Source organism: Zalophus californianus, chromosome 11, assembly GCF_009762305.2.
Source record: "Zalophus californianus isolate mZalCal1 chromosome 11, mZalCal1.pri.v2, whole genome shotgun sequence".
NCBI lineage: Eukaryota > Metazoa > Chordata > Mammalia > Carnivora > Otariidae > Zalophus > Zalophus californianus.
Genome location: NC_045605.1, coordinates 106,035,775 through 106,167,662, shown reverse-complemented (window position 1 = coordinate 106,167,662; position 131,888 = coordinate 106,035,775). Strand labels below are relative to the sequence as shown.

General features: G+C 53.3%; 6 protein-coding genes, 4 long non-coding RNA genes and 1 pseudogene across 19 annotated transcripts; 5 read left to right on the top strand and 6 right to left on the bottom strand.

The window, feature by feature from the left end:
- The first annotated feature begins 10,801 nt into the window (after positions 1-10,801).
- On the top strand, positions 10,802-18,248 carry BATF2 (basic leucine zipper ATF-like transcription factor 2). Of its 2 annotated transcripts, none has more exons than XM_027579943.1 (3): positions 10,802-10,972; positions 12,296-12,397; positions 15,627-18,248. In XM_027579943.1, exons 1-3 carry the CDS (start codon positions 10,934-10,936, stop codon positions 16,308-16,310), a joined length of 825 nt encoding a protein of 274 aa, XP_027435744.1. In that variant the 5' UTR covers positions 10,802-10,933; the 3' UTR covers positions 16,311-18,248. The 2 variants fall into 2 exon arrangements, with proteins under 2 accessions (XP_027435744.1, XP_027435743.1); XM_027579942.1 differs by having other exon boundaries at positions 15,624-18,247.
- Positions 18,249-24,864: 6,616 nt separating this feature from the next.
- On the bottom strand, positions 24,865-26,125 carry LOC113914446 (annotated as a pseudogene).
- A 5,633-nt stretch (positions 26,126-31,758) lies between these two features.
- On the top strand, positions 31,759-61,469 carry MAJIN (membrane anchored junction protein). 7 transcript variants are annotated; one of them, XM_027579244.1, is made up of 14 exons: positions 31,759-31,946; positions 40,170-40,287; positions 46,755-46,800; positions 49,311-49,386; positions 49,558-49,683; positions 50,988-51,019; positions 51,313-51,422; positions 52,637-52,700; positions 56,460-56,532; positions 57,311-57,428; positions 58,023-60,330; positions 60,683-60,785; positions 61,107-61,213; positions 61,349-61,469. In XM_027579244.1, exons 2-11 carry the CDS (start codon positions 40,187-40,189, stop codon positions 58,066-58,068), a joined length of 792 nt encoding a protein of 263 aa, XP_027435045.1. In that variant the 5' UTR covers positions 31,759-31,946; positions 40,170-40,186; the 3' UTR covers positions 58,069-60,330; positions 60,683-60,785; positions 61,107-61,213; positions 61,349-61,469. The 7 variants fall into 7 exon arrangements, with proteins under 7 accessions (XP_027435045.1, XP_035578696.1, XP_027435047.1 ...); XM_035722803.1 differs by having other exon boundaries at positions 61,107-61,133; positions 61,246-61,385; XM_027579246.2 differs by having other exon boundaries at positions 51,334-51,422; positions 61,107-61,354.
- Positions 51,239-56,449, bottom strand: LOC113914220. Its single transcript, XR_003517415.1, has 3 exons — positions 55,910-56,449; positions 52,902-52,963; positions 51,239-51,336 (listed from the first exon to the last, which is right to left on the bottom strand). It is a non-coding gene; the product is annotated as an uncharacterized LOC113914220 (long non-coding RNA).
- Positions 58,150-61,354, top strand: GPHA2 (glycoprotein hormone subunit alpha 2). The gene is given in 6 exon segments (XM_027579673.2): positions 58,150-58,186; positions 60,200-60,330; positions 60,683-60,785; positions 60,949-61,133; positions 61,246-61,266; positions 61,268-61,354. Coding segments are annotated over 6 exon segments (558 nt in total). The 3' UTR covers positions 61,349-61,354.
- Positions 61,470-61,580: 111 nt separating the features above from the next.
- On the bottom strand, positions 61,581-70,025 carry PPP2R5B (protein phosphatase 2 regulatory subunit B'beta). The gene is made up of 14 exons (XM_027579242.2): positions 69,713-70,025; positions 68,778-69,236; positions 67,817-68,013; positions 67,101-67,202; positions 66,867-66,959; positions 66,609-66,739; positions 65,244-65,303; positions 65,037-65,145; positions 64,440-64,493; positions 64,313-64,363; positions 64,069-64,188; positions 63,059-63,186; positions 62,732-62,833; positions 61,581-62,363 (listed from the first exon to the last, which is right to left on the bottom strand). The coding sequence occupies exons 2-14, from the start codon at positions 68,974-68,976 to the stop codon at positions 62,216-62,218; spliced, it is 1,494 nt and encodes a 497-aa protein (XP_027435043.1). The 5' UTR covers positions 68,977-69,236; positions 69,713-70,025; the 3' UTR covers positions 61,581-62,215.
- Positions 70,026-71,795: 1,770 nt separating this feature from the next.
- LOC113914219 lies at positions 71,796-73,924 on the bottom strand. Its single transcript, XR_003517414.2, has 3 exons — positions 73,860-73,924; positions 73,189-73,267; positions 71,796-72,296 (listed from the first exon to the last, which is right to left on the bottom strand). It is a non-coding gene; the product is annotated as an uncharacterized LOC113914219 (long non-coding RNA).
- Positions 73,925-74,364: 440 nt separating this feature from the next.
- ATG2A (autophagy related 2A) lies at positions 74,365-94,146 on the top strand. 2 transcript variants are annotated; one of them, XM_027580513.2, is made up of 41 exons: positions 74,365-74,535; positions 76,678-76,840; positions 76,957-77,109; positions 77,267-77,369; positions 77,787-77,922; positions 78,059-78,157; positions 78,467-78,563; positions 78,651-78,815; positions 78,922-79,062; positions 79,612-79,849; positions 79,933-80,077; positions 80,174-80,266; positions 80,686-80,844; positions 80,957-81,200; positions 81,416-81,512; positions 81,634-81,793; positions 82,480-82,622; positions 82,707-82,846; positions 82,952-83,112; positions 83,804-83,954; positions 84,048-84,247; positions 84,360-84,440; positions 84,665-84,771; positions 84,868-84,960; positions 85,984-86,054; positions 86,285-86,361; positions 86,921-87,091; positions 87,230-87,356; positions 87,443-87,654; positions 88,215-88,423; positions 88,698-88,833; positions 90,078-90,284; positions 90,490-90,591; positions 90,673-90,757; positions 90,861-90,993; positions 91,082-91,154; positions 91,337-91,419; positions 91,679-91,800; positions 91,949-92,103; positions 93,187-93,339; positions 93,449-94,146. In XM_027580513.2, the coding sequence occupies exons 1-41, from the start codon at positions 74,365-74,367 to the stop codon at positions 93,683-93,685; spliced, it is 5,793 nt and encodes a 1,930-aa protein (XP_027436314.1). In that variant the 3' UTR covers positions 93,686-94,146. The 2 variants fall into 2 exon arrangements, with proteins under 2 accessions (XP_027436314.1, XP_027436315.1); XM_027580514.2 differs by having other exon boundaries at positions 86,921-87,085; positions 93,449-93,685.
- Positions 94,147-100,150: 6,004 nt separating this feature from the next.
- LOC113913918 lies at positions 100,151-107,913 on the bottom strand. Its single transcript, XR_003517300.2, has 3 exons — positions 107,632-107,913; positions 107,156-107,282; positions 100,151-100,280 (listed from the first exon to the last, which is right to left on the bottom strand). It is a non-coding gene; the product is annotated as an uncharacterized LOC113913918 (long non-coding RNA).
- On the top strand, positions 107,150-129,511 carry EHD1 (EH domain containing 1). Of its 2 annotated transcripts, XM_027578400.2 has the most exons (8): positions 107,198-107,231; positions 107,620-107,701; positions 107,931-108,031; positions 108,419-108,845; positions 112,675-112,772; positions 124,100-124,512; positions 126,942-127,106; positions 127,466-129,511. In XM_027578400.2, the coding sequence occupies exons 1-8, from the start codon at positions 107,204-107,206 to the stop codon at positions 127,988-127,990; spliced, it is 1,839 nt and encodes a 612-aa protein (XP_027434201.1). In that variant the 5' UTR covers positions 107,198-107,203; the 3' UTR covers positions 127,991-129,511. The 2 variants fall into 2 exon arrangements, with proteins under 2 accessions (XP_027434202.1, XP_027434201.1); XM_027578401.2 differs by lacking the exons at positions 107,620-107,701; positions 107,931-108,031 and having other exon boundaries at positions 107,150-107,231.
- LOC118356068 lies at positions 115,609-122,354 on the bottom strand. The gene is made up of 3 exons (XR_004819395.1): positions 120,458-122,354; positions 116,187-118,115; positions 115,609-116,060 (listed from the first exon to the last, which is right to left on the bottom strand). It is a non-coding gene; the product is annotated as an uncharacterized LOC118356068 (long non-coding RNA).
- Positions 129,512-131,888: the final 2,377 nt, after the last annotated feature.

The following is a 131,888-nucleotide window of genomic DNA, read 5'->3' as shown; positions in this document are numbered from 1 at the left end:
GGGTGGGATTATAATGGATATCAATAAAAAAACAACAAAAAACACTGGAAGCTCTGTGAAATAGCAGTCCAGGCTGTAACTGTATTTAACCTTCCATTTTTTTTTTTTTTTAAGATTTTACTCATTTATTTGTCAGAGAGAGAGAGAGAGAGAGAGAGTGAGCACAAGCAGGGGGAGTGGCAGGCAGAGGGAGAAGCAGACTCCCCGCTGAGCAAGGAGCCCGATGCGGGACTCGATCCCAGGACCCTGGGATCATGACCTGCGCCCAAGGCAGACACTTAACCGACTGAGCCACCCAGGCAGCCCTGTATTTAACTTTTGAATAATAATTGCTTGGGGGCGCCTCAGTGGTTCAGTTGGTTAAGCATGGACAATTGGCTTGGGTTCCTGTCATGATCTCAGCATATAGTCTGCTTGAGATTCTTTCCCTCTCCCTCCTCCTCTGCCCCCCACCTCGCATGTTCTCTCTCTTGCTCTCTGTCTAAAATAAATAATAAATAAAAATCTTAAAAAAATAATAATTGCCTATAGCTAGAAATCTAGACGGGGGGGGAGGGGCAGAGGGCTTTTAAAGACAAGTGCAGGGGCCTAGTGAGTGGCAGGCAGTATTTTCATTTGCCTCATTGAAAGGAAGAAAGCGTGCTCTTAAGGAAGTAAAATCTTTAGGGAATACCTTTGGGAGAAAACTGGAAAGATTATAGAGCTGTAGCTATATATAACTGTGAATATGTATATATTCACGAGAGAGAATCGGGAAATTGAAATACCAAATCCTGTCAGCTGTGAAACCTGCTGTTGAGGGAGAGTTTCTGGAGGCTAAGTAAGTGGATTGTAACTTGAGGACAGAGTTCTAGATGCCTTTTTTTTTTAAGATTTTATTTATTTATTCATGAGTGACAGAGGCAGAGGGAGAAGCAGGCCCCCCACAGAGCAGGGAGGCTCATGTGGGACTCGATCCCAGGGCCCTGGGATCACGACCTGAGCCAAAGGCAGATGCTCAACCAACTGAGCCACCCAGGCGCCCCTAGATGCCTTTTAAAAAGGCATGCGTGTTTACCCAATGTCTGGGGAGGAAATTTTTGCATTATAATTTTAATTGTAAGTGGTGTAGCCTTTTTGAGTCAGCAATACATTTCATGTATCACCTTTATAATCATAAAAGAAAAGTGACAACTCTTTTTATCCTGGAACAACAGCAAGCCGGGGAAAAGTCCCTGCCTTAATCAAATTGCTGGTCATTAAGCACTGGCAAGAACCATACCTAAGTATCCTATTTATTTATTTGCCCTAGATGAATTTTCTATTTGATTCTTCTAAAGTATAATGTTCATGGACATTGTTTAAAGTTACAGTTTTGATAAAAGGAAGTCTGTTTTTCTCTGGTGAGACACATCTGTGGAGCACCAGCATATGACAGAAGCACCAACCAGCACTTGGTGGCAGCATACCCAAGTGTAGGTTTTGCCCTACTAATCAGTAAACAAAGAACTGGAAGTTTGAGTGTGCAACCTAATCCCTGGAACGGCCACAACCTCCAGACCACAGTCCTGCCCGGGTCTGTTCTAGTACTCCCACCCCTGATCTTCCTGTAAGCCGTAAGGATCCAGGAAAAGCCCCTGTCCTCAGTGGGTGTGTACGAGGTGCCGGCCACAGCCGAATGCCTCACAGGGCCAGCCAGAGTGTTCATGCATACTCATTCCAGTCCTTAGCCCAGCTGCCTCATGTGGGAGGGAGAGGAGGTATCTTCTCCAACTTACGGATGACAAAACGAGCTGTTTACACACACCTTTGTCACCCATCCAAGGGCACATGACATCCTCAGGCTTTTCCAGAACCTTAGGAGTGGGGAAGGGACTTGAGAACCTGAGCTCTTCCAACAAACACATTCACCTCACCCGTGCCTGTGGGCTTCTCGTTGCCACGGCGCCTGGCGGGGTGCACAGTGGCTACGCCTTACCTCAGCAACCTGAGAGGCAGGTTCCGCTCTTCTCCTTACTTGACGAAGGAGCTCCACCCGCCCCATCACTACCACAGCCTCTCCCTCCCACCATATTCCTGTTCCTTCTCCCCAAGGCAGAGGGACGTTTTTATCCTGTGCTCAGATTTTGTCCCTCCTCTGCTCAAAGCCCTCCCCTGTCTGCTGGGTGCTCCCTGTATCTCCCAGAGTTAGAGCCCAAGGTCTCCAGCAGCTCATAAGGCCTGTATGAATGGCCCACGAGGCTCTCTCCCCCCATCACCTACTCCTCCCCCTGCCCCTACCAATCCCCCAACACATGGGCACATTCCCACTGCCCCTAACCCACACTCCCGGGTCACCTGCCTCTCTTCAATTCTTTGCTCAAACACCCAATGTCTCAAAAAAAAATTGTTTTTGGTGTTATTCAAATGTCTCACTGAGGCCCACCCTGACTGTGCTGTTTATATTTGAAACCCCTTAATCCCCCACTCACATTCCCTAAATCCTTTACATGACACTTTAAGGCCTTCTGCAGCCTCTATAATTCCCTTACGTTGTTACATTTATCTTCCCCCACCCCTCCATCCACCCTTGGACGGAAGCTCCAAAGGGCAGGGATCTGGATTTCTTTCCCCCAGTTTTATTGTAAAATAATTGACCTACGTCACTGTATAAGTTTAAGGTGTACAGCGTGATGGTTTGATTTACGAATGTGGTGAAATGATTGCTGCAATAGGTTTAGCTAATATCCATCTTCTCATGTAAATACAGTAAAGAAAAGGAGAAAAAAAAGGAAAAAATTCTCCTTGTGATGAGAACTCTTAGGATTCATTCTCTTAACTTTCCTATACCTCGTGCGGCTCTGTTAGCCACGGGCCTGGGGTCACACATTACGTCCCCAGGACTTAGTTATCTTGCAACTGGAAGTTGGTATCTTTGGACAACCTTCCTCCATCTCCCCCTCCCAGATTATCCACCTCTGGTGTTGAATCTGGATTTTTTTTTTTAAAAAACTTAAAAAAAATATTTATTTGAGAGAGAGAGAGAGCATGAGTGGGGGGTGGAGGGGGGAGGGCAGAGGAAGAGGGATGAGCAGACTCCCTGCTGAGCAGAGAGCCCAGCTCGGACCCTGGGATCACGACCTGAGCCAAGGCAGATACTTAACCAACTGAGCCACTCGGGCGCCCATATATTTTTTTTTTCTTTAATCAGATGTCTCCCAGCACCTAGAGCAGGGCCTGCCACGTGGTGGATGCTCAGTAAATATCTGTTGAGTAAAGGGGACAGAGGCAGAGGGTCTGTTAACTGCTTCCTAGCAACTCACTCAGCCAGAAAGCAGCTGAGCCCTGTCGGCCTTATTCTTAACCACTTAGGCTTCTCGGCCTCCAGACCTTGGCGGCTGAGATCCCACAGGGGCCAATTCCCAGAGTGGCCCACACTGAAAAGGGCATCACCTGGGCACCCGGGGAGCTGAGGCCTAGAGTGGGAGTCAGACAGGTGACAGTACCAGGAGAGGGCCCAGGCCTCCCGAGCCCATGTACCCACCCTCAGTTCAGTGTCCCCTTGTCTGATAGAAAGCCCCCTCTGTTCTCTCAAATGGCACAGACTCCTGAGGCTGCAAGGTGTCCATCTCCCAGAAGGCCTCAGGCCAGCCCCAGCCTCCAGCCACAGCAAAAGGGGCCCTGAAAGGTGAGTTGTCACATTCTTTCACGTTACATATGAGAAAACTGAGCCCCAGAGAGGGCACAAGGCTGCCCGAGGCCCTGTGCCTGGTAGCACGTGAGCTGCCTGTAGATCCAGTTTTCCTGGGACCCTTTCCTAGGCTTTCTTCTGTGTGGGGACCCCCTTCAGCTTCAGGACCCCCGGCCCGGGACCTGTGGGAGGCCCCATCCTCATGGGTACTTCACCGTGGGTCAGCAGTCTTTCCCCTGCAGACCCACAGCGGGTTTCCGCCACAGGAAGGAGGAACGCTCCCCATCCTCCTGAGGGTGCTCTGTGTCCTCATTATTTCTGCTCCAGAGCCAGAAGCCATGAGCTGGATCAAGAGGAGCACGATGGTAAAAGCCTGCTGGGGGGTGGGGGGGGGCGGTGCCTGGGTGGGTCAGTCGTTAAGCATCTGCCTTCGGCTCAGGTCTTGATCCCAGGGTCCTGGGATCGAGCCCCGCATCGGGCTCCCTGCTCCGCGGGAAGCCTGCTTCTCCCTCTCCCTCTGCAGCCTGCAGCTCCCCCTGCTTGTGCTCTGTTTCTCGCTCTCTCTCTCTCTCTCTGTCAATGAATAAACAAAATCTTTAAAAAAAAAAAAAGCCTGCTGGGGCTGTGGCAAAACCTGTCAGCCGGATTCTGCCATGTCCTTGCACCTGGCCAAGTCCCCTTCTCTCGCCGAACCTTACTTTCCCCACCCATAAAGCAAGGAGACTGGATGGACAATCTCCAGAATCTTCTGACCACGACTTATGACCAAGCTGCCTTGCCAAAGCTCTTGGCGCCCTTGGTACAGTACTTGGGATGGGAAGGCAAGTGCTCTCTTGTCTCTTGCTTGGGGGACACTGGCCACGCTGAGTTGGGCTTGTATATCCCACCCCACTTCAGCCCTCCAGGCTCTGGCTTATGACCCTCCTCCACTAGCCTCAGAGCAAGGCCTTCCTGGTGTCCAGCACCAAAGACAAAATGAGGGACAGCCATCTGGGGAGTGGAGAGGCTCCCTCAAAGGCCAGGGTGACAGCCCTTCCTCTCTAGTGTCTAGGATCTTAGCAGGGTCCCCAGCATGGGCCTCTCTGCTATGTGCAGCAGACAGAGGAGATGTGACAAGGGAGAGCCAGCCAGGGACGCTGGGACAAGAAGGAACTTGCTGGTGACTGCTTGCTTTCTCTCTCTCTCTCTCTCTCTTTTTTTTTCTTTAACATTTTCTTTTCATTCATTTTGAGAGAGAGAAGGTAGGCAGGGGGAGGGGCAGAGGGAAAGAGAGGGAGAGAGAGAATCTCAAGCAGACTCCACACCGAGCACAGAGCCCAACGAGGTGCTCAATCCCAGGACCCTGAGATCATGATCTGAGCCGAAATCAAGAGTCAGACACTTAACCCGCTGAGCCACCCAGGCGCCCCTGGTGACTGCTTTCCATCCGTGGTTTCCGTCATCATGACAGTGCTGGCAAAGCAAGGCTATTATCCCCATTTTACAGACAAGGAAACTGAGGCCCAGAGAAACCATGGGGCCATGTCTAAGGTCACACAGCTGGAAGTGGCAGAGCAGGGATTTGAACCCTAGCCTGTCTGGGACTTGGACCACCTGGAAAATCCAGGAGCTGCGGTCACCAGGGCCACACCCTGCGAAGCCCTGGGAGGTTTGCTGACTCTAGCGCTCAGCTGTTGATTATTTACACTACCTGCCCACTCCCAAAAGTTTGAGTCCGTTTCTGGGAAAGAGGTATATGTTCAGGGAACAGAAAATCAGAAGCACAAAGCTTTGGGGGCAGCAGAGGGCCCAGCAGGACGAGGGCTGGACACCCTGCCCCAGCTCCCACTGACAGGTGAGCAGTGAGCGTCACTGAGCCCTGGTGAAGTCACCCAGTTCCTGGGAAGCCGGGCTATTTGCAGATTGCAGCTGGGATGAGTGTTCACAGGGTGCTGTGCTGAAGTGAAAGTGAGTCTTTTCCTCCCTCGGCCCTGGGGAGTCCCCACGATGTCGTTGCCCTAGTCCCTGCCCAGCATTCGGTTCACTTGGAATCTTTCCCTCAGCAGCCCTCCGCTTTTCCACCCACGGGTCCCTGTGAAGCAAAGGAAAGAGAGGGTGCAGGGTTGGTGTCAGACGTGGGGGCATGGAGTCCATCCCATCTGGGGAATGTGACTCTACCAAGGGATGCATCTCTAGCAGCAGCTTCCTCATGTCTGAGTCTGAGCCAAGGTGGTGGCGTCAGCCCAGTATCTGTTACCCTCTCCTGCCAACAGCCCTATGGGGGTTGCCCTTCCCTCACCCATAGTCCCTAGGGTTAAAACAGGGCTGACCCCTTCTCTTGAGCTCCAGCATGGGCCTAAGACCCCTGCCTGGCCTATCTTACTTTATCTCCTGGCCGCAGTGACTGATGTCAGGAATAGCCACATGACTTAAGCCAAACCAAGTCCTGGCCCTTTGTGGGAACCTCTGGGAAAGTGGCAGGGGTGGGATGCGCCCTCCTCGTGGTCATCTTTCTAGAAGAGTGAGGGTGAGACACTCGCTCCTGATGACATGGTTTGGGCATCATGATCCAGCTGTGCCTAAAGCTGTTACCCTCTAGACTTGCCAGTAACTTACGCTTGAGTTAGATCATTCAGAAAACTAAGAATCCAGAGAATCCTAATTTCCCATCTGTTATTAATACTCCTTTATAAGCATGAGAAATTTTGAGCAACTGACATCAAATATTAAGTGCTGCTTACACGTGGACAGCAACACTTTTTTTTCCACTAAAAAGGTATTTCATTAGGAAAAAAAAAATCTCATCCCTCATGTACTCCATTTTTTTCTTTTTTTAATTTTTTTTTAATTTTTAATTTTTAATTTTTTTTAAAGATTTTATTTATTTATTTGAGAGAGAGAATGAGAGCCAGAGAGCACAAGAGGGAAGAGGGTCAGAGGGAGAAGCAGACTCCCTGCTGAGCAGGGAGCCCGATGTGGGACTCGATCCCGGGACTCCAGGATCATGACCTGAGCCGAAGGCAGTTGCTTAACCAACTTGAGCCACCCAGGCGCCCCTTTTTCTTTTTTTTAAAGATTTTTTATTTGAGAGAGAGAAGGAGCAGGGGGAGGGGCAGAAGCAGACTTCCCGCTGTGCAGGGAGCCCAACATGGGGCTCCATCCCAAGACTCCCATTCTGGGATCGTGTTCTGAGCCGAAGGCAGATGCTTAACCAACTGAGCCACCCAGGTGCCCCTCCACCATTTTTTTCTTAAAATACATAATAATAACTAAAATACAAGCCTTTGGTTATGTGAACAAAAATTTCTCAGGTATTTATTTATTGAGTGCCTTATTAAAATTTGAACCGATGTTTATGTGCCAGACACTGTGCTAAGCCCTTTACATATATGACTTCATCAAATCCTTATATTATTATGCCCACTTTACAAAAGAGGCAGAAAGAGTTAAGTGACTTGCCCGAGATCAAGTTCCAGGCCCCAGGATGGAGCCTGCCCATCCTTCAATGTCCTTGCTAAAGAGTTTCTTCTTTGGAGGGCCTTCTCTGATCTCCCCAGTAGGAAGTGCCCTCTGCTGCCACGGACGCCCCACCCCGCCTTGCCAGCTGATGTGCTGGGTGTGTGTCTCACACCCTGGGTGGGGTGTGAACTGGTGTGGGCCGAGGCTTCGCTCCCACGCAGGTCCATCCACAGTTGCAAGTGGGAAGTCGATAGCCAGCCTCAGCCCCATCTGCAGCCACTTGGCCTCTTTCTCTGCTATCCTGAGAAGACCAGGCCTCAGCTGAGGGGTGCACACGGTGGGCGGTTGGGGAGACCTAGACAGAGGGTCCTCATTCCTGGACAACTGGAGACCCCCAGCATCTCTCCAAGCCCGGAAGGTGTGGGAAGGAACTGGGACAGGGCTCCTCCCAAACCAACTGTGTGACTGTATCCTCCCTGTGCTTCAGTTTCCTCGCTGGTAAAATGAGGAGGTTGGTTGAGGAGAGACCCCCCCCCCGCCAGGAATCCAAGGCAGGTCCTGTGGGAATGAGTAAGGCAGAAGTTTCTTTACTCGTCCAGGAAGCTTTTGGGGTTTCAGGCAAGCTGTCTGCGGGACTTGCATTCTTTCATTCATCAATTGATCACCCCTTATGTGGAGGCAGTGTTTGATACTTTGGAGAGTAAGACAGGAAACGACCCCGTTGCCCAAGAGCTCACTCTGTAGCTCTGGTGTGGGGAGGCCTTCCAGCCTCCCCTCGCAGGGCCTGCAGGCTTTGAACTAGAGGATCAAGACCTCCCGCCCTGGCCGTGGACGAGGACTCAGGGCTCAGAGGAGAGAGATGTGTCCTCCCTCCAGCTCTGCCCCCTCCCTCCAGTCCACCTGGGCTCTCTGGGCATTAGTCCCTTCCCCTTCTAAGTGGGAGGTTGCCCTGGAGGACCCTGAAGCCTGCCCTGCTGGCCTGGGAGGGCGTCCACCTCTTGGGGAAGCCACGCACAGCCATTCGTGGTTAAACATTACCCATTCTGTGTCCCTCATCCCTGACACGCCTTAGGGAGAGCCAGCCATAAACACTGCCTTCTTCAAACTTCCTCCAGGGCTGTGGCCTCCTGGGAGAGGCCACAGGCACACTTGCTGACTGTCTCCTTTCCACCGAAAGCTAGGGTCTGCAGAGGGAAAGACTGGGGTCCAGGTCTGGGGCTGGGGGCCGAGGTGGGGAACGATTGGGCCCTAGCCACTGCCCCCCTGCCCCGCAGATTTTTTTTTCCTTGGTTACATCACGTGTGTGGCTTCTCCAGATCCTTCCCTGTGGAGCTCACGGACTGGCTTAATGAGTCCCTTAGGTGCCCGCCTCAGGCAAGACGACCTGGCCCTCTTGGTTTCTGAGGAACAAAAATCATCCAGAGTCATCGAGGCAGCCTCCCTGCATGGGGTGCCCCACTTCAGCCTCTGCTCCCCGACCCCTTTCAAGCAAGGAGGGCCAGGCCCAGCTGTCATACCCATCCCACCGGCCTGAGCATTTAAAATTAAGATTCATTAATCCTGGGTTCCCACAAATCTCACCGGGGGAATGGATTCTAGGGGGATAGCACTTTCCCATATGCAGAGAGCTTTCTTCTCAGCTCATTCCTTTCCATCTTCAAAGCAACTTTGTAAAATAGGTATGATCTCATTGTCATCCACAGCGTACGTATGACAACGTTGAGGCTGCAGGTCATCAACCTTTGAGTGCCAAGTATCAGAGTCGCATCTGACTCCAAAGCCCAGACTGGTTTCATGCCCAATTCTAGGCAGAGCAGGGGGTGGCCATTCCCCCAGCCCCGCTTAAGGCAGACATCACTAATCAATCACAGCACGGCAGGTGCTGTGACTCATCTGCCCTGCTCTTTTCTAAGAAGCTGGGAGGCAGCTGTGAACCCCTCAACACCGCATTGCAGGACACCATTACCTATCAGAAGATCACATCTACGCTATTTGCCATTCCTGTGATCCCACACCATCAGCCTTGAGCCCTCAGGACTCAGAAACAATCCCGAGGTGCTCTAGTAACCAGACCACGGGACCCTGGGCACCGCACATCAGTTGCTATGCTGTTCTCCGACCGGGGTTCCTGGCTCCTCTGTCCCCCAAACAGATGTCCCTTCCGTGCACAGTCTCCCTTAGAGATACAACAACCATGCTGGTTTGCCTGAGGCTTCTGGGTTTGCTAAGTCTTTAATAGAAGTATTTATTAGGAAACACTTCAGGAACGCCTGGGTGGCTCAGTCGGTTAAGTGTGTACCTTCAGCTCGGGTCATGATGCCAAGGTTCTGGGGTCGAGTCCTGCATCGGGATCCTTGCTCAGTGGGACACCTGCTACTCCCTCTGTCTGCCTCTCTCTCTCTCTCTCTCTCTCTGACAAAAAAAAAAAAAAAGGAAACAGGTATACCCCAACATGTAGATAATATTATCAGAGTTTTTAAGCCACAGAACACCACAGACACAACTAAATCCCTGTGTGTCAGTGCACCCATGCCACCACATTCTGAATTTCATGTTTCTCATTCCCATGCACATTTTTATACTTTTATTACATATATGCGTATCCATATGATTAAACCTTACAAAAATGGTGTTGTTCGGATCTTGTTGCAGCTTGTGATTTTCAAACAACTGGACGTGATGGACTCTCAGGCACGATGCTCAGTGCAGCTCTGAATCGCCCAGCAGATCATAGTTGCAAGTATTTGTCGAACTCTTCCTCTGTACCAGGCACGGTTGCAGGTGCCTTGCCCGCCTCACCTCATTTCACATTCCTGACAGAATTATTTTTATCCCCCCTTTATAGATTTGAAAACAAAGGCACAGAAAGGTGAAATTATTTTTTTTAAGATTGTATTTATTTATTTGAGAGAGAGAGCAAGAGCAAGACAGCACAAGCAGGGGGAGCGGCAGGCAGAGGGAGAGGGAGAAGCAGGCTCCCCTGAGCAAGGAGGCTTGATCCCAGGACCTCGAGATCATGACCTGAGCCGAAGGCAGACGCTTAATCAGCTGAGCCCCCCAGGCGCCCCAGAAAGGTGAAATTATGTCCCCAAGTCACATAGCTTGGAGGCTGTTCTCCTAACCGCTAGACACCGCTCCCTCTACTTCTGCGTGGTCTGTTGAATGAAAACACAGTAATTTATCCATCTGTTCTCCTATTTAAGGGCCATTGCTTATTTTTGCACACTTGCCTCAACATCGGTCTCAGAGGGTTTGGGGGTGGTTGTATTATCTTGCTTGGTTCCTCCGTGAAGCTGTGAGTAGCTACTTGTCCCATCCCCCTACACCCGCTAGAGATGAGGAAACTAAGATCAGCAAGGATGAATCACGTTCTCAAAGCTGCGCAGCTCCCACGGGCCAGAGGTGGGCAGCGAACCTGGACGCCGGCAGTTCCGGCCCCCAGAGACTCTCCCGTGTCGCACATGAGCCCTCGGCTCCCCATTGCCTTCGCCTCTTGGCTCTGTGCCTGGCCGCCTGCCCTCCCTCCCCCACAACCCCCTCCCCAATAACAGACTTCTGGTGTCCCCTCCTCTGGCCACCCTCTGTTGCCGTCGCTCTCCTTCCAGAAAAGGGACCCAACCGGAAGGCCAGTTCATGTTAGGAAATTCCAGCCACGTGAGCCAACCCGAGCCAGGGATTCTGAGCAGCCAGTGGCTTTAGAAGAAACTGAAACTTGGTTTGCTGGGGGCGGAGTGGTCACCGGGGATTTAAAGAGCTGCCACTTCCTTGGGCCCCCAGAGGGCACTGGGAGGTCACAGTGGCAGAGGGACACCCGAACTGAGCCTCTGCCCGCCCCCTGCCTAAGCCATGCACCTCTGTGGGGGCAGTGGGCTGCTGACCAGGACGGTGAGTACAGGGAACCAGGGACAGGGGATGAGACGGGGAATATGGCCAAGCGTCCCCAGTTCCTAGGCAGGGAGGGACATGGCCAGAGCTTCTAGTCCCAGCTCTGTGCTTACGGGCGGTGTGACCGTGGGACCCACATATCCCCTCTCTGGGCTTCAGTTTCCCCAGGGGATTGAAGTGAGGGCTTTCCTGCTCTCATAGTGCAGAGCCAGGCTCCCGTTTTAGAACACTTGCTTCTGAAGAGTGCTGTCTCCACACCCACCCTCCCCTCATTGCCCTTATGGGAGCATTCTCTTCCCTCCCCAAATTCTCCGGCGGCATGGCTCCCCTTGGAGGCCCTGCTCCTCTCCCAGGACCCAAGTACCAGAAGCCTATCTCCTTCTGTCAAGTGCAGGTCTTTCCCCCAGGCTCCAGTCTCTTGGCCCTCCCAGAACCTGCGATGGGCCTCTTGTGACCATGAACTGAGCAACATGGAGTTCTCAGCCAGGGAGGGCAGGGTCTTGGGTCCTGTCTGAGCTCCCTACAGTCAGAACGCACTCCCAGAGTGACCTAGGGGAAGGGGGATTTGGGCTATGGGGTCTCCAACATTCTCTCTTGCCCGACCTTCCAAAACATGGGGCATTGGGGTTAAATACTTTGTGTAAGTTTCACGGAGCCCCTAAGGGGGGGGGGGGTCCAGGGGAGGGGGAGGGGCACTGCTGGGAAGCTTTGGGTCCACTCATGCATTCCTTCCAGGTTGCTGCCACACTAGAATGTCAGCAACTTGAGGGCAGGGATTTTTGCCTGCTTGATTTGCTGTTTTGTCCCCCTCACTCGGTGCCTGGCACACAGTAGGTGCTCAATAAATATCTGTTGAGGCACTGAATATCAGCTTTGGGCCTGGGCTGGGCCTGGGCTCACAGAGCCGAATCAGACCCTGGTCCTGCCATTCCTGGTGAAGCTCACAAAGCCTGCTTTGTGGCCCTTGTACAGATGAGGCAGCGGGGCTCCAGAAGGGAGCGATTTGCCCAAAGCAGGATGGCTGCTAAGTAGAGTGTAGGTGTGAAGTCCATTCTGTCTGCATTCTAACTGAGGCTTTGGGCTTCTCCATTCATCCTCCCCCATTGTGAGCTGTAAGCAGGCCGTGTGGGTGAGGCAGGTGTTCCAACAAGGTGTACCTGCGAGCGATGCCGTGTGTGGGTGCCCAGAAAGCCAGAGGGGGCCTCTAGGAGACAGGAGACTCTTGGGGAATTGGATCGTGGAGAGTGTGGCTTTACAGATGGCCTGGACAGAGGGTGCAAGCCCCTGCCGGGACCCCTGAGCCCTCTGCCTCACACCCTGCAGGACCCCGAGGAGTGTCAGAGGCTGAAGAAGAAGCAGAAGAACCGCGCAGCCGCCCAGCGCAGCCGGCAGAAGCACACGGACAAGGCGGACGCCCTGCACCAGGTGGGGGATACCTTCCTTTCCCTACCCTGACTCCACTCTCCTGGCCTGGCCACCTCTCCTCCATCCCTACCTCCATGCCTGTGAGTGGCTCTCCCTCCACTGCTGTATGTTTCCAGGTTGCCTGAGCTTGAGAGAGGTGCTAAGTACAAACTGTGCCAGACATGCACTGGGCTCTGGGGACACAAAGTTGTGTCCGCAGCCCAGCCCTGCCCCTGAGGTGCCCCAGATCTAGGGAGAGGAGACAAACACTCACCCTATGAGAAACTCGTTCAGGGTTAAGATGGGCTGCTTTAGAGTGCCAGCCGTGGCACTCATAGCTACAAGTCACTTCCTTCGCTGAGCTTCACTGACCTCATCCAAAAACGGGGACCATAATCCCCCTCTGGCAGGACCCTTGTGGAGACTAAAGGAGGCAAAGGAGCCCAGTGGGGTCTGGGAGGGCTCCACTGTACTTGCCTCTTAACCTTGCATGGTAATTTGACCCTGGATGGTAAGCTGACCCTTGGAGCTTTTCTTCTTCTTTTTTTTTTTTTTTTTAAAGATTTTATTTATTTATTTGAGATCGAGAGAATGAGAGATAGAGAGCACGAGAGGGAAGAGAGTCAGAGGGAGAAGCCGACTCCCTGCTGAGCAGGGAGCCCGATGTGGGACTCGATCCCGGGACTCCAGGATCATGACCTGAGCCGAAGGCAGTCGCTTAACCAACTGAGCCACCCAGGCGCCCGGAGCTTTTCTTCTTCCTCTGTGGCAGAGAGAAAGGACATCACTGGTTCCATCCCAGGGAAAGGATTCAGAGCTGGGCTGAGGACCTGGCCCTTGGGAAAAATGCTTACACCTTAGTTCTTATAGTGCTGAGTGAAATTCTACAGCCCTGCCTACCAAAGGCCCTGTGCTGTTTCCTCCCCTAACACCCCACACCCTGTTCTCCCTGTTCCTTCGATGACCACCCACATCCAGCCCAGGGGCTCTGCAGAGACTGTTCTCTCTAGCCTCAGACCACAGTCCAGCTAGATCCTCACTTCTTTCCGGTTGTTTGGTTTAAATGTCACCTCCTCCGAAGGGCCTTTCTAAACCACATGATCTAAAGAGCCGGCTACCTGTTACTCTTCTCTATTCTTCTTGTTAGCCCTGAACTTACATATTTGAGGTCTATTGCTCGTCTCCTTCACCAGACTAGGAGCACCATGAAGGCAGGGAACTATTTTGTCCCCTGCTGTTTCCCCATCACCTGGAGCAGTGCCCGACAAACAGAAGGAACTCGGTCGTGCCCTGTGGAGCAGATGATAGAGTCAGAATAAAATGCTCTAGGAGCACAAAGGTGGGGCAACACATAGCCAGTGGCATCAGGGTGATAATGGAGATGGAGTCTGAGCTGGTCTTGAAAGATGCATAGGAGTTTTCCAAACGGATGAAGGTAGGAAAAGGCATGCCAGCAAATGAAATAGTGCTGGCGTGGGCATGTGTGAGTGAGGACCAGGATGGTGCCCGCCTGGCAGGGTAGAGACTTCATGCATTCATGTGTTCACTCCTTCTAAGAAGGCCTATTGAGTGTCTTCCATGTGACAGGTACATTTCTCAGCATCAGCGATACAGCTGTGAACCCAGCAGACAAAAACCTACCCCACCCTCTCCAGGGCTCATGTTTTCATGGGGAGGCCAGACAGACAAATAAATTATCCATGGGGGATTGGGGATGTCAGCTGGTGATAAGCGCTGTGGGGCCAAATACAGCAGGGCAGAGGCAAGGGAGCAGGGAGGGTGGGGTGACGGAAACCTAACTGGGGAAGCCTTCCCTGAGGAGGTAACACGTGAGCGGCCTAGAGATGGTGCGGGAACGAAGGAGTGAACCAGTAAATGACTCAGTTTCTGGAGGTGAATTGAAGCCTTTGGAGAATTTAGGTGAGAGGTGACCTAATGCCATGTTTTAAAAATATCATTCCACATGCAGAGACCAGCCTGGAAGTAGGGCTGCTAGTGGTTTTGAGGCCTGTTAGCATTTTGAGTTCATGCTCTCAGCAACATTTTTTATGTAAAACACCCTTGTGGCTTCTCCTTTTAAAAACTGTCCACAAAAGGGACGCCTGGGTGGCTCGGTGGGTTAAGTGTCCGGTTCTTGGTTTCAGCTCAGGTCATGATCTCACGGGTCATGAGATCGAGCCCCAAGTGGAGCCCGCGTGGGGCCAGTAGGGCCCTGTGCTCAGCAAGGAGTCAGCTTGAGCTTCTGTCTCTGCCCCTCCCCCTGCTCACGCAGTCTCTCTCTCTTTCAAATCAATGAAAAAAAGAAAATAAATAAAAGATAAATAAAAATTGTCCACAAAAGGGATGAGGTAGGGGAGGGAACCAGAGGAAGTCACTCAGCCTTAGGAGCTGTGGAAAGAAAGCTCTTTCATTGCTGTCACTATAAAGGGTCGTTTAGAACTGCACGCTATCAGTAGGTTCTCAGAACTCAGAGTCCAGCAGAACAGAACCTACCAGATGCTGATTCGGGGGTGCCGAATACAACATTCCGATGCTGCCACCCTCTGAAACACTACCCGAGGCTCCTCCCACAGTGCCTCCGTGAGTCAGTTCTGGGCACTAGGGAGATCTGACAGGGGCATGGAGCAGCCTAGAAGTGTGCAAAACAGAATGACCTCCAAGCTGTCGTGAGAAGGCCATGTCGGGATTAGCCCAGGGGAGGAGGTACTGGAAGAGTGTGCAGGCAGAGGAGACAGGAAATGTGGTGAGGAAGCAGAGTCCACTGGAGGGAGAGGAAGTTAAGGGGAGCAGGAGAAGTCAGAGAGATAAAGCTGGAGGTGTGAGCTGGGGTTACGGTGCACAGGGAGGCGTGGGAGCCTTTAAAGGACTTGAACTTGAATGTACAGTTGATCCCGTAATTGCCAAACTGTTCCTCTGGGCCAGGAGAACAGGGAGGTTTCAGGGGCGCCCCAGTCAGGATACTGGTGGAGTTCTCAAGTGAGTGGAGGTGGCCGGCTGGTGGAGACCAGCTGGCCCACGGGACCGGTGGTGAGGATGAAGAGCAGGCCAATCGGAGCCCCAGTAGGAGTGGAATGGGCAAGAGGGGCTGGGTGGTTGTGGAGAGCCGGCCAGAGAGGAGCCAAGGGGCCCTCGCGGAGACATTTCGTTGGCAATATACCTTTCCTTCTAAGTTAAGGACGCTAGGGACGGCGTACACGACTCATGCTGGCTGACGTCCCCTCCCCCATCCATCTGCTTCTGCCCCCAGCAGCACGAGACCCTGGAGAAACACAACCATCTGCTGCGGAGGGAGATCCAGGCCCTGCAGGCGGAGCTGGTGTGGTGGAGCCGGACCCTGCAAGCGCATGAACGCCTGTGCCTCATGGACTCTGCCACCTGGTTGGCTCCAGTGACCCCTGGCTGCTGGGGCCAGACCGAGCGGCCCCCGGACTCCATGCTCCATGGACAACATGGCTGCCAGGAGCAGCTGGGCCTGTTTCAGACCTCAGTCTCTTCTCCCTCGGCTCACCGGCTCTCTCCAGATCCACAGCCTCATAGTTCACCTGGCCTCCCCCTGTCCCCTCTGCCTTCTCTGTCCCTTGACTCCACTCAGGTCACCGCATCTCCTGCCCAACTGTGCCCCAGCCCTGTCCAGTCAGCCTCGCTCACTGGATCCAGCCTGCCAAGGCCTTCCTCCAAGCTCGACACCCTCCTGCCCAGTCCCCCAGCCCAGCCCACCCCTCTACAGCCCCTTGTGATGGAGCACCCCACCAGAGGGAAGCTGGGGTCCTCACCTGACAGCCTCTCAACTGCCCTGGGGCTGGCCTGCCTGCAGGGTGGGGAGTACAAGCCCGCGGCCTTATCGGCAGCAGATCAGCAAGGGCTGGGTGTGGATCCCAGCCCCCACCCAGTCTTGGCTTTCCCCCTGCTCTCCTCTGCTCAAGTCCACTTCTAACCCATCCCTGAGAGCCGAGCTAGCCCCTTCCTTGGACTGAAGTAGCAACCTCAGCACACTGGCATCTCCTCCCTTACCATTGGCGGTTCCCTTTCTTGGCTGACCAGCTGGCCCAGCATTTCACCAGGAGGAGAACGTCATCACTGCTGCCCAGCACTGCCAGGCCCTGTCACCGCCATTATTGTATTTCATCTTCATGGTCATTCTGCAAAATCCAGATGATCACACCACTTTTTTAGATAAGGAGACAGAGGCCAGAGAAGCCATGTGATGTGCCCAAGGTCGCACAGACATTTTGGGGACCTGAAACACCACCATCTGCTCCTCTTTCTCCTGGTGGGATCCTGGCCCGGGCACCCTAGGAGCTGAAGTCCTAGAAACTGGGGGCTGGTGTGAGGTTTATGTGCTGGGAACGGGAAGGAGCTCTTTCTTCTGGTTTGTGGGGGAGCCCTGCAGTTCCTGAAACCTCAACCTAGCTGGGGCTAGTCCAGAGTCCAAGAGGGATAGGGAGAGGCCAAGCAGGAGCCCAGAAGTGGACTTCTTCTTCCCTAGCAGTGTTTTCAGTGCCAAGGAACTGAACCTGTGGGTTGGAGTTGGGGAGAAGCCTGGAACAGTTCCCCCAGGGATTTCTGCAGGAGGGGAACCTGTAGCCATACCAAGACCTCTGGGAGATTCTCCAGGGTCAGCTCCCCAGGCTATTCCCAGATAGCTCCCTGCCTCTCCCAAGCAGGAGCTCAGCTGCAGTATCTGCTGGGGTAGGGGTTGGGGGGGTGGGTGTGGGTTCTCACTCAGACTCAGGACAAGCTCTGTGAGGGGCCTGAGATGAGAAACCCCAATTCTTCACCCAGATTTTCTTTTTCTTTTTTTTTTTAAGATTTTATTTATTTATTTGACAGAGAGATAGACAGAGAGCACAACTAGGCAGAGAGAGACAGGCAGAGGGAGAGGGAGAAGCAGGCTCCCCAACGAGCAGGGAGCCCGATGTGGGGCTCGATCCCAGGGCCCTGGGATCATGACCTGAGCCAAAGGCAGCCACTTAACTGACTGAGCCACCCAGGCGCCCCATCTTCACCCAGATTTTCACGCACATATAAACAGACACTATGCTAGTATTTAACACACTCCAGGATGCTGAGCACAAATCTCGGCACACATGTTATGGTAAATAAATTAAAATGTTTTCCAATTCTTTTTGCGTTGGCCTATTCTTTAAAGCTCTGATTGTACTCGGCATGGTTGAAGCTGAAGGGCCTTTGAAAGAAGAGGTAATAGTCTAGAGTTTAGGGGTGGGCAATCCCTCAGGGACCTCCCAATCTAACCCCCTCCTCATATCGAAAATGAGGAAGCTGAGACCCAGAGACAGGCTGAACTTGCCCAGGACCACACAGCTAAGCCTGGTGTGATGGTTGCAGGACTGTTGGTGGTGCCAGAGCCAGGGTCACCACAGGTTCATGGAGAGCAGACCGGTGGGAGGAAAGCCAAGGTGCTTTTGATTGGAGGCCAGCTGGAGTCTGGAACAAGAGCTGATATAATGCACCATAGACCAGGACTCAACGAGGAGCGGAGTGTGTGTTTGTGAGGATATTGTGGTCTGGCTTGTGTCCATATACCCTAAATATAGTCAGATACTGTGCTGTGTTTTACTTGGGTTAACTCCAGGTTATGCCTCTAATATGCCTCCAGTAACTCTGTGAGGTAGGTATGGATATTATTCCCACTGTTCAGAAGGGGAAACTGAGGCCTGGGAGTGTTAAGTAACCAGCCCAAGGACACATAACTAGGAAGTGGCACAGACTTGATGCAACATTAGGAGCACTTAAACACAGACGATCCTGCCTTCCACCTACCCCATATTCCTCCCATAAGCCCTGCTTGAAGGGGCTGGCATGTACTCATAGATGTGACCCAAGGAGTTAAAACCCTACCTTGAGCTCAAAACTCAAAAATAAGAGAGGGGAGGGCGCCTGGGTGGCTCAGATGGTTGAGCGTCTGCCTTCGGCTCAGGTCATGATCCCCAGGTCCTGGGATCGAGTCCCGCATCGGGCTCCCTGCTCCTTGGGAGCCTGCTTCTCCCTCTGCTTCTCTCTCTCTCTCTCTCTCCCCCCGCCCCCGTCGCTCATGAATAAATAAATAAAATCTTTAAAAAAAAATAAGAGAGGGGAGTGACTAAATTAACATTGGCGCACTCCTATAATGGGCTGCTAAAGAGGTGCGAGGAATAAAGAATGCTTTGAAGAATAGTTAATGAGATGGGGAAATGCTCACAACACATGAGGCAGAAAAAAATAGAATGTGTAACTGTCACTATAGTTTGATATGTTTATTTAAAAATAGAAAAAGAAAAGGAGTAGGAGGAGATGTTGTAGGATTCTTGAGAAGGGATATGAGCTAATATCTGTGAATCCTCAAATTTGTAAACACAGCTACTGTTATAGCATGAGGCTTCCACATAGTCGAATATATCCTAGGAATTTAGATCTGAGTGTGTCTATCACTGCACAACGAATTACTCTAAAACGTAGTGGCTTAATTGATAAATGTTTTATCATCTCACAGATTTTGTGGGGCAAGAATCTGGGCACAGCTTAGTGGGGGGCATCTGGCTCAGGGTCTTCCACAGGCTCCAATCAAAGTGTTGGCCAGGGCTGCATCATAGGAGGGGTCATCTGGGGCAGGGAGATCAGCTTCCAAGCTCACGCATAGGCTGTCTGTGGGCCTCAGAAGGTCCACTTCTGAGCTTACTCACAAGCCTATTGGCAGGCTTCAGTTCCTTGAGGGCCCCTGGACCAAGGACCTCAGGTTCTTGTAGGCTGTTGGCTGGAGAGATTAGTTCCTTGCCACAGGGACCTCCCCACAGAGCTGCTCGACATGGGAACTGGCTTCCCTCAGAGCAAGAAAGCTAGAGGGTGAGAAAAGGTGAGCAATAGAGAAGCCACGGAAATTTTAGAAATAACATCCTTACAATTTTACTATATTGTATCTCCAGCCCATGCTTGAGGGGAGGGGAATTACATAAGGGCATAAAAACTAGGTGGGGAGATCACTGGGGATCATCCATCATAGAGGCTGCCTACCATCCTTGGTCAGAACCAGCACTTTCTTGGATCCCTTCTTTTTCCTTTTGTCACCAGCATAGCAGGTAACTAGCTCTCTTTGGGGAGGTCATTTTTTGGAAGGAAACTATTTTGGCCCCTTAGTAGCAATGACAATACCCCCAGCAATGATCTGGTGGGTTTGGGGTTGCGGCAAGGCCCCTGGCTAGACTCATAGCCCTAAGTTAGCCTTGCAGCAAACACAATGCAGACACTCCCTCCTCAGAATGACCTTTGAAGTGATGCATGGACAGTCAGTGCTGAGATAGCAAGTATGTGCAGGCCAAGAGTCTTTTATGCTTTGAAAAATAATTACTCACTGGAGGACTAAAGTTTAAACTCAATTTAAACTCTTTTAGCTTCTGAGATTCACCTCTGTACTCAGTTGAATGATGGCTCCTTAAACGATATGTCCACCCAGAACCTATGAATGTGACCTTATTTGGAAAAAGGATCTTTGCAGATGTAATTAAGTTAAGGATCTTAAGATGAGATCATTGTGGATTATCCAAGTGGACCCGAAATTTAATGACCAATAGGAGGAGGTCACCAATAATAGGAAGACAAGGTGCAGAGGAGAAGGCCATGTGGAGACAGAGGTACAGATTGAAGTTAGGAAGCCCCAAGCCAAGGAACATCTGGAACCACCAGAAGCGGGGAGAGGCAAAGAAGGCTTCTCCTTGTGGCCTTCCAAAGGAGCATGGAAGCAGGGAAAGCAGGGAGGAGGCTGTTGTAGTCATCCAGGTGAGTGATGATGGTAATCATGACCAGGGTGGTAGCGGGGAGGTGGTAAGGAGAGATCACATTCAGAGTAGGCTTTGTAGATATAGCTGATGGGACATGCTCATGGATTGGATGTAGGGAAAGGGAGGAAGGAAGGATGATGCTGTGGTTGAGCGCCTGAGTAGTTGGTTGCTGGTAGTTCCAAAGAACAAGAAAGATTGGAAGAGGAGCAGTTTGGAGTGTGTGGGGACAAGATCGGGAGCCCTCTCTTGGCAATGTTAATCTGAGATGCCTATTTGTCATCCAACTAAATAGAAAAGAGTTTAGAAATCAGGGTAATATTCAAGACTGGGTATATAAATTTGGAAGCCAGCAATGTAAAAATGGGTGAGTAGACAATGGGGACTGGACAAGGTGACCTCTGAGGGCCTTGTAGCTGTGACTCTAGGAGGACTTCCTCTTCTTCTGTCCCCAGACTCTCTCAGCCTGGCACTCCTTCCCTCATCACCCTGACATGCCCAGAATCTGCCCCCATCTTTCCTCTTTAGATGTTTTTTTTTTCCTCTAGGAAGCCTCCTATGATCTTCCAAGATAAAAATGACCCCCTTTTGGGGCACCTGGGTGGCTCAGTCGTTGAGCATCTGCCTTGGGCTCAAGTCATGATCCCAGGGTCCTGGGATCAAGCCCCACATCGGGTTCCCTGCTCCGCGGGAAGCCTGCTTCTCTTTCTCCTGCTCCCCCTGCTTGTGTTCCCTCTCTCGCTGTGTCTCTCTCTGTCAAATAAATAAAATCTTTTAAAAAAATGACCCCCTTTTCCTCAGACTCCTTATCACACCCTTCTATCAATTTCTTTCTTGCATGACTGTGCCTTCCTATCTTTTTGTCTCCCTCAATGGCAGCAACCAGTCCAGTACGTCATGAGTACTTTTTGCTTTTTTAAAGATTTTATTTTTAAGTAATCTCTACACCCTACATGGGGCTCAAACCCACAGCCCCAAGATCAAGAGTCGCATGTTCTACAGTCAGGCGCCCCGACATCATGAATACTGTTAAATGGCCCATGCATTGGGAGGCAGTAAAGCATGATGGTTAGAGAACTTGAGCTCCAATCCCAGACAGGATAGGATTCATGTCCCAGCTCCACTACTTCCTGGCTCAACGTCCTCAAGCCTCTGTTTCTCATCTGAAAAATGGGAATTGAAAAATGTACCACATTTCCCACCCAATATATATGTGTGTATGTGTATACATATTCATATATACATGTATATACAATATCTTATATATTATGGAAAAGCGTATGTTCACCTAAAGACATGAGCAAGAATGTTTCCATCAGTGATATTCCAGAAAACTGGAAACAACTCAAATGCCCCATCAGCAGTAGAATGAATAAATTGAGGAACGTTTTACACAAGGTGATGCTACATGGCAACAAGGGTGAATAAACTACAACTGTCTAGAACAATGCGAATAAACTTCACAAACATAATGTTGGGCTATAGAAGCCAGACCCCAAAGAGAAGACAATCCGTATGATCCATTTATAGAAAGTTCAAAAGTAGGAAAAAAAGTAATCTATGCTGTTAAGAGTCAAGGCAGTGGTTACATTTGGAGGATAGCACCTGGAAGGGGAGATGAAAGGCCTTCTTGGGTGCTGATAACGTTCTATGTCTTGATCTTCGTTTTGGTGCACTGTATGAAATGAATTCACCGTATGAAACTTCACTAAGCTGTATGTGTATGATCTGTGCTCTTCTTCATTATGTCTGGTAGACTTAAATAAAAAGAGGCTAAATGTGAGGAGCATATCACAGACTCTGGCACATAGTAAGTACTCAATAAATGCTAGTTATCATGAAGGAATGAATGAAAGAACCCTCGCCTTGCCTTCCAGGGAAATACATTAGCAGTCAGAACCATGGACAGATCAGAGTCTGCTCTCGAGGAAAGCTGAAGGAAAAAGTGATCTTAGGTCAGCTACAAAGGATTGGAAGCAGGTGAGAATCTGAGACCTTTCCTCTTGGACTAGTGGTTCAGTGCCTTTTGGGGGGCATCCTACAATGCAGAAAGGAGACTATTCCTAGGGGACTGTGGGTTTGTGTGTGGGCTCATGCAGAATTTCATTCTATTTTAAAAGGTCTGCCGCCTCTTGTTTTTCTAAGCGAATGAGTACTGAAATCCCCCTGGGGAGTCCATTCCTGGATCTAGCATATCCAATGGCTTGCTCAGGCTCTGCAGGCTTTGCTCACTGTCTTGGGCTTATGTTTACCTGGTTAGGGGAGACAGGGAAGAAACCCTCGGTAGGGCAAAGATAACCTGTGACAAAGATCTTCTCTCAGTCATGCCCAGGCTCTAGGAAGAAAGGCATATTTTGTTATTGATTTAATGCTTTATTTGATAATGAGTTCCCTGTTACTAGGAATATCCACACAGAGGCTGTACAACTACCTGCCAGGACTGCAAGGAGGACTCCTGCAAAATAAAAAACTTACCTAGGTGACTGCCAAGGGCATCCCAAGCCTAAAATTCTCTTATTTAATTCAACACATTTCCTTGAAGGCGTGAACTGCTTCTCTATGCATTGCCCCCTCCCATCAGTACTTTTCTTTTTTCCTAAAAATTAAAACATCTCATGCTCAGTAGGAATTTGAAAAGTGGGGGGGGGGGAGGGGTGTTATCCATACCATTGAATATTACTCAGCAATAAAAAGGAATGAACTACAGATAACACTTAACAACTTTGATGGGTCTCAAGGGCATTATGCTGAGTGAAAAAAACCAGTCTCAAAAGGCCACATACTGCATGATTCCACTTATGGAACATTCTTAAAATGATGAAATTATAGAGATGGAGCACAGATTAGTGGTTGCAAAGGATTAGGGACGGTCGGGGAGGAGATGGGTGTGGCTAGAAAGGGTTGCATCTTAGAGGTGATGGAACAATTCTGTACCTTGCATGTGGTGATTACATAAATTTACACACCTGATAAAATGATTCTGAACTATACACACACTTTATAGCAATGACATTTTTCTGGTTTTAATATTGTACTAGGTCATGTAAGATGTAATCACTGAGGACAATGGATGAAGTGTATAGTGTATATGAAGTGTATATTTGTGAAGTGTATATTTGTACTGCCTTTGCAACTTCTTGTGAATCTATAATTATTTATAAAAATAAATAAAATAAAATAAATTAATAAAATAGTTTTTAGAGCATAGCAAAGCTCACTGTTAACATTTTAGCATATTTCCTATGAATTATTTTCTTCACACAGTTAGGATCATATTGTATATAAATTTTGTATCCTGAAATTTTTTCCTTAATAGAACAGCATAGGGCGCCTGGGTGGCTCAGTTGGTTGGGTGACTGCCTTCGGCTCAGGTCATGATCCCGGAGTCCTGGGATCGAGTCCCACATCGGGCTCCCTGCTCAGCGGGGAGCCTGCTTCTCCCTCTGACCCTCCCCCCTCTCATGTACTCTCTCTCTCTCATTCTCGCTCTCTCAAATAAATAAATAAATCTTTAAAAAAAATAGAACAGCATAGGCATTTAAAAAAATAGCATAGGCATTTCCTATGTCATTAACATAACAATCGCTGTAATAGTTACGCTCATCAATTGGAAAAATGGATAAATAAACTGTAGTACATTCACACAATAGAATATTATTCAGTAATCACAAGGAACAAACTGCACCAATATGGATAAATCTCAAAAACATTACACTGAGTTGAAGAAGCTTTACACAAAATAGTATACACTATATGCTTTCATTTATATAAAGTTTTAAAACAAGCAAACAGTCTATGATGGATAAGAATTAGGATAGTGGTAACCTCTGGGGGTGGTGGTGGTGGTGGTGGGAGCGGGGGCAGGGATTGACTGGGAAGGGGTTTGAGGGAACTTTCTGGTGTGTTGGCAATGTTCCATATCTTGATAGGGATTTGGGTTACACAGGCATACGTATTTGTTAAAACGTAGCAAATGTACACTTGAGATTTAGTCATTTCATTTCATGTAAATTTTATCTCAAAAGAAAAAGTTCATAAATCAATATGATTCCTATTTAATGAAGTACACGCTGTAGTATTTACAGGAAGTATACTGATGTCTGCAACTTCTTTGAAATTCTCAAAAAATAATGGATTGATGGATGACAAGAAGGATGGGTAGATGAATGGGTATGTGATGAAGCAAGTAGAGTTAAATCAGAATGATAGTCTAGAGAGGTAGGTGTATAACTTTTCTATAGGTTTGAAGATTTTCATGATATATATTTTTAAATTTAGACAAAAACCACTTGGAATCCTTGGTACAAATGCAGAGTGCCTCCTGGCCTCCTGGCAATGTGACTCCCTGGGCTGGGACTGGGACCTACTGTCTAGATCATGTTCTTTGGAGGATCCTTGGCACACCTGAGCCCCTAAAGGCTCTCAGTTATGTCCAAACACAAAGCCTTTCCAAGGATCAGTCTTCTAAAGGGGTCTCTCCAGAGTTTCTCTCACCTCCTTGCTGGGGTTCTCTGCTTCTGTCCTATGGCAGACACCACCAGCAGAAATCAACTCTCTTTACTAAATTCACAAAGGCCTCCAAGGTCTAAGCTGAGCTCAGAAGGATTCTCTTTTTTTGGGGGGGTGGGGGTGGGAGGAATGAAACATTTTAATCTGATGGTAGCACATAATACTGAACAGAGAGCGCTCCCAGTTCCCCTCCAGATTATAAGTAAGTTCTCAAAAATAACTGGATTTGCTAGACCCTGGCCCCCTGCCCATGAGAGGGAGAGGGAATGGAGTGGGCAAAGCACTGAGGTCTGCTCTCTTGTCGCCCACAGATCCAGCTCTTCTAATCCACCAGCTCTTCAGGCCAAAATCACAAGCCAATCTCCTCTGCACTCTATATGGAATCGCTGCCATGGGTAATGTTCCTGACAACTTGGATGCAAAAGCCCCATGGATAGTCCCAGGCTTGGAGTACGAAGGGTTGGTCTCCCCGAGCATCACTTGACCTGTCTTCACCACATTCAGCCCCTCCCAGGCCATGGCAACCACAGACCCTGATTGCAAGTACTTTACCAGGCCACCAGAGAAAGGTCGGTCCTTCAGGTCAATGTAGTGTTCTTTGAGAAGGTCTTCTGAAGCCTGAATTAATTTCATAGCAATGAGGAGGAATCCCTTTTGCTCAAAACGCTTGATGATCTCTCCCAAGAGGCTGCACTGGACCCCATCAGGCTTGAGGCAATGAAGGTGTGTTCACTGTTGGCCATGGACCTGGGGATAGACAGCCCACCAGCTGCTCGGGTTGCAACTCCATCTGGGGCTGCCGGCAGTGCTGCACAGCACTGGAGGAGCCTAGAAGGATTCTAAGGCCTCTTTGAGCAGACCTAGCCCAACACATTGCATCCCTGAGCTCTACAAGGCTCCCGCTTGGGCAGTCACAGGGTTTCACAGTCTTGCAGAGAACCCAGACACCCAACACTCAAAGAAGGAGAGAAAACCGGCCAATCAAATGATAGTTTCCCTTAGGAAATCCCCCTGCTCCTACCCCCAGGGCTGCCCCTCTGCACCAGTCAGTTTTCCCTGTGGCCCCACCAGGCCAGTCTCTGGCCTTCAGCCTCCCCCAGCAGAGGGCTGAGGACCATCACCTGGCCCTGGTAGGGAATTGACCTGGGAAGCCCAAAGGTAAGTGGTAGGGGCTCAGGGGAGGGGGAGCCCCAGGTGCTGCAGGAAGTGGAGCTGTTAATTAAGCAGTTCCTTCCCAGCCTGGGAGAGGGAGATGGGGAGCTGCAGAGGTCCAGGAAGCAGTGGCTCTTAAAGGGGACAAGACCCCTTTCTGAACCTATTAGGAAGAGCTGTGCTGTATCCCAGGCTTCTTTACACGTCACACCCAGGATTTGTCCTGTCCTCTGGGGCTCACTGGTGAAACTATTTAGTGGGAGAGAAGCCTGTTAAGGAACCCATGTGAGGGGCGCCTGGGTGGCTCAGTCGTTAAGCATCTGCCTTCTGCTCAGGTCATGATCCCGGGGTCCTGGGATCGAGCCCTGCGTCCCCCTGCTCGGCGGGAAGCCTGCTTCTCCCTCTCCCACTCCCCCTGCTTGTGTTCCCTCTCTTGCTGTGTCTCTGTCAATTAAAAAATAAAATCTTTAAAAAAAAAAAAAAGGAACCCATGTGACCAGCATTCCTCTGAGAAGCCTTGGGGAGTCCCTGGGAGCACAGAACCAGGAGAGGGCACTCTAAGGCCCAGCTCCAGCTCCAAGGGGCGGGACAAAGGCAAGACTAAGGAAATCCCAGGAAGAGATGCTCTGAAGGGTCAGGTGGTCAGATGGTTGTGATAAGCAGCAGCAACGAGGGCCCCTTGATAATGCTTGGCCCACAGCTTGGCTGTGAGGAGCACCTGAATTGTAACCACAGCCACATCAAAGGTTCCCTGAGTGTGGTCCTCACCAGCAGCATCATGATCGCGTGGGAACTCACTCTGCATGTTCAACATGCACATTTTCAGGCCCCCTCTCCTTCCCAGACCTATGAATCAGAAACTTGGAGGCTAAGACCAGAATCCACAAACCCTCTAGGTCATTCTGACACATGTTTAAATTTGAGAACTAGTCTAATCAGATTGGAGAGCTGGGCTGCCCAGAAAACTTTCTCCATTCGCAAATTCATTCACATTCATCAAACATTAGCACCTTCTTTGTGTTGACCCGGCGTCAGGTGTCATGAGGAGCCCAAAGTGGGACAAATTATAGTTCCCACCCTCCAGGCAGACTGATTAGTAAGTACAAAGCAGGACAAAGAGCCCCAGGAAGGAGCCAATCTTTCTGGTTAGGGGGATCGGAGAGGACTTCCAAGAAGAGGTGGACTTTGAGATGGGCCTTGAAGGATGAATTAGAATCAACAGAGCAGAAAAGGAAGGCATTTCTAAAACCAACATCTAACTTTTATTTTAATTAATTAATTATTTTTTTAAGAGAGAGAGAGAGCACATAAGCGGGTGGGGTGGGGGGAGAGAGAGAGGGAGAAAGAAAATCTTAAGCAGGCTCCACGCATAGAACCCCATACTGGCTTCATCTCAAGACACTGAGATCATGACCTGAACAGAAATCAAGAGTTGGACGCGTAACCACGTCCACCCAGGTGCCCCACCAAAACCTAGCTTTCATTTATTTATTTAATTTAATTTAATTTTATTATTTTTTTAAGATTTTATTTATTTGACAGAGAGAGACAGCGAGAGCGGGAACACAAGCAGGGGGAGTGGAGAGGGAGAAGCAGACTTCCCGCCGAGCAGGGAGCCCGATGCGGAACTCGATCCCAGGACCCTGGGATCATGACCCGAGCCGAAGGCAGACGCTTAATGACTGAGCCACCCAGGCGCCCCATTTATTTATTTTAAAGATTTTATTTATTCATTTGAGAGAGAGAGCAGGAGCGGAGGGGACAGGTGGGGAGGAGAGGGGCAGAAGGAGAGGGAGAAGCAGGCTCCCCACTGAGCAGGACCCTGAGATCATGACCTGAGCCTAAGGCAGATGTTTAACCATCTGAGTCACCCAGGTGCCCCCAAAACCTAGCTTTTAAAAGCACTTTAATAGCTTTGGGGATAAATTCAAATGCCTCAGCGCAAGCTTCTCCATGATCCAGCCCCATCTCCTTCATTAACTCCATCGCCTGCCACTCCACTCCTCCATCCCTAGATCTGAGTAAAACTGAGCTTCTCACAGAAGTGCACACACAGCATGCTATTTCTTATTGCCCGGCCTTTGTTCAGGCTGTCCCTTCTGCCTGGAATGCCCTCTTTGTGTCTCTTAGCCCAATAGCCACCCATCCTTCAGGACTCCTTTTAGGTGTTTCCTTTTCCAGGAAGCCCTCCTGACTCCTGGCTGGTTAAGAATCATCCTTTAGGGGGATGCCTGGGTGGCTCAGTCAGTTAAGTGTCTGTCTGCCTTTGGCTCAGGTCATGATCCCAGGGTCCTCAGATCGAGGCCCACGTAGGGCTCCTTGCTCAGCAGGGAGCCTGCTTCTCCCCCTGCTTGTGTGCGCTCGCTCTCTCTCACAGATAAATAAATAAAATCTTAAAAAAAAAAAAAAAGCTGGGCGCCTGGGTGGCTCAGTTGGTTAAGCAGCTGCCTTCGGCTCAGGTCATGATCCTGGAGTCCCGGGATCGAGTCCCACATCGGGCTCCCTGCTCAGCGAGGGGCCTGCTTCTCCCTCTAACCCTCCCCACTCTCATGTACTCTTTCTCTCTCTCTCATTCTCACTCTCTCAAAAATAAATAATAAATAAATCTTTAAAAAAAATAAATAAAAGCTGCTTTATGCTAATCCCCCCATTAGAATGAGAACCTATTGTGAGTAAGCATCTTCTTCAACTTTATGACCCTAGAGCCTAGCGCAGTGCCTGGCACGCAGTGTGCTTTCAATAAACAGTTATTTAGCAAAGGAAAGAAGAAAGGGAGAATGTTAAATAGGAGGTCCAGGGGAAAAACCATGGCAGGAACGATGTAGAGTCTGACAAGGAGGACATCTGAAGGCAAAGGCAGGAAATGTTTTTCTCTCCCTAAAGCCTGGAACAGAGGAGACGGTGCTTAGTAGCCAGGAGCCTCTTGCCGCCTGCTTGCTGGCTTGACAGACCTGGCATATGTGCTTTGAATCCAATTGTCATCTGCTGAGCATTGCTGCTAAAATGTTCCAGTCTGTCGGGCCAAACGTGAATCCACAGAAATCTCTTTAGCACTGTGGGTTGGTTTCTGAGTTGGGGTATGGGTTTATTAATTCTCAAGAATCTCAAGAGCACATGAAAGGACGCTCAACATCATTAGTCATGAGGGAAAGGCTAATTAGATCTACAACTAGATACCATTAACATCTATCGGAATGCCCCCCCAAATTAAAACTGAAAATACCAAGTGCCGACAAGGATGTACAGCAACCGAAACTCTCATACTCTGTGGGTAAGAATGCAAACCGATACAGCCACTCTGGAAAACAGTTGGTAGTTTCTAATAAAGTCAAACGTACACTTGCCGTACAACCCAGCGGTCCCCATTCTAGGTATCTACTTGACAAATAGGAAGACTTAAGTTCAGACAACAACTGGGATGTTGATCCTTATAGAAGCTCTATTCAAAATTGCCAAAAATGGGGGCACCTGGGTGGCTCAGTTGGTTTGGCATCTGCCTTCAGCTCAGGTCATGATCCCAGGGTCCTGGGATGGAGTCCTGCATCTGGCTCTCTGCTCAGCGGGGAGCCTGCTTCTCCCTCTGCTTGCTGCTCCCGCTGCTTGTGTGCTCTCTCGCTCTCTCTCTCTCTCTGACAAATAAATAAATAAAATCTTAAAAAAAAATTGCCAAAGGGCGCCTGGGTGGCTCAGATGGTTAAGGGTCTGCCTTCGGCTCAGGTCATGATCCCAGGGTACTGGGATCGAGTCCCGCATCGGGCTCCCTGCTCCTTGGGAGCCTGCTTCTCCCTCTGCCTCTCTCTCTCTCTCCGTCTCTCATGAATAAATAAATAAAATCTTTTAAAAAATTGCCAAAAATGGAAAATAATGCAAATGTCCATCCATAGGCAAATAATAAAAAAGTGGTGGAATATCCATACAATAGGATAGTTTTCGGCAATAAAACGGAATGAGCTATGGATATACACAATATGGATAAATCTAAATTTATCACTCAGAGAAAGAATCCAATTCCAAAAGGCTACATACTGTGTGAATCCATTGACATGACACACTGGAAAAGGCCAAACCAGGAGTGGAGAACAGGTTGCCAGTGGTTGAGGGTGGGAGGAGGGTTTGACCACAAAGGGGTAACCTGAAGTAATTTTTTGGAGTGACAAAACTGTTCTCTATTCTGATCTATCCTTGAATCTATGCATATGTTAAAAAAAAATCATAGACGTATACACCAAAAACAGTGAATTGTACTACATGTAATTAAAAAAAAATGTAATACCAGTTTTGGGGTGCCTGGGTGGCTCAGATGGTTGTATCTGCCTTCAGCTCAGGTCATGATCTCGGGGTCTTGGGATTGAGCCCCAGGGCTCCCTAGCTCAGCAGGGAGTCTGCTTCTCCCTCTACCTCTGCCTCTCCCCCTGCTCATGCTCACTTTGTCTTTCTGTCTCAAATGAATAAATAATAAATAAAATCTTTTTTAAAAAATTAAAAATTAATAAAAAAATGTAATACCAGTTTCAAGTAAAAAAGAATCCCAAAGGACAAGCCAGTCCTCAGGCCCACAAGTGGTGCCCCTCCCACTGTCTTGTGTGCAGTGGCCAGTGTCTGTGTCACCTCTATCTCTTTAGGTAAGGTCAGTGGGTCACACAGACCTCTTGGTTGGCTCATGATAGCAAGCTACCGTCCTCTCATCTAGTTTGATCAGGGTCATCTCCGTAATGACAGTTAATTTTGTCTTCTTCACCTCAGCATCACCAAAGGGCTAGAATAGTGCTTATAGTTATTCAAATAAATATCTGTTGATTGAGTAAATATTTGTTATCCCTTTTTCGGACTGGCTCCAAATTCCTGAATCCACCCTCTTAATTGAAATGCTCACCACAGCTCAATTCTCCAATAATGTCACTTGCTCTAAGTTCCTTCCTGGAATTTTGGCACCTAACATTCCTGCTCAGGTGTTGGCTCTGCCCCTTTTCTGGCCCAAGGGTCTCCTGTTATCTCAGGTAAGAATTCCTCCCTTTGGCTGCATCCCATTATGGACCTCAGTCAGAGTACCAGTGGAAGCAGCCTGGCCTCATCACAAAAGATAGTGCCCAACACGGGTCTGGTGCCCTCCTCAAACAGGAAGGAAATAAAGTGGACCACATGGGCTGGAAAGCCACCTCCGGTTCGCCAGGTGCTGCTCTCATGCCTCATCAGCAGTGTGTGTGTTTGTGTCTGCTAGGAGACACTTCAGTTCCATCTTACTCATTCTAAGTGTTTGTGTGTTCCTTTTATTTCACTTGACACCCCGTAATTGTAGATGACAGGAAGTGGGATGTTTGGTCATTTGGGGTTGTAATAAGACTTTTTGGTTAGAATCCCCTGGGTTTCTGGGGCACCTGAGTGGCTCAGTTGGTTAAGCGACTGCCTTCGGCTCAGGTCATGATCCTGGAGTTCCAAAATCGAGTCCCGCATCGGGCTCCCTGCTCAGCAGGGAGTCTGCTTCTCCCTCTGACCCTCCCCCTTTCATGTGCTCTCTCTCTCTCTCTCAAATAAATAAATAAAATCTTTTAATAAAATAAAATAAAATTAGGATATTAATAACTGCCTTACAACACGGTGGTCAGGATCAAAGGAGAGCGAGTACGGAAAGTGCCTGCACGATGTTCGACACGTAGTAGGATTTCTGCAGTAGACAGCTACCCACCGGACCACGGCAAGGACGGAATGTGCGCTAAATGAACAATCGGTGGACAGGCGAAGTAGTGACAAAAAGGCGCCGGGGGCCTGTATTCCGGCGGGTGGGGCCATCGGCCACTCCCAGCCTCGGCTTCGCCCAACGGGTGGGCGGTGTAGCCGCGCCGCGCACGCGCACATCGTGGCCAAGCCTCAGAGCGCGCGCCAACTGGGCGAGGCCAGGAAGCGCGTTTGCGCATATGCAGAACGCCCGGCCGGCAGTGGGGGAGTGGGGTGGGGGTGTGAGGAGCGCAGCTGCGCGCGCGCAGAACGCCTGGCGGGCGCGCGGCAAGAGCCAAAACGCGGGCGAGAGGCTGAGTGAGTTCGCGAGCCGCGCTTCGTGCGCAGTCGACGCCAGCTCCTTTTCCGGGCGCACTCTAGTGGCAGCTTCGGCCAAGGCCACTTTTATGAGGCGCGAAGAACCCTGTGTAAGAGCCCGCCGGCCCCCGGGAAGTTCTTGGGTCTGAGGTAACGGCCCACAGCGGCCTGGTGCTCCCCTGAGTTCGGCGCTTCGTTGCCTTAGTTTTCCGAGGGAGAGTTACAGCCCCGGCGCCGCAGCTGCCCCCGACGGAGAGTTACAGCCCCTGCCTCCGCAGCTGCCCGCGAGAGTTACAGCCCCTTGCGGGCCGCGAGGGTGCGAGGGAGGGCCGGGGCGGCCGGGGAGCGGCGCGGCGGCGGCCTGTGCGGCGCCAGGTGCAGACCCGCCTCCCCGGCTGAGCGGCGCGGAGCCCGGAGCTGCTTCTGTGGCCCCCCCCGCCCCCCCCACCCCGCTTGGAACACCACCCTCCCCGGAAGGAAAGCGTGCGCTCTGGTCTGCAGCCTCCCTCTGACCCCGGCTTCGCGGTTGCCATGAAAACAAGACTTGTCCCATTGAGACATTTCTTGTCACATCATGTCTTAGTGATTTCAGTGAGTTTCTGCCTTCGAATGCCTGACTGAACCTCGGAGGTAGAGATTTGAGTCATGGCCCTCAGTGAGACTTCTGTGTTCAGCGCCTCCGGGTTTTGAATCTTGGCATCTGAGAAAGTGGAAAGATTCAAGCGGGCATACCTTGCTGTACATCCTTGGCTTTTCTGAACTTTCGTTCCTTCCTCTGCACATCCGCAGGTAGCAGACCTACCACAGTACCCCAGCAGGCTACCTGAAATCTCTCTCTGGCGATCTCAAAACGGGCACCTGGAAATTGAGCATGTCCCAGTAAGGACTTCACCTCCTCCCCTCAAAAATTGACTTTCTAAGGCTGCCTTTTCCAGGAAGTGGCACTTTTTTTCTCTTCAATAAGTTGCTCAAGCAACTAGGAATCATCTTTGTTCTCTCTGCCTCCCCCCACCAGTTCACCCAGTCATAACTAGACAACTTCCTAGGCATCTTCCAAACCAGTGACGAGACCAGGCTACTTACTAGCTTCCGCCTTGAACCACAGGCTGGTCCTGGTCCTTTTTTATCTGCTCTTGTCCGGGGTTATTTCCCACATTACAGCCAGATATATAAATATGTCTACTTTAACTCACATCTGTGTGGTCATTTCTTTATTATACGCTTCAGTGCCTTCCTATTGCTCTTAGGGTAGACTCCGCAAGCCATAACCTGGACTACAAGTAAGGCCTTCATCCGTTCTCTTAGCTATACCTTCTTAGATGATCTCATCTGTTCGGTAGCTTTAAATACCATCTAAACACTGATGAGTTAAATTTATATTTCCATCCTGATTTCCTTCCTTTGTACACTAGGCAACCACCCTCTTGGCATATCCGCCGAGATGTCTAATAGTCCTCTCAGACTTAACCAAAACAGAACAGTGGAGTTTTCTCCCCAGATCTCTTTCCCTAGAATCCTTCCTCATCTCAGTAAAGGGTATGTACCATTATCCACCTAATAAAATAACAAAGGCTAAAAACATAAGAGCCATCCTTGATTCCCACACCTAGGCCATCAGTCTAAAATATACCCCAAATTCAACTAGTCGCTAACCACTGAGACTCCCCAGTCAAAATCAGCAGCATCTTTTCCCAGGATTACTACAAAATCTTCCTGAATGGTTCCCTGTTTCTACTCTTATCCTTGTACAGTTCATCTTTCTTTTTTCTTTTTTTTTTTTAAGATTTATTTATTTTAGAGAGAGTGTATGGGTGGGGGGTGGGGGAGGGCAGAGGGAGGGGAAGAGAGAGTCTCCAGCAGACTCCCCACTGAGTTTGGGGCCCACCGCAGAGCTCTATCTCGTGACCCTGAGATCATGACCTGAGCCAAAATCAAGAGTTGGACGCTTAACCAACTGATCCACCAGAGTGCCCCATGTACAGTTCATCTTTCTAAAGCATAAATCATTTCACTTTTCTTTATAAAACCCTTAGCATAAAATTTGAACTCTTTACAATGGCCTACAGGCCTTAAATGATCCGGTTTATGCCTATCTCTGACTTCATCTCCCTCTAATCTGTCTTCATTCTCTGTGCTCCAGTCACACTGAACTTTTTGTCCATTAAACCACCCATCACAGGGCATCTGTGCTTGCTTGTTTTTTTTTTTTCCTGCTTGGAATGCTTTTCCCCTTGATTTTGCCTGGTTGTTCCACTTTCCATTAAAGCCTAACTCAATTGTGATCTTGTCCGAAAGGCCTTCCCTGGCCACAGTAGTTAAACCAGCCTCCCGGTCACTCTTTACTATAAAGCCCTATTTTATTTTCTTTATAGTACTTGGAGTACTTCAAATTACATTTATATATTTATATATTTATTGTTGCTCTCCATACTTCCTAAAATGTAAGCCCTTAAAGACAAGTTATCATGTCTCTCTTGTTACCTACTCTAAACAGGCTCAGAACAGTGCCTAGTGCATAGTAGACTCTCAAATGTATGCTGACTAACTCATTGCTTATCTGTATAGAGTTAATGTCATAGCACTGTCCTTTTTGCCCATTATGTTCTGGGTTACTATACTTCTCTCTTTTGAAAGTGCCATGCTCTTTCCCAGTTGAGGACTCTTACATCTGCTGTTTCCTGTACCCACCCCAGACCCATTCTCTATTTGTGCCTTCCTAACTCATACTCATCCCTCAGATGTGAGTCTGTTACTTAGAGTGGGCTTCCATGATTTCCATTCTGGGGTTAGATTCTCTATCATGTTGCCATATCACCCTATTCTATTTTGTGGCAGTCATCAAACTTTAAAATTATTTGTAAGCTCTTTGCAGGTGAGGACCAAGTTCTTACTCTTCTCCACCGTATCTCCGACACTTCATTTCTGGAACATAGTAGGTATTCGAATATTTGTGAGCTGAGTGAATGTTGAATGAACATGAGATTGAGAGAACCAAATCAGGTAAAAGTGAGGAGAGCAGTTAGAGTATAAGGTAGCCGAATCTGCCCTTCCTACTTTAATAGAAGTTCTTTGATCTTGTGAGATAAGGATAGGAAAGCATTATATACACTGAAAGTGCTTTATAAATATGAGGTTGTTTGTTAAGATCTGTTCACCATCAGATCCATATGGTTTGATGGTTTTTCAAAGTACAAAGCTTTATGTTTCTTAGCAATAATAACTGATTTTGTTATTTTGGAGCTAGGCTTAGGTGATAAAATGTAAAGAATTGAGGCTAATATGGAGTCTAGGCCAGTTCATAATCAGCTAGACTGTCTTGCTTTAGCAATACATCTGCGTTTTTGTCTTGCTCTTGTATGATCTTGGGCCAAATTAGATGATGATCTTAAGCCACATATATCTTTTTGTAAATAAAATTCTTATCTCCCCAGTATCTCACCAGTATTGGATTAAAGTTAGTAAAATATTTCAAATTTCCTGTGTGAAATTTTCTCTCTTTACATAAAAAGTAATTTAATTTTCTTATGAACTTAATTTCAGAATATGCCATTGTTTCTTTTTTTTTTTTAAGATTTTATTTATTTATTTGAGAGAGACTGAGAGATAGCACGAGAGGGAAGAGGGTCAGAGGGAGAAGCAGACTCCCTGCTGAGCAGGGAGCCCGATGTGGGACTCGATCCCGGGACTCCAGGATCATGACCTGAGCCGAAGGCAGTCGCTTAACCAACTGAGCCACCCAGGCGCCCCAGAATATGCCATTGTTTCATGGCAAGAACAAAGCTGTATATTTTAGAAGCTTTCTTTTTACACTTTCCTATATCATTCTTCTGTCACTAAGACCCTTGAGATATGTACATCAAAGACTCAAAGAGTTTTTAGCTCAAATTATAAAAGATGTTCCTTTCTCTACCTATTCTCTCTACCATTTGCCCTTCAGAAACTACTGATGCTTTTCCCCCCCCTCTTTAAATATTTCATCCCTACATGTACTGCTTCAGGGCAACTCACCCAATGGTGTAACCAAAAAATAAAATGTCTTTCATTGCCTGCAGTTTTACATCTAAATGCTTTTTGGGTTCCTGGGGCTGGGAAGATGTTTAGAGTGCTGCAGTGTGATGTGAATGTAATAGGTTGTCATTAAACAAGCGACAACTACTAGGCAGGATGGTGAGATGAGATACCATTCTATTGCTTTTCCAGAATAAGGAGCACAGTTCTGGACCTATTGACCAAAGGTAGTTTTTCCAGTAGCATTTAGGATGGTTAAGATGTAGGTGGAAGTGGCACTTAGGTGCAAAAGGTAGCGTGAGAGATTAACTTAGACTCCTTTCTGGTCTATTGAGTTGTCCCAGTAGGCCTTTTGGTTTCATTTTGGGGCATCTTCCTACCTCTCTGTTAGAAGGTTTAGTCACTCCTCCCCTCTCAAACAAAACAAAACAAAATCTGATAGTTCCAAGAGCAAATCTATTCCTGAACAAATACCAAGAGCATTTTAAAGATTGTGTCTAAAGAATAGGAAGAAACCTAATGAGAAAGAATGACATCGAGAAGCATGAAAGTATCCTGAGTAGTCTTAGATTAGTCTCTTCTTGTCCAATATCTTAACACATTGTTTTGTTTTTAAAGAATAATCTATGTGTAGAGCATTACAGTAAGCAATTATAGCTGCATTATTTCATCAGCTATCCTAGTCACCCGGCAAGGTGAAGAAACAGAATAGTTCCTTTTGAAAATAGAGCTTGAAGACAAACAAATGTGAATGTGACCCTTTAACACCTCCAAGAAATAATTCTAAGAACATTTAATCAGAAAAGCTAACATTTTGGTTTGATGCCTTTGTGCCCAGATTGAGTTTATCTTGAGTCATCCACAATTATGGGAGTGACCAGGGTTTATAGTGTAATAAAGTGACTGACAGAGTGATGTGTTGTAATGGAAAATGTGTGGGCCAAAGGAATCAGCAGTCTTGGGGAGTGCTAATCCTGGTTCCATACTGAGTTATGTAACCTTGTGAAATTTATTTCCTTCTTTGGTGAAATCAGTTTCTTCTCGTACCCTCTAAAACAAAGGCCACTTCAGGCTATAGGGAACCATGAGTCTGGAAATATTCTCTACTATAGAATCTCTAGTCTGAATACACTTCAGTAGAGCCAGGCAGACCTCTGAGACCAGCCAAGGATTTGTGAAGGCGGAAGGAGAAGCTGGTCGTCTGTCTTCAATCTCAGTTTTAAAACTTGGGTAGTAAATTCACAGTATCAGTGGGATTTCCCTATGTTGTTGCCCACACTCGTTGGTCACAGAGCCTGTCATATTAGATCTGCCCAGTAAATGTATTTTGAATAAATGCTTATGAAAGCTCTTTTATTCTTTAACCTTGTGGAGGATTTTTCCATCAAGTGTTGCCAGATATATTTAGTGACAGTACTTCCTTATCATCTCCTTCCATCTCAATAGTTAATATCATTATCCTCATATAGCATCAGTCCTGCTTTAGATTCTATGCATTGACCTAGATGTTTCTTTATGTGAAACAAATTACGAAAAACCCTTAAAAATCTAACATCATTGCCAATGTGTCATTTAAATCTAATTATTGGGAATTTTCAGAAAAAATCAAGAAAGGTTCTTGATTGGGATGTGTCAAATTTTTGCACTGAGATTAAAGATGGTTTTCCTCTCTTAAATTTGCTTTGCTAGTGAAGCATTAAGAGAGAAACTTCAAATCTATCAAAACAGCTAATGGTTATATAATACTCTACAGTTTATGAAGTGCTGTTTACAATATAATCTTATTTAATCCTTCAGCAATTCCAGGGGTAGATAGGATTCCCATTTGCAGGTGTAGAAACTGAGAAATGATGAGGCTAAGTGACTTGCTCAGGGTCTAATGACTAATAAGAGGCAGAGCTAGGACTCAAGCCTTGATCCTCCAATTCCAAATCTTATGTCTTTCCAACGAATGCATATTGCCTCTAAACTTTTTTTTGTTTTGTTTTAAACCCATCATGTTTTTTGATCACCTAAAAATGGGTTGAGAGTCTGACTCTTCATCTGTTAAGATCCCACAGTGTCATCATGACTGCAGTACTCATGTTGGAAAATAACCTTGTGAAATCTTTGAACCACTACTACTATGTGGTTCTTTTGGATTATGCTGTCTAATCTTTATTTTCAAATGAGGTAATTAGTGTGTGGTGTTTGTTTCTGAACCAGGCAGCCAGCAATTAACAGGCAGGCTCCAGCCAGAGAGGGCTGTTTTTACCTGTTCCAGACAGCCAGCTGTGGTGCAATACACGAAGTTTCCTCCCTGGATTGTCATTTCCAGCAAATGTCCTTCATTTCCTTTGCTCTGATCCCCCCAGCCCTCAATCTGTGGTGAGAGGTGACTGCATTGTAGGAGAACCCCCTGAATAACTAAAAGCTAAATTTTTGTGGCCGCAACCTAAGTCTCACCAGGTGCACTCCTTTCCTACTTAGAAAAGTCACCTTAGCACCAAAAACACAATCAAATCTAGCTGGGTTCCTGCCATGCCTTGGACATGAGAATCAGCGAGCTTTTTTTTTTTTTTTTTTTTTTTCAGGATATGAACAATATTTCCCCTCTGGTAACTTTGCAGTTGGCACCAACTATTTCTTTTCACTTTTGACTGCAGTTCTAGTCTAAATAGTCTCATGGGCTCTGACTCCAGCCTCCTGTCATTCTAATCCAAAGCAGCCGAGATCAGACACTGGGATACCTCTTTACTGGCAGTCCCAGATATGAACTTTGGAAATTGTGGGAAATTCCATGCTTTGGGCACATAGATCTCCTGACTCCACCATACAAGAGTTTTCTTTGCTGAGTAGAAATGGTATTGGGGTAATATGGAGGAAAGAATAATGAAAATAGTCCTTTACATGTACATAATATTTTAGTACTTACAAAATGATTTTATATTATCTTTTTTTGGGGGGGGTACTAAAATCCTCAGAAAGCAGAGTGGAAAAGTAGATAAGAGTATCAAGTCTGGCCTTATATTACCTCACTTTGGAATCCTGATTCCAACCTTCATACAGCTATGGGGAGGTTACTTCATCTCTCAGTGCCTCGGTTTCCTTATCTATCAAATTTAGACTATTGATTTCAGGCTTATTGTGAGGATTAAGTGAGATATGTAAGGCACTTACAATAGGGCATAACAAAAAGCTGTTGTTAGTTGTTGTTATTATTGTATAAGCAAGAAAACCAAGGCCTAGAGAAACCAAGGAGGGACGTTGGAGCTGAGGTTCAAACCTAAATTATTCTCTCTTTGTGCCTGTCTGTCTACCCCATCTTAGCTGCCTCTGAAATCAATACTTTGTGTTGTGTGTAGGTAGCTTTTATCCTCAGGAGCTCTGGACCTCAAATCTCATTATTTATTACTTAAACTTCCACATGAAGAGACAGAAAATGCAGGGTTTATTATCTCTACAAGTAAAAAGAGACACAGAAAAGTCCTGATGACTTAGAAAATCACTAATTACTGTGCTTGATTCTTACTTCTGAGTGTGTACCAAATGCCCTCTTGGAGGAGACGAGACATGCCCCCTTTCCCCAGTTTCCCTCAGAGAGGACCTTAAGTGGGCAGAGATTCTGGAATAGGAAAAGTGAAACTAGTAAGTGCTAGGAGGATAGTAGGCACTCTTGTGGCACAGGGCAATCTCACAAGCAGTGAAGAGGAAGGGTGGTTGAGAGCTAGGAAAGATAAGGCATTCCTCGGCTGCACTGGAAAACATTAGTGTACATCCTTATTTGCTGTGTTAGCTGTGGCTGGAAAGTGTGCTCATCCCTTAACTTCATCTAAAATTAACAGCAGAGGTCTTTCTAATTATGCCACCTATTGGTGCATTTGGATTGTTTAATTATTTGACTTGAGCCCTCTTCACACTGGCATAGGTTCCAGGGAAAGTGGGGACAAGGGAGGAGAAGAGATTCAAGAGATATTTGGGAGATAGATTTAATCGAAACAAAAACCTTGTGAGTCATCAGATGTTGCTATTACTAGTCTCATGGAGAGAAGTGATTTGCCCGAGGTGTAAGGTAAACTACAAACCTTGAACTCACGTCTTTTGATTTCAGGTACAGAGATTATCCCCAATCACCATATCTTCCCCATGCAGGTAGGAGAATGGTCCAAGTGATTAATACAGAAAATTAGTATAAAAACTGAGCCTGGGACAGTGGGGCTGAGTGTTGGACATTTTACTCATGAAGAGTTGCTATATATTGGGCAGGCTGTCTTTCCTATACCATAAAGTTGATAAGGAACCATCTTTAGCTTTTTAATAATTCTCTAATATTTCTGTTTTATTAGGCTATCATTTGGAAGCAATGAGTTTAAAACCCTTCACCTACCCGTTTCCAGAGACGAGGTTTCTTCATGCAGGACCCAATGTGTATAAATTCAAAATTAGATATGGCAACAACATCAGGTAATTTTAAAGCTAGGAGAGTAGCCTTTGCAAATACAGGTTAGTACATTCCAACAGGTCATCCCTTCTCTGCCTTCACTCAGTCCAGGGGACTGGCTGAAGTAGCATCTTGTAGGACTCTCCCAGATATTTTATATTCCACATATTATTATTCAGGTAAGTTTCTAAGTTAGTGATGGCATATCTTTGGAGCAGTGGTTCTCATGATTTTTTATCTCAGGATCTCTTTGCACTCTTAAGATTATCGAGGATCCCAAAGAGGTCTTGATTATGTGGGTTATACCTGTCAATATGTATCATATAAAGATTAAAACAGAAACATTAAAATAACATACTTATTAATTAATTTAAAAATAATGTATCATTAAATGTTAACAGATAATATATTTTATTAAAAGTATATTTCTAGCACCTGGGTGGCTCAGTCACTTAAGCATCTGACTCTTGATTTCGGCTCAGGTCATGGTCTCAGGGTCATGAGATCAAACCCCACATCAGGCACCACACTCAGCAGGAAGTCTGCTGGAGATTCTCTCTTTTCCTCCCTCTCCCTCTCCCCCCCCCCCGCTCTTGCTCTTCCTGTCTCTAAAATAAATAGTAAATCTTAAAAAAAAAACAACAACTGTATTTCTAAAAAATTAGTGAGGAGATTGGCATTGTTCACATACCTGGGATTTACCCCAGGAATTCAAGGATGGTTCAACATACAGACATCAACCAATATAGGGGCACTTGGATGGCTCAGTCAGTTAAGCCTTTGGTTCAGGTCATGATCCCAAGGTCCTGGGTTCAAGTCCTGCATTGAGCTCCCTGCTCAGCGGGGGGGTCTGCTTCTCCCTCTGCCCCTCCCCCCTGCTTGTGCACGCTCTCTCTCTCTCTCTCAAATAAATAAGTACAATCTTTAAAAAAAAAAGAAGTCAACCAATAGAGTACACTGCATTAATAGAATGAAGGGGGAAAAAATCACATAATTATTCCAATTGCTAAAGAAAAAGCATCTGAGGCAGACAGCCTTTCCTCTGCTGTCCTGCCTGTTGCCCCCCTGAGGTGTATTCAATAAACTTTTACCTCCTTTAAGAAAAAAAGAAAAAGCATTTGACCAAATCCAGCAACCTTTCATGATAAAAACACTCAATAAACTAGGAATAGAGGGGAACTTCCTCAATATGATAAGGCCATATATGAAAATGCCACAGCTAACATCATACTCATTTTTAAAAAAAAAGCATTTTCCTTAAGATCAAAAACAGTGGGGCACCTGGGTGGCTCAGTCGTTAAGCGTCTGCCTTCTGCTCGGGTCATGGTCTCAGGGTCTTGGGATCGAGCCTCTCATTGGGCTCCCTGCTCTGTGGGAGGCCTGCTTCTCCCTCTCCCACTCCCCCTGCTTATGTTCCCTCTCTTGCTGTGTCTCTCTCTGTCAAATAAATAAATAAAATTTTAAAAAAGAGACAAGGATGCCTACTTTCATCACTTCTATTCATCATAGTACTGGTTTCTAGCCAGAGCAATTAGGAAAAAGAAATTAAATGCATACAAATTGGAAAGGAAGAAGTGAAACTATATCTGTGGAAGACATGATCTTACATGTAGAAAATCCTAAAGAATCCACACGTACACAGAAAAACTATTAGACCTGATCAATGAATTAAGAAAAGTTTCAGGATACAAAATCAACATACAAAATCGGTTGTATTTGTATGCACTAGCAAAAAACAATCTGAAAACAAAATGAAGAAAACAATTCCATTTACAATAGCATCAATATGAAAAAAATACTTAGCAATAAATTTAACCAGAGATGGAAGACTTATACACTGAAAACTACAAAAGGTTGCTAAAAGAAATCAAAGTCTTAAATTAATAGATGTCTATGTTTGTAGATTGGAGGACATAATATTATTAAGATGACAAAGCAATCTACAGATTCAGTGAAATCCCTATCAAAATCCCAGTGGCATATTTTGCAAAAATGGACAAGCCCATCTTAAAATTTATACGGAATTTCAAGGGACCCTGAATAGCTGAAATAATCTTAAAAAAGAATAAATTGGAAGACTCATACTTCCCAATTTAAAAACTTACTACAAAGCTACAGGTAATCAAAAAGTATGGTATGGCCTTTGGACAACTTTATAGACCATAGGATAGAATTGAGAACCCAGAAATAAACCCTCACATCTATGGTTTCTAAAAAAAATTTTTTTAAAGATTTTATTTATTTGAGAGAGAGAGAGAACAGGAGAGGGGGAGGAGCAGAGGGAGAAGCAGACTCCCCACTGAGCAGGGAGTCTGATGCGGGACTCTATCTTGGGACTCCAGGATCATGACCTGATCCTGGCAGTTGCTTAACCCACTGAGCCACTCAGGCACCCTGGCCAATTGGTTTTTGACTAGAGTGCCAAGACCATTCAGTAGGGGAGGAACAGTCTCTTCTCTTTAATAAATGGTTCTGAGAAGAGTAGATATCCACATGCAGAAGAATGAAGTTAGACCCTTACCTTATACCATATACAAAACTTAACTAAAAATAGATCAAAGATCTAGGGGCACCTAGGTGGCACAGTCGGTTGAGCTACCAACTGTTGGTTTTGACTCAGGTCGTGATCTTGGGGTCATGAGATTGAGACCCATGTTGGGCTCCACACTCAGTGTGGAATCTGCTTAAGACTCTTTCTCCCTCTCTGCCCCTCCCCCGCTAAAAATAAATAAATAAATCTTTTGAAAAATCAATGATCTAAGTTTAAGAGCTAAAACTATAAAACTCTTAGAAGAAAATATAGGGACAAATCTTCATGACTTTGAATTTGGCAGTGGTTTCTTAAATACCATACCAAAGGCATAGGCAACAAAAGAAATTAGATAAATTTGGACTTGACTAAATTTAAAAAAATTTTTTAAATGACTTTATGTATTTATTTGCGAGAGAGAGCATGGGGGGCGGAGCAGAGGGAGAGGCAGACTCCCTGCTGAGCAGGGAGCCCAATCCAGGAATCGATCCCAGGACTCTGGGCTCATGACCTGAGCCGAAGGCAGACACTTAACCGACTAAGCCATCCAGGTGCCCCAACTAAATTTTTTTTAATTGTGCATCAAAGGGCACTATCAACAGAGTTAAAGGGCAACCCACAGATGGGAGAAAAATATTTGTAAATCATATATCTGGTAAGAGTTTAATGTCTAGAATATAGAAAGAAGTACAATTCAACAGCAAAAAAATAAACCAATTTTAAAATGGACAAAAGACGAATAGACATTCTTCAAAGGAGATATACGAATGGCCAATAAGCACATGAAAAGATGTTCAGTATCATTAGTCACTAGGGAAATGCAAATCCAAACCACAATGAGATACCACTTTACACCTACCTGGATAGCTATATAAAAAAACAAAAAACAACAAAAAAGACCACCCAGAAAATTAACAGTTAGCAAGGATGTAGAGAAATTGGAAACCTTGTATAGTGCTTTTGGGAATATAAAGTAGTGCACCTGCCGTGGAAAACAATTTGGCAGTTCCTCAAAAAGTTAAACATAGAATTACCATATGACCCAGCAATTTCATTTGTAGGTGTATGCCCCAAAGAATTGAAAACAGGGATTCAAGCAGGTGGTTGTACAACACTGTTCACAGCTGTATTATTCACAATAGCCAGAAGATGGAAACAACCCAAGTGTCCATCAAATTAGTGAATGGATAAACAAAATGCGCTTATATGTGTGGTATATACATATATACAATGGAATATTATTCAGCCATAAAAAGAAATTGCAAAAGAAGTTCTGATACAGGTACAACATGGATAAACCTTGAAAACATTATGCTAAGTGAAATAATCCACTAACAAAAGGAAAAATATTGTATGATTCCACTTCCATGAAATATTAAATAGGAAAATTTATAGAGATAGAAAGTAGACTGGGGGGTGCCTGGTTGGCTCAGTTGTTAAGCATCTGCCTTCAGCTCCGGTCATGGTCCCAGGGTCCTGGGATCGAGCCCCACATTGGGCTCCCTGCTCAGTGTGAAGCCTGCTTCTCCCACTCCCCCAGCTTGTGTTCCCTCTCTTGCTGTGTCTCTCTCTGTCAAATAAATAAAACCTTAAAAAAAAAAAGTAAGTAGACTAGGGGTCACCAGGGTGGGTGGAGGGCAGAATGGGGAATTATTGCTTAATGAGTACAGTGTTTCTGTTTGGGAAGATAAACTTTGGAAGTAGTGGTGATGGTTGCATACCATGGTTATGAGTGTAATTAATACCACTGAATTGTATACTTAAAAATGTTTAAAATGGCAAATTTTAGGTTGTATATATTTTACCGCAATTTTAAAGTATATTAATTTAAAATAATATATCCATTAAATGTTAACACATTTTTATTAAAAATAACCATATTTTCCAAGATAAAACGTTAATGAGAAGATTGGCATTGTTTTAAATTTTTGCAAATCTCATTAGTGTCTGGTTTACTAGAGGCCTGCTAGATTATATCTGCTTCTGCATTCAATCTGTTGTGAATTTTTTTTTTTTTTTGGTTGAGTTATGTGAAAAAAATCCAGTCTCACATAGATTTGTAGTTGGGAAGGGTAGGAATTTGATAATAGCCTTCACAGATTATTGTGGATATTCTTTGACCCTGCATTAAAAATTAACAAGTGGTAGTTGTTTTGTTTTGTTTTAATGTAGTTTTTTAAAAACATTATTTATTTGAGAGAGAGCAGGTGGAGAGGCAGAGGGAGTGTCTTTTTCTTTTTAAAGATTTTATTTATTTATTTGAGAGAGAAAGAGAGAATGTGTGCCTGTGCGTGAGCAGGAGGAGGGGCAGAAGGAGAGGGAGAGGCAAAGAATCCCAAGCAGACACAGCACAGAGCCGGGTTTGGGGCTCTATCTCACGTCTCATGAGATCATGACCTGAGCCGAAACCAAGAGTTGGACACTTAACTGCCTGAGCCACCCAGGCTTCCCTAATGTGGTAGTTTTTGTTTTGTTTTGTTTTGTTCTTTTTTTTTTTTTTTAAGGCTTTATTTGTCTAGATAGAGAGCAAGAGAGTGGGCAGGCAGGTTTGGGGAGCAGAGGGAGAGGGAGAGAGAGAATCTCAAGCAGACTGTGCACTGAACACAGAGCAGAGAGCCCAGAGGCCTACACGGAGATTGATCCCAAGACCTGAGATCAATCATGACCTGAGCTGAAATCAAGAGTTGGTTGCTAAGCCAACTGAGCCACCCAGGCTCTCCTTTAATGTGGTAGTTTTTTAAAGGTTAGTTGCAATATGGAATCTGAATTGTATCAGTGAACTTTTTGAACTCTGCTACATTGAAAGCTATTGGTCTGTCTTGTTCTGTAAGTGAATCTTTTACCTAGAATGATTTTGTAACATGATGTGTTTCATTGGTCATTTGGAAAATATTGGTTCACTGACTTATATAGATCATCCAAATGTCGACTCATTTCATTATACAATATCATATAATCATATTTGCTAATATCCCTACCAATCTTAGAAAAGTATTTAAATATTTGAAAGTTGTCAACCTCAGTGTGGTGCATAGAAGTTTTCCAAAGTTCAAATTTTTGCTTGAAATCCCAAAATTTATCATTGACACAAACTGTCCGTTGCTTTCCTTGAATTGATAAGCTCATTTTTGAGAAAATGTCACATTCCTAAATCTGAAAACAACTGTAGTTTGTCTGTTAACTGATCACTGAAGTAAAACAACATCCCATGAAAAGACCAGCTAGTTCAGTTTGCAATTTAAACAATTGCACAAGTGCTTTTCCTCAAGACAACCGTCGTATTTCAGTGTGCAGCAGAAGTGCTGTATGAGTACTTTCCATTTTATCACATAACGTATTAAAAAGACGTGTATTTAAGGGTTGAGATTTTATAAAATTATTAATTTTTTCCTGCTTCCTCAAATACATTAAATGAAGCTGGATTTTTTTTTCCTGTGTGGTAGTTAAAATGACCACAATTTAAACTTACAGTTTAGTGCAACTGGCTAGATTTGTGCAAAGGCACCAGCAATTTTGCCCTCCACTGCTTTTGTGCTAACGATTAAAATATTAACACAGCAAAAAAGGGCAAATAACATCTTATTATTACTATAAAAATAGTTTTGCCCTTGGAGATCCCTTGAAAGGGTCTTGAGGACACCTGGTAGTCCACAGACTACACTTGAGTACAACTCGACTAACAAATTATTAACTTTCACAGTGGAAATGTCAGGTCTTGGCAGGTTAATGAAGAAGATATTTTGGTATATCCTTCTACCGATTGTCAGATTACACCACCTAAGTGATAACTTTTTCCCATGAGCCCTGAGTCAACACACACAACTGTTACTTAGTTATGTTTCTGTAGCTCAGTGGAAGTGTCATTTTTACTCTACTGTCTTCTCTTTACTGACCGTAGAGTCTACTGTCTTCAGAGTTTTCCTTCTTGGTGTACTTATGTCTTATCTGTTTACCTTCTAGAGGGGAAGAGATAGAGAATAAGGAAGTCATCGTCCAGGAGCTGGAGGTAGGGAAAGACGCAGACAACTTCTGGGAAAGTTACTCTTTAAACCAAAGATGTGTCCATATCCAGATCTTAATTATTTCCTGTGAACTGAGTCACAGCCTCCACTTGATCACTTGGCTTCTCCCTGCCATGTTTCCTCTGCAAAGAAACTTCACTGTTTTTCCAGGGAAATTAAAGCCTGTATCCTTTCTCAGTTCTTCTAGCTGAAGTGTCAGCACCTTTGAGGCTGAGTTCTATTGTTTCCACCAGAGTTCCCAGCCCTCTTCAGCTCTCTTTTGTGGCAGCCAGCATAGAGAAAGCTTCTGGAAGACTGCCGCCTTCCAGGGCTCTGGGAAGCCTCACCCTCCCAACCACTGCCTGGTACTTGACGTTCAGGAAATTCAACTGTAAATACACAGACAAGACTGCTGTGTCTTCACTTTAATTGGAAACATTTGCAATTTGCTTTATTCCCACTTCATTTTCATTCCTTTTCTACCCAGCGTTAGGTTCTCCCACAGGAAGAAGATTGAGCAAGTGAACAGCTTTGTAAATTGGTGAAAGCATTGTCCAAGGAGTTAGAGCTCTGGATGCTGGCCCTGGATTCCAGCCCTGGCTGAGCTACTGATTAGCTGCGCGCCCCCCAGTAAATCATTCTCTTGGTCTTAATTGCCTTATACATAAAATGAGAGTGCTAAACTAGGTTATTTCTCTTCTACGTTCACAACTCAGTGATTTATGGCTGTTCTAATTTATGAAGACATCTGCTGCCAGATTTCAAAGAATTTGAATACAATGAAATATACAAACAAAACTCTTTCAACCAAAAATTTAAGTCATAGCCTTAAAGGTATCTATCTATAGCTCTTTGGCTAAGTGTTAAAAGATACATTAGAATCTTGCAGGAGCTCATAGACATCATTATAAATAACAATTATTTTAATGTAGGACCATGACAGTTTTCTGCTTATTTTAATTGTGAGCAGAGCAAAGTTTATTTCACTCTGCTTCAATTAATTCTGGCAGAGAACAGCTCAAGGCAGCATAGTAAAGTGGAGAGAGCGTAGACCTTCGAGCCAGTCACATCTGGATATGAGTTAAGTTCTGCCTTCACACTGGGGTTTTGGGGAAGTTACCTATTTTCTCTGAGCCTGTTTTCCTACCTGTCAATGAAGTTAATAAATAATACCTGTTTCCAGGATTGTGGTGAAGATTAGAAATAGATGTGTGCAATGCTTGCCGCATAGTAAGTAGCTCAGTACATCATAACTAGAAAGCATCTGTCTACATTTATAATCCTACCAAATTTTTCAAAGTGCTTCTTACATGTTCTTGCTCTCAGTTTTGAGTCAGATGTTACCATCCTCTTTTATTTATTCAGAAAACGTTTATTGATAGGCAGTGAGCCTAATGGTTAGGAGGGTAAACTCTGGAACCCCACTGCCTGGGTTCATATCTTGGCTCCACCATTACTATCTGTGTAACCCTGAATAAATTATTTCACCTCTCTTTGTCTCAGTTTCCTTGTCTATAAAATGGGGATAAGAGAAGTGCCTATCTCATAAGGTCTCTGTGACTGTTAATATGTATAAAAATAATAACACTTGACATCATGATTATTCAATAAATATTAGCTATTAAAATTATAAGCCAGAGGCTCCTGACTGGCTCAGTTAGTGGAGCGTATGACTCTTGATCTCGGGATCATGAATTCAAGCCCCGTGTTGGGCGTAGAGATTATAAATAAATAAACTTTAAAATTATAAGCCAGATACTATGGTAGTACAGAGAATACAAAGATAAATAAGGCACCATTTCTACCTGTTGTGAGCCCAATACAAGGAAATTGAGGCTTAGAGAGATGAAATGACAAAGCTAAGACTGAAGTTCAGATGTTTCCCCCATAGAAATCCAGTAGTCTTTTTATGATACCAAATTGTTTAGTTGGTGTATACTAATAAGCATAGGTTAATTAGAGACTAATCAATTAAGATTTGAAAAGAGTAGAAGAAAATATTGAACTTAAGCTAAAGTAAAATAACTACGTATCAATAAATACTAGTATTAGTCAGTCAGTCAGTATACACTTACTGAGGTAGACATCATAGAAGGGATGCTAAAATAAATCAGGTATATATTCTAGCTCAAGGAGATTTCTCAGTAAGAAAAAACATATCTGGATGGGATGTAGTAAAGACTCAAGGCTAACTGCTGTGAAGTTTGAGACTAATAGTTAATTTACAACTTGGGAAATCAGGGAAAAGTTTCTGGAGGAGATAGCTTCTGAACTGGACCTTAAAGGATAGGTGGAATTTGGACATAGGCTGGTGGGTGGAAAGGGCATTTCAGGCAGAGGGAACAGACTGTGCAAGAACACAGAAATGGAGAGGCAGAAGGCGTGTTCGGGGAACAGCAAGTAGTTCAGCTTTAATAGAATATAGAGTATGGAAAAAACAGTGACAGGTAGAAATGGAAAGATTGGCTGGGACCAGACGGTATTAAAGTCATTTCAACTTTTTTTTTCTTCTCAGGATTCTATTCGTGTAGTCTTGGGAAACTTGGACAATCTGCAGCCATTTGCTACAGAGCACTTCATTATATTTCCCTGTATCCTTTCATTTCTGGATAGAAACGAGCTGCAGGTCGCATTGTAGATTCCAATGGAAGCAGCAAACCCACGGGGCAAACCAGGGAAAGGAGAGGGTCTTATCCCTAAAATAGTACTCAAGGACTCATACTGACTGACTTCTTTCCTCACTCCTTAGCACCATTTCCCAGATAAAAGCAAATGGGAGAGAGTGTCCCACCTGAAATTCAAACATAGGGAAATTGTCTTGGTCCCTTATCCATTCGTTTTCACTCTATATGTGGAGATGAAATGGTTTCATGAAAACCCGTCACCTGGTAAGTAGAATGATGGAAGTTAGTGGTAGAGAAGAAATAGGGAAGGTTGAATGTCCATGGTTAGCAGTGCAAGCTCAATATGGCAAAATGGTCAGCCAGACTGGGCCCAAACACTGCACGGTGCAGAGGTTAGGAACAAAGTGCTCCAAGCCAGACTGCCTAGTTCAAATCCTGGTGGATTAGCCACTTAATAGTTGTATGACCTTAGATGAATTAGTTAGTCTTTCTGTGCCTCCTTTGTGAAATGGTGAAGAATAATAATAGCACCTATCTCATTGGGTTGTTAAAAGGACTACATATATATAAATACTGGTAGATGGAAAGGAGTACAAAGTCTGACTGACAGTAATCACTCAGTGAAAGCGATCTATTATATAAAAATACTTCCTTCCATTTTAGAGTATGCAGTGCCTTTCACCTTAGGGGTATCCTTAAAGGCATCTCCCAGTTGGTTTTTTTTTTATGACTATTTATTTAGGGGCGCCTGGGTGGTGGCTCAGTCGTTAAGCGTCTGCCTTCGGCTCAGGTCAGGATCCCAGGGTCCTGGGATCGAGCCCCACATCGGGCTCCCTGCTTGGCGGGAAGCCTGCTTCTCCCTCTCCCACTCCCCCCTGCTTGTGTTCCCTCTCTCGCTGTGTCTCTCTCTGTCAAATAAAGTCTTTTTTTTTTTTTTAAGATTTTATTTATTTATTTGACAGAGAGAGACACAGCGAGAGAGGGAACACAAGCAGGGGGGAGTGGGAGAGGGAGAAGCAGGCTTCAAGCTGAACAGGGAGCTCAATATGGGGCTCGATGCGGGGCTCGATCCCAGGACCCTAGGATCATGACCTGAGCCAAAGGCAGACGCTTAACAACTGAGCCACCCAGGCACCCCGGCATCTCCCAGTTTTTAATCTCTGAAGGCCATTTCTATTTTTACACATAGAGGGACAAATAGATACCTGCCAGTTTGAGTTGGAAAAGAGTGCAAAGGCCTTGCCTCAGAGTATCTCCCCAGTTCATTTATCACTGATGTCTGAAGTTCTGCCTTGTTTCTTTTAGTAAGGATCATTCCCTTTTAAGTGGCATATCATTAGAATACAGTATGAATGTAATACTTTTGAGCTTGTAGATGACAATAGTTCTAAAACGGGAGGAGGAGAGTTTGAAGACACTATATTTCTAGCAAAAGTGGTACCAGGCAGAAAGGAGAAGGGCAGACACAGAGGTTTTTGTCTAGGACCAGTTCTGAGAACTAAATGATAGCTAGAAATCCAAGTGAACAGCATCTTGATCCATTATGACATTCAAATTTCCTATTGTAGGGGAGCCAATCAACGACAGTCCTCTTGGATTGGTAAGTTTGCCTTTTCTGTACAAGATGACAGTTGCCTTTATTGCCTTGTGTTGTCCAAAAGGTTCTGCTCTGATCTCTTCCTCTGCCCCTTTGTTGCTGCTCAGATGCAGTCAGAATTGTATACATGAGACCATCTTTTTCCTCATGGCCAGATTTCTGAGACGGTCTCTAACAGAATGTCTATCCTTACTTGAAAAGCTGGTGTTAAAAGTCACTTTTGGTAATTTAAAGATGGGGAGTTCTCTTCACTGTGCCCTCATGAACTGTGAACAGCTCTGGAAAAGGAGTCACAGGAGTTGGGTTCCTCTCTGAAGGTCCTAGCAGAGAGGAAAACAGGAGCCACGATGAGGAAACGAAAACGAGCGGAAGTGCCCAGCTCCCCCAGCAGGCCAGCACTGGACAGGTCAGTGGGGTTGGGAGAGAGTCTAAATCCTGCATCCTGGTTAGGCTTTGCCAGCTACTGCTGCCAGGCACCTTGTCCTTCAGTGAGTCACTTTTTGTCTTGGGTTCATTGGTACTTGCCTATTTCCATGGGTGGACTAAGGGAAGGAGACAAGTTGATATTTGCAATACAATTTGAACACAATTCCTTCCTCAGCAAAGTAGGATTCTTCTGTTCCTCAGACAATGGCTGGAAGGAAATGCGATCAGATCTATACAATTGAATCCAAGTCCTACTCAGTGAGCATTTAGTATGGTCATACTACCAGAAGGCATAAGACTTAAGAAGTCCCAGAATATTATACAAGAATGCAGAGAAACCCTCAAGAGAGTGAGAAAAAAATAAAATATAATTCTTATTTTACCTAGTAAGCAGTAAACTTTTGGAATTCTACCTTAAGAGATGGAGTAGGCTAAAATGGAAATGTCTGCAAGAGGTTATGTATCAATTACTGCGTGAGATGCTACAACATTAGGGGCAATGTTGAACACATCCCTAACATGTCAAAGTTGGTATTGTGGAGGGTACTTATTTTCTTCTTCTGAATCTCTGTCAGGGACAGAGTGAGTCAGTAAGGTAATACAGTCATTCTTTTTTAGCACCCAAAGAGGGCAGCTAGAATAATCCAAGATGTGGTTTGCTCCCCAGCCCAATGTGCTTTCAGCCCATGTTCACAGAGAGCAGCTGCTCCCTTCCTGGGACCATGGGGGGACACAGCAGTGAGGATGGACCGTGAGGGAGCCGAGCCCTTTACCCTCCAAATGCACATGTCAGGGGAGAGTTAGGAAATTTCTTTCCCAGCCAGGTGGAATGTGAAGGTACTTAGGGGTGTGAAGCTTTGCTCGGTTCTATTTGACTGAATTTTCCATGGGGATGAGGCCTCAGATCTTGCCTTCCTCTGGGTTTTGATGCAGACAAGTATTTCAGAATCTGATTACCTGCTGTCAATCGCATTTTTCCTTTCTCAATCCCTAGATCACTAAATGTCTCAAATTGGGATTCTGCTGTGAATTAAAGCAGCACCCAAAGAGAATTTGGCCACACAATTTATTCTGCAGGCCAGGAGTGTTATAAAAATAGCCAACCTGCTGAAATATTCATTTGGGCTACATTTGCTTAAATGTGGTGATGTTGCTGCTGCCGGTAACATTTCCTGGGCTTTTCCCTCACCTCAGGGCCAAGATGGGGATTTCCAGCCAAGGCCCCAGCAAAAAGAAGCCCCTTATGGAAACCAGGAGGGTAAGCACCAAAATGGAGGCTTTCAGGCTTCTGGCTGTTCCTGCTCTGTTACAGGTCGGGATTCCTGTTACCAGCACTTCTTGGTCCTAAGTACAGACTGAGCTGACTGAACTCATTCTCAGGTTTCACCATCCGCAGAGCAGCATCCAACCATTCCACCCTTGCCACAACCTGTCCCCAAAGTGGCCACGTAATACATACATCGATGAATCCTTTTGTTAAAAGGTCTTTTCTTCTCAGCTTAAAAAGCTGCTTCTTGTACTCTGCAGTGAGATAAGAAAACAGATCTGCTGAATTGTGGTGGGATCCGGTAGAGAATTTTTTTCATTTTAGAACCTTTTTGCCATCATCTGCACTGGGGTCTGAGCCTGGGAACATCTAGCTTTTATAGAGGAGCTAGGCATGTATCGCATGGGGTACTGGTAAGAAAAAACTTCATTTAGGGCAGTGATGGGCTGGCCCCGATAGTATTGGATTTCATTTGTGAGGTTCCATTTAGATATTTCTATATTTGCTGCTACTCCATTTGGGTACTAGGAGCTGCTTTTCCATGGTAGTCTCTAAAAGAGCACTCTTTTTCTTTTCTTCCCCTCTTGAAATAGCTGTTATTTGTGCTCTTTTCTTACTTTTCACTTATTGCTCTAAAGTAGCTCTGACCTTCAGTGTTTAAACACTCCCAGTTCACCTCCCTCACCTTCCCAAGTTCCATAGCATGATCAGTATATCTATATAAGCATTTATTCAACAGACTTACTGTGTGTCTACTGTGTGCCAAGTATTAGAGATATCATGCTCTCCTCTAAAAATGCCAATGGTATAAAGCTAGGCAGACAATTATTGATAGATGTGCTACATACAGGAATAAAGGAAGTACAGAGAACAAAGGAACCACAAAGGAGAACCTCACCCAAATTAGGTGGGTGTGAGGGAGGGTTCCCAGGGTAGCTCAAAGAACTAAGGCCAAGAGGAGAGAGTACAGTGCATTTGGTGACTGCAAGCCAGTGTACCTGGAGCTTAGTTAAAGTAGAGTGCTAAGAAATGTTACTGAAGAGGTCAGCACAGGCTGGATCATGAAGGACTTAATGCCACTTTGAAGATCACAGGATTTCCCTAAAACATATATATATATATATATATATATATTTTTTTTTTTTTTAAAGATTTATTTATTTATTTGAGAGAGAGAGAGAGAGAGCACATGAGAGAGGGGAGGGTCAGAGGGAGAAGCAGATTCCCTGCCAAGCAGGGAACCCGATGCGGGACTCGATCCCGGGACTCCAGGATCATGACCTGAGCTGAAGGCAGTCGCTTAACCAACTAAGCCACCCAGGCGCCCTCCCTAAAACAATTTTAAAGTAGAAAAGTAAAGTAATTTTCATATCTAAATTATTATTCTGCCTCCTGTTTGCAAGGTATTGTGTTAGTTGCTGGGGTGCATGTGAACACGTAAAACCTGGTTTCTTTCCAGTAACTTATTGTTTACTGGGGGAAGAGGAAACCCTTAGGGACTCGGGGAAGAGGGAACCCTTAGGGACTCGGACCTCTGCCTCTGTGGGTAGGGGCAGGGCACAGGACCCATTGTGCAAAGCCATCTGGCCCACTGAGTGATTATAGGCAGATGATCGCCCTCTTCTATACTCCCATCCTTTCAAGAAGGAAGAAAAAGAAATGAGAAAGTACAGGAGGAGTACATGAAGATCTGAAGAACAAAGACGCTTTATACAACCAAGATAATTACTATTAAAAGAACATTTCCCTCACTCTCTATCCTTCATACCTTCCTATTCTTAGTTTGACACATCATCTCCCTCAAGAACAGTACCCACAGTTTCTTACTCAACATAATTACCTTTTCAACCTGATACTGGGCTTAGAAAAAAATGAGAAGAAAAAAAAACCCAAAAGGAACATGTTTATTGATTTTGACTCAAAGCCCAATGACGGTCTCCACTGTAGACCCTGTTCCCAGAGAGAGGATTTCTCCTGAATTAGACTGATCACAGTGACTCTCAGTGTAAGTCACTTGAGCTGGAAAAATTGAATTTGCTCCTATGGTCCAATGCTTAATATTTTCTCTCCCCTTTGGGGAACTCAGGGTGTCGGGTCACATCAGTGTGGACTGTCATGTCTGAACATGACACCACTGGGATCTGGTACGGGGAAAGCTTAGAAGAACATGGCACATATCTGAATAAGGTCTCTGTTTCATAAGAGGTGTTTTGGGGAGAATGGGAAGGAAAGGCAGGCCAATTCCCTTTATTACTTCAGGTCCCAGACTAGAGATCCAGACTTTGTAAGGATAAAAAGTGGGGGAGAGCTGATGAATGGTTCAGAAGTAAAACAGATTATCATGTGGGTAGTTTTTTTGTTTTTTTGCCACCTCTGCTTGAACTGTACTTCTAAGCAGATCTGGCCCTGACCATACAGAGAACAACCTTGTGTTGGGTTGTAAGTGCATTATGTCTTGTTGGATGTCCCAGATGGTACTCTCAGTCTTATTTCAGGCTGTGTTTTTCCTTTCTTACGACATTTGCCTAAAAAGACATTTGTCAAGTTCTCAGGAGAGCACAAATGCTAGACTATCTCATGAGGGGAATCTCCCCTGGTTGGGAGATCTTTACCTTTTCCCCAGGGCCTCTGCCCTTCTGTTCCCCACTGCCAACCTAAGGAGATGCTTTCATTAGGGCCAATGCAGCAGAATTTAAGCTCCAAACCATAGTGTCATTAAATTTGTAAGAATCATTTCCTCAAGCTACAAATCAGAGCTGTCCCCCTCTAAGCCAGTGTACCTGGAGACTTAGAAGAGGTAAGAGGTGGTTTCCTTCCTCCCCAGAGTTCCCTTTCACGTTTACAGGAATATTACTTAGGTAGCAGCCTGTGTGTTCTGGAATTTGCAGTTTTGTGGAAAAGTTTCTCTTAAAAATACAGCTTAGGGCACCTGGGTGGCCCAGTCAGTTAAGTGTCTGCCTTCGGCTCAGGTCATGATCTCAGGGTCTGGAGATCAAGCCCTGCATTGGGCTCCCTGCTCAGCGGGGAGTCTGCTTCTCCCTCTGCCTCTCCTCCTGGCTTGGGCTCTCTCTCTTGCTCGCTCACTGTCTCTCTCAAAAAAATAATAAAATCTTAAAAAAGAAAAATACAGCTTATGCCTCGGATGGGGGCTACATCCTAATTTTCCTAGAGGCTTATCATGTCTCTGCCTCCTGACCCACCTTGACAGTCTGTAGTCCCTTGCTGTAGAATTCTTCACCAGCACAATGGCTCAAGGAACTTCTCAGCACTGCTAGGTAGTCAGGCCCTCAGGTTCTTTCCAGGTGAGGGGAGTGGCCAGTTGGCAGGGAATTCCAAAGAAAACATATGAACCATGATTCTGAATATCAGGGTGTCAACTGGAAATGTTGTGGGCTTGGAACCAGGTTATAGGATGTCCCCTTCAAAGTACGAAAGAATATCTATAAAGGAGTAGCCCAGGGAAAAGATTGAGTTTAGTGTGCTGGTTGCTTAGGCCATAGTTATGTTTACACTGCCCCAGCTGTAGCCACGCACATCACATTTACTTGTTAACGTACTGTGCCTTTGTACATCATGTCCCTATCTAAATGCCCTACCCTCTCTGACTATCTCCTCACCCTCATTATGACAAAATCCCACTCGTCCATCAAGTCCCCATTCAAATAGCACTTCCCCTATGAAGTCTTCATTGACTTCACCAAGCTCTATAGGAGTAAAGTTTAAAACTTTTCTTGGTCTTCTTTTCATCAGAACAGAGAAAGAAAAACCCAGCAGGAATGGCAGGAGACCCCAACATTTAATATCACTGATACCCAGGAACAGGGTAGGTTCTGGGAAATTTATTCTCTTTTAGTAATAATCCTGTCCTCTTCAGTTCTCTGATGAGCAGAGCAGCATAGAGTTCTGAGTGTGGGCACACTGGGTGGGTGATGTGTCTTGCTCCCATGGAGATGACTGTTGGCCATCCTCCGGTCTGGGGACCTGCCCTTGAATAATAAAAGCTCCCCCAACCCCCAAGAGAAGTGAAGGGAAACAATGCATGTACTTCCTGTGCTTCTGATGGTGAAAATGATGCTCCCACTATTTGAAAACATTTCCATGTGGGGTGATAAGTTTTACAGAAAAGTTGGGAGGGATGTGTTTCACTTTTTTGTCTTGTTGGAGAATAATCTTTAGGAAGCTGTCTTTCCTCCTCTTCCCTCTGGGATACGTATTAGTATTAATATTGAAGGTGCAGTGGACGCTCGGCAAGGGCTGGGAATGCATGTTAAGGTGTTGTCTAGCAGAAGGATTCGGGAAGGACTGTACTTGTCACAGATGCTAGGATGTAGGCACATGAGTTCTTCAACAAGTCGTCATTCCGTGAGAAGACGACAATCTGTGGTGGATGGCTAGGACTTGAGCAGTGTAAAAATCTCAGGGACCCACCTAAACATACTCCAAGGTCAGAATAACATCTCCTGAGATGAAATTGGGAGGGTCAGAACAAACAAGTCACCTGGCTTCAAACGAGTCTTGGTGTGAGGCTGCCCTTGGTCCACACTGGATGTCACATGAAAGCCCACAGACTAACACTTTTTCCCTGACTGTTTTCCTTGCAGATTCTAAGTGGGAGGACAGCCTAGCCGGGCGGATTATCCCCCCACTGCAGCAAAACAACCCATCTCCACCTAAAGGACCCCCAGAGCTGGGAACCAGTGGCTTCTTTGGGTTTCTAAGGTAGGACAGGTGTCTCTCTTACCATCACACACACGAAGTGTCTAGCTCCAGAGTCTTCCTCATTGAGTCTTTCAGGGAAATTAGAAAAGAAAGCAGATTACCTGCGTAATTTCTGTTTTCCCCAGGATACATGATGGAAATGAGACTCAGCACAAGGGCCCTAACTGGATTTAATAAAGACTGTGTCTTGTTCATTTTTACACAACCCACCCCAAGGTGCCTAGCATTGGACCTCATTCCATAAATTCTCCTTGGACAGAGACTGTTCTTATTGTTGGGCCATTCAGAATTCTTCGGTTACCAAAATGCTTCCGTTCTCCCCTCTGAATCTTCAGAGTCCTTTTTGCAGAAGACTGTTAGCAAATCCCTTTCTCTCTCTAGAGCTCAGCTGCCCCATTGCAATTCTCCTTCTTCATGCCCCACTCCTGAGTATAAAGCCAAATTAGCTTTTGGGTACCTTTTCAAATGCTGCTCCAGAGTTGAATCCATACAGTGGTTCCCCAAAGTAAAAATGCCCTTGTTAATGCCCCTAATGGGACTGGGAGAAGGGAGGGACCTCTAGAATCTCAACCCATTCTGCTCTCTTTCCCACAGCTCTCTCTTCCCCTTTCGCTATTTCTTCAGAAAGAGCAGGCAGTGAACCTGCCAGATGCAACAGTGGGAAGAGTGTCCTCTCGCAGTGACTCTTCGCATTCCGTCCTCTGTGTATGACATTTCCGTCATGGGGAATGCAGGCCCCAAACTCCCCGAGTCCTCTTGTGGGTTTGTCCTATCCTTTGCCCCTTTACAATGGATTTTTTTTTTTCTTTTCAACTTAAAACACTGAGAAAAGAACTTCCTAAAATGTTCTAGTCTAAGAACTGGGTTGCTCTGAGGGCCAGTTTAGGTCTTTCATCTCCAGCACTTAGGATCGTAATGAAAATAAATTATTTATGAAGAGTTATTGACTGAATTTCATGAAATAGAGAGACAGCAGACTCTTCCCTGAAGATACAGGGAAGCGATGCCTGAAACCTCTCCCCTGGGTCTACTTAGTTATTGTTGGTGGGATGCTTTGGGTGGGTGGGGTCTGTAGCTGACGGCAAACCTTAGCCTTAGCCTCCCCGCCAGGGCTTGAGAATGGGGTCTTATAAGACTCACTTTCCTGAGCCCAGCTGACCCTCAAGATATCATCTATCCCAAATTCACCCAGTTTGGCCCCTAAGTGCACCCTCAGTAGATAAGTGCTTTCCACTCACCTATCCCTCTGGCTTTTGACAGTAATGCAGTTTAGCTTCTCAGATTAACTGCAAGTCAGCCCAGTTTAGGGGCCCTGGAGAAGACCAGGGCACCCAAGCTCTGACTTCGTGTAACCCAACGGCTGATCTGGGACACACAGGTTAGACTTGTGTTGTGTGGCCACAGATCAAATAGATGGGAATATAGGGAAACTCAATTTAGCTCAGAACAAAGGAATCTCACTGTTATAAATGTCCAGTATTAGAATGGGCCACCTTGTGAGATGAGTCCTTGTCACTTCTAGTCTTTAAACAGAGCTGATGGTCTGTCAGACGCTGGAAGGTTTCTGTGACGAATGGCAGAGATGGGGTTGGAATGCTGAGGTCCCTTGGGGTCCCCTTGTTTGGCTGACTTACCCTGGAGGGGGAGAAGACGTGGCTGCTGTAGACAGGCCCAGGTCCTGAGGGGAGAAGGGCCGAAGGGAAACTGGAAGATTAAGGACAAGTGTTTATAGCCTTTGTCCTCCTGTCCCAAACGTGGCCCGTTTTACAAAGCTGCTGAAAGGCACAGCTCCAGAATCTCGAGATCTGAGTGCCGTTCTGACTCTGACGAGCTTACAGTGAGGCCTTGGCAAAGTCACTTTCCCCTCTGGTTTGGATTCTCTCATCTGAACAACGGAAGGTGGGTGGTGTGTGCGGCTGGCTCTGCCTCTCTGAGCAGATCAGTGAGGCAGTGGCCCTGGGACGTGGGGGCCAAATCACCATAGGCTTCTTTCTGATCCCTGGCCGGCCCGAGCCCATGCAGCTACTGCTGACTAGGGATCTTTTCCATTTGCCACATTCTTGCCCCAAGTGTAATTTAGCACCACGTATGGAGAGCAGATTTGGCCTGACGTTAACTGTGTGGCCTTTAGTAGCTTTCCTTCTCTGAGCCTTAGCTGCTTTACCTGTAAAACCTGAGCCAGAGCTGGACTAAAAGATGGGCTTTGCTGGTGTTGACAGCCTCAGACTGTTCCAGGAGTCAGGTCCCTGTTATTCCAGGGACTAGGGGCAGCCGCCCTCTGTGGCTGACCCCCAGGAGGACGAGTGAAAATGAAGCTCTAAAATGGACTTAGAACCCCCCATTCTCCCCAACTCTGCCACCCAGCATATCTCAAGGGGCCCTTACTGGTGTCAGTTCCTTTGCCCATAAAAATATCCTTCCAACCCTCTTCCTGTGCAGTGGATAAGGGACAAGCAAGAATGAGTTTAGTGGCTTTAGGGTTGGGGTGGCAAGGCCCTGAACAGGGGAGTGTGTTGCCCAAGGTCACACAGCAGAGAAGAGAACCCTGGCGGCCACAACTCAGCCCAGTCTTGAGTCCTCTCCCCACGTGCACACAAGCCGCCCACTCCAGCAGCTCCTGGGCTTTTTTCCACATCTCACTGCCCCCAGCCCAGGCCCTCAGGCGGCAGAAAGCGGCAGAAGCCACTCTCTGAGGACTACACCTCAGAGAAGAGCCGGATCTCCCAGGTGGGGTTGCTCCGAGGCCTCTGCCCGGGAGGCAGGCCTGTAAGCTGATCCCCAAGAGGGCGTGGCTCCAGGACGCTGGCAAATAAAAATCCGGAGAACCGGCGCTGTCTGGAGACGAGCGGAAGACCTGAGGAACCCATTCCGCGAGCCACTCGGTTCCTGGGCTTTGGAAGTGGTAAGCCGCCTGAGGCAGGAGGAGCTTGGGGAGGGCCTGGGGCCTGTAAATGGGGCCGATGGAGGGAGGCAGATGTTTGTGCTCCAGGTGTCAGGAGATTCCAGGGGAGAATCACTGCCGTGGGCTGACAGCTGCTCACACTCACACCCATCATGAGAGACGCACAAGCAGACACAACATGCACCCAAAGGCAGCTACGGGGGAAAAAGACAGCCCGGCTCACAGGCTTGCCTCACCCCCGTCAGAAAGGTCAGCCTCACCCTGGCTCATTCACCGGGAGGCACACAGTAAAGAACTGCCCCTCCCACCTGCACACTTATCTAGAGACAGCGAGCTGCCCACTGTGTTTCAGATCCCCATGGCATCCCCCCAAATGCTGCTCCTCTGCCTCCTGGTCCTGGCGGTCACGGAAGGTTGGGGTCGCCAGGCGGCCATCCCAGGCTGCCACCTGCACCGTGAGTAACCCTGGGAGCAGACAGCCTGGGTGGGAGCCGAGCGCTAATGGATGGGACCGAAGGGCAGGCAGCACCCTCAATGGACCCACGCGGAGGTTCTGGCGACAGGAGCTAGGTGAGGCTTTGCAGAGGCGCTGTCTCCCACTCGCCTGTCTCCTTCTAGCCTTCAATGTGACAGTGCGAAGTGACCGCCAAGGCACCTGCCAGGGCTCCCATGTGGCACAGGCCTGTGTGGGCCACTGTGAGTCTAGCGCCTTCCCTTCCCGGTACTCCGTGCTGGTGGCTAGTGGCTATCGACATAATGTGACCTCCGTCTCTCAGTGCTGTACCATCAGTGGCCTGAAGAAGGTGAGACAGCCCAGCCCAGCAGTGGCTCTTCGGGGATGGGGAGAGACAGGGAGACGGAGATCGCAGACGGCCCAAGGAAGGTGAATGGAACACGGGTCCCCCTCTCCTGCAGGTGAAGGTGCAGCTGCAGTGTGGGGGGGGACCGGAGGGAGGAGCTGGAGATCTTCACGGCCAGGGCCTGCCAGTGTGACATGTGTCGCCTGTCACGCTACTAGCCCGTCCTCTCCCTTCCTCCTCCGCCTTGGTCAGAGGGTTTGAGTTGGAGTATGTCCTGTGTATCCTGAGCCTCCTCGAGGACAACAGCTCCGCTCTCTTAAGATTCTGTGATTGTCACTCCTGAGAAGAGGCCAGTCTCTGCCTCTCCCCTGCCTCGGCCTGGCCTCCCAACCAGTCTGTCACCGTTTCACTCCCCTCTTTGTCCCTACCCCTAAATAAAGCAAGCAGTTCTCAAGTTGCTCTCTTTATTTAAAGTCTACCCCCAGCCAGGGGAAGGGGGACAGACCATGGTAACTGTGACACCCCCCCCCACCCTAGGACACGGGGCATCTCTTCTGCCTGTGCCCTCACCCCTCCCCCTGCCCAATAAATAAAAAGGGGACAAGGAAGTACAGGGTGAGGGAGGGGAGGGAAAGAAGACGCCCCAGGGGCATGTGTTGGGGTGAGCTGGGGAGAATAAATAGACCATGGATCCCACGGTAGGGTGAGGAAGGACCTCGTGCTGGCACGAGGCGGGGCAGGCGAGGGGCTGAGTCCCCTTGCTCTAGGCAGGAGCGGGGGGGGGACCTGCCTGCAGTCTGGAGCCCAGCTGTGCGGGGCAGGTGCAGTCCCCAGTGGCAGCTTCCCGGTCAAGCCTGCCCTGGTCAAGTCCTGCCACAAAGGCCTGCGAGTTCTGTTGCCAGGACCACCATCTCCTCTCCTCCTCTCCCCACAGTGAAAGCTGCCCACGCTGGGCCAGGCAGGGAGCCCTCCAAGCCCGCTCTGGCAAGGCCAGGGGTAGGTGTGTCTCTGTGGGCCCCTGGGTAGGAAGAGGGGATGGAGGGACTGATAGCTCTGGGCTCAGCTCCTCCCCTTCTAGGGGATCTCTAGCTCTGACCCCCACTGGTGGCCACCGGGGCTGGGAGCCGTTGGAGGGGTGCCTCTTTGGCCCCTTGGGTCCCCCGTAACCGGCGTAGCCGTAGCTCCTCCAGGCCTCGCCATAGCTCCTGACGCTCCCGGGCCTTCTGCTGCTCCCTGGGGAGAGAGGGTGAGGCAGCTCCCCTACCCGGGCCCGCCCACCGTCCAGCTTCGCTCACCACCACCCAACTGTAAAGGGACTTTACGGGACCTTCCGCTTAAGGAAAAGAGCACTGGGAAACCAGCCCCGGCCTGTGGTCATGGAGCTGAACGGGAGGAAGCTCCAGACCTGGAAGAAGACTTGGGAACACGACTGGAGGGGATGCAGTGGGGAGCTGGGCATGGATGGGCCAGCAGGAACACAGGGAGAGACTAAGCATCTGATCACACAGCAGGTGGGGCCGTCCTCCTAGGCTCCTTCCAGCCGCAAGGAGCCGGCTCCGTCCTGCTTTTTCCCCTCCCCCCATGCCCAGTCCAACACTCACTGCTGCTTTTCTAGCTTGTAGGAGGCTGTGAGCTCATCAAACAGCTTTCCATTCATCTCCATGAACGTCTTGAGCACGTTGTAGATCAGAGATACGATGGTTCTTGACAGGGTCCGGGGAGGGGTGAGGAAATGGGAACAGCTTCGTTTGGTGCCATCTCCCTCCCTAGCGCTCTGCCCACCCCTGTTCCCCAAACACACATGTCGCTCTGAACACCGCAGGCACTGCTCTCAACCTGCCCCCTTTCCCATCCCTGACCCTCTCAGGTCTGGACTGGCCGGCCCTGGACCCAGCTTCTGTGGGTTAGGTCAAGGCCTAGGCACTCACTGATTCCAGTGTTCCTTAGAGACTTGGTAGAGGGTCCCAAACACAGCAGGCAGCACAGTGTGGCAGTTGTCCTCGATGAGGCTCAGGATATACTCATTGTTCCAGAAATACAGAGCCCGCTCTGCAACCTGGGGCAGCAGGGTGGCAGAGTGAGCGCCTGGTAGTGGCCTCCCTCGCAGGTGCAAGGCCCGGTATATCCACCCCCCACCCCCACAACCCAGGGAGCCCTGTCCTCCACACACCCAATCCCCAGGGCTCGTCTGACCCACAGGAGGCGGCAATGTAGTGAAAAGAAAAGAGCACTGATGTGCAATCCAACGCTCAGGGTTGAATCCTAGTTCCACTACACCCTGGACAGATGTCCTAGGGTGAGGCATTTAACCTCTCAGCCTCCGTCTTCTCAACTGTAAAATGGAGCTAATAATAGCTATCTCCCCAGGGCTGTTGTAAGAATCACATGAGGTATTTAATAAACTTAAATGCCAGAGTCCCTGGGAGGAAGACTTGACTTCCACCAGGTTAAGGCACATGTGAATGGGCGGACGTCTGCGCACATGTGCAGAAAACAGCAACTACAGCCAGCCTGGGGAAGTGGAACCGCCCGGCTGGGCACTAGAGTGGGACTAACGGAATCAAAAGCCACAAAGAAGAGGGGAGCGGGGATAAGAACCCATTCTGGAGCACACTCCAGTCTACCCAATAGGTTGGCCCGACACTCTCTTTAGTCCTCATCACCACCTTGTGAAGAGATCACTGTGGTCCACTTCACAGATGAGGAAGCTTCATCAGATCCGAGTGGCAAAGTGATTGCCCAGGGCCCTTCAGCCCGTGGGGAGCATATCTGAGGCCTGGCCCTAGGTCTCCTGACCTTAAGTCCAGCATCTCCCCATTATCAGACCCTGGCGGGTCGAGAGGGTGAAACTGAGGGTGGAGGGAGCTGTGTTAGGTCGACTGGTCTGCCCTCCTCGTCCATACCCTGGCTCCCACCCCTACCTGTTCCCACCCCATACCTGGAAATGGGGGCTGGACACACAGCGGGCCACCTGCTTGAAGAGCGGCTCCTGGATCTTCACAAACTGGGAGGGCTCAATGACATCAAGAATCTCTTCCATCTCCCCCAGAAACATCACCTGGGGGTGGGGACACGGGAGACAGCACTTCCCATCTCCCCCCCCTCCCAACACATTTGGCTGCCCTCTGGAACCAGAGCCCTCCTGACCCCCCTCTGGGGGACATCAGAGCCCTTCTTCATACCTCCTTCTGTGTACAGGTCTTTGGCCAGTATTTCAGCAGCCCCCGGATCACCTGTGGGAGTTGAGGCAGAAAGGAGTCAGACCTGCAGGGGTGAGGCCTGCCTTCCGCCCCGCCCCGAGGTACTCACGTGCTCTGTCAAGGTGGCATCCTTCTCCAGGAACTGCACCACACAGTAGGCCAGCTGAGCGGGGGCGGGGGGGGGGGGTAGAGAGAAAGAAGACTGGGGTCAGGAGGGGACCATGACAGGACACCAGATGTTTGCTCCCTCACTGTGTCTCCTCTCTCATTCACCAAACATTTACTGACTAGCCGACTACCTCGGATGTGCCAGGCACCACGCTCTGTGTGCAGGGACACAACCACGTGCCCCCAGGGGGAACATGCTGCAAACTAGCCCTTATAAATTTCACAAAAGTTTCCATAATTGAAATCTACATCACAATCTACGGGAATATGGAAAGAGAAGAGTTTAATCCTGCCTAGGGCAGGCCGGGACGGAAAAGGCTGGGAAGGCTGCACAAAGCTGATGTCTGAGATCAGCCTTAAAGTGCTGTGGAAATTATCTAAAGTGGATGGAACAGATTTAGCAAAGAAAAAGAAGGTGAGGGAGGATCCCATGAGCTCATGACTTAGTGTGGCTGGAGCAGAGTGTTGGGCTGACCCCACGGCCGCCCTGACTCTGTCGGCACCTCTCTGCTGCGGCAGGGCCAGGCCTGGGCCTTACCTGGGCATGAAAAACAGACAGTGACTTGACAGAGTGTAGGGGAATCAGGACCCGGACCAGGAACTGCTTGTGCTCGGTCTTCAGGGGCAGTGCAAAGCCGTTGATGATGCTGAGGAGGGGGCAGAAGAGAGGAGGAGGGCTCAGATGACCGGGCCTCAGTCTTCGCTCCCAGAATCCTGATGCTCCAGCCAAGGCCCAGAGAGTCACCTTCCTAAGATCTCCAGCAGCTCAGCCACACCATTGAAGTGCTCAAGTTCGTAGATGAACCTGCGAGGAGAAGAGCAGGATGCAGAAGGGCTCAGAGCAATTACAGCAGGCCCCGTCTCCCTCAGCCATCCTACCCGCCACCCCACCTTGCACACTAATCCAACTCTCTCCCAACCCCAGAGGCTGAGCTCCCTTCCCAAACCAGGCCCCACTGAGATCCACGCCCACCTCTGAATCACCCTCCTCAGCCCAGGCACTGGGGCTCAAACTTCTCTTCTATGAGGAATTCTAACTTGTCTCTTTCTCCCCCAGACCCTAACTCTCATTTTCTGGCCCCCATCCAGTCAGCAGGCACCTAGCCTGCATCCTTCGCTCTTCATGCCTTTCAACTGAAAGAATGACAAACACTTAGAGCGCCTACTCTGTGCTATGTACTTCTCAAAATTATAATGAGAGATAGGGCTTATTAGATCCATTATACAGATGAAGAAATCGAGGTTCAGCAGTTCAATGACACCTGCCCCCAAAGTTAGTAAGCAAGGGTTCTAATGGACTTGGAGCTCCTGGAGGACAGGGATCTCTCTCAGCTATTTTGTACGCCAATACCATAAGAGCTAACGTTTCAGGGGCGCTTGGGTGGCTCAGTCTTTGAGCGTCTGCCTTCGGCTCAGGTCATGATCCCAGGGTCCCGGGATCGAGCCCCGCATCGGGCTCCCTGCTCGGCGGGAAGCCTGCTTCTCCCTCTCCCACTCCCCCTGCTTGTGTTCCCTCTCTCGCTGTGTCTCTCTCTGTCAAATAAATAAATAAAATATTAAAAGAGAAAGAGAGAGCGAGAGCGAGAGCGAGAGCGAATGTGTCAGAGTCCCAGCCTTGGTCAAAGAGCTACATACTGTGTGCTTTGGAGACATCGTCTCATTTCACCCTGATGACTGTCCCGGGGTGAGTAGAGCTATCATTCCCATTTTAGAGATGAGAGAACTGAAATAATCTGCCCACGTTCACCGAAACATTTGAACCAAACTCAAAAAGGCCATTGAGCTCCAAAGCCAATCCAACTACAAGGCCACGTGGGCCCCTATGCCCAGTGGGCACTGTTGCTCAATACACATTTGCAGAAAGAATCTTTTTATTTGGGTCTTTATATGGCTCAGCACAATAAGGGTCAGAAGATTTGATCCTAGGCCCCCAGGACTGGCCTAGTCCCTGCAAACCAGTCCATCTCTCTCAGTCTGTATTTCCTCATCTGTAAAATGGAAATAAATACCCTTGCCCTGCTGACCTCACGGGAGCCTTTGCCTCCATCTTCTCCCCTACAGCTCTCCCTTCCCTCCCCAGGTCTCAGCTGGGCAGGCAGCAGGCACCCACCGGAGGAAGATGTGGCTGCACTGTTTGCGGATGTAGGCCCGGAGCCCCAGGAACTTGCCATAGACCCGGTGCAGGATGGTCTTGAGGTACTCACGCTCCCGGGGGTCCTCACTATCAAATAGCTCCAGGAGCTAGGGGACCCAGGGTCAGGGGTCAGGGGGGGAGGCCAAGCCCAGGTCGCTTCCATCCTATCCCCACACCCCTCAGAGAGCCTGCCCCTGTCCCACGGCACCACCCGGCCTGGGCTCCCCACTTCACCATCAGCACAAACTTTTGATCCACATATCTCTTGGCCACGGAGGGTTGAAAATCTGGGCTCTCCAAGAAACGCAGGAAAAACTCGTATACCAGCTGGGAGAGGGGGCAAGACAAAAAGGTGAGTTCAGGGACAGCCTCCCTCCTCCCCCTGCCGTATGGCCCCCTTCTGCCAGTCTCCTTGACCCTCTCCCCTCTACTGAAACTCAGCGTCCTGCCTTCCCCAGCCCCCCACACCTGCAGATGTGGCCAGGACGGCTCCAAGTTGGGTTCATCCTCTTCAGGATCAAACTCAGGGTTCTCACTGGGTGGTAGGGTCCTGAAGATATTCACTGAGATCTGAAGGGCAGGATCAGGGTTCTTTTAGGAAGAGCCCTCAAAGGCAGAAGTCAGGAGGTCTCTTATCCAAAGTTCTAATGAGCCTCAGCACCTGCCTCTGCAAGCAAGTCACTCCTCATCAATCATTACCTGAACACACGGAAGCCCTGGGCCGGGGCGGGGGGGGGGGGGGGGTGCTGGGGACCCAGAAATAAACAAGACACATCCCTGCCCTCTACTGGGCACAGTCCAGCAGGGAAGACAAGATGTTAAGTGGTAAGGTCTACACTCTAGTCAGCACAAAGGAGATTTCTAGCTCGAACACTGAGAAGCTTCACGGAAGAAGCAGCACCTGAGCCAGGCCATGGCAGTAAGGGGCATGGTGGGAGTGCACACCAGGCCTCAGGAGAGCATAAGCCCAAGTGTAGGGTGGGTCAGGCCCAGGAGGCACTGAGGGACCTACTCAGGCCAGACGCAGTGGGGCTGGGGGATGGGGGGAGGGGAGAAAGATGGGGGCCTTGAGGCTAAGCCAGAGAGAGGCAGGTATTCTCTGCAGAAGAAGAGGACCGCAAGCAGGTCAGTAGGGTTCCATGTCCCCCAAGCCCTCCCCCAGAGGTCAGGGGCCAGGTGCTTACCATGCGGATGATGTCTGGGTAGACAGGCTCAATGAGGACCCCCCGGGTGCTCCCCACACACTCCACCAGCTCATTCAGTGCTGCCCGCTTCACCTCCTTCCCCTTCAGGTCAGCCACACAGTCCAAAAAGTCAAACATCACCCCACACTGGGCCAGCTTCCGGCTCAAGAGCTCGTGCAGCTCCGAGGCTGGCACATCTGGGGAGAAGGGAGGAGGCTGAGCCTGCGCCCCAGTTACCACGGCTCTGGGCATCGGTGTACCCTCCGAATCCACAGAGCAGCCTCCCCTGCCCCCAGACCCCCTGCTCTTGTGACATCCCCCACTCTTTGCAAGGAGCAAACGACTCCTGTCCCATCCTCCATTCCTGCAGGGTAAAGGAGCTGCATCTCTTCCTCCTAACCCAGGCTCAGACAGCATGATGGCCTGACTTAAAGCAAGGTTAAGAGACCCTGGATGCCCGGGCTTTCCACAGGTGCCCGAAACCACCATGCCTCCCTCTCATAGCTGGCGCTCTGTTCTAAGAGCCAGAAATGAGAAGGAGGGTGGGGCCTGAGGATTTCTTGGGTGCTCTCTGGCTCAGCCAGTTGAGGGCCCTGTGACCCAGAGGTGGGGAGACTACATGGTGATTACAGGGAGCCATGCTGAGCACCTGCTCCAGGACCCTAGCAGTGGCCTCCTGGAACCCAGGCTCTGGGCCCCACCCTTGGCCCTGGTCTGCCCCCCAGGGTGGCGCCACTTCCAGATGCCCCACCTCCAAGGATGACAGGCCAGTCAGGCCATGCGTCAGCAGAGAAGGCTGGAGGCCTGGGGGGTGGGGGTCATCTCCAGTGGTGGAGTCCCTCGCCTGGAAGGGGCCATCTAAACCCTCTAATCACGGCTGCCAGGGCTTGTCACTACACGCTGCAGCCCTGCTTGCCCGCTGTGGGACTCAGGTACCCTGGCAGCCAGCAGCAGGGCTCACCTTTGAGCAGCGGCAGTGGAGTGAGCTCTTGCTGGTTGCTCTGATAGCGGAACTGGGAGGAGCTATGGGAGCGCCGGGGCCGGGCCCTGCGGAGGGAACGGCGGGAGAAGCCATCCACCTTGTCGGGTGGGGGCACAGGAGATAGTCCTGGGGAAGAAGGGCTGGTGGGGGTGCTTGCAGGGGGCAGCTTTGTCTCCATGGTGGCCAGGTGGTGGGTCAAGCCTTCAGAGCCCCTGGGGTTCCCTCTGGGCCTGGAGGATGCCGAATGGGGTGAGGCTGACTAACTCGGGCCCATCCTGGCGGGGGGGGGGGCACACAACCACAGTCTGGGCCCCCCCCCGCCAGGGCCTTCGGCAACTGCCCAGTCCTGGGGGCAGGCAGAGTAGAGAGGAGGATGGCTCAGGCCTCAGGTCCTTCCTGGGGGTCCCGAAGAGTCCAGTTAGGGTTCTCACCCTGGCTCTTTTGAAAATGCAGTCAGGGCAGAGAGACCAGCAAAAGAAACAGAGAGAGCCTGTCAGTTCTTCCAGGAAAGACAGTGTGTGGGGCTGCCCAAGTCCGAGTGCTCAAGTCTTCTTTTCCCTCCTACCCTCGCTCAGATCCTAAATACATGTGCAGTCTCTTCCCACAGGAGCCATGTCCCACCCTTCTCCCAGACCTTAAGATCCCAGGCTCCAAAACAACCCCTCTTGGGATGGGGCCTATCCCCCGAACCAGCCCCTACCCCAGAATGGGGAACCCCATCCTAATCCCTGGCCCCTAAAAGAATGGGGCCCCCTTCTGCTCCACTAATCCAGGCCACCAGCGACTTCCCCAAGAATGGGGGCCCTATCCCCACGCCACCCCTCCCTCCTAAAATCTGGCAACCTCCTCCACCTCAGCTCCTCCTTCCTCGCCCCCCAAATCTCATCTGCCTCCTGGTGGGGGGGAACACTCACTTCTCAGAAGCCCAGACTCCCGTCCCCAACCACCGGGGGCTGCAGGTGGGGAAGGGGCGGCTGTTCAGGTCTCCTTCGCAGCGGTTCCGCTCCGGGCGCTGGCTCTGGGTGGCGGCGCTCCTGGGTTCTCTCTCGGGCTCCGGGAGAGCCGGAGCATGCCCCCAGCTCAGCCCCAGTTCGGGGTGCGGGCGTCCGGTGCGCTCTGGGCTACCCCGGCAGCGTGCAGACCTCTCCTCAAGTCTTGGGACCCGACCCAGCGCGGCGCGGCGCTGCGGGAGCCCTGGCTCTGTGCGCACCGGCACCCGCCGCCCAGCTGCTCAGGATGACATCAAGTCACCTCCCCCCGCCCGGCCCGCACCTCCCCGAGGGCTGGGGTGGGGGGTGGTGGAGGGGGGTGCTGCGTCAGAAAGTTCCCAGGGCCACTGGGAGATGTAGTCCCCGCGCTGCTTAAAGGGGGATGCCAGACCAAAGGGGTAACCCCTGCAGGGGCCTGGGGTCAAAGCTTAAGCAGAGCGGGATGGGGTCCAACTGGGGCTAGGCTCCCACGTTCTAGAAAGGAGACTGCATCGGAAGAGAGGATTCGGAAGTCTGCACCAGGAAGCTGGGGGTGAGGCCAGGACCGTGACGGGAGAAAGGCCCAATCCTATACCAGGCCCAAAGATTTGGCCCGCTTCATCTGTGCCCCAGGCATTCCACCCGCGGCGGAATCCCACCCTCACCCCAGAATGGCCGGACACGTCAAACCCACTTGGAAACGGGCACTGAACTGGTTAAATAGTCTGCGGTGAACCAGTGCCTGCTGGGAGAGGTGTGGTGCACCCAAGACTGCTGGGAAATGCAGTCCGCCCTCAGGCCTGCAGTCCCCCTCCCATCCCTTGCTGTCTATGGTGACATCATGGTGTAGGGTTTAAAGGGCCAGCGTGGATATGGCAAAGCATCCGAGCAGGGGGTGCTCCCTGGCGTGCCATCCCACCCCAGGCAAGCTGGCCTCCCTGGACAGACCTCCCTTCACCCCTCTAGGCCCTAAGATGTGATAGTGGGGTCTCTGGTTCAAAATTCTACTGCAGGGCATCCAAGGTACAGCTGGGATTCCAGGAGTTTGGCATTCTGGACAAAAGTTCCTGGCCTACAGTCTCGGGCCTCCTTCTTAGGACCCTGGACCCCAACACCCTTTATATCTCTTAACTCCATCCCCTACACTACACTGTGAAATCTCCACCCAGAAGTTTTGCCTGGGATGAACAACTAACTGGTTCATGTAAACGGCAGGAACGGGCAATGAGACTTGGACACTGAGGTCGGGAACGGGACTGGGGCCATTTTCAGAGTCTTCTTACCCTGCCTTAAGCCTTGGTGACCACCCAGCCATCTTCCCTGAGAGGTGCCCACCTGCTGGAGCAACAGAAAGCAAAGGCCGTAGTTTAGCCAGGTGGGGTAAGGGCTCTACGACTGAGGAGCTTGCCAGAAGCCCCCCTGCTTGGTAATCTTCAGCCGGCCTTGTCCACCTTGCCCTTGGTGTCCTTATCTGTCAAATGAAAACCCACAATTTTCTCCTTGCCTACCTCCCAGGCTCAGAAAGTGAAGCCCGTCCCACATCCGTGCAGAAAAAGCTGGGGGACAGCAGGCCCACAGAGCCTTCTCCAGCCAGGTGAGAACCCCCAGGCCCAGAGAAGAGAAGTGCTTTGCCCAAGGTCGCAAAGCTAGGACCACAGGTCTCCCAGCCTGAGTCAGGAGGGCACCAGCTCCAGCCTCCCACGCTAGGCTCCCTGGAGGCTAGTGCCCTGAACTCTGAGGGTCTCCAGGCCAGAATGAGTGTGGAGGGTTCATGTTTTATAGAAAGGGTGTGCTCCATTTGAGGATTTGGGGGCCTGAATGGTGGAAGACGTAAGACTTCCTACAAGCAGTGGCATTTGAACTGGGTCTCAAGATAGATACAGTGTCACCTGGGGGGTATTGGGTAAAAATTCCTTTTTAAAATCATCATTATTGAGATATCATTCATATACCACACAGTTCACCCGTTTTGGCATTGTCATTTAATGAGTACAGAGTTTCGGTTTTCCAAGATGAAAAAGTTCTGGATATTGGTTGCACAAAAATGTGAATATCTCTAACACTACTGAACTGTACACTTAGAAATGGTTAAGATGGTAAATTTGAAATGTGTAATTTACCACAATTTAGACAAAATGCAAAATCCAGGCCCTCCACCATGGATCAAGTCAAAAGCCACAGCCCCTAGGCTACCTTCCATGATCCCTTCCACACCTATCCAAAGGCCACTGAAGGGAATTCCCTGAGGGGCTTCTTCGGGGTGGACCATCCCTGGGAAAGGGAGAGCCTCCCCCCAAGGCCCCACAAAGCCTGACCCTCCCCCCTTTTATCTCTGTGGAGAGGAACCATGGCCTGGGTCTTCATCCCAGAAATATATGAGGGGCCCCCACACCACCTTCCCTCCTGAGAACATACCATTCTCCTTACTCTGTATTTTTTATTCTCCCATTCAGCTCCTGCTCCAAGGCCCGGGCCAGGTTGTGGAATGACTAGGTCTTTGGAGTTGGTCTTCTGTGGATCTCATGGCACACTGGGGGAGGCAGCAGGAAAGACTTTTGTGCCCCTGAGTCCTGTTTTTTCCTCTGTTGTGGTGCAGACACTGTGCTATGTCACAGACGTGAGTACAGCCTCACTGGAGGGAAGCTGGCCCAAGAAGCAGCCACCCGGATTGGGGGCCTGGATACTGAGAATGGCTCTGTGTTCCCAAGCTTTGTACATGATGCACCCCATTCTCACAGCAAGGGAATGACCCCTTCTCTTAGTCTGGACATCAGGACAACTTTCCCTAGACTCCAGAATACACCCTTCCATCCCCACTGCCTTTGGGAGAAGTGATGTTTGTTCATTCACTTGCTCCATAGGCTCGTAGACACACAGCCTCAGTTTTCCTCTCCTGTAAAATGGGGATATTAATAGTACCTCCCTCCAAGGGTGTGGTGAAGAGCAGATGAAGTAACGCCTATAAAGTGACAAGCCCATGGCCCAGGACATCACACAGGCTCAATTCATGGTGTCTATCACTTTAATTATTATTAATTTAATAAACATGTGATGAACACAACACTGCCCCTGGCCTGTCATGGGGAAAGACTGATCTTTTTTGATTCGTTCCACAAGCATTTCCCTGTTAGCCTGCCTCCTTGAATGGAAACTTCCCAGGGCTTCCCCAGATTCTCTTTTGAGTTTGTTCCTTAGTCCCTTCCAAGTAAATGAGCTATACCACCTACTAACCCAACCCCAGGTCACAGGGGATAGGAACAGGCTCCTGGAGGAACAGTGACTTTGCCTTAGGCCACACAGGACTGGACTCCAGGTCCCTGCCCCTCAGGCCAGGGTGTTTGCCCTTGCTTCAGGCTGACTTTTAGCATTAGATTGCAGTAGAGTCCCCCTCCCTTGTAAGGCTAAAATAGGATTATAATTACCTGTGGGTATCCTTTAAGTCACCCAGGATGTAAGAGGGCTTGGGTGACCAACCCTGTTGAGCAGGAGTTGGCAAACTTTCTGTAAATGGCCAGAAAACAATTATTTGAGGCTTTGAAGTTACCCACCCCCCTTGCGCCAAGTGCTCAACTCTGCTGCTGTAGCAAGAAAGCAGCCCCAGACAGTACTTAATCAAGCGAGTGTGGCTGTGTTCCACTAAAACGTTATGGATACTCACATGTAAATTTTATGACATTTTCACGTGTCATGAAATCTTATTTTTTGGATTTTTTTCAACTACTTAAAAATGTAAAAAAAAAAAGCAAATAAAAATTGTACAAAAACAATAGACCCCTGCTCAAGGGATTTAAAATCCTTTCGTTATTAACTTTAGGTTAGAGATAAGAAAAACCATTGTTTTTTTCAGAGGAGCTGGAGGCCTGACCAAAAGCAGAGAGAAGGGAGGGTGGGTAAATGTCCTGAACAGCATTCCAGGTGAGGAGGGGTGAAAAAAGATTTCCTTGCTGATGGACTTAACAGCAACCTTTACAAATTTGCTTTCTTATTTGTAAGATGGTTTTCTTATCTGTAAAATCGCCACCTTAGAGGATTAGAAGGGTTGAATGAGATAAAAGATGGTAAAGCGTTTTGTAAAATGCAAATGCTTACTCACTTAATTGTTTCTACGACGCGTGCTGGAGCTCTCACACAGACTCTTACTCCTCTGGGGAGCTTCCGATTAAGTTTGATGAGACATTGTCCCTTTAAATTCTCCCCAACTACCTCGAGGAGGTGGACCAGTCGGCACATGCGCGTTCCTCCGCGGGGCTGGCACCTCAAGCCGCAGCCTTCCCAGAGCCCGTAGAAGGGCGGCTAAAGGTTCGCCCCCACAGAATTTTTACGCAGGCGTAAATCAGGATTGGGAGCACTATATCATGCAGAGAGCCCAGTCCCTTTTTCGTGCTCGAAGACTCCGCCCCCCGCGGCCAATCACTAGGCCTCGCCCTTTACAATGGCGAATGGCAGTGAGCGTGGGGGGCGTGGCTGAGGGTCCGGGGGCGCGGCCTGGCGCTGAGAGAAGCGGCGGGGACAGCCCGGGGCTCTAGTGAACAGCGAAGCCGGACAGGGATCGCCGGCGGTCGGCGAGCGGAGGCGGCCTGGGCCCGGCGGTCTCCGAGATGTCACGATGGCTGTGGCCATGGTCGAACTGTGTGAAAGAGCGGGTATGCCGCTACTTGCTGCACCACTACTTGGGTCACTTCTTCCAGGAGCACCTCAGCCTGGATCAGCTCAGCCTCGACTTGTACAAGGGCAGTGTTGCCCTGCGGGATATCCACCTGGAGATCTGGGTGAGGAACGAGGCCCAAGATCGGGAAGCGGGGGAGCGGTGCGCAGAGACCTGAGGATCCTGGCTAAAGGGTCAGGCTGGGGGACCGGGCAGAGGGCGCGAAGGGGCTGTGGGAGTCAGGCCCTTTCCAGGCGACTGATCGGCTTCAGAGCCAGAAGCTGGGTGGGAAGGGGGGGGGGGGGGTCCCTGCGTCCAGTTCACAGTAGGAGAAACAGGCTGAGGAAGGGGATGTCACTTGTCTGGAGAATGCCAGAGTCAGCACATCGAGTTGGGGGCCCGAGTTGAGAAGCGTGGTCCTCAGGAGCTAAGGAGAAGGTGAAGAGGGAGCGAAGGAACTAGGGGGCTCTGACAGAACCCGTCCAGGGCAGTGACAGAGTTGGAGCCTTGCAGCTAGCTGGTAAGGCAAGGCTGGTGTAGGGGTCTGGAGGCCTGCTGAGAGCACCCGTGGGAAAGGTGCTCTGACCTCCTGACCCTCGGATCCTGGGCCAAGTGGGTGGGGTTCGCCTCAGGACCGGGATGTCAACAACCGCGTCAGCACCCGTCTTGATCAACACCTCGTGTGACTGCCTCCGCTGCCTACTTCCTGCTTTGGGGAGAGTGGGATGGACCCAGTGGTGTTTGGGGAGGGGCTTGGGAATCGGCCGCCCTACCTGCGGCGAAGCCCCTGAGGACAGGTGGAGAGGTTTTTTGGCTTCAGGCAGGGAGGAGGCCAGGGGAGATGCTGGGGAGGCAGGGAGGAATAGGTCTGGGTCAGAAGCCCGAGGCTGGGAGCGGTGAGGGGCAGTGACTCAACTCATCTGAACTGGGAAGTTGCAAAGGAGCCACCAATTAGAGGCATCAGGCCGGGGCTGGGAGGGGGTCAACCCCCCACTCCAGAGCAGCAGGTGTGGGCGTGGGGTCAGGGGCTTCTCAATTTTCTGGCTGAGCAGACAGGGTGCTTGGCCTAAACACAGTCTGGGGCAGGAAAAGCTGAGCTTTAGGGGTAGGCCAGGACTTCCTGAGCAAATGTAGAGGCAGAGGGAGACATCCAAGCCCAGAGTTGGGGACACCTCCCGTATCCTCTTGTCTGTGAATCCTAGTGGAGGCCTTTTGTGACCGCTGACTTTTAGACTGGCCTGAAAGAAATGGCCAAGACCTCTAGGCTGCTGCTTTCTATTTCCAGTCCCAGAAAACACTCCCATCCTGCCTTGCTCTGCCCTGCCCTCTTGGTGGGGATTGAAATGGCTCTGAGCTAGGCTGCTTTCTGGGCTGGCCTCCAGGGAGAAGTTATCCCCTGGTGAAAAGCAGGTGCTTTCATAGCCAGCCCCTCCTCCCCGCCCCCACTCAGCCTGCAGCCCCTGCCTTGAAGACCCCAGAAGAAGCTGAGTGCCAGGGGGTCCTGGGATGGGGTGAGGAGAGGAGGCCTGTCTCCCAGTTGCAGTCCTCACACTACACTGAGTGATTAAACTAGTTCCTTCTCTCTAGGCCTCAGTTTCCCATCTGTGGATGTCTGGGTAAGGAGTTTCAACTTGACCTCTATAAGCCTTCTAGTTCTGCCATGTGTTTGTTTATTCTTGGATCCAACAAGTGTTTACTGGGAACTTCTCTGGGTGGTACCACACAGCACCTGAGATCACACGGACCAGGCAGGTGGGTTGCTGCCTAGCTCCCAGATGGCGATGGTGCTCTCTCCCTCTTGGTAACCAGGGGCTCTCAGCCTTGTACCTCAAAGAGGTACAGCTACACCAAATGTTTGGAGTTGGGGGGGGTCCCCCTCTGCCTCAGTTCAGTCCTCTGATAGCCTCTCCAGCATACTCCGCTTGAACTCCATACTTGCCCAGAGAGAACGTGGGTGCACTCTGCTGGGCCTTTCCACATGCTGTTCCCGTGCCTCGATCATGCCACCTTCCGTCCTCTCTGCCTGGCTTCCTCTTCATGCTTCAAGCACCCCCTCCTCTGGCTTAAAGGATGAAAGATGTTTGGATGGGCCAAGAGTAGGAATCAGCTAAAGCGAGGGTAGAACTCTGGAGTAGCACATGGTGGGGACAGGGAGAACAAGGGAGCTCTCCAAGGTCAGAGCAGACTTAACAAGGAGTGTGGCAGCCAAGGAGACAGCCACATTTGGGGTTTCCTTGAGCCGGCTTTGTCCCTTCCCTGCTCCTAGTCTGTGAACGAAGTGCTGGAGTCCATAGAATCACCCTTAGAGCTGGTGGAAGGCTTCGTGGGCTCTATCGAGGTGGCCGTGCCCTGGGCTGCGCTGCTCACTGACCACTGCACCGTGCACGTGTCAGGCCTCCAGCTCACCCTGCAGCCTCGTCGGGGCCCAGGTGAGGGCAGGGCAAGGCTGGGGTTGGGGGCGGTGGGGAGCAAGTGGTAGGAGTAGGCCTGGGCACCCAGGAGCTGAGTAGGCCTGCCTCTCCTGAGACCCCCTTCCTACTCACAGGGCCAGGGGCTGCTGACTCTCAGAGCTGGGCCTCATGCATGACCACGAGCTTGCAGCTGGCTCAGGAGTGCCTTCGGGACGGGCTGCCCGAGCCCTCGGAGCCCCCACAGCCCCTGGAGGGACTGGAAATGTTTGCCCAGACCATTGAGACTGGTAAGTAGGCCTCTCATTGCTGCCCTGCTGCCTGTGCCTCCATAGCCCACAAGACAGGGGCCCCAGACAGCAGGATGGCCACACTACTGCCCCAGCGGGGAAACTCTGCCTGCCCCTTGCTGTTCCGCCTGGCCTGAGACCCCTTTCCACCCCTCAGTGCTGCGAAGGATCAAGGTGACCTTCCTGGACACTGTCGTGAGGGTGGAGCACTCGCCGGGTGATGGGGAGCATGGCGTGGCAGTAGAAGTCCATGTACAGAGGTAGGGGTATGCCTAGCAGGGTGGGCTGGGGTGAAGATGAGGGGGAGTGAGGGGCTGCTGAATGGTGTTGGCCCTGCCCCTAACCCCACCTTGGGCTCCCGGGAAGTAGCAGAGCAAATCTTGGGTGCTCCTGGGTGGTGGCTCAGGTGGGAGGGAGACCATATTGTGAGTCTGGAGTGGTGTCCAGGGGCCAAGTGGTACGGGCCCAAGGTGGCTGGGACACCCCGAGGATCAGGTTACACACTGAGGGTCCGAAGGGCAAGGGCTGGCCATGGAGGTCCAGGATGGCCTGGCTATGATGGGGCAGCTCTGCTGGCCAGACTCTCTGGTCCCCAGGCCCCTAGAACAGGGTACCGCGTGGGGAGAAGGGCTCCAGCCTGGGGTGGCTGGGGCGAGGGCTGATCCTACACTCGGCAGACTGGAGTACTGTGATGAGGCAGTGCGGGACCCAAGCCAGGCGCCTCCAGTGGACGTGCACCAGCCTCCTGCCTTTCTGCACAAACTGCTGCAGCTGGCAGGAGTCCGCCTGCACTTCGAGGAGCTACCCCCGCAGGTGGGCTGGCTCTGATCCCCACAGTTTCTTTCCTTCTAATCTCCACCTTCTCCCTGCCCCGCTGCGCCCCATCCCTTCTGACCATCTCTGACCTCATCTTCTCGACCACTTCCCTCCTGTCTCCTTTTGCCTCCAGGAAGATCCCCCGAAACCCCCCTTGCAGATCGGCAGCTGCTCAGGGTATATGGAATTGACGGTGAAATTGAAGCAGAATGAGGCCTTCCCAGGCCCCAAGGTGGGTCCCCAGCCCCTGTGGAGGAGGGAGTGTGGCCCATTTCAGCATACTCCTCAGCAGAGCTGATCTTGCCCCATACAAAGCAGGGTCATTGAGTGGGAGAAATTACTGTCTTCTGGGCAGTAGAGAAGCAGGCTCAGTGGTCAAGTTGTGGCCAGCGTCACACAGCTCCTTGGTGGTGTTGGAGCTTAGCCTGGCAACTGGCATCCTCCCTCCTCTGGGTGAGGGCAGGTGGGCGGTGGCTCTCAGAGAGCCGAGGTGGCAGGTGTAGGCTCCATGGTTGGCCCCTCTGGCCCCTTCTGTCCCCAGCTGGAGGTGGCTGGACAGCTGGGCTCCTTGCACCTGCTCCTGACGCCTCAGCAGCTCCAGCAGCTTCAAGAACTGCTCAGTGCCATGAGCCTCGCAGGTAAGGCCCCTGGGCCCTCCAGGGGATGGGATGGCTGGGGAGGGGCCGGCTAGGCTGGACTGACACAAAAAGTGTCCTCCTCCATAGACCCTGACGACCTGGTTGACAAGCTGAACAAGAGCCGCCCGCTCGGTGCTGAAGACCTGTGGCTGATTGAGCAGGACCTGAACCAGCAGCTTCAGGCAGGGGCTGTGGCTGAGCCCCTCAGCCCAGAACCCCTTACCAACCCTCTTGTCAACCTGGACAACACTGGTGGGTGTGGGGCCAGACCTGGCAGTGGTCCAGGCAGCTAGCCGGGGTGTAGGAGTCACGGGCGCCAAGTGTGGCTTTCCCTGACCTCCCCTGCCCTGGCCCACAGACCTCTTCTTCTCCATGGCGGGCCTCACGAGCAGTGTGGCCTCAGCCCTCTCTGAGCTCTCCCTCTCGGATGTAGACCTGGGACCCTCTGTGCACAGCGACATGGCCCCCTGCCGGCTCTCTGCCCATGCCCACCCAGCTGGTGAGTGCTCCTGGGGCAAGAGGAGCTGGAAAAGGCCTCAGGGCCCATGTGATGTCATGTACATGTAGGAGGCCCCCATCGATGCTTAGCTGTCCACTGTGGGTTACTTGGTTCCCTGGGGATGCTCAGGGGAGGCTGGTAACACAATGGATGGAGGCCGGGTTTCAAAGTCCGTGATCTTGGGCCAAGCACTTAAATTCTTGGAGACTCAGTTTCCCCTTCCGTAAGAAGGCCATACTAAGATCTGACCTTGGCAGGCTATGTATGTTTTGGTCGATGTTTATTGAGAGATCACATATGTCAGGTGCTGGCCCGAGTGCTTTATCACTCTACTTCTTCCAGCTCCTTGAGAGGGTTGGATTGAGCCTAGGCTCAGTACCTGGCATAACGAGGCTCTGGGGTTAGCCTTGCCCAGCCAAGCCCCGTGCCAGAGTCACAGTCCATCTGGGCCAGGGCTTCTCCCAGCCCGCAGCCCAGTGTCTGACCGTCCCTCTACCTGGGGTACCCACGAGCTCTGGGAAGCCCCTGGCGAAACCTCTATCCTCTCAGGCAAGACGGCCCCCACGCCCCTCCCGGATACCCTGCGCCCTGACTCGCTGGTGAAGATGACCTTGGGGGGCATGACCCTGACCTTGCTGCAGACGTCTGCCCCATCTTCCGGACCACCTGACCTCACCACCCACTTTTTTGCGGAGTTTGATGCCACCAAGGATGCGCCCTTCGGCTCCCGTGACTTCCACCATCTCCGACCGCGCTTCCAGAGGGCCTGTCCCCGTAGCCATGTCCGGTACAAGCCCAAGGCAGGGGCCCAAGGAGAGACCCCTTCCGCCCCACAAGCCCAACCTCTGATGCCCAGCTTCTTCCCCGCAGGCTAACGGGGACAGCTGTGCAGCTGTCCTGGGAGCTGCGGACAGGCAGGGGCCGAAGGACTACCAGCACACAGGTGCACTTTGGGCAGCTCGAGGTGCTGGAGTGCCTGTGGCCCAGGGACACGTCAGAGGCCGAGTACACAGAGGTGAGGGCCAAGAGCAAGTGTGTATGTGGCAAGGCCTGCAGCTTCCAGTGGGTGTGGAGGCTCGGCCTGACTTTTGCCTCCTGTGTCCCATCCCAGATCCTGAGCTTCCCCAGCACCCTAAGTTCCCAGGCCTCAGCTCGGCCCTGTGCCCACCTGCGTCACACACAGACTCTCCGCCGGATGTCCAAGGTAACCCACCTCACCCCATGCCTACGGGCCCTTGGCTGTTCCTCGCCTCTCAGCCTCTGCAGTTACTTCCCTGCTCCCACCCTCCACCGCCCTTGCCCGTGCTCAGCTAGAGCACACCTCCCCATCTGGGAGCCCTTGAAGACAGCTGGGCCCTACATAAGGCACCCCCTTGGCTCTTGCCGCTTCCCTGGCTCATCTTGGCAAACCCCTGCGGGTCTCCAGATATCGGGTGGCCTTTATTAAACAAACATGGTCATCTTTCTCAGGCAATGTGGTGAGGATCTCCAGGTCCCCTGCTCAAGCTTTCCTTCCCACCCCCCAGGAGGGCTCTGTGTTTTGTTTTTGCTCAAGGGGGTCCCTTCCCATCCTGCCCTCACCTACCCCACAGCCCTCGCTGACCTGAACACCCTCGCCCTCAGAGCCGACCCCGGCGCCCCGCTGCCTACCATTGCCACTCAGAACTGGCCCTGGACCTGGCTGACTTCCAGGCAGATGTGGAGCTGGGGGCCCTGGACCGGCTTGCTGCTCTGCTGCACCTGGCTACCATACCCCCTCCTGAGCCACCTGCCGGCCTCCTGGTGAGATACCCAGCTGGGGCAGGGAGCGGGCGCGGACCCTCTGGCTCAGAGCCTCAGTGGCAGGTCCCCTGGCAGCAGCTCTGATACCCGCCCCCCCCCCATCCTCCTGCAGACAGAACCCGCACCAGCTGCCGAGCAGCAGACGGTGGTGCGGCTCTCAGCACCCCGGGCCACGCTGCAGCTGCGCTTCCCCATTGCCGACCTGCGGCCCGAGCGGGACCCCTGGGCAGGCCGGGCTGTGCGGGCCGAGCAGCTGCGGCTGGAGCTGAGTGAGCCCCAGTTCCGGTCAGAGTTGAACAGCGGTCCCGGCCCCCCCGGCCCCACCCGCCTGGAACTTACCTGCTCCGACTTGCATGGTGAGAGCCCCCCAGGGGACTGAGAGTGGGCAGAGTGGACCCTTTATCCCTGGCCTGCTGCAGATTGTGGGTGTGAGGGAGAGCGCAGGCCCGTAAACAGTAAGGGACAGTCACCATGATGGACGTTTCAGGCCCCCACTAACCCCCCGCCCCCACTGGGGAAGAAATGGGGAAGGGCAGCCGTGACAAGCCCCAACTCCTCCTTACTCTTCCAGGCACTTACGAAGATGGAGAGAAGCCACCCATCCCCTGCCTGCGGGTCTCCAAAGCCCTGGATCCCAAGAGCCCTGGGCGCAAATACTTCCTGCCCCAGTAAGTGGGGGCTCTGGAAGGGATGGACAGGAGATTGCTTGGCTGCTGAGGGTGGCTCCCGAGGTGGGATCCGGGGCTGAGGGGGGCCTTGCAGGCCAGTGACAGGCCTGTGCCCTGGCAGGGTAGTGGTGACTCTGCGGCCCCAGCTCAGCAGCGCACAGTGGGAAGTGGCCCCTGAGAAGGGAGAGCTGCTGGAGCTGTCAGCTGAGAGTCCATGTGAGCTGCGGGAGCCTGAGCCCTCGCCCTTCTCCTCTAAGAGGACCATGTACGAGACGGAGGAGGTGAGGCCCCTGGAACCCAGGGGAGCCACTTGGTGGCTGTGGGATATGAAGACAGGACCACCTGGGGCACGAGTTGGCGTGACGTGGCACCAGCTAGAGTTTCATCTCTTCCATCATCTTAGAGCAGTAGGGAGTCAAAAGCACCCCAGCTCATGGGGCCTGGGCATGAGGACACTGGTGAGGGCAGGCCCTGGAAGGCACAGGTCCCTGATGGGGAAGACCACAAGCCCGTCTATTGACAGTGTGGTTTGGACCTCAGGATCCTCTTCTCTGAAGGTGCTGAGAGTTGAGTGAGAGACAGTTAAGGGCCTGGCCTCGGGGCCAAAAGGTCTGGGTTTGAATCTAGGCTCTTCCATTCGGTGGCTTCATCCTCTTGGAACTGGTCTAATCTCAGAGTTCTACGCAGATGAGTTTCCTCATCTTGAAAGTGGATACAATGACCTGTGTCACAGGCTTATCACGAGGAGAAAGGAGTTGCCACACGTGAGGTCCTCCCTCATAACAGGGTTGGCACACGGTCAGCACTTCGCACGAGCTGGCTGTCATACATCCCAGCAGAGAGGGGCTCCCATGAATGAATGAGAATGAATGAATGATAGGAGGTCAGCGTGCAGACCAGGGTCTGATTGCTGAGCCAGAAGCAGGCCCTGACATGTCTCAGATGCCTTGCCTGCTCGCCTGTCTAGATGGTGATTCCTGGAGACCCTGAGGAGATGAGGACCTTCCAGAGCCGGGCCCTGGCGCTGTCGCGCTGCAGCCTGGAAGTGCTCCTGCCCAGCGCCCACATCTTCCTGCCCAGCAAGGAGGTCTACGAGAGCCTCTATAACAGGTGGTGACTCAAGTGGGTAGGGGGAGCGTGGGGAGGGGCTGGGCTGGGCCACCCTCACTGCTGCTCTCCATCCACCTGCCCCAGGATCAACAACGACCTGCTCATGTGGGAGCCTGCGGACCTGCTTCCCACCCCTGACCCCGCCGCTCACCCTGCTGGTTTCCCGGGCCCCTCAGGCTTCTGGCACGACAACTTCAAGATGTGCAAGTCAGCCTTCAAGCTGGGTAGGAGGGATGCCCCAGCAGGGGCCCCAAGGTCCCCAGAGCTGGGCAGGGCTGGGGCAGCCCTCCCAGGTCTCCTTCCCACTTGGCTCCTTGATCTCACCCCAGACTCAGACTCGGATGATGAGGATGCCCACTTCTTCTCAGTAGGGGCATCAGGCGCTCCCCAGCCCCCTGCCCCTGAGTCCCCAAGTCCTCGCTCCCAGAGTACCTTCTCTACACTGGTGACAGTGCTGAAGGGTCGGATCACAGCCCTCTGTGAGACTAAGGTGAGGGCAGCCCTGGGGAGGTGAGCCCCGCTGACTCCAGCGCCCCCCAACCCACCGTTGGCAGGAGAGCAGGACCAGTGTGAGCAGCTCCAGTTTGGGAATCTGGGAAAAGAAACCCCAGTGTGGCTGAGAGTGGTCTGTCTGGCCAGCAGCACGCACCCACCACCCACTGACCCACCCATGCCTCCCCAACCATCCATCACACCCCATTAGCACCCGTTACACGTAAGGCACCAGGCTAGGGGTCCTCATGGCCCCCTAGCTCATGCTGGATGGCAGATAGGGCAGGGATGACTCGCCTGCTGGCAAAAGAGACAAGTCATGGAGTGCCTGCGCAGCTCAGTCTGTTAAGGGTCTGACTCTTGATTTCGGCTCAGGTCATCTCAGGGTCCTGAGATGGAGTCCCATATCAGGCTCCACACTGGGCGTGGAGCCCGCTTAAGATTCTCTCTCCCCCGCTGCCCACTCAAAAAAGACCTTCTCTCTCTACCTCTCCCTCCGCCCCTTCCCCACTCCCTCTCTAAAAAGAAAAAAAAGAAAAAAAGATAAGTGCTGCTCTAGGTCTTCAGCAGAGTCTGGGTAGAGCGAGAGCGGGTCCTACTCAGGCCAGGGCTCCGAGAGACCACCCCCCCTGAGGGCGCGGGGGCTACTGAGGGCCCTGGTGAGGCCACGCCACGTGCTCTGCTTGCAGGACGAGGTTGGGAGGCGGCTAGAGACCTCACACGGGGAACTGGTGTTGGATGTGGAGCAAGGCACCATCTTCAGCGTCTCCCAGTATCGAGGCCAGCCGGGACTCGGCTACTTCTGCCTAGAAGCCGAGAAGGCCAAGCTCTACCACCGAGGTGTGAAAGGAGGGGACTTGCCAGAGGGACGTGGCCCTGGGTGGAGGGGACGGTCAGCCAGCTTGGCAGGGGGCTCACCAGCTGCCTCCCCAGCGGTTGTGGATGACCACCTGCTGCCCAGTCGCCTGGAGCTGCCCAACTTTGCTCCTCCGGCCCAGCTGGCCCCAACCATCTACCCATCGGAGGAAGGGGTGACCGAACGGGGAGCCTCGGGCCCCAAGGGCCAGGGCCGCGGTCCCCACATGCTGTCCACGGCTGTGCGCATCCATCTGGACCCCCACAAGAATGTCAAGGTACAACAGTGCCTGCTTCTGGTCTACCCACTTGGCTAGGGCAACTGCCTCCCTGGTGCCTGGTGGGCTAGCCCCCCCCCCCCACCCCGTGCTGACTGTGCCCCACCTCCAGGAGTTCCTGGTGACACTGAGGCTCCACAGGGCCACCCTGCGCCACTTCATGGCTTTACCAGAACAAAGTTGGCACTCCCAGGTGAGCGAAAGTGGTGTGGGCAGGCAGGTCTCTACAGTTGGGGGGAGGCCAGTGTGAGGGGCCTGGGCTGGGCCAGAGCTGACTTCCAAGCAAAGCCCCTGGGCAAGGGATATGGTAGCAGCTGATGGGCAGCAGGTGGGGAGCCATGCTGGGGCGCGGGGAGGGAGTTAGAGGAAGGAAGAGGCCCCTGATCCTCGGTACCCCTCCTGTCCTGGCCCCCAAAGCTGTTGGAGTTCTTAGATGTGCTTGATGACCCAGTGCTGGGCTACCTGCCCCCTACCGTCATTACTGTCCTACACACTCACCTGTTCTCCTGCGCCGTGGACTACAGGTACCCAGGCTGGGTGGGCCAAGAGCCAGGGGCCGGGGGGCAGGCTCTCTGTGTGTGAGGAGCCCGCCCTAGTGCATGTGTGACACCCCCCACCAGGCCCCTCTACCTCCCTGTGCGTGTCCTTGTCACCGCTGAGACCTTCACCCTCTCCAGCAACATCATCATGGACACCTCCACCTTCCTGCTCAGGTATGCACCACCCCCACCCAGCTCACTTTCCACCCCCCCCCAACACACACACACAAACTAGGCTGCAACTGCTACTCCCCAGGGTCCTGCCTACCTGATTTGTGTCCTCAGTCTCTGAGCCTTTCTGTACATTTGGGTGATGATCCCTCCCTCAGGAATGAGAATTGGTTCCACCTTCCCGGACAACAGTTGGCACCTCCTCAGCAGAGCCTTAAAAACATCTGTGCTCTCTAACCTGATCGGCTCACTGACGTGCTTGTTCTAAGGATATAAAGATAACAGAGGTGGAATGCGATGCCTTTGTAGTAGAATTTAAAACTTATAAACAATCTAAATGCCCCCAGATGACAACTTGAGTCAGTAGACATGGCTGACCCGACCATTAAAGTCAAGTTGAAGAATAACATTGAAAAACACGAGAGATGCCGTAATGCAATATGTGCTGAAAACCCGAGATAGAAAGCTCTACGTGGTGGTGATGTTTTTTAAGATTTATAAAGGTTTATTTGTATACATGTCTGTGGCTTCACAGAAGAGATGAAGAGAATGCACAGGGCGCTTTTCTCAGAATTTGGGATTAAGGGAATATGGTTAGAGATTATTTTTTATTCCCGTGTTTTAAAATATCTTAAAAGAGCTTGTGTTGTGTTGCCATTAAAATAAGGACTGACTTTGAAAGAACAATGAATGCTGTGGGGGTGGGGGGGTGGAGCAGGACACTTCCCTCCTGCGGCCGCTGCGAGGCCTAGATGAGGAGGAGCAGAAAATGCTTGGAGAGAGCTACCTGCCCTCTGACCTAAGCAAGCATGCGCTATTTTGGGCCTGCGGCGCAGGAGACAGGCCAGTTTCCCCAGTGTACAGACAAGAACACCGAGGCCAGAGAGGACCCAGCACTAGTTTCTTGTGGGTTTGGGACCCCCTGTGGCTCCCCTCGGCCTGTCTCTAGGGGCCCCACCCCGTGGCTCCCATGGAGCTGCAGCCTGCAGCGGCTCCTGGGCCCTTCTCAGCCCTGTTCCCCACCAGGTTCATCCTGGACGACTCAGCCTTATACCTGTCCGACAAGTGTGAGGTGGAGACGCCGGATCTGCAGCGAGGTGGGCAGGGCCTGGACTGGGCTCCCTCCCCTCTGAGGGCCCACAGCCCCCGGCCACACCCAGAGCAGCCAGAAGTCCTCACCCAGCTGCTGGCTGGGTTCTTAGCACCCACACACGCATGCACGCACACAAGGGCTGCACTTAGAGAAACGCCAGGTTCTCTGCTCTGGTGGTGGGCCAGGGGCTGGGCGTGAAGAAGCAACTGGAGCTTCTCTTGCTTTCTGCTTCAGATTATGTCTGTGTCTTGGATGTTGACCTTCTGGAGCTTGTGATTAAAACCTGGAAGGGGAGCACCGAGGGCAAACTGGTGAGTGTTGTCCAGAGTCCTCCGGAGCCAGAGCAGGTGCAAGGGCCGAGGGAGCCTTCAGGGGATCACCCTTTGCCACTGCACTCTCTCCTCCCTCTGCTCCCTGGGTCTGGGCTCAGGTTCCGATCACTGCCTGCCCTTCCATGCTGGGCTCTGGTTCTTGGCCCCCCTGGGAAGGGCCAGGCCTAGCCTGGGTGTGCCGTAATATGAACCCCACCACCAGGGGGCAGCTGCAGCCAGGGCAGAAGCAGGGCCTCGGGAGTCAGATGGCCTTTGTGGGGCCTGCTTCCTCCTCTGTAAAATGGAGGTAACAGGCCCCACGTGGCCAGGCTGAGGTGAGCGATAAAGGCCTGGGCACTGGAACACTTTCACGCGGGGAGTGCACTCTTGCTTCCTTGGGTGGTTTCACTCCCTGGGCTCCTTTTGCTCCTTCATTCAGTGGAGCTGTTGGGCAGCAGACTGACCAGCCCCGGGAAGACCTGGCCGGGTCCTATCTGTGTGTGGCGGGGATGAAGCCTGGGCTGATGGTGCCCCATTCCCCCTCCCTCGCACCCCCCAGAACCAGCCGCTGTTCGAACTGCGTTGCTCCAACAACGTGGTGCACGTGCACAGCTGCGCAGATTCCTGTGCCCTGCTGGTCAACCTGCTCCAGTACGTAACGAGTGAGGGCGACCTACACCCCCCTCCCCGGGCCCCCAGCCCCACGGAGATCGCCGGCCAGAAGGTACAGGTGAGGCCTGGCCCTACAGGCGACCGGAACTCTGCCGGGCCCACTCTCCTGCCGCAGCCCCCAGGGGCCTGGCTTCGGAGGAGGGGCTCCCCTCCTTCCCGTGTCCCTCATTTGTGACTCCTCCCCTGCCCGGCCCAGCTCTCCGAGAGCCCTGCCTCCCTGCCCTCCTGCCCTCCAGTGGAGACGGCCCTCATCAACCAGCGGGACCTGGCCGACGCCCTCTTGGACACTGAGCGCAGCTTGCGGGAGCTGACCCAGCCTTCAGGTGCGGGGTGGGGGGGGCGCAGTGGTGCTTTGGGGCCGGGGGACACAATCAGGCATCGCCCCCAAAACTGGTGTCTGTCTCCACAGGTGGCCCCCCCCCTCAGGCCTCGCCTGTGTCAGTCTACCTATTCCCAGGTGAACGGAGTGGGGCCCAGCCCCACTCGCCCCCTGTTGTGCCCCCCGCTGGCAGCTTGGGGTCCTGCTCGGAGGCCAAGGAAGATGAAAAGGAAGAGGGAGATGGAGACACTCTGGACAGTGACGAGTTCTGCATCCTTGATGCTCCTGGCTTGGGCATCCCGGTGTGTGGGGAGGCAGGCGGGGCAGGGCCCGCAAGTGGAAGGAGAGGGTGGCTCCCTGCTGCACCTTTCCAGAGCTCCTGCTGGGAGAGGGCTAGGAGGTGGTCTCTGTCACTGAGGAGGTGGGTCTGGGTCCATGGCAGTCTCTCTGACTCTGGGCCTTGAAGGAGCAAGTGGATTTCCAGAGGAAGAAGGAATGGCGTCCAGGACAGAGGGGGACAGGACCTCAAGGAGAGGGAAAGAGAGGGCCAGGGTGGTTGGCAGGAGGGGAGGGGAACCTTTTGATTGCCGGGGTGCTCACCAGCTGGCCCCCGGGAGCCCATGGGAATGTCACATGCAAGTGAGACCCAGGCCCGGGGAGACAGGCCTGGCAAGAACATGGGGCACTTAGGTCCCCCCTGGACAGAGCACTCCGACACAGCTTCTGGGGACGGTGGCCCGTGACAGTCATCCTTTGTCCAAAGTGGGGGGGGGGGGTACGAGGATGGGGAGGAAGTTGGGAGAGGGTGGCCTGGACTGGGGAAGGTGTCCGCACCTATGTTCACTCGGCCCCCTCCTTGCAGCCCCGAGATGGGGAGCCCGTGGTGACACAGCTGCATCCAGGCCCCATTGTCGTGCAGGACGGGTACTTCTCACGGCCCCTGGGCAGCACGGATCTGCTGCGGGCGCCTGCCCACTTCCCCGTGCCTAGCAGCCGTGTGGTGCTCCGTGAGGTCTCGCTCGTCTGGCACCTCTATGGGGGCAGGGACTTCGGCCCCCACCCTGGCCCCAGGTAGGGACAGGTGCAGGTGGCAGCAATGGCGTGGGGCCCACCCAGCTGGGAGATGGGGCCCGGGCTGGGGGCCGGCTCTGACCTTCAGCCGCTGATAACCTTGAGCAGTGTCCTTGCCTCAGTGGCCCCCGTTCTTCCTCCTTCCTTACCGCCCCCCCCCCCCGACCCCGCCCAGGGCTGAGGCTGGAGAGGGTTTCCTGCCCCAGGCTGAAGGGCCCGCTCTGACGGGAAGGGGGTTCCCCCGAGTCAGCTTGTCCTCTGTCTCTCTTTCCAGGGCAAGAGGCAGCTTCATGGGCCCCAGGGGCTCTCCTTCCCGCTGCTCCGGCCCCAACCGGCCCCAGAACTCTTGGCGTACACAGGGGGGCACTGGGAGGCAGCACCACGTCCTCATGGAGATCCAGCTCAGCAAGGTGAGCTGGGGGCTCAGAGTCCAGAAAGCCACCTGGGAGGGGGACAGGGCAGGCCCTCCCATCGCTGGCACCCAGCCAGCATGCCACCACGGCCACTTGGCTCCGGGTCCCTGGTCAGGCACCAAGTCCCCGAGCGCTTGCAGAGCAGCGGCCACACGGCACCCCAGGTGCTGTTCTAGACGATGGAGGGAGCAGCGAGCACAGCAGACAGAGCCCTGCTTGCCCATCACGTGTGTGGTAGTGGAGGGAGCCACAGATCTGTATGGTGTGGACTGGGATCGGTGTTTGGGGAAGGTGAGCCAGGGAGGGGGCACAGGGAGCACCGGGGAGGATCAGCACAGTCTTCTTGAGACCGTGCCGTTGGCAGAGACCCGTGGAAGGGGGCAGGAACAGGGTTTCGGGCAGAGGGCGCAGCACGAAGGCCGGGGCCAGGAGCCTCCCTGCCGTGTTGGAGCCACGCGGCCAGCAGGACTGCAGCCGGGCCGTGGGGGCGCCGTGGGTCTGACTGGGAGCCAGGCTGCCGACCGCTCTGCCGACCGCCCCGCAGACCACAGGACGGTTCTGGCTTTTATACTAGAGTGAGATGCAGTCAACAGGAGACGGTGGCCGCACAGGATGGTGGCAGCCGCGGAGCCGGTGACAGCGGTCCGATCCTGGGGAAGTTTGGATGGGGAGGAACCCCAGGTTGGGAGGCCGGGCGACACAAGGCGGTGCGGGCAGAGGTGCTGCTTCCTGAGGGCAAGGCCATGCGGGCCCTCTCCCCCAGCACACGGGGCTGTCGTGCCGAGCAAACTCGGGGGCTCTCTGCAGCCAGTGGGGCTGGGGAGCCAGCACTGGGTCGGGGAGAGGGAAGTCCAGGGCCAAGTTCCAAAGCCGAGAAGGGCCTTGAGCTCTGTGAGGGGCAAGAGAGAGGCCAGTGGGGCTGGCGTGTCAGGAGCAAGGTGGAGGGAGAGGCCGGGCCCCTCCAGGCCCCGAGGGGGCGTGTGCTGTGTGAAAATCCCTCTGGGTGTGTGGACAAGGGCGGTGCTGGCGCTTGGTGACAGGGACACAGGGGCCTCTAGGGTGACAGGAAGGGAATGGAGCAAGGAGATTCAGGGGAGACATTCAGGTCAAGAGTTCAGCATGCCAAGCGGGGTTTGAACTGACTATGGGACAGCTGGGGAGGCAGTCTGGTGGGCGGCTGAGTGGGGGCTGGGAGAGGCGGGGCCCTGCCTCCCCGGCTCAGGCGTCCGTCCGCCCCGCAGGTAAGCTTCCAGCACGAGGTGTACCCGGTGGAGCCAGCCACAGGCCCTGCGGCCCCCAGCCAGGAGCTCGAGGAGCGGCCCCTGTCCCGCCAGGTGTTCATTGTGCAGGAGCTGGAGGTCCGGGACCGGCTGGCCTCCTCCCAGATCAACAAGTTCCTGTACCTGCACACGAGTGAGCGGATGCCACGTCGCGCCCACTCCAACATGGTACCGGCCGCCCCCACTTGCCGCCGCGGGCAGGGCCGTGTGTGCCCACACAGCAGGGGGTTTGGGAGCCTGGGAGAATGCTGGGGCTCAGGCAGACCCAGCTGAGGGACCAGCGTGTGCAGATGCAGCACCGGGGGTGGGGGTACAGGGTGGGGGCAGGGGCCCGAGGCCCGGCGGGTTCCCAGAGCTTGCCCTCTGCCCCCAGCTCACCATCAAAGCACTGCACGTGGCCCCCACAACCAACCTGGGGGGGCCTGAGTGCTGTCTCCGGGTCTCGCTGATGCCCCTGCGGCTCAACGTGGACCAGGTGAGTAGGCCAGATGGGAGGCAGAGCGCGCGGTGAGCCCCACTGCCTCTGGGCCCCTCTGACCTGCCCCTTCCCCGGCAGGACGCCCTGCTCTTCCTCAAGGACTTCTTCACCAGCTTGGTGGCTAGCATCAATCCCATGGTCTCTGCAGAGACGTCCGCTGAGGGTGAGAGGCTGAGCTGGGAGGGGAGGGCCCGGGCCTCCTGCCTCCCGCCTCCTGCCTCCCAGCCATCCCTGGGCCCATCCCCCATCGGTGTCCCCCACCCTAGCTCGCCCTGAGACCCGAGTCCAGCCCGGCAGCCTCCAGGAGGGCCGGCCTGAGGACGCCGAGATGACCGGCTCCCAGGAGGCCGCGGGTGGTGGACCCAGCTCCTCTGCTGAGCAGCAGCCTATCTACTTCAGGTAGGGCTGAAGGCTGGGGGGTCCTCGCCCAGGCTGCAGGGGGGCAGGGGCAGGCACCGAAGGCCCCCTCTCCCTATTCCCCATCCAGGGAGTTCCGCTTCACGTCCGAGGTGCCTATCTGGTTGGATTACCACGGCAAGCACGTCACCATGGACCAGGTGGTGAGTAGGGCTGTCCCGCGGAGTGGCTGCCTGGGCCATCCCTCTCGGGGGTCCCCATTCTGCCCAGGTGTGGCTTCGTCTTCTGGGGGCCGCGGCTTGATCCAGGCAGTAGTGGCTGCTGAGCCGGCCCCCAGGGGCTCCGAGGAGCTGAATTGTGTGAACCCAAATCCCTCCTTCCGCAGGGCACTTTCGCTGGCCTCCTCATCGGCCTGGCCCAGCTCAACTGCTCCGAGCTGAAGCTGAAGCGGCTTTGTTGCCGACATGGGTGAGCCCCCCCATCCCCTCCAGCACCCCCAGTCTCCTGTCTTCCCTTGGCTACATCCTGACTGGTTGTGTGGCTTTGGCCAAGTCCTCACTCCTCTGGTGCCTCAGTTTCCGCTCTGTAAAGTGGGCACGGTCATCCTTTGCACTGGGCTGGGGGGCCTGCTATGGAGAGCATTGGGGTACCTCACGCGGGTCCTGGCCCCCGGACCCCTCAGTGTGTGGCTCTGCCCCTGTACCCTCCTCTCCTCTCCCCTTCCCAGACTCCTGGGTGTGGACAAGGTGCTGGGCTACGCTCTCAATGAGTGGCTGCAGGATATCCGCAAGAACCAGCTGCCCGGCCTGCTGGGGGGTGTAGGCCCCATGCACTCAGTTGTCCAGCTCTGTGAGTGGCTGGCTGTGGGGGCTCTGGAAACGGCTCTGACTCTTGGGCAGCCTAGAAGCTGCCCCCAGGAGTAGGGGGAGGAGGTCCTAAGTCAGGGTCGGTGCGGGCGGCACAGCCTCGGGCATCTCTGACAGCCCGGTCCCTGCAGTTCAAGGGTTCCGGGACCTGCTTTGGCTGCCCATCGAGCAGTACAGGAGGGACGGGCGCCTCATGCGGGGGCTGCAGCGGGGGGCTGCCTCCTTTGGCTCGTCCACGGCCTCGGCCGCCCTGGAACTCAGCAACCGGCTGGTGCAGGCTATCCAGGTGAGTGGGCACCTGCTTCCAGGCCAGGTAGGGCAGGGAGAGTCTGCTCCACGGTGCCTGCTCTGTCCCCAAAGCGCTACTAAGGATGGACAGTCTGGGTGTGCGGTCCCATTTTATGAGACAACGGTCATGGACAGGAGAGGCCCAGTGACCAGCCTGGGGCCCACAGCAACTCCTCGGGGGGTGGGTGCCCTGCATGCTTTTAGCCCACCGGGCGTCTGCGCCTGGCCAGCTCTCGAAGAGGAGGGAAGGGGGTGTGGCTCTGTTGACAGACAGGACAACCGCGGCGCAGACTGGCCCTCACTCATTCAGGCCCCGCACTTGGCTAGGCCCAGACAGATCCCCAGGGAGGCCCGGGAGTTGTCCTGCGAGCAGCTCTAGTTCAGTGCCGTGAACGCTGGTGGAAGGGCGAGGATGGGCAGGCCTCTGTGGGGCGGTGAGCGTGCAGATGCAAGGGGGAGCTCCCGGCTCTCTGGGATCTGCACGCCCAGCCCCTTGCAGGCCGGGGGCGAGGTCTCTAGCGAGGAGGCTGGAAGGATAAGGCCCCAGAGAGCCCCCTAGAGGCACAGCTAGGTTGAGGAGGCACGGTGAGAAGTGAGGGGCAAAAGGAACAGAGCAGCCAGCGTAAGAAGGTAGATCAGAGTCGGTGGGGGCGAGCTAAGGGACCCCAGCACTCCGCCCGGGCTTCCCCGAGAGCTGGCAGGGCCAGACAAGGGGCAGGGTAGGGGGGACGGTGCACTCGGTCTCGAGAAAGCTACACGGGCGGCAGCTCACAAACGAGGCAAGGGCCCAGATGTGGTGGTCCACCTGAGGAGGGTTTGGGGTCCAGAGAACATGAGGAGAATGCCCTCGGAAGGATGCCGTCCACCCGCAGCCCCCCGACCTGGGTGCTGGAAGCATCGGCAGGATGCAGGAGCCGTACCGCAAAGCACGGCCGTGGGGGAGGCGGAAGCGTGATGCCCCCCCACCCCGGGCTGCCCGGGGCTTCCAGCACGGTCCTCTGGGGCTGGCTTGGGGTCCTAGGGGCCTCGTGTGTGTGCCCGGGCTGGCTCTCCTCATCTGGTGCCCTCCGTGTCCCCTCAGGCCACAGCTGAGACCGTGTACGACATCCTGTCCCCGGCAGCGCCCATCGCCCGCTCCCTGCAGGACAAGCGCTCGGTGCGAAGGCTCCGAAGGGGCCACCAGCCTGCTGACCTCCGGGAGGGTGTGGCGAAGGCCTATGACACGGTTCGAGAGGTGATGAGACCCTGCCCGCTTCCCAGTCCCACACCCACCTCCCCACACCCACCTCCCCCCGCCCCCGCCGCCGCCCGCAAACCCCCGCCCTGACCTCCGACTTCCACAGGGCATCCTGGACACGGCTCAGACCATCTGTGATGTGGCATCTCGGGGCCACGAGCAGAAGGGGCTGACGGGCGCCGTGGGCGGCGTGATCCGCCAGCTGCCCCCAACCGTGGTGAAGCCCCTCATTCTAGCCACCGAGGCCACGTCCAGTCTGCTCGGGGGGATGCGAAACCAGATCCTCCCCGACGCACACAAGGACCACGCTCTCAAGTGGCGTTCGGACGAAGGCCAGGACTGAGCACCGGGCGCCAGGACCCAAGGGCGCTGCTCCCCACCTCGCCCGGCCAGCCCTGGTGGCATCTTGGCTCCTGCGCCTGCCCAGAGCTTTCGGCCCACAGCCGGGCGGGCCCTCGGGAAGGACCTGGAAGGACCCTGCCTGCCCCCCCCCCCGCCCCGCCCCGCCAGTCGCTGTGAGAACGAGGTCTCCCTGCCTGGGGCCTCAGCCCTGTCTCTGCACTTTTCCTCTGGGGAGAAAGGACACCGCCTCCACCACCGCCTGGGCCCACACTGCCGCCTTGTCCCAGGACGGAGGCTCTTGGACCCTCAGACCCAACCCCACTCAGCCAAGTGTCTCTCTGCGTCTAGGGGGAGGTGGGGGACACACACTGTTGGGGGTCAATGTATTTTTAAGCTCCTTGGAGCGTGTGGGTCAGTATCTGCATGAAGTGCAATAAACTGTGCCCGCCGCCGGCCCCCTCATCCTGTGCACCTGCGCTGCCCCGGCCTCAGCCTTGACCTTGGCTCTCACCCAGATCCCCATCTCTGTACCCAGGATCCCCCCATGTTCCTACCAGGGGTCACCACACCTGCCCAGCAGGTTAAAACTGGCCCCCAGCTAGCTGTCCGGCCCTGCAGAACCCCTGACTGGCCTGCGGTCCGCACTCTGCCCCTCGCCGCTGCCGGCCCCACTTCTGTGCGGCAGGGGCTGAGCGAAGAGGCCCAGGGGGCCTGGAGCCTACCTCACCCAGACAATGTTTCTTGGCTCTAGCCCTGCAAGAGCCCAGGATCCAGCCTTACCTAGGGCCAGGGGTGAGGGGACAGCTAGGAGGACACTGAGCCGGAGCACAGGGTCAGGCGGTGGGGTGCCCCAAGAAGGTTCAGACCCTGCCCATGTGGTCTGAGGCTACACCCGGGGTCTCTGAGCTTCGGGCCCCTCCTGGTGATCCCTACCCGGGCACCACTCCTGGAGGGCTGCGCCCCCTGGAGGCTGCTCCTGCCATGGGGTAGGGAAATCCCCGTTACAGCCCCCCCCACACACGTACCTTGTTTCTTCAGATCGAGGGGCTAATCTGAGCATGCCCCACCCACCTCGCTCCCCGGTAGCACTGCGCCGAAGCACGTGGGCGGTGGGCCTCGGGAAGCTGAGGCTCAGGTTAAGAGGCACAGACTTAGAGAACCCTCACTTGCCAGGGTCATCTACAGCTCTCTCGGGGGAGCAAAGATCCCCCTGGTCCCTTCTATGTCCTTGCTGCCCCCTTTGGGTACCAAGTGAACAGAGCAGGAGTTTTGTCCAGGTGGATCCCGGGGGTCCTGGCCGCCCATGGTCACCTGGGGCAGTCAGCCAAACGGACGGGGCGGGGGGCCAGTGGAAGAAGACAGGGTGTGGGTGGCTGGGGTCTGGGGTCTGATGCCACCGGCGGGGATGGGGGGGTGGCCCAGCCTGGTGCTTCCTAGAAGTGCCCCACCCTGCCTGGGCACAGTCCAGGGTTCCATGCCCTTCGAACCACACTTGCGATCCCTATTGACAGGCAACAGGATAATCATTAACCACCGCCAGGGGCTGGGCCAACGGCTCAAAAGGCACTGGGCCCAGGGTGCCCCTACTTCCTCCTTGTGCCCCGAGGGCCAGCCAGGCACCCAGGTAAGAGCCTTCCCCGGGCAGTCAGACCCCCACATCCCCTGAGCCCAGGGCTGTCCTGAGCCCAGCCGCCTGCTGCAGGGGCCCCAGGCCTTCTGAGGAAGAAAGGAAAGGGCCTAGGCAGCTGCTGGGTGAACCACGCAAGTCCCTTCCAGCCTTGGGCCCCCATTTCCCCCTGTGAGATGAGAGGGCCGGGACTCCTGCTTGGGTGGCCACCACCACTGCCTCCGCCAAGCCTGGCGCTTAGCCTTTCCTGGGCGTCTTCGGGAGGGCCTTCTGGGTTCAAGCGGGTGGGAGGTGTCCCCTGCTATGGTGTCTTCATTCACAGGCCTGTCCTCCCAGGCAAAGGACTCCTGCCCAGGGACCTCCCATCCCACCTTGACTGCATCCCAAGAGGAAGGAGGCCACTTCAGAGAAGTTGCCAGACAGGACGGACCTCAAGGCCCTGCTTTGTGACCTTGGGCAGCCTCCTTTGCCTCTCTGGGCATTTCCACTACCCAAGTCCACTCTCGAGGCTCAGAGTCCCAGGTCCCCTCTCCCCTCCAGAAGTTTTGGGTTCTCCAAAATGTCCCCTAGGTGGGGGTGGGATTGGCATTGGAACCTGTCACTGAAACCTCTTGGGCCAGATCCTGTCTGCGGAATGGGAGGGTGGGTGCAAACACACTTTGCAGGAGAAAAGTCCGCTCCTCTGGGGGTCCTGGGCCCGCTCAGGGACCACAGCCAGCAGCCCCTTCCACTCCCCACAGCGGGGATAGAACCAAAGCTTGAAGGGAGGGTGGCTTCCCACCAGTCAAGCCAGAGGGCAGGACAGGCCTCACAGGCCCTGATTTGCACGTGAGGAACCAGCCAACCGCTCAGAGAGGTTAAGCCACGTGCTCAAGGTCACCCAGCTCCCAGACCCCTGCTGGCTCTCAGGCCACTGAGGTGCTAAGTGTTCTTCCCGATGGTGGTTGTGACAGCCCTGTTCTTAGCATGCGGTCACCAGCAGGTTTGTGTATCAGCATCAAGGTCCCTGTTCTCCCCCTGCCTCCCCCCTCACCGTTCTCTGTCCCTATTTGCTCTGTTCCTTTCCAGTTCCCTCCTGTTCCACATCTGCTTCTCTCTTGGCCTCTCTGCCTCACTCACCTACTTTCTGTCTCCCCCCTGCACCCCCACCCCTCTCAGTCTTGCCTCCTGCTTCTCATCTGGGGCCATCCCCAGGAATCTGGGCCCTGGAGACTGACAGATGCCCAGCTGTCCCTCGCTGTCCCTCTGCCCTGCGGTTGTGGCAGGAAGGGTGGGCAAAGGGCAGAGGGTGGAGGCCGCCGTGGCCCAACCTGGAACTGAGGCCCCGCTCTGGTTGGGAAAGAAAGGAGGAAACAAGGAACTTGGGGACAGAGGGCGTGGGGGTGGCAGAGTGGGCAAAGGCTGCCCGGGAGCTGTAAATCAGAGCCACTCCCGGCTTTATGAGCAGAGCTGGGGCTGAGCCTGGACTTCGCCCAGAGAAGGGGGGGGCTGGTGCAGGGACTCGAGGTGTGGGCCGCGGATGATAAGGAGCCTCAATAAAAAGACCATGGACCCGATGGGTGGGCATGAGGTCCTCCCCAGACTTCTGCCCAAGGGCAGCTACCAGGCAGGCAGGGCCCAGGCCTCCAGCCGGTTTTCACCCCCTGTAACAGCAACTCCATGTGGAAGTGCCCACTGGTTCCAGTGGGGCTGCTGTTATTGGGGATGGGGGCCAGTATGCACGGAGGAGGAGAGGTGGCTGCTGCCCAGCAGACCAGCAGGGACCTCCATGGCCACGCTCCCAGGCCCAGCATGGCCAAGGCCGGTGGGCCGTCAGCGGGCTCCTGAGACCGAGTGCACAGGGCTCTGACCTATGAATTGACAGCCAGTGCTCTCTTCTCCCCTCTGGCTGCCAATTCCATAGGTCACAGGTATGTTCGCCTCAATGCCGGCCACCGGGACCTGTGGGGGAAGGGACAGGGCTTTGGGGACCCAGAGGGCAATGAAGACTTGCTGCCCCAGTGCAGCACTCAGGCCCAACTCCCTCCTGTCTAATTCCTACCTTTCCATTTCCCCTCCTGTGAGCCCGTGCTGCTTTAGGGCTCCACCTCTATATGGACTGTTTGTGGCAAGCCTCTGCGCCTTATCCATGCTGTTCCCTCTGCCTGGAACGCCCTTCCAGCTTTTTTTTTTTTTTTTTGGCCAGGTTCACCTTACTAACTGTTCCCAGCTCTGCCCAAGCATTTGCTGCTTCCAGGAAGCCTTCCTGAAGCCCACTTGATCCCCACTGCCCACCTGGGCGCCCCCAGCACCCTGTGTTTCCCCAGAGGACAGAACTCCCTCAGTGTGTCCATCCCCCCCACCACCTGGGAGCTCGGCTCCCAGCCCAGCCCAGGCCCAGGTGCGTGCTCGATAAATGTCTGAACAGATCCTAAGCCTTTGTCTTGCACCCCAAGGAAGCACCACCAATGTCCCGTGTGGCCAAGAGGGGCCAAGGGCCCTGGGCCCCAGTCTGTGTCAGAACTCCCCCCAGGACGAGGACCCAGCCTCCCTCCACTTGCTCCCTCCCTGCCCCCCCCTCGGGTTCCCCACCCCCCCACCCCCAGGCTCCCCCGGCCCCGCCACCAGCTGGGCACCCTAGCAGTCAGGACCGCAGACCCAGGCCCTGCACCAGCTTCCCACACAGCCTCACTCCTGCCCGGCTTCGATACGATGCAGTTCTGGAGACATTCTCATTTGAATAAAAAGGCTTCTGCTGCTAAAAGATAAACTTTCCAGGGCGCCTGGGTGGCTCAGATGGTTAAGCATCTGCCTTCGGCTCAGGTCATGATCCCGGGGTCCTGGGATCAAGTCCCGCATCGGGCTCCCTGCTGCTTCTCCCTTTGCTTCTCTCTCTCTCTCTCTCTCCGTCTCTCATGAATGAGTAAATAAAATCTTTAAAAATATATATTTTAAAAGATAAACTTTCCAAAACTGGAAACATAGACCTAAGAATAAAGTTCAAATTGCATAATAATAGGAGCCGGTTCTTGTGCCCTCTCTGTGTGCTGAGCACTTGCTCACGTCAGTCCCCTGGGGTCAGCTCGATGACCTTGCAAAGCCACGGTCATGAGCCTATTCCGGAGATGAAGACACGGACTCATAGAGGGTGCACATCTTGCTACAGTCACGGAGTAGGGGCTCCTGGGTAGCTCAGATGGTTAAGCATCTGCCTTCGGCTCACGTCATGGTCCCAGGGTCCTGGGATTGAGCCCCGCATCGGGCTCCCTGCTCGGCGGGAAGTCTGCTTCTCCCTCTCCCACTCCCCCTGCTTGTGTTCCTGCTCTCGCTGTGTCTCTCTCTGTCAAATAAATAAAGAGAATCGTTAAAATAATAATAATAATAATAAAGTCACAGAGTAGTCAAACCTTCTCTCTCCATGGACTATGCGGCTGACAAGCATCCAGCCACCCTCTCCGGCCCTTATGACACTTTCACTTTTCCCAGTGTGGCTTTGCTCACACTGCCCTATCTGCTCCGGCTCCCTGGGCCCCCATCTCTACTGAGGCCCTGCTCAGAGGGCCCTCCCATGACTGCAGGAGCTGCCCACCCCCACTGCACCTTGGGCTCTGTAGGCCTCTCCCACCACCCCCTCATCTTATTCCTGTGGGGTTGAGAGCTCTGCGTTTTTTTTTTTTTTTAAGATTCTCTTTATTTATTTGAGAGAGAGAGAGAGAGAAACAGCATGAGAGGGGAGAGGGTCAGAGGGAGAAGCAGGCTACCCGCTGAGCAGGGAGCCCGATGCGGGACTCGATCCCAGGACTCCAGGATCATGACCTGAGCCGAAGGCAGACGCTTAACCGACTGAGCCACCCAGGTGCCCATCTTTTTTTTTTTTTTTAAAGATTTTATTTATTTGAGGGAGAGAGATTGAGAGAATGAATGGGGGGAGGGGCAGAGGGAGAAGGAGACTCCCCGCTGAGCAGGGAGCCCAACGTGGGACTCGATCCCAGGACCCCGGGATCATGACCGGAGCTGAAGGCAGACGCTTAATGACTGAGCCACCCAGGCGCCCCTCTGTGCCCTTATCTGATATCCTGGTGCTGGTCTGAGACTCCTTGAGGGCAAAGTCCATGACATGATTCAGTCCTCCTGCCTGCCCCGCCCCAGCATAGTAGGTGTTCAAGATACACTGGCCGAATGGCAAGGAGCTGAACTCTGACCTCTCGGGGCTGTCAGGCCACAGGCCCAGAGTACTGGCTTAGGGTGGAAGGTGGTGGCAGGCAGCCGCCCCTGCCTTGGGTGTCCACCTCCTTCACCCTCCACGGAGCATCTGCAGCTCCAGCAGGTCACGTCCCAACTCCTGAGCAAGGCAGATCCAGCTGCCTCGGACTGGCTCCTCTCTCTCCCCTGACCTGTGGCCGTTTCCCGACAGGCCCTGGGCCTGTGCCCATCTTGCCTCGCCGGGATGCTGCTCCCACTTCCTCCTGAGCCCTCCAGGATGCCTGCTGCTCGCCGTCCCAGTCGCTGGTTCCCAGGCTGTTCTGTGAGCTCTCTTAGAGTCCCCCATGACAGCCGCCACCAATGCCTAGCTATTTCCCGCCCAGCTTGTGAACCCCGGGCGGCACCAGCTACTGACTTTTGGTTTCCTGTAGCCTCAGACTGGCACAGAGTAGCATCTTCATAACTGCAAAGCTGCAGGACTGCCTGATGCGTGGATGGAGGTGCCTGGGGGGAGGCAGGCATCCGAAGCCGGGCGGTCAGCCAGCACTGGCAGGTGGGAGGCCCTCAGTGAGTGCCGGCCCTCACCCTCACCACACATGTGTGAAACGACAGGATGCCGACCAGGTGTCCGGAGAGGATATGCAAATTCACCGTTTGGACCCGCAAAGAAAGGCCGATGGGGGAAGGAAAGGTCAGAGTACAGCGGCTTTGATTGGGGAAGTCTCCCTGAGAGGTGAGTGCGAGTCCAGCTTTTGCTGAGGTGACTCCCAGGAACAGGTGGTGAGCACTGGAAGAGGAGGGAATAACAGGGGGAAAGGTGCTGAAAGAAGGAGGCATGGGGTTGGGGGCGGTGGGGAACTCGCTCTTCTACAAGCCTCACTCCCTGAAGCCACCACCAGGGGGTGCACTGGGGCGCGTCCCTCCCGAGCTGGGTGGGGCGGGTCCTCCCGGTCCTCCTCCCCAGCCCGTCCAAGGCGGGAGGCGGGCGCCAGGCCCCCTCCAGGCCCCCTCCAGGCCCCCTCCAGGCCCTCACAAGGGTCAGTCAGCGTCCTTAACACAGTGGCGGGTCCCAGGCACTCAGGGCGCACCTGGCACAAAGTGGGGGGTTCCTTGCTGGGACTTTTACAGCTGCTATTTGTGTATAAAACATAAATGTATAGTGTATATTTGTGTAATTATAAAGTAAGTCCCTGTGTAACTACCACTCAAAAAAGAAAATCCCTGGGGGCGCCTGGGTGGTGCAGTCGGTTAAGCTTCAGACTCTTGATTTTGGCTCAGGTCAGGATTTCAGGGTCCGGGGATCAAGGCATGGCGGGGCGGGGGGGGGGGGGGTCCTCTCTCACCAGGGAGTCTGCTTAAAATTCTCTTTGCCCCTCCCCCCTCCACGCTTGCGCGCGCGCTCTCTCTCTCAGATAAATAAATTTTTCAAGATTTTATTTATTTGACAGAGAGAGAGAGACAGCGAGAGAGGGAACACAAGCGGGGGGAGTGGGAGAGGGAGAAGCAGGCTTCCCGAGGAGCAGGGAGCCCGATGCGGGGCTCGATCCCAGGACCCTAGGATTACGACTCGAGCCGAAGGCAGACGCTTAACGACTGAGCCACCCGGGCGCCCCTAAATAAATAAATCTTTAAAAAAAGAAAAGAAAATCTCTGTGCTTCAGAGCCCCCCCTCACAAGTGTCCTTCCAGGTGACCCCCTCCCCAGGTAAACACAATGCTGCCCTTTATGATCATCACTTCATGGCCCTTCCCTGGGGTTCACCACCCCACCCCCCACCCCCGGTGTATGCAGCCTAAAACAATATATGTTCATTCTGCCTGTCTTTGTTGGTGGTGGTATGTGTTTATTATCCAAATGGAACCCTGCCGCTGGGTCCGGCTGTCCCCAGGAGGTCGCTGGGGCCATGGTTTGCTCACGTTCAGTTCATTCACGGCTGTGCGGCATTCCACTGTATGAATAGAAAACAGTTGGTTTCTCCATTTTACTATAAATGGATTTTGGCACTGCTGGGTCGGGCATGGGGCAGCAAATGTAACACTGGCCCAGGCCCCGGAGGGCCTGAAGGAGGAGCACCCAGTCACAGGCCTGTTTTTGTTTTTGACAAAACAAAAAAGTTGCAAGAAAAGTACAATGAACACCCATCTACCCTTCACCGGGATTTACCAATAGTAGTAACATTTTGCAACATTTGCTTTCTCTTTCTCTTTCTCTCTCACACCTCCCAAATTTCCTCTGAACCATTTGAGAGGTTATACAGGTTATGACCCTTCACCCTTAAATATTTCAACATGTATCCCCCCCCCACAAAAATGAAATCTCTTACACAACCACGATACAGTTACCAAATTTAGGCCTGGCGACAGTGAAGCAATACTGTGATGCGATCGAACATGCCATCCACTTTCTTTTTGTTGTTGTTTTTTTAAGATTTTATCTTTTTATTTGAGAGAGAGCACAAGCAGGGGGAGGGGCAGAGAGAGGAGAGAGAAAATCCAAAGCCGACTCTGTGCCGAGTGTAGAGCCCAACCTGGGGCTCCATCCCACGACCCTGAGATCATGACCTGAGCTGAAGAAATCAAGAGTCGGGACGCTTAACCCACTGGGCTACCCAGGTGCCCCTGCTATCCCCTTTCAAATGTCACCACCTGTCCCAATAAATGGAGATCAGACCTCACATGTGGTCGCCAGGTCCCTTCAGCCTTTTTTAGTCTGGAACTGTCCTCAGTTTTGCTCTGTTTGTCAAGATCTCAACATTTTTGGAGAGTACAGGCCAGTTGTTTTGTCCCTCAGCTTCCCCCCCTCCACCCAGTTAAGGAAGTCAAAGATGTCCATTATATCAAATTTGAGCAATATAGAAAAGTCAACAAAAATTGCCCCAGCTCCTATGATGCAAGCATAGCCCTGTAGACATTTCCTGTAATCACTCAAGTTAGCTGACATTGTTGTTCTACACACATTGTACATTAACTCATTTACTCCTAGAAGTAGGTGCTTTCCTTACAGCTGGTCCCAGAGACCTCAGCTCAAGCCTTACCGAAGATCACACAGTTGGTGGGACCGGAACCTGATCTTGCACTATCCTTATGCTACAACAGTGGCTGGGTGCAAGTGGGATCGTCTCAACCTTCTGTCGACATTCGGGGCTGGATAATTCTGTTGGGGGCTCTCCTATGCATTGTAGGATGGTAAGCGGCATCCCTGACTCCAGCCCGCCGGATGCCAGCAATGCTCCCCAAGTTGTGACCACCAAGAATGTCTCCACATTGCCAGATGTTTCCTGGGGAGCAAAACCACCTCTGGTTGGGAACCGTGTGCGTGTGTGTGTGTATTGAGCCAGGCTGCACTGTGTTCAGTCTTGCAATCTGCTTTCTCAGTTATTGACTCCACGATCACTCTTAATTTCCTTTCTTTTTTTCTCGTCGCCTGTTGAATGGCTGCCAAGTGTTGCCAATCGAATAAATCATCAGTTGACCAAAAGACACATCCACTGCTGCAGCAGTCTTCCCACCACAAACTTAGTGGCTTAAAACAACCATTTATTAGCTCATAATTCTGTGGGTCAGAAGTCCAGAGTCTCGGACGCTGAGATCCGGTGTTAGCCCAGCTCTCAGCTGGAGGCTCAGGGGTAGAGGGAGTCTCCCTCCATGCCTGTTCTCGTTGTCCTCTGGCAGGGATTGGGCTTCCTTGCTGGTTGTCAGCTCTCGGCTCCTAGAGGCCACTACATTCCTTCCACGTGGCCACCTTCCATCTTCAAGCCAACACTGGTACATTGAATCCTTCTTGAGCTTTGAATTTCTGACTTCCTTCCTCTGCAACCAGCTGGAGAAAACTCTGCTTTTCAAGAGCTCCTGTGATTAGGTCAGACCACTGGGAGAATCTCGTATCTAAAGTCAACTGTGGGGGCGCCTGGGTGGCTCAGCCGGTTGAGCGTCTGCCTTCCGCTCGGCTCATGATCTCAGGGTCCTGGGATCGAGCTGGCGTTGGGCTCCCGGCTCAGCGGGCAGCCTACTTCTCCCTCTCCCTTTGCCCCTCCCCCCTCCTCGTGCACACACGTATGCTCTCTCTCTCAAATAAATAAAATCTTTTAAGTAAATAAACAAAATAAAGTCAACTGTGCCACTGAACATGACCTATCACAGAGTAAACCCATCAGTCACAATCCCAGGTCCTATACCAGCTGTGTACACCAGAGTGGGAAACCTTGGGTACAGCTTGGAATTCTGCCTACCATGATTAGCAAAGGGTGATGGGGTGTTTCAGGGCGAGGTCTTGGAACCAAGGGGCCAGAGGCCAGGCTAGCTGAGCAGGAAACGGAGGCTCGACGCCAGCTCTGGGAAGGGTCTTGCTGCATCCCTGCCCTTGGACAAGTCCCAACACGTTATTCCTGAGAACAAGCATGGAGCTTGGGCAGGACTGGGTCCTCTCAGCTCCCCAGCTCCCAGTCTCTTTTCAGATGACCCATTTTCATTGCCTGTACTTAGGGCAGGATGAAGAAGACGCAGGTCAGAGAAATGTTCCAGCTGGGCCAAAAGGGAAGTGAGAGACTGACTCCTGGCAGAGCCAGGTCACCTGGGGCAGCTGCATGGACCACCCAGCTCAGTGGGACTTTCATGGAGACTGATGTGGGGGAAGGAAGAGGGAGATGTAGGTCAGCACACATGCCTGGAGGGTGGCCTTGGGCACAATGTCTGACCCCCATGGAGGTGTGGGTGTGAGGGGCTGGGCCAGAGGCCAAGGGAGCTGGGCCTGTGCCCTGGTAGACACGTGTGACACCCTGTTGGGCACAGAATTGCTCCCCAGCCCCCAGCCTGTGAGGCCCATGCAGAGGCTCAGGGTAGCCCCCCCTCCACTCCCGCCATGGGGCAACAGGGGCTCGAGGCTATGGTGAGGGAGAGTGAGCTGAAGCAGAAAAGCGTGCGTGAAGGGGACGCAAGGAGGGCAGTGGCCTGCACTCACACAGGTGGAGCTACACCTGTGGTCTCTCAGGCAGCAACATCTGAGCCCCTCAGGTGCCCCCTCAGACTGCTCAGATCAAACCTCCCAAATCTCGTCTTGTCTCTGACGTCGCCACGAGCCCTGGCAGCCTCTTAACCGCCCCATGGCCTCCTCGAATCCTCAGTGGCCCCTGCTGACCTCAGCATCGTCCTGCCATTTCTTCTCCTGTACCCTCCATTTCTATCAGCACAGAGTAAGGAGACCCCAAGACCCTGCCAAAGGACCCCTGATACTATCACTGTAGAAAGCAGAAGTCTCATGTGCCAAATAATAAAACAACCTCCCATGGAGTCCCCCAACAGGATGTGTCCACAGCAAAGACCTGGAGGGCAGCCCGTAGGTGGTGCCTGAGCTGTCCCGGGGAGTTTAGTGTCAACACTGCATCCTGTGCTCAGCTGCAGCCCCTGCCCCGGAGGCCCCTGTAAGAAGGGATGCTGGGAAGCCCAGCAGTGGGTGGAGTGTCTACCACAGGTGCTCAGAGGCTTCTGTGGCTCAGCTCTGCAAAGCACTACTGGGTTCTGTATACACAGCACCCTGTCGATATGCAGCACGGGCCCCCAGGCTGCAGAGCTTACGGACAGAGTTCACCCCAGCCTGCATCTGGAAAGGAGGTTCTGGAAACCCTCTCCCTCTGCGTGGCCGCCCGCTTGACCTTGACCTTGACCTTGCAAATTCAAGATTTGAGCGTGGAGAGGGCGTTAAGATTCCAAAGGCCCAGCTTCTTCTTCAGCCTGAGTGACTCCAGGCAAGGCACTCACCATCCCTGGGCCTTGGGCTCTTCTCATTTGAGATTTGAAAGCAGAGATCCCGAGCAGCCCTGACACCCTGTCACCTCCAAGCTGGGCCTACCCCCGCCGCGGGACACCTTCAGAGGCCCCTAGAACGCAGCAACTGTCACCAGGACCCTAGCCCCATGGCCACATGCACTGCCGTACCCCTTCGGGAGAGAGGCTTCACAGGGCGCAGAGGATGCCCTTGCAGCCGGCGCTGGAGACCCCAGACCGCAGAGGAACAGACCTCCCCCTTTCTTTACCTTGGTTTGACAAAACTCGTCTGTTGGCCAAATCTACTCCTTCTGACTGCAAGAAAAGCTGGGTCTACAGACTTTCTCGGTAGGAAAAATGAACCACTCCTCATCCCAGGCACAAACCCATGTGTTTTTTTTTCTAGCCTGACTCTTCTACCATATTTGGACAAAAATCTGTTTTTCTTTTCCCTCTCCCTTTTTTTGTTTTTAGGGGCCTTGTACATAGACCCTTTTGTAGACCCGGCCATTATGGGACTGAGCAGATCACCTCGAGGGAAAGCAGGTAGGTCTTTTCTGCTGAGAGCAGTCTCCGTGCAGACCTAGAGAACAAGGCCCACTTGTGCAGGTGTGTGTTTCTGAATTTGAAAGAAGGAAACCCTGGGAGTGGGGGACGGGCCTCATTTCCACGAGAAAGGAAAATATTTGAACGCTTCCTTAGTCTTTTGTCACGGCCCTGGGCAAAGACAGACAGAAAGTGAAATAGAGAAACCAAAAGTGAAATGCTTCACTCATGATTTACAAAACTCCCACCGAACAGAATCTCAGCCGGCTCCAACAACAAAAAGAGAATTAGGACATTTTCACAGTCTGGGAATTACTAGCTCAGGAAGCTGCCCAAGACCCGAGTGCCAACTCCATGAAATGGGGGAAACTAATTTCTGTCCTCTTGAGCCTCACTGAGGGGGAGAGATGCCTTCTTTCAGTTCTTTGCGCTCCTTGGAGAAAGTCAAGCCGCCATATAAAACAAACAGGGGCTGGAGTTTCATGTATAAATAACCCAGGAACATTTTGTTGTTTTCAGTTTTATCGGGCTAGCTATTCCCAGCACAGAGGACTCTGGGGAGATGTGAAGACCACGGCGGGTCAATGCGAACTCCGCCGAGAGGGGGCTTCCTGAAGCCTCATTCAGGCCATTGAACAACCACCTCTTTCAGGAGCCTCAGCCGCAAGCCCTTCCCTGGAACAGCCCAAAAACTACATCTCCGGGGTGGACCCCTCAAAGCGCCATGGAGGAGGCAAGTCCTTTGGCTTCTAAGGCTGGCCCAGGAAGTCTGGACTGGGCCCACCCAAGGCTTCTGATCACCAGCCAGCATGCAGCCTCTGGCGACAGCCCTGCCCAGGAGTTCTGGCCTTTTGAGGAGTCCACCAAGAAAAGAGTCTTGCGGCTTCTGGTTTACTGGTATTGATGAAAAGAATGCTAACGAAATCCCAAATAAAAGCAGTAAGCCAGAGGCTTAAGAGTGCAGACAGGGCTCTCCACTGGTCAGGGAGGCAAAGGGGGGAGGGGAAGGCGATGGATTGAACATTTTCTTTCTTCAGAAGGCACTGAGGCCTGATCCTACAAGGGGTGGGCAAGCAAAACCTCCCCTTTTGCCCTCTCTGGCTCCCACTTGACCCAGCTCCCCTAAGAACTCGGCTCATTCTCAGGTTTGAGTTCCTGCCTCCATCCCACATCTCCCAGAAGCCAGAAAGTTGGACATGGTGCATTTTAGATCTACCTAGGAGTCTCCCCCCAACCCCACCACTGCACCCCCCACACCCCCACCCCCTCCTCCTACACTTTGGTGTCCTGACACTGGTTACCTAACAATCACAGTCCCCCAAAGCTCTGACATCACCCACTGAAGATTCTCACCAACCTGGACAGCCAAGGGGGCCGATGTGTGGCCAGGAATGATGGCGGGGGAATGAGTGTAATGGAACAGCCAGGAACTGGTAAGGGGGGGGCCCACAGGTCAGAGTAAAAGAGGGTGACTTGTGGTGACCCTGAGAAGAAAGCAGAAGTATTTGGGTATTTTAATTTCCCCTAAATTCCCACAAGATTTCATTGTTGCCCCACATTTCCCCTCCCCCGGACATAGGGAATTTCCGATTTCACTTCCTCAAAACTCAAGCGTCCAGGCCTTCCTGTGTACCCCTACCCTCTCCCACCCACAGATGCAGCCTCCTCAGAGAGGCCATCTCTTCTCCCCACATGTCCTATGTCCTTTGTGTCCCTCTTCCAATCCCCAGCCCCACCGGCCTGCGGGGAGCTCAGGCCTCTTGCTGCTGGTCAGATTTTCCCCAGGGACCTCTCCCTCCCTCCCCATTCTTCTTTCCCCAGTTACCAGCCGACCTCGGATGTTCCACTCCCTCAGCCTCCTCCACTCTCTCTCTCCCTCTCCCAAAGCAGATGAAGAAGAGGGGTAGGAAGTAGTATCAGGAAAGCAGGGGCGAGGAGGCGGCAAGGAAGGGTAGCTCGGCCGGGTGGCGCGAGCCCCCCCCCCCCCCCCGCACCCCGCCCCGGGGGTCCGCCGATACTTCCGGGGAATTCCGAGCCAGCGGGGGAGGGAGGACCGTTCGTGGGGGAACTGCGGGTGGGGCGCGCGGCCGGGGAGCCGGGTGTCTAACTCGGCGTCTCGCGGATGTTGCAAGGCACGTAGGCTCTGGGACCTCTTCGCGCCCGACCCTCGCTTCCCGCCTTCCCAACCGCAACACTTGCGCGAGCTGCTCCACCAAGGGCGGGCCGAAAACAGGTGCGGTTGCCTCGGCACCCGGGCTGGGGGCGGGGAGTACGGCGAGCGGCGCTCGCGATACTTGGAATCGGCCAATGGGAGGCAGGGGAGGGGAGGACGTGGCGCGGAGTTCGCGGGTGGGGCTCCTTCCTCCCCGGCCCTTCTCCCCGCGGCCCGGCGCGGTTAGCGGCGGCGGCGGCGGCGCGCGCGCGCGCGCCCGAACGCGGGGCCCGGCCCTATAAAGGCCGCACGAGGAGGCGCGCGCTCCACTCCGCGGAGGGCGCTCCGCGGGCCGTGCCGTGCGCCTGCGTATTGCGGGCCGCTCCCCGCCGCCCCTCCGCCGGCCGGCCGGGCCCCGCCTCGGCTCCGCGCCCTCGCCCCGCTCTCAGCCGCCGCTCTGCCCCGCAGCAGCCAGCCCCGTCCCCGGCAGCATGTTCAGCTGGGTCAGCAAAGATGCCCGCCGCAAGAAGGAGCCGGAGCTCTTCCAGACGGTGGCCGAGGGGCTGCGGCAGCTGTACGCGCAGAAGCTGCTGCCCCTGGAGGAGCACTACCGCTTCCACGAGTTCCACTCGCCCGCGCTGGAGGACGCTGACTTCGACAACAAGCCCATGGTGCTCCTTGTGGGCCAGTACAGCACGGGCAAGACCACCTTCATCCGGCACCTGATCGAGCAGGACTTCCCGGGCATGCGCATCGGGCCCGAGCCCACCACCGACTCTTTCATCGCGGTCATGCACGGCCCCACCGAGGGCGTGGTGCCGGGCAACGCGCTCGTCGTCGACCCGCGGCGCCCCTTCCGCAAGCTCAACGCCTTCGGCAACGCCTTCCTCAACAGGTACCCGCCCCTTGCCCGGGGGAGGGGGGCGGAGGGGGACCCCCGGGGCCGCACTCGGGTCCCGAGCGTACCGCGGCCGCGGCCCGGCCCCGCCTCCCCTCATCGTCCTTTGTCTCCGAGGCCCTAGCGAGCCCCTCGGCGACCGCTCCCTGGGACAAGGGCCCCTGCCGCTTCGGCCCACCCGGAGGTCTGGGGGGAGGGTATCGCCGCCCCCTCCCCCGCCCCTGTCACCCCCAGAATTTTCCAGGTTATCAGTTTAACTCCCAAACCTTCCAGCAGATCCCAGCCCCACTTCCCTCAGAACCGGGGTCAGCGTTGGGAAGGTGAGAGATTCCTGTCTCCACCTCCTCCCAGTGTAGTCCCAGACTGGATGCACCGAATTCATTCAAACCAACCCCTTTCCCCCTCCCTTCCTTCAAGTGGCTGCTGCCTAAGTGTCGTGGAAAAATATGTGAAACTTTCCGTCATTCCCTTTGCTGCTGTGCTGCCCCCGGGACCGCTGGTTTTGTGTGGGAGGGACAAGGAGGATCTGCTGTGGCCTGCTGAGTTTGGGGGCAGTCCGCGAGGTAGCAGGCAGATGGAGTGTGAACACTTCTCCTGGGGGGGGGGGGGCAGCTCGAAAGGGTCTGTGCTCCTTTAGGGGTTTCAGGAAGCAGCCTCAGTCTGTAGCACTGGGAGGCCTGGAATGAGATCTGGGCCCTGACTCGCTCACTGAGAGGTTCCTTAACCTTCTTAGGCCTTAGTTTCCCCAGTTAGATGGGTGAAATCGGCCTCCTCATGATCCGGGTCACCCTCCAAGACTCGGACCCTCATGATGCTGGGAATGGAAAACATTGGTCTTTCTATGGAGTCAAGTTCACGCTACTCTAAAGGAGCTCGAAGGCACTTGTCAGTGGTTCTAAAATCCCTGTCCCCACCCCTGCCCCTAGGGACATGTGAAGACCAAAGGACTTCACAGATCTGCCTTTCCTACCAGCCCCCATTCAAGGAGTGACTCCACATGCCTTTCAAAGTCTGTGTCAGGGACGACCTAGGAAAGAATCCTTGACTCTTGCCTTCCAAGTCTCCGCCCTGTATGATCACATTCCTTTCCCGACACTGTCCAGCCACACGGGGTGAACCAGCTTGCTCCTGATCCAGGCCAGTGGCCAGCCTAGCTCTGTGCACAGAGCTGACTTTTAACAGAGAGTACAGGCAGACTCCTGTTATGTTTTTTTGCCCCTTTTGGGCATTTAAGCCCGGCCTCCTGTTTTATGGTTGATGGCATTGGTGTGTCACGGCAGGAGCTGAATAAAGCCCTTCGTGTGAGAGGCATGACCCTCTTCGCCTTGAGCCCTCCTCCAGAGAATACCTGTGTCTCGGAATTAACGTGCCCGTACACGGGCGATTGGCCCAGACTCTTAGCTGGTGGGCACCAGAGGATCTTGTGCGCAGTTTGGCTGCTGTGCTGGGAATTCCGAGCATTATTAGGTCTTGCCTTTCACACAGAACTTTGGGAAGCTAGAAGGAGGGATAAGTACACCTTCTTGTCCTTGGGCCTCCGCTTCTTATTGTGAGAGCAGACTGCTTTTGAAAGGAGAAACGGGGTACTCAACCTGTTTCTGAATTTGGAGACCTAAAGTTTCAGAGTTGGAGGGGATCATAGACGTCATCTAGGTGGTTCAGGAAGCCCCAGCTTGGAGGGCTCTGCTGATTTGTTGAGCTCACCAGGGCAGCTTAATGGAGCGCTCACTGGCTGACCGGCCTTGATGCCTCCGGTTACCACCTGCTGTTGGTTCTGCCCGGAAAAAAAGCGCAGGTCAGGGATGCTGGGTCCAAGACAGACACTCTGATGATGTTGGTGCCACAGGATTCAAGACCCACACTTTTATTTATTATTTATTTATTTTTTAAAAGTAGGCTCCACGCCCAACATGGGACTTGAACCATGACCCTGAGATCAAGAGTCGCACGCCCTACTGACTGAGCCGGCCAGGCGGCCCTTATTTCCTTCTTGCCACTTCATCTCCAGAGCGTTCTCGATCGCTAACAGCCCTGCCAAAAGGGGTCTTATCAGCCGAGGGGCAGGGAGGGCACAGGCTTTGCCCTGGGGCAGGGCCCCGAGCTGTGTCAGCCTGTGGAGTGCATGGAGTGCCGCCGGCTCTAGCCGTACAAAGGGGGCTCTTCTCTGGCTGACACAGCCTCTCCGGGCAGCTTAAAGAGACCCATTGAGCCATGAACTTGACTTTCTGCCCTTTTTACTCTAAGTGGCTGCCCTAAGACTAAAATCCAGTGGAGCCGACCAAGACAGACTACAGTCACGTTGTCCTAAGAGCATCCTGGGAAGACTCACTGTGTGGCTGCCACCAGCCGCTTGCGGGGCGAGAGGCAGTCAGTGTGTCCTTGGTGGTGGAAATGAGGCGGCTGCATCTGTACTGCTTGCCCCCTTTCTTGTCTCCCCCGCCAAGCTCCCAGGACTGCGGGGCATCGCATTTCTGGGTCTTACCGATGTTACCTTACTCGCAGGTCTCCTTTACAGGGCGGTTTTATGTATTGTTATTTTTCAGAGCCAGTTCTACTTCAGGTTCTTTTGATTCGGTCTTCCCTCTGTGACCCTTCCCTAGCAGGAGCCCCAGGTCTGGTGCGCCACGATCAGGGCGTGCGTGTGCTGCCGCTGGCAACAGTGAGGACCGGGTCCGAGGTCTGTGGGTCAGCCGGTTTTGCTCCGTTGTGCTTGCAGGCAACACCCCTCACCCTGGCCGGGTGCCGCGGGCCTAGCCACTGGTCACTTGTGGGGGAGTTGGGGGGTGGGTAGGGCCAAAAGCAGAACCTTACCAGCTCAGATTCCTCCCCACAATTGGAAAGGCGGCTTTAAGCCTGCATCCTGCAGACAAAGGGGCAGTATTTTCTTTGCTCACAGTGTCTTTTTCAGGGAAGTTTTTTTAAAGGAGCCTTTTCTGTGTCCAGTAAAGAATTTCTGCTATCGGTTGGGACAGCCCCTTGCTGTTCTGGGCTGTTCTTCCCTCAGTGGGAACTCAGGCACACATGGCTAAGCCCTCACTCAGGAGTTGCCAGCGCCTCTGTGGCTTCATTTGTTCTTCCTCGGCCTGCTCCGGCTTTCGGAGAATGGTGTCTGTACTCCCGGCGCCGCCAACCAGCCCACGTGTCCCCCAGCTTGTACTGGCTGCCCCCTGCTGTCCCTTCATCCAAGCAGCTGGGTGGGAGGGGTGGGCTTGTCCCAGCAGCAGCAGGAAAGCCTCTCCCCACCTTCAGTGTGTGGAAATTTAGCTAGCTAAAGTCCCAGGGTCACCTTTCTGTTTCCCTTCTGGAGTTGAACGGTGTCCTAGGCTCGTGCAGTTTTCACTAGCACATCAGCAACTTGAAAGTTGAACTCTTGAACTCTGGGGGAAAAGCTAATGTGAGGGAAATGCTGATGCAAGCCAGTTTGAGCCACTGGTTGGATTCCCAGTTAAGACAGTACGGAGTTCAGGGGCGCCTGGGTGTCTCAGTCAGTTAAGCGTCTGCCTTTGGCTCAGGTCATGATCCCAGGGTCCTGGGATCAGGCCCTGCATCGGGCTCCCAGCTCAGCAGGGAGTCTGCTTCTCCCTCTCCCTCTGATCCTCCCCCCGTTCGTGCTCTCTCTCTCTAATAAATAAAATAACAAAAAAAAAAAAGACAATACAGAGTTCAGGGGCCACCCCTGGAAACACTAGAAAACCTCCTGTAAATGCCTTGCTTCGGGAAAGGAAGGCAGAGGTGGAGAGGAGAGTACACAGAAAGCCCCCTGTCACTTCTGGAGCCTCAAGAGCTGAGTCTTGACGTCTCCCCTCCGGCTTTTGCTCCCGTGCAGGTTCATGTGTGCCCAGCTGCCCAACCCGGTCCTGGACAGCATAAGCATCATCGACACTCCTGGGATCCTGTCTGGAGAGAAACAGCGCATCAGCAGAGGTAAACAGGCTCTGACACAGCCCAGGGCGCCTTCCCTCTGCGGTCTGTGACGCGGACCACATGCTGCCCCTCAGGTCCCTCTCAGCCCAAGCGAGAACCCGTCTTAACATCAGCCCGTGTCTGCCCAGCGCCCTGAACCCCGAAGGGGCAGAAGTTGCTCTCTCCCTTGGCTCCCTGTGCCGAGGTTACTAAGCTGTCGAGGGGAGAGCACAGCCTATTTTGCGTGGCTCTCGTGCTTTCCAACGCCCGGGGCATGCTGGGACAGAGGGCAAGCTGGCGAGATGGCACCTGGGGCTGGCTGTGAGGTCACGGGAAGTCACTCCGTGTCTGAGCTCTGGGTACCTCGGCCAGCATTGCTGTTCCCCTGGGGCGCCCTCACCTTACTTGGTGTGTAAAAGCTTTGCCTCCTGACGCCGTCGGAATTCCTGGCAAGCCCAGCAGGTCTGTGAGGGAACACTGGACCCGAACAAGCCAGCCGGAAGGAGGAGCTGCAGGAATTTGTTAAATGTTTAGGGGCTCCTGGAAAAGTGTTTCAGTTTGCTTCGGGGTTGGTAATCAGCAGCCTTCCCGGGGCCTGGAAGGTTTTCGTGCCGAGTGTTGGTACTCCAGGCCCCCGGTTGTGTCAACTGCTGTCTGGACTCTGAAGATCTGGTTCAGGATGAGCCTGAACTGGGTTATATTTCTGCTGCTGTTCCATTTTGTGGAGGGGCGGGGAGCCTTGGGGCCTGAATGCTTCCTGGCAGGAGCATGAGGGCAGGCCAGGAGGGGAGCCTGCAGCTGCAGATGTGAAAATGAAATAGGATAGCACTCAGACAGGGGTTGAGAAGGGGCCGGATTTGTGTATCATTAACTTACAAATCTTTCCTGTGCCCCTTTCCCTCTGGGCTGCCCAGCATTGGTCAGCTTTGCATTTGAAGCCAGCGACCTGGTATTTGGGGGATGTTTATGTCTGCTGTGGCTCCGAGGGGGCGGGGGCCCCGTTCTTGGTGCTGAGAAACCTTGCTTCTCTTTTTTTTTCCAGGCTCTGGGCCCCTGCCAGCAAGGGCTTGCATCAGAGCATCCTGAAACTGCTCTATCTCTCAGTCTGGTTTAAGCTCTTAGGCTCTGCACCCTAAGGATAAAGACAATCCTAGGAGTTCATGGGAGCAGCTTTGGGACCCCTTCTAAAAAGGCGAGGGCTAGGGGTGCCTGGCTGGCTCAGTTGGAGGGGCATGCGACACTTGCTCTCAGGGTTGTGAGTTCGAGTCCCACGTTGGGTATAGAGATTACTTAAATAAAAAAGAAGGGGTACCTGCGGTTAAGCGTCTGCCTTTAGCTCGGGTCATGATCCCTGGGGTCCCAGGATTGAGTCCCGCCTCGCATACCCCGCTCAGCGGGGAGTCTGCTTCTCCCTCTCTTCCCCACCCCCGCTCGTGCTCTTGCTCGCTCGCTCGCTCTCTCGCTCACTCTCTCAAATAAATAAAATCTTTAAAAAAAAAAAAACTTTAAAAATAAAAAGGTGAGGTTGTTTTTCTTTGCTGCTCTTGTTGTTCCAAGCTGGTTTTAAGAAAATGTTTGGTAAATGGGGCGCCTGGGTGGCTCAGTCGTTAAGCGTCTGCCTTCGGCTCGGGTCATAGTCCCAGGGTCCTGGGATCGAGCCCCGCTTCGGGCTCCCTGCTCCATGGGAAGCCTGCTTCTTCCTCTCCCATTCCCCCTGCTTGTGTTCCCTCTCTCGCCGTGTCTCTCTCTGTCAAATAAATAAATAAAACCTTAAAAAAAAAAAAAAAAAGTCTGGTAAGCATTAAGAAGACCCACAAGGGGGGATTTATTCTCCGTTTACTTCCAGGCCTGAGTTATCCTAGAGGGACTTTCTTCGAGGCTCCGCAGTGTTATCTTCGTAATGATCTGGAAGAGCAGGCAGAGGGGCTGCTTCTGACTGGGGCCGTGGGCTAGAGAACTAGGCCACCTCTGGGGTGCGCACGGTGCTCCCAGCCCAGGGGTCAGTCGATGTGTACACGTGTTTGGATAGGGACAGTAGCTCACCAGAAGAGGCCTCACCACCTCAGCAGGCTGTGCTCACTGTGGCCTTCAGAGCTGGGGGTTATGGCATTTGAGGGAAAGGGCGTAGGGTCCTTGTGACCCCTGTAACCACTGTTTTCCACCAGTGCCATGGAATTCCCCCGCTGGGAGGCATGTCTTTGACACGTCAGCCTGGGTCTGGAGAGGCTAGTGGGCTGACGGGTTGGGAGTATAGGTCTTGCTGCTTTGGGCACCCTGGTCCTGTCTGCTGGGATGTACCCCCCCACCCCCCCCACCCCGCTGCCTCCTCCTTCCCTGGTTGGCAAAAAGGTGGGCAGTGATGTCCAGACCTGCGCCCTCTGGGACGGGCACCCCCGCGGCGCCTCCCTGGGCCGTCCAGGCGGGGGATCGGCACACAGGGTGCACTTTGGCTGTGCCAGTGGGGGATGTGGCGCGCGAGGCAGTCCTGGCCTTCAAGCTGTCCATGCAGGTGGCAGATATTGGAGGAGGAGGCCAGCAAGAGACGCCAGGCTCACCCCTGGTTGCCTCTGCCCCCCTCCAGGTGTGAGACTGGCCCCTCTCTGTCCTGGGGCGGCACAAGGCCTCCCCCACCCTATCATGGGCAGCAAGGAGGAGTGGGGCTTAAAGATAAGGGTATTGCTCTGATTGGGGGAGGGCTTTCTAAAAGTTACCAAGTTGGGATTTGCTCTGCAGTGTTTGGTGTCGGCGTTTGTTTTTTTTTTTTTAAAGATTTTATTTATCCACTTGAGAGAATGAGAGAGAGAGAGAGAGAGAGAGAGAGAGCACATGAGAGGGGGGAGGGTCAGAGGGAGAAGCAGACTCCCCACCGAGCAGGGAGCCCGATGCGGGACTTGATCCCGGGGCTCCAGGATCATGACCTGAGCCGAAGGCAGTCGCCCAACCAACTGAGCCACCCAGGCGCCCCATGGTGTCGGCGTTTTATCAGCCAGAGAGAGATCATCACGCAGCACCTCTCCGCTCTGTTGGCCGTGATCCTCAAGGGAGGTGGCCGCTAGCTGGGCGGGGAAGGAGTGGCCTTCTGCTTGGAGGCCCCGCCCACCAGTCTTCGCAAAGGTCCCGTGTTGCCCTGTCCAGCAGAGGAAGTCAGGGGAGGGCAGTGCGTTCCAGGCTCCCCGGCCAGCTCGCCCGTCTGCTCCCTTTGCTGACAGCATGGAGAGCAGGTGTTTCCCTCTCAGCGAGATAGGGCCAGCAGAAAACACGGGTCCTGGGCAAGCAGCGTGCGCTTCTGTGGTCTGCCGATCTCGTTCCCTGGAAACAGAAGGTTCTTTTGGAGGTTGCCTGTGCATTAGAGTTGTTAATTAGATTTACATCCATTTCCCATCGTATCTGCCAGGCCCCTCCTGGCTTCTTCCCCTTTTCCCCATGGTCCCTTACGTGTGCAGGAAATACTGTCTGGAAAGATAACGTAGGGGCTGTGCAGGCCCAGAGCAGTCAGGATAGAGGCCAGGCTCTGCGAGAGACCCCTGAGAATTATTCCGGGAAAGAGAAGAGGCTTCCGTGGGGGTCTCGGTACACTTCCCCGTTGTGCTAATCTGAGGGACTTTAAAGATAAACGTTCTCGTATGTCAGCAGAGAAGGGTGATCTGTGGGGACAACATTCATTCTTGAGTGCTATGTGACTGATAAAGGGCATTCCAAAGGGCACCCAGGGCCCGGTGGAGCGGGCGCCCTTGGCTCCCAGGCTGCCGCCCACGCCTGCACAGGCACGAGCCAGAGCAGAGGTTTCCCAGAGCGGGTCCCCGGGGGGCAGGCTCAGGGTCCTGGCCAGGGCTCTCCCTGCCACTGTCACCATGCGGCTGCGAGCTGGCCGTAACTTCTGCGCCTTGGTTTCCCCCACGCGAGTCGCGTCAGCAGGGAAGCGTTCCTTAAACTTGGGTTTGGGGACCGACGCCCAGCCGGCCTTGTGCCCGGCTTTCTGCATACCATCTGCGTCCTCGCCTCGGGAGCCAGCACCCCTTAGCTGTCCCACAGCTGCCCGTGGGAGGACGCTGCTGCTCTGCAGATGAGGAGGCCGAGGCTTGCTGCATGGGCTAGCGTGTGTCTGCGGGCCCAGCAGGAGCTGTGCTCCCGCCACCCGGTTGCTGAGAGCGGAGGCTCGGCTCAGCTCGGCTCCTGGGAGCGCTGACAGTGCAGACCGGGCGAGTCTTTGACCCTCAGGTGGTGACCGCGCAGGGCTTCTGCACTCTCCTGATAGGCCTTCGCCTTCTCTCCCGCCCTGAAATCAGACTCTGAGTTCACAGATGGACCCGAGGTCCAGGGCTTGGAACAACCATGCTGATATCTTCTTCCTTTTCCCTGTTCTCTGCCTCTAGCCAGAAATCGCTCCCTCCACCCCACACCCTCTGTGGGTGGGTGTAGGACCCCTGGTCGAGGCTGGCTGGTCCCCTAGCTTCTCATTTGCCCTCCTGCTGACTGTCCCTGGTTCCCAGGCTCCCTCCAAGCCTGGAAGCCATCCCATTAGGCAGGTAGGGCCTTCCAGGTGCAGAACGGAGTCCTCTGACTCCGAGATGGGGCCGCGCTGTGGGCAGCCCTCCCTTCCTGCTGACCCCTGTGCTGACTACCTCCGGAGCTGCCCCACCCCTAAAAGCCCTCCATCCAGGTCAGGGTTTTCTGCAGCCCTTAGAATGCTCCATGAGGTTGCCTGCAGGCCTTGGGCTAGGCCACGTGCTGCATCCCTCTTGGATTCCCAGCGCCCACAGTACAGATGATGACAGAAGGTTCAGGCCCCAGCGCAATACTTTAGGAGCCGGGGACCCTGGGGAGTTACTGCAGCCCATGTGCTAACCCCTTGCCCTAGTACCTAGTGCTCAGTGATATGTTCAGCCAATGTCAGCTAATTACAAATAGACACCCAAAAATCCAGGGATTCCCAGACTGATTAGAAAGACCTTTTTCTGACTAACATCCCGAGGAGGCCAGAGGCTAGGGGAACACTGAGTCAGCTGGAATTTCCCTTCCCAAGGCCCCCAGCCTCCTCCAAGCCTCCCTCTCACCCCCGCCATTCCCCACCCCCCCACCCCCCCCCCCCCGTCCCCTGGACAGCTTTTGGCCCGAGCCTTTGGTGGGAATGCGGCGCTCTGCCGAGGGGTGTGGGCCGCCGCCCGCGGAGGACTGGTACCAGCCGGCGCCCGGCCCCTGTGCGTTCCGAGGCTGCGAGTCGACAGCCGGCTCGAGCAGCTGTGTGAGCGCTTGCGAACGTTCCATTTATATTTGGTGGTACGAGGCATTCTTCGAGCGTGAGAAGTGGTCCTCGCCTACGCACCGCTCAGAATCTGCGCTCCTTGAGCCCAAAATACAATTCCTCTGTGTAAATAAGAGCAAACATTTACCAAGTGCTCACAGTGTGCCAGGCACTCCCTTGCTGCCCACAGCAGCCCCGCACGTTAGAGACTTAACACCCTCCCGTTACAGACAAAGAAACAGGCTCGGACAGGGGCCGTGGCCTGCTGGGGTCATGCAGCTGGTTGACAAGGAGAGGGCTCCGATTCAAGTGCCGGCCTCATTCCAGAGTCCATCTGTCCTTCCCTGCCCTTTGCCCATCTCCCGGTCACATTTGCAGAGGTCTTTGCCCTTGTTAGGCGCACGGCTCTAGGAAGCAGTTGCATAACCACCACCGCCATGATCAAATCTAGTCTTTCCATCAGCCTGGAAAGTTCCCTGTTCCCCTTTGTAGTCCCCTCCGGTCCGCGGCAACTCACGGACCTGAGACTTATCCCTGAGGTTTTGCCTTCTCCAGGATGTCCATACAAGCCTTCCGTGCCTGTCCTCCACTTAGTGTGTGCTTTTCCTGTATTCGAGAGCATGAGCATCGACCCATCATTGCTCCCGTTCCGTGTATGTACCCTCATGTCTTACCCATTTGCCTGCTGAAGAGCCTTTGGGTTTCCAATTTGGGGCAATTTTGAATAAAGCTCCTACAAACATTTGCGTACAGGTGGATTTCAGTTTCTTAATTTCCCTCGGGTAAATACCTAGGAATGGGGAGGCCCCTTTCTCCTCGCCACTGAGCCACCCCAAGGAAGTCCTTCGCTGAAGAGTGTGCCCGCTGGAGGAAGCGCGGCAGCCATGTCGGTCCTCTCTCAGCTCCTTAATCTTCGTCTTGCCTTCCTGTGCCCCCCTGTCCCGGGCCCGGCACCGGTTGGAAACGTGTATGGTGGGAGCCACGGCAAGAAATAAGCAAGGCCCACACAGCTTGAATGGCAGGAAACAAAAGTCGATTGCAGACAAGCCCTCTATTGTTGATGTTCTAGAAACTTGGAATGTATGAAGCAGCTTTTCCACCAGCTGCTGGAACTACCTGTGTTTGGAGGGTGTCAGGAGAGGGCGAGGACCTGTGACAACTTCCTCTCTTCCGCCTCTGTGCCTGTGGTGGGGAGCGGGACTCTTGTCCGGACGGCCGACTGGTGAGGAGCCCGAGCGGTCCGGAGGAGGCTGGCTGGGAACAGCGGAGGCCTGTCCACGGGGCCCGTGTGCTTACTTCCCGAGGCCGGGTGGCCCTGAGCGCACAAGCGACTCTTCTTTGTCCCCTCTTTCCCCGTCCCCACGACGGTGCATGCCTGTGCGCTGAGATTTACCACGGTAACCCTTCTACGTGCACGGTTTGGTGGCATCAAGTACATTCGTGGTGTCGTGGGACTGTCTCCACTGTCCACCTTTCAGACTTTGCCATCTTCCAAACGGAAGCCGTAAGCCCACTAACCACTCTTCCCGTATCCCCCTCCCCACAGCCCCTGGCTCCCACCGCTCTCCTTTCTGTCTCTGCGGACTTCGGATGCATGGACTCGTGTAGCGTTGGTCCTTTTGTGCCCGGCTTAGTTTATAATGTCCTCAAAGTCCCAGAACTTTCTGCGCTAGAGCTTGTCCCGTAGCAGAGACGGCCCCGGCTTTTCCTCCCGCTGTGGATTCAGTGGCCAGACGCATCCTGGCACCGACGCAGACCCCTCGTGGGTCCGGAAACCTGGAGGCTCACCGCCTCGGGCAGTGCTGAGGGTGGGGGCGCCGGCTCACTTGTCCCCTGCCGCCCCGCTTCGGGCTGAGTGGTGGCCGCGGCCTCCCTGCCACGGGCACAGACCCGATTGAGGCTTCGCGGCTGCTGCTGCAGGTCCAGCCCTCGGCGTCTTTCAAGACACCATCTCTCAGGCCAGAGTGAGGATTTGGTGGACAGATGGGGGCTGGGTGGGCCTGTGCGGTCATACGCCTGTGATGACATCATACCGCCCGTGCCGTGACCCTTTTAGTGACCCCGTGGACGTACTTGGCCAGCCACCATGTCTCCCTCCCCAAAAGTGGGAGCGTTTTTCATAATAAACAGGAAATTTCATTTACCTGCAAAAAAAAAAAAAAAAAAGGACTTAGAGCTCTGTTGGCTCCAACTTGAGGTGTTGGCGGGTAACTGGGTTTGCGGGCGGGGCAGGAGGGGGCACTTGGGGTTCTCGGCTCTGCCCTGGGGGCCCCTCCCCCTCCTCTCTCTGTCTTTCCGGGAGTCCTCCTGGGCCCCCACCAGTGGAGGAGGGGGCGTGAGGCCACTTCGGGAGGAGTCTGGGGGGTGAGCTCAGCTCCCTGTGCGCCGCCCTGACTGTGGGGCCAGAGCGAACTTGGGCTGGAGCCCAGCCCATCCGGGCGCCCCCCATTCCCATTCCAGGCACCTTGCATCCGGCATCGCTGCCTCCCCAGCTCTGCGAATCTGTGCTCCGTCAGCGTGCGGTGGTCTGAGGACAGGCAGTGTGACGAGAGGACGAGTTGGGCCTCATTTTTGCTGAGAGGGAACTGTCATTCATTCCTGAGGCCTTGCTTTTCCAGGGCTGACCTGCCGTTCCCAGAGGCAGCCATAAAAGGCTCCCTGCCCGCTTCCCTCGCCTGCTCCTCGGCCCTCCCGTCCTCGGTTTCTGCTGGGGGCGTCTCTCTGGGCATGCTGTCCTGTGGCTCTTGGGGCCAGGGGGGAGATGGTGGCGGTGGCCATGTCCTCTGCACCCGGCGGCCTTGGGTGCTGGCTCCAGGCTGTCTCCCACTCTCTGAGCACTGACAGTTGGGTGGTAGGTGGTCCGGCTGTTTGCAACCCTCTGCCTGGGCCTAGGGAAGGCCGATGGCTGCCCTGCCCAGGCTCAAGTTCACATTTACCGGGACCTTACTGCCCAGCCCCCACCACCCCGCCCCCATTAGAAACTCTGGCTGGTTGAGGGACTGCCTCTGATCGGAGCACCCTGTCTCCCTGGCGTGCTGTGGGGGGAACAGACTGCCCGTTGCTGGCATCGCGAGGCTGCCGTGCTAAGTCAACAGAAACAGTGAATCTGGGGTTTTCCTGAGGTTCCGGTGTCTCACCCCCAGGACGAAAGCTGGCCACTGGTCTCAGAACCAGGCTGAACTTCAGCGGCTCTCAGTTCCTGACTGGTTCCACTGTCCCCAGCCCCTCGGCCCCTCCTGCCTGTGAGGCCTGTGCTGGGAGCCCCCTGTGTTACCTGATCTAATCCCCCCCTACGGTCAGAGGAGGAGGAGTTGTTTTTGGAATTTTACAGATGAAGAAATGGTAACTCAGGAGTTCGGAACTTCGGGTCAGGTCGCAGTCAGCGGCCGGCGCCGGGAGTCGAATCCAGGGCTGGCTTATTTAAGAGCCTGTGTTCTTTCCAAGTGCTTAAGTGTGGGGAGAGGCTTGGAACGCTGTGGCTTCGGGCGCACAGACGGCTCTGAAGCACACTTGAACCTGGGGGGCCTGGCGGCGAGAATGTTTATCCTGCCAAGCAGACCTTCACCCCTTGGCGCACCCCCAGTGTTAACTGTTTATCTTAGAGCCCTTGCGATGGGGGCCTGGTTCTGGCCTGAGTGGAGGTAGCCTCTTGGGGAGCCCGGCTGCTGACTTGCCTTCAGTCCGGGAGGCTTGGCAGGACTGGGAGCAGCCGAATACCACTCTGATGACCCACTCAGCGGGCTCCTTACCGGAGGGGTGGGGAGGGCTGCCCCCCCCCCCCCCCCCCACGGCGCGGTAGTTCACTCTGTCCTTTTTCGTTGTTCTCCCCCTCTACCTGCTACTTTTCTGTAACCTGCAGTCTGGATCATGCGTGGCTAAATCCCGTTTTGGTCAGAGGGTCGCGAGCATGTTGTCAGGAGCAGGCTGTCAGGACGAGATTGGTGGGCCCGTTTCTGGGCAGGGTCTTGGGCTCTTCTCTATGAGAGCAGCTTCTCCGGCTTACTTTCGGAGGCTGACTGCACTCTGGGGCGTATTGGGTGCTTCTTAAGAGGCCCGGCCTGTATTTGAGGTGGGCTGTGGGGAGCAGGTGAAGAACAAGGAGGAGCCCAGAGACGAGGAGGCTTGCCCAGAATCAGCCGGAGAGGACACGGTAGTTCGGGGGCTTCGACCCAAGCTTCCCAAAGACTCTTAGGCCATTGTTGTCACCTGGTCTTCCTACGTCTCCTCATCTTTATTCCTAAAAGATGAGAAATAGGGGTGCCTGTGTGGCTCAGTAGGTCAAGCATCTGCCTTCGGCTCAGGTCATGATCCCAGGGTCCTGGGATGGAGCCCCGCATCGGGCTCCCTGCTCAGCGGGGAGTCTGCTTCTCCCTCTGGCTTGTGCTCTCTGTCTCAAGTAAATGAAATCTTAAAAAATAAATAAATAAAAGATGAGAAATAGAACCTTCACTTCTTCTGGGGGCCGTGGAAGAAGTGGAAACATTTTAAAAGGAGGCGTGACTGTGAAATAGGATTTAGGGTAAACTGGTGTTGGAGAGGCCCCAAAATCCATTGGCTTAAACCAGATATCAGCTAGTTGGGTGGAAAATAACAGTCCAGGCCATCCTGAACGTTCAGCTTTCATCTCTGAACTCAAGGTGGTTGCTCCAGCCCCTGCTATCACATCTGCATTTCATTCCTCAGGAAGGGAGAAAAGGACAAAGGTCTCATAGACCTTGTTCATTTCTGCCGCAGGAGAGGCTAGAAAATGCGGTCTTAAACTGGGGGGCCCCTTAAACTGGGGGGCCCTGAGACCGTTGTCAAGGGAAGAACTACAGTGCGTGGTCTCTGCTGCTGATGGCCCCGCCCACCAAGGGGCCTCCACTGGACGCTGGGAGACCGCGTAGCCTACACTTGAGAGCCAGACGTGATCTAGTCCAGCTACCTCGTTTTAGAGACGCATTTAAGGCCTAGAGAGGGCATGGTGGTGTGTAGCATTTCGTAGGCTTGTTGTAGAGCAGTGGCCAGGGAAGTTTTTCTGAAGGGTCAGAGTTAATGTTTTTGGCCTGCAGGCCTGTGGTCTCTGCCGTGGCTGAACTCTGCTGCTGTGGACAAGAGCAGGCACAGACGGTACGGAGGAGCGTGGCCGTATCCCGCTAAAACTCTTATTTACGGGGGGCGCCTGGGGGGCTCAGTCATTAGGCGTCTGCCTTCGGCTCTGGTCATGATCCCAAGGTCCTGGGATCAAGCCCCGCATCAGGCTCCCCTGCTCAGCGGAGAGCCTGCTTCTCCCTCTCCCGCTCCCCCTGCTTGTGTTCCCTCTCTCTTTCCCTCTCCCCCTGTCAAATAAATAAATAAAATCTTAAAAAAAACCAAAACAAAACCAACTCTTATTTACGGAACAGGTGATGGGCCAGCTGCAGTTTGCCAACCCCTGTTGTGGAGAATAAGTGAGGTTCCTGGAGAAGGGGGGCCCAGCACGAGCACCCCATGAGTAGCAGCTGCAGGTGTCCCGACTGTTCCTTACTGTCCTTGTCGTGTAAGGGCATCCAGCTGGCATCGGCAGCCCCCGAGTCTCTGTTCTTCTCACCACGCTGCTGGGCTCCGCCTCCTCACTCTTGCCCTGGTCTGAGCCACTTTAGAGCCCAGATTTTGTGACTTCTTCTTCTTCTTTTTTTTTTTTTAAGATTTTATTTATTTATTTGAGAGAGCGAGGATGAGCGGGGCCCAGGGCGGTAGAGGAGGAGGGAGAAGCAGGCCTCCCCACTGAGAGAGGGAGCCCGACACGGGGCTCAATCCCAGGACCCCGGGATCATAACCCGAGCCTCAGGCACACGCTTAATGGACTGAGCCAACCAGGCGCCCCTGGGTTTTGTGACTTCTCTTGCATTATTTATCTGTGGCTCACCTCTCCGTGCCAGGTGCTGCTGGGCGAGGGTATCGGGTGGGTACAGAAATAGGGGGGGACCTGACGCCCCTGCCCTCGGGGTGCTGTGCTGGCCCCGTGAGGCACATGGTGGAAATTTAAATGACACCAGGCTGAGAAGTTCGAGGTCAGGTCAGGGAGGAGAGCTCTCAGAGCAGCCTGGCCCCCGGTGCCCCCAAGCTCACCCCACTCTTCCTGCAGGTTACGACTTCGCTGCCGTCCTGGAGTGGTTCGCCGAGCGGGTCGACCGCATCATCCTGCTCTTCGATGCCCACAAGCTGGACATCTCTGACGAGTTCTCCGAGGTCATCAAGGCCCTCAAGAACCATGAGGACAAGATCCGCGTGGTGCTGAACAAAGCAGACCAGATCGAGACCCAGCAGCTGATGCGGGTCTATGGGGCTCTCATGTGGTCCCTGGGGAAGATCATCAACACCCCCGAGGTGGTCAGGGTATACATCGGCTCCTTCTGGTCCCACCCGCTCCTCATCCCTGACAATCGCAAGCTTTTTGAGGCGGAGGAGCAGGACCTCTTCAAAGACATCCAGTCTCTGCCCCGAAACGCTGCCCTCAGGAAGCTCAATGACCTGATCAAGCGGGCACGGCTGGCCAAGGTAGACTGGGAGTGGGGGCGGGGCCCCCTGCTGGGTGGGGCCCATGGGGGCTGAGACTGGCACTTGGGGCCAGGATTGATCTGCCATGGCTTTTGGGATGCCCGAGACCCATCCGCACAGACCTACAGCCACACCTGTGTTGCCCTGTGTCTAGACGGGGACGGGTCCTCTGTGCGCCCATGGGTTGTGGCCCTTGCTCAACTGAGTCTTGTTGATGCATGCCGACGTTAAGCGGGAAGGGAACACTGGGCCAAGGGGTGGCCTGGGAAGTGGGGAGCCAGTGGGGGTGCAGCTCCGGTCCTCATCGGCTTCCCCTCCCAGGCCTGTTGACTGAGCACTCCGTGTGTGCGGGGTGCTGGGGACACAGGGGGACTGACTCGCACAGCCCCTGCCCTTCCAGCACGCACCAGTGGTACCGGGAAAGCGGCACATGTAAAGGGAAGTCAGGCACGGTTATTTGTCCTGTCGTGGGATGCCACAGAAGCAGGCGACTGGGAGGCCACAGGTGGGTGCTGACGCATAAGCCAGGACAGGAAGGAGCTAGTGGAGAGATGGGGTGCAATCCTGTGGGCCGAGGGAGAACCCTGGGCGGCCTCAGCCCCCAGAGGTCTCGTAAACCATCCGGCCCCTCCCTCGGTACCTGCTGGCGGCGGCTGGATTGCTCAAGAGCTTGGAATCTCAGCTCCGGGCCACGTACTTCAGGGAGACCCGGCGTGGCTGGGCCTGGGAGAGAAGGCTGATGCCCCCAGCGGGCCCCTCAGACGCAGAGGGGCAGAACACCCCCTGATTGAGCGCGACCGCACGTCGTGAGCCCACGCGGAGAAGTCCGCGGGCCGCCACCGTGCGCATGCGTGGATCATGCTCGGCTTCAGCGGGGACCCAGTGCCTCACCGCTCCTCTGATGAAGTGGCCGCGGAGGGCAGGGGTGTTCACAGCTGCCTCCTGGCTGGGGGGGGGGGTGGGTGCGGGGCTAGGGCTTCAGGGAAGGCATCCTGTGGCCGGTGCAGTGGTGGCCCCGGGCTCCCGAGTAAAGGCCTGGGGAGTGGCGCCTCCTCTGCAGGTGGCAGGCCCCCTCCGGGGAGAGCCAGGAGGAGCCCTGCGGCCCTCGCTCCTGCCTCCGGGAGCCAGCCGCCCGAGCGTAGCTCCGGCTTCTGCGAGTCCGCTGTGGGCCACACACAGCGGCTCAGGCCGCCCCACACCCATCTCGAGGTCTGAAGTCAGGTAGCATTTTGATGCTCACCATCTTGAGTAAAAAGAACTGATCTCTCATTTTCTAACACCAGTCTGTGTCTCCACGCTGGTTACCAAAGTGCTCGTGGACCGTACTGGAGTGTGCTAGAAGCGCGAGCCCTCGGGCCCCACCCCACACACCTGAACCGTCTGGGGATCTGTATGCACAGTGAGGTTGCAGACTCTGCTCTGGGGTCTTCCACCTCTCACTTCTGGAAGCTTCCCAATGTGGGGAGCTGGTTCTGAGAGGGACCCCGTGAGAAAACCCGCATCACTGGCTCCTGGCCTCCCGGTTCCAGGCTGCAGGGAAGGGCAGTGCTGCTCCCTCCTTGGCCAGCACCCCCCCCGCCCCCGCTGCCAGCAGGGCCGCCTATGCCCTCGCGAAGCCTCCTTCGGGGACAGAACAAAGGGCGGGCTCCCCGTTCATCTGCAGAAATGATGTGTAATCGCCTGGCTTCTGGGCACCCTGAGTCACCACGCCTGGAAAACCCCAGGGCCTCTGATCTCGGCCCGTCCCGCACCTGCGGTTCCAGGCTGTTTCCTTTTCCTGGAGCGAACGGCTTTCTGTGCCAACCTGCATGGGCCCGTGATGGGCAAAGGGGCCGCTGCCATGCTCTGTGACAGACCTGCTGCCCTCGGGCCGTTCGCACACAGGGTCAGGCCGGGGGAGGGGCTTCGATGGTGCAGAGCTGGCAGTGGGGGGAGGAGGGGGAGGCTGGCCGGCTGCAGCCCTCCATGCCCAGACGTTACTTGGCAAGGCAGAGGGCGCTGAGGGCCCGTGGCCTTGGAGGGTGCCCAGCATTACCAGCCCGCCATGGGGAAGTGAAGGGTGTGCTGCCCTTCGCTGCAAACATCGAAGTAAGGTACTGAGCCCAGATAAACTTCAGAACATCTGGGTGAAGCCTCATGTGGTTTTCCTAGTCCTTACTCACGCCGAGCTGTCCGGGTGATACACTGAGCAGAACTCGGGCTGTGTTGGGGTTTTGAGAACTCGACGTCGGCGGCCACCGGTGTGCGCGTGTGGGATGGCGGGCTCTGCATCTCCGCCGCGGGACAGGAAGCTGGGGGTGCACCCGGCGCCCCAGAGAGCATGGATCCTGGACTGCTTCAGGTGGTCCCCGGTGACGTGACGGTCCTGGCCTTCTGGGGCAGCCTGGCGCAGGCCCCCTCCCGACACGGTGCCCCTTCCTGTTCTCCAGGTGCACGCCTACATCATCAGCTCCCTCAAGAAGGAGATGCCCAACGTGTTCGGGAAAGAGAGCAAAAAGAAGGAGCTGGTGAACAACTTGGGAGAGATCTATCAGAAGATCGAGCGGGAGCATCAGATCTCCCCCGGGGACTTCCCGAGCCTCCGCAAGATGCAGGTATGGCTGTCCCCCGCTCGTCGCCCTCCCTGGGATGGGGCCTCCCAGCTGGGAGCCCCTGACTTCAGCGGCCATGACACCGCAGAGGGGAATGCGGTGACTCACCCCCAGGGGTGGGGAAAGGGCGGGGCGCCAGGCCCTCCAGCACCATCCTGGCTCCCCCCCGCCCCGCCAGCCCTTCAGGGAAGGAATTGTTCCCATCTCCACTAAACAGACTGGGGAGCCAAGGCTGAGGGGCAAGCCTCGGTGGGGGCGTGACCTGGGGCCGGCTCTGTGGCTCGGGACCCCCTGCTCCGGCCACTCTGCCTGGAGTCCGTGGACACCTGACCCAGCCCTTCCCCCTCCCTTGCCCACCACAGGAGCTCCTGCAGACTCAGGACTTCAGCAAGTTCCAGGCCTTGAAGCCCAAGCTGCTGGACACGGTGGACGACATGCTGGCCAACGACATCGCCCGGCTGATGGTGATGGTGCGCCAGGAGGAGTCCCTGATGCCCTCTCAGGCCGTGAAGGGCGGCGCCTTCGACGGCACCATGAACGGGCCCTTCGGGCACGGCTACGGCGAGGGGGCCGGCGAGGGCATCGACGACGTGGAGTGGGTGGTGGGCAAGGACAAGCCCACCTACGATGAGATCTTCTACACGCTGTCGCCTGTCAACGGCAAGATCACGGGCGCCAATGCCAAGAAGGAGATGGTGAAGTCCAAGCTGCCCAACACCGTGCTGGGGAAGATCTGGAAGCTGGCCGACGTGGATAAGGACGGGCTGCTGGATGACGAGGAGTTTGCCCTGGCCAACCACCTCATCAAAGTCAAGCTGGAGGGCCACGAGCTACCCGCCGACCTGCCCCCGCACCTGATCCCGCCGTCCAAGCGGAGGCACGAGTGACCGCCCCGCCCGGCCGGGCCCACTAGGGGGTGGCGAGGGGCCGGAAAGACTGAGCAGAGTTTCCTCGGCTCTTACAAAGGAAAACCGCCATCTTTCTTTTCAGGCCGTTCGCGGGCCCAGCAGGGAGGTGGGCGATATACTTGTATGTGAATGATGGAATTTTGTGCACAAGAACTATGGATATTTTTAATATATAACGTTAGAGGCAGCGTTCTTTCTTGCCCCTGTCCTCCGCCCACCCCCCACCTCCAGCTCTGCTGTACAGCACGTGCCCCCCCGGCTCACCACCACTGCCCCCCCCGCCCCCGGCAGCTGCCGTGTGTAGACAGGAACCCCAGGATTCCAGTTTGTTTCTAAGCTGAGTACTGCTTCACTGAGCCACTGGCTCCTTCCCTGTCCAGCTCTGCCCCCTCGCCCTGCTCCTGGATTAAGCTGGTTCTGGTGCCTTCCGCCTTGCCCTCCCCGGTGGCCCCCATGCACGGGCCCTGCTCTTTGCTCTCACATCGCACCCCCACCCCCCAGCTTGACAGTCACAGAAGCAAGCCCAACTCCCTTTTTTATGAGGTCCAAGGGATGAGGGGGATGCGAGAACGTCTCCCAGAAAAACATAAGCTAGTTTTGTTCTGTAAAGTGACACCTTTCATACTTGACCGACTTTTCCAGTAACTTCCCAACCTCTTGTTCAGAAGCTGTGATTTTTGTCTGCTTTCTCACACTCCAACTAGGGGGCAGCTCCACCCAGGAGCTGTTGGATGTGCAGAGCACACCCTGTCGGTGACGCCACGGTTTGTGTTCTGCTTCTTCCTTTCACCCCCTGGAACATTCTGGTGTACCTCCTCCCCCACCTTGGATGGGTGGTGGGCCCTCATGAGTCTGGCCTGGCTTGGTGCTCCAGCCCAGGCCTAGTGTCCAGACAGCAGAGACCAGGGACAACCCCGACCCTTCTCTCCTTGCACCGCCGTTCATTCCCCGTGGAAGCTCTCTCCTCCTATTGAGCAAAGCGGGGCAGCGGACGTCTTGGATGCCCTTCGAATAACCTCCCTCCAGGCTGAGGTACGAGGGACTGGAGGCAGTGAGCAGCCAGGGCCCGTTGCCCCATCAGCTTTGCCTTGGCCGGGCTCTCCCAGCACAGCCTCGGGGGGGCCGGGACCCAGCACAGCCTCGGAGGGCCGGGATGCGCTCCACTCACCGGCTCCTTGCTGGAACCGCGGTGGGGGGAGCACGCTTCCCACCAGGCACTCCCAGGGTAGGTCTCAGGGACTCCGGTGGACCTCTTCTGGCACCATCCACCCCGCCCCCCGCCCTCCAGGGCTGCTCCCCGGGCCTCTGCGGGGTTTGCGTTACCTGTGGCTGGCTTCGGCCCACCATTGTGTGCAGTATTAGGTGAGGGCGGGGGCAGCCTCCTGGTTGGGAAGTCACTGTGAGGTGTCCTGGCTCATCCCCACTTGCCTGTGGGAAGAAAAAGCAACCAAAGACCGCTTTTTTTTTCTTGCATTAAAAGAAGGTTTAATTGTGCTGAAGCTTTCGGTGCTCAGTTGTCACTTCCAGGGACCTGCCCCACACAGCGCCTGTTGGGACACTGGCAGAGCATGTGGAGGGCCGCGGTGCCCGCAGAGACCGATGGGCAAGCCTGCCGGGGTGCGGTGGTGGTCCCTGCCCTGCGATGTTCAACTGGGCGGCAGCCGCTGCCTTCTCAGAGAGTGGGAAGGGGTAAAGTCAGGAGAACTTCTGGGGACAGGCTAGGCTGGCCCCCAGGGGCTGGGGGAGAAGGTACCCACATTCTCCCACCTTCACAGCTTCTCCGACCTGGGCCCCATCTCTTGCCTCGGGCAGATGGGGGGCACCAGAAGGGGTCAAGGAGACAAGGGTTTAGTGTGCTCCAAGCTAGCCCCAGGGTGACTTGGAGACAGGCCTAGAGGCACACCAGCACCGACAAAAACACAATTGGGAAGGGTGGGGCCTGCGAGGGTCCGGGACTGTTGGTTCCAGCGGAGGGGAGGGAAGGGTGGCAAATCGGAAGCTGATGCGCCCTGGAAGGTAGAACACTCGAGGTGCAGTCTGGGTGGAGACTGGTCCAGGCTGGCCCATGTGTGGCAAACGGCAGAGCACAAAGAGGTGCCCGTGGCTTTGGAGGGCCAGGTTGTGGGCCGCAGCTCGTGTGGCAGGCGCCTGGTCTGATGGCCAGTGGCCCAGCCAGTGGGGGGGCCCACCAGCTCTCCCGTTACCACTCAGAAGGTTTGCCTTGACCTCCAAGACCTAGGAGGTCACTTTTCCCCATTTCACAGCCAGGGAGTGGAGACTCGGGAGAGCTGGGAGACTCAAACCCAGTCTGCCCGACTCCAGAACATGGGCTCTTGAAAGCAGCCTTTAAAAAGGAAAAGCTTGAGGGGCGCCTGGGTGGGTCAGGCTTCGGCTCAGGCCATGATCCCAGGGTCTGCGGGATTGAGCCCCATGTCCGGCTCCCTGCTCAGCGGGGAGCCTGCTTCTCCCTCTCCCTCTGCCTGCTGCTCCCCCTGCTTGTGCTCTCTCTGACAAAATCTTAAAGGGGGGGCGGGTGGGGAAGCTCGCTGTGTCCCCAAAGTCTGTGCTAAAGACTCAGGTTTGAGAACCCCACACTGAAGGTCCAACGAGGTCACTCCAGCCCAGGGCCTTGAAGGCTTGGGACAGTCCTCAATTTCCAGGGGTCACCCAAGAGGTAGAGCATGCTTGTTCAAGCTGTTAGAGAAGGAAAACCCAACTTCGGAATTCTTACGGAATGTGGGTGAGAGGCGCTGCTGGCCCGCTCTGCCCCTTCCAGCCGAGGCCTGCACTCTCAGCATGGGGCTGCTGCCCCAGGAAACCTCAGCATGGGGGTGCTGCCCCAGGAAGCGGATGCCCATCTGAGGCTTGAAGGAGAGGCCCTCGGCAGGTGTCTGCCCCCCTGCTGCTTCAGAGCTCCTGTCCCTGGTCTGTGTTTTATAGTTGGTGGGGGGTCTTCTAGGTTCAGATGTGGCCACCCTCCTGAGGGCTGGCCCCCCATCCCTTCCTCCTCCCTGCCTCCCTAGACCGCTGCCCCTCTGCATTCGAAACACCCCAGCTGAGCAAGTACCCAGAAGGCAGGCCTCAGGCCAGGCAGGGGTGGTTAGAATCCCAGCTCGGCCACTTGTTAGGACTTAGCCTCTCTCTTCCCGAGGCTGTTTTCTTCGTGTGCCAAATGCAGGGACCCCAGCTTCACAGAGGGAAGGCCCCTGGGGTGCCCAGCTCCAGAGGCCCACCGTGGTTGGTCAGGAGGGTGGTAAGGATTGGTGCAGGGAGCCCAGCACCGCACCCAACTCCCAGAACAAAGCAGGCAGGACCCACCCTTCCCTGAAGCAGCTCGCAGACTGGGTGGCGCCCATGGGCCAGAGGGGTGGTGGCCAAGGGGGTTGAGGGCCTGGCTTCCTGTGCACCCAGAGGGATTGGTAATTATAAAACCACGTGGGGCTGCAGCCGCTGTGTGGAGCGTGGGAGCCCCTATAGCGTGTTGGAGCAGCACAGAGAAGGGTTTTGGAAGAAAAACCAGGATGATGAAATCACCATATGTCCACCCATTTGGAGCTTTGGACTTTTCAAAGGACACACCCCTGGTGTGTTGGGGAGGGCGGAGGAGCAGGCATGCGGGGCTGCCAAGACTAGCTTGGGGAGTGGGGGCCCTCAACCCTACCATCTCTATCAGTCCTTCCCCGGAAAGCCACCCCAACAGACAGGGCGATAAAACCGAAGTGCCTGAGCAGCAGGACACAGGGAACCCCCCCGACTTACCAGCCCCCCTCAACCCCACACTCTAACTAGACAAACAAGCTCCAGCAACCGTTGGTGGCCATCCTGTGGACCATTTGCCTCTCACGCCCGAGCTGGGCAGTTCTCCCTTGTGCACAGA

Bases quoted from the DNA above. Each gene is read 5' to 3' on its own strand.
- EHD1 (XM_027578400.2), top strand. From the start codon at position 107,204: ATGAGTGTAATGGAACAGCCAGGAACTG. The intron at 107,232-107,619 runs GTAAGGGGGGGG...TTCTTTCCCCAG, and splicing joins AATGGAACAGCCAGGAACTG to TTACCAGCCGACCTCGGATG. The intron at 107,702-107,930 runs GTAGGAAGTAGT...GGATGTTGCAAG, and splicing joins AAAGCAGATGAAGAAGAGGG to GCACGTAGGCTCTGGGACCT.
- PPP2R5B (XM_027579242.2), bottom strand. From the start codon at position 68,976: ATGGAGACAAAGCTGCCCCCTGCAAGCACCCCCACCAGCCCTTCTTCC. The intron at 66,960-67,100 runs GTGTGGGGGGCT...CCCCTCTCCCAG, and splicing joins CGTCCTGGCCACATCTGCAG to CTGGTATACGAGTTTTTCCT. The intron at 64,494-65,036 runs GTAAGGCCCAGG...GCCCCCGCTCAG, and splicing joins TGTCTGTTTTTCATGCCCAG to CTGGCCTACTGTGTGGTGCA.
- ATG2A (XM_027580513.2), top strand. From the start codon at position 74,365: ATGTCACGATGGCTGTGGCCATGGTCGAACTGTGTGAAAGAGCGGGTA. The intron at 91,155-91,336 runs GTGAGTAGGGCT...CTCCTTCCGCAG, and splicing joins ACGTCACCATGGACCAGGTG to GGCACTTTCGCTGGCCTCCT. The intron at 92,104-93,186 runs GTGAGTGGGCAC...GTGTCCCCTCAG, and splicing joins GGCTGGTGCAGGCTATCCAG to GCCACAGCTGAGACCGTGTA.
- MAJIN (XM_027579244.1), top strand. From the start codon at position 40,187: ATGAGTTTAAAACCCTTCACCTACCCGTTTCCAGAGACGAGGTTTCTT. The intron at 40,288-46,754 runs GTAATTTTAAAG...TTTACCTTCTAG, and splicing joins AGATATGGCAACAACATCAG to AGGGGAAGAGATAGAGAATA. The intron at 57,429-58,022 runs GTAGGACAGGTG...TCTTTCCCACAG, and splicing joins GGCTTCTTTGGGTTTCTAAG to CTCTCTCTTCCCCTTTCGCT.
- BATF2 (XM_027579942.1), top strand. From the start codon at position 10,934: ATGCACCTCTGTGGGGGCAGTGGGCTGCTGACCAGGACG. The intron at 10,973-12,295 runs GTGAGTACAGGG...CACACCCTGCAG, and splicing joins GTGGGCTGCTGACCAGGACG to GACCCCGAGGAGTGTCAGAG. The intron at 12,398-15,623 runs GTGGGGGATACC...TTCTGCCCCCAG, and splicing joins AGGCGGACGCCCTGCACCAG to CAGCACGAGACCCTGGAGAA.